The sequence below is a fragment of the Phyllostomus discolor genome, chromosome 15 (genome assembly GCF_004126475.2).
Source record: "Phyllostomus discolor isolate MPI-MPIP mPhyDis1 chromosome 15, mPhyDis1.pri.v3, whole genome shotgun sequence".
In the NCBI taxonomy this organism is placed as follows: Eukaryota; Metazoa; Chordata; class Mammalia; order Chiroptera; family Phyllostomidae; genus Phyllostomus; species Phyllostomus discolor.
In genome coordinates, this window is record NC_040917.2 from 5,266,315 (window position 1) to 5,386,473 (window position 120,159).

Genomic DNA, 120,159 nt, shown 5'->3' on the forward strand with positions numbered 1-120,159 from the left:
AGAGGGGTGAGGGGATCGTTCGCATTGGACAAAACGAAGTGAATCTGCCACAGATGTAAACCTGCATTTTTGTGCATGACTTAGTGTGCCCACATTGCACATACGACTAAGATTGGCTTTGACTTAAGCCCATTCTAATGCTATTCATTTGAAGAGATGAAGCACACCAAGGTCACCCACGCTGATTCTGTCTGGCTCCACTAAGAATCATGGGAAACAGATAGTGGTGGCTGACCCCGGTGGAATTTCCATCTATGCTAAGATTGTTTCTCTAGGTTAACCCTTTCCCTGGAGGGGAATGTCCCATCCAAATCAATTCCAAATTATCATTGCTTGTCTTTGGAGTGGGACGGGGCAGATTATACTGATTGACTTTATTGCTGTCACTGACCCTTCTCAACTGAATAGATCTGGGAGGCCCATTAATTCTTCCATTTGAAAAATGTAGTCAATTTTTCTGTACCTTCGTTCCACATAGTTAAGTTCCTCTAACCCGGGTGGTGTCAGAATGTCATAAATCACAAAAACTACCATAGGCATACGGTTGCTCCTTCTGATGTGTGCCTTTTGGTGTGCCACGCTCAGGACACCTGTGACGATGCAATGAACCTGTGGCTACAAGCTGAGGCGAAGACAAAGTGGGAGCGAGTGCCTGAGGGGCAGCACGACTTCCTGGAGGGCACGGCTGCTGCTTCTGCCCCAGTAGCTCCCACCCGCTGTCAACAGTGGAGGGCAGAGCGCTCACTGCCTGCCTGTCTACGTCTTGCTCACTCCGTGCAGTCTTGCCCTCTCCCCACAAGCTAAGCTCTGGGAGGAATTTGAATTTTGAACAAATGTACAAAGGGCCAAAAGGGATTAGAATTGATCTGTCCAATGGCAGTGCCTGAGAAAGACTCCACTTAGAGTCCCCGAATGCTGTCCTAACACGTTTGCCCTCCCTGAGGTTGGAGCCGTGACATCGTCCTCCATACTGGAAGCTGGGGACTTCACCCCTTTTCATCTCTCAGCATACATCAACTAATTACTACAATTCTGTGGTACCCCCAAAATATTTGCCAATCTGACAAAAAAAAGGTACAATCTTGAGTCATTCACACCAGACAGCTGTCATTGTGTTGGCTGTTGTCATTTTTTAAAATGTGACAACCTAAGGGAAAAGAGGTTAGTGGCTCTGACTAAATAGTCAGGTATTGCATGTTTTAAAAATTCTTGTGGCACACCCATTGAAAATCGCTGCTATAAGCTATTCCAGTTTTTTGCAGTTGCTATTCTTTTAAAAAAGAATTTAGCTAGAGGTGATTTTTTTGTGGCTTGCAGCCAAAGGGGATTACAGTATACACTTTCCTCCCTCTGTTACAACTTCCATCCGCAGCGTTAGGGATGGGAAGGTTCAAACAGTACATTTGCAGGACGCGGAGGTGACATCACTGATGCCTCTTGGTGCTGCTTTCAGCGCAGCTGATTTTAGGGACAGCGACAGTGAACAAAGAGGCCAGGGTGAGAGAACAAAGCAGGTGGCTATCTGCTCCCTAAGGAACTACCCCTCATACCACTCATTGTAACAATGAACACCACAACAGATCCCAGCGGGCATCATTATGAATGAATCTGGCTACACTGTATCTGCTGATAAACACTAGGGCTTTCCCATTTCACCCCCCAGGAAAAAAACAGTCCCCAAAAGATGAGTGTGTCTGGCTTCTGAGCTGAAAAATAAATGGTGGAGGAGGGAGCACTACCCTTGTTGCTATTATTTTCTGGGTTGGGTCACCAACAAGACAAAAACTCTGTGACCCCTGCACTGGAGTTCTGTGTTTGCTGTCCCCTTTCCACCGACTGACCACTCAATGACAAAGATAGAGGGGCTCTACCTACAGGCCACGGATCCTACACTTGAAATCGGAAGCATGAGAGGGCCTGAGATTTTATAAAAAGAAAATTTATAGTTCACTTTAACAACAATGGAAAACGCCCAGGATGTTTTAGAATATAACCCCAGAAAGTATGGGTAACCAATAACATGAAACGCAGCAGAGAGACAAGGAATCTTGGGAAAGGCCCACTAGATTCGACAAGGGAAAAGCTTCAGTAGAATGATAGAGACAGAGCACATTCACATGAGGGAAAGGGGGCTGGGAGGACAGAAAACAGAGGTTTGGCAAAGAAAAAAAGAGGAGAGGTAGAAAAGTAGTTAAAGGAATCAAAAATTCTTTTTGTTTTTAAGCTAGGGCCCTGCACTTGGGCTTATGCTCTGCCATCACTGTGTTGAAATTCTTTATATTTTTGGAACCAGGACCCTGCGTTTTCACTTTTCACTGAGCCCTGTGAATTTTGAAAGTGCTCTGAAGGGAACCAAGCATGCATGCAGCTGATGGCTGCTTCTCCAAAGATGCCCATGCCGTAATCCCCTGAACCCATACGTCGGTTACTTCATGGCAGCACAAAGGACTTTGTGGAGGGGACCAAATCAAGGATTTTGAGGCGGGAGATCATCCTGGATTTCTGGATGGACCCTATGAGACCACAAGGGTCTTGGTAAGAGGCAGACAGTGGAGTGAGGCTCAGAAAGAGGAGGCCTGGGGCAGTGGAAGCGGAGGGAGCGAGGGGCCGACAGTGCGATGATGGTCCTGAGCTAGGGAATGCAGGTGGCCTGTGGAAGCTGGAAGAGTTGAAGAAATATATTGTCTCTTAAAGCCTCTAGAAGGAAGGCAGCCCTGCTGATCCAGTCTGTACTCCAGAAATGTCCGATAATAAATTTGTTTTAAGCCTATAAATTTGTGTAATTTGTTATAGAAGCGATGGGCACCTAACACACACTAAAAGTGCTGTATTTCTAGTTCTCTGGAGGTCAAGGCTATTAATAAAATTAATAGCACCTATCATTGAACACTTCTGTTATGTCATCCTGGAACAACTTCTGAGGGGGGCGTCATGGTGTTCACATAAAGACAGGGAAACTGAGGCATCCATAGATTAAGTAACTTGTCTAGAATCGCATGATAAGCTAGAATGTTTACAGGTGGGCGCGGAGCACTGTCTATATCACAAGTTTTCCTGTGCGTTTGTCCCTATTCCCACGTTACACTCTGAACTTTGGGGTTCGTTTTCCCTCTCTAACGTGCTTCCTGTTAGGCAGGGGAGCGGGACAGGCAGAGGATGACAGCACGTCAGGGGCGCATCTAATGAAAAAGGGGCCGAAGCCGCGGGGGCTCACTACGCCCCCGCAGCGGATGAGGCCACCGGCCAGCGTCAGAGAAAGCGCCTCAGGTTCAAAGTCGAAGACGCTAACGTACGCGGGTACTGGCCGAACCCGGGGTCAGGGTGGCTGACACCCGAGACCAGGCCCTGTTTCCAGGACAACCGCAAGGGGAGGGCCGTCCCTCCTGAAAACTCGGCCGGCGCCTCTAGTGTTTTGGAGCTCACGTGGTCCCGCTTCATTGGCCGCGAAGGAGGCCGAGCCCCGGGAGGCGGAGCGACTCCGCAAAGGCACGTCCGGTGTGTTCCTCCGCGATCCCGCCTTCTGCGCGGACCACAATTCCCACAAGGCCCCGCGCTCGGGGCCGGCCCGGGGCGGAGGCGGGGCCGGGAGCGGGGCGGGGCCAGGCGAGGGGCGGGGCCCCGGGGATGTGGTGGGGGCGCTGGGCTCTCCGCCTCACTCGCAGCTGCGGGGCTCGTGGACCTCTGACCCTGGACTGTCGCCGCCGCCGGCAGCAGCCCCGGTGGGTCGTCGCTCGGGCCGCTCATGGTTCCCCAGCCCTTCGGGGCCCTGCCGGCCGCGGTGCAGGGAGCGGGCAGCATGAGCCGGGGGACCCGGCGGGCCGGCGCGGAGCGGGGGGCGGCCGCGGTGCGGCTGCTAGTCACCCTGAGCCTCCTCCGGGGCGTCGTCGAGGCCCAGGTGAGCCGGCGATGGTGGGGAGGCCGGGCGGCCTTTGGGCAGCGGGCGACCTGACAGGAGTCGTCCAGGAAGCGCTGCGAGTCGCCGCTGCGCGGGGCGGCGACACTCGGGGTGACGGCAGGGAACGGGGAAGAGGATGCGGGCCGGGAGGTGTGCGTTCCGAGCTGATTTGTGGACCCGCTGGAGTGCGGCGGGAGAGGCGGGAGCGAAAACAGCGGCTCTGAAACGCCCCCCTCGCCCTTGGAGAGTTGCGGGGACTAGAAGACGGAGGCCGGTGGCCTGCGGGAGCGGAGCGGACCAGGAGGGGACGGGACTTCCCTTCCTGAACTAGAGCGTCTCTTGGCTGTTACCCCCACTAAGGACCGCCGTGTCTCGCCAACTTGTGCAGTCTGCCTGGCGACGTCCAGGTGCACCCACGTGCGAGCCTGGGTCTGGGTCGGCCTGTGGTCTCAGCAGGACGGCGGTGGCCCCGAGCAGAGTTCGGGGCTTCCTTGGCGAAGCTTACATTAGAGGTGTTCCCAACGTGCTGGAAATCGGAGGGTTAGTGACCAGATCTTTGTCCTTAAGGGGCATGTTTGCTTTGGGTTACACAGTCGAGTTTGGATAGACTGCTGCCAGGTGCTGCTGTTTGCACCTGCGGCAAAGTGGCAGAACTGAGAGAGGAACAAGGTGGCTCAGGTGGCCCGATAACCAGGGGAGATGTGATTTGAAGCAATTAAAGCTCATTGCTAAGAAAAATTCCAGGTAACTAAGTGTAACCGTGTAAACATGTTTTTCTGACTTTATTCAGACACTTTTTTCATGGCCTTTGATGCTCTGCACTAACTCCCAGAATGCCTGAATATTCTGCTTGTGCCCGTGTTTGAATACTTTTTCATGAATGATTTGATAAAAATAAAAGGGACAAACTTTTGGTTTGGGGGAGTATGTTAAAAATGCAGGTTCTCTGGCCCCACTGCCAGATGTCCTGACTTAGTGGCTCCAGATGTGACCCCAGGAGTCAGCATTTTAAACAAGCCTTGCAGTTAACTGTGGCACAGTTATCCTTCCAACTGCCTGTCCGACCCCACTTGGGAAATACTGAAGAAGTGATGGTGGAAATCTGGGCATACCTACCAGACTTATGAAAAGCAAGCTTGGGCAAAATTACTTTCTAGGTACTAGTTGGATGTTTGTTTTTGAATGGAATTTACATTCAGATATTTTTTAACATCAGATTTTCTCATTTTCTCTCTCTTTTTCTCTTTGGTTTCTCCACATACCACTAATTATGTACATTAATGCTTCATAATTGCATCTGCCCTTTCATTTTTATTGTATACAAGTAAACATGTAATTTTCATTTCATTCACCCAATGGAATTAAAGATTTGTGCATATTCAAAGTGGCATCGCGCCAAACAATCCTCAAGCATGAATACATTTGCTTTTTGTTTCTGGTGGCACTTTCTAATATAGCCTTTGATCATATTTTAGATAGTCCTTTAATCTGTAACAAGTTACAATATACATTCTCTCATTCTATTTGATACGTCTCAGAAATGGGAATCTTGAGGTGACTGGAGTTCAAGGAGCTCACATGACGAAATATCACACTTATTAAGTCAGTGAACAAGGGGAAGCAGAGCCCCAATGGGCCCCTTTCTGATCTGCACAGTACATCCCAGTGTGCTTGCTGCTTTGGTATAGAAATAACACACAGGAAACCCAGGAAAATGAAAAAGGGGAACCAAGAGAGTTCTTTTACTCTTTTTCCATATGCTAACTTGGAAGCAAAACAGTAAAGCATAAAGGGAAGAATAGATTTTTTTAAAAAAATACTTCTATTCGCAAGAAATCACTGAGATATATCGTTGTAATAAAAGTGTAAAATTATTTTCAAGCACACAAAATAATAGGGATTTGTATATCTCAACCCCATTTTCTTTTAAATGAAATGCAAATGTGTTTTCTCCTGTGGCAAAGCCCAAGGAAGTAAAGACAGTGCAGACAGGTGATAGAACAAGTTAGTGTTCCTGTAAAGAAGTAGTTTCAGTTGGATATATTTTAAAATCTTTCTACGTGCATTTCTGGGGTGGCATGAAATCCAGAAATACACAGAGCACTCCACCCCCACCCCAGCCCCGGAAGGAAAGCCATATATAACCTTGGGACTCAAACAACCTTGTTCTAGTCCATTACCCTGGGGATTTTCCCCAGCCCCAAAGACCTCCAGCTTCTGCTTTAACAGCTGCGTGAGGTGGAATGGACAAGACCTAAAGCCATGTCTGTTCAGGGAGAGGAGACCTCACCCTAAAACTTGGACTCCAAAGGGCTACATCCTCAACATATGGGTGACTGAAAAATGAATCCCACTGGGAGTAAGGGAACAGGAAGGAAAGTTGCTTGGGGAGGGAGGAAAAGCTCCCTTGAGAATTTGTAACCAGGAGCCACTTACACAGGTTTGCAGGCCAAATCCATGCCACCCGTGCCACGAAAGGGTTCAAGTAGAAAATTTAATTTCTAGCAGGCCCAGGTTGGTATGCCCCCAGCTTACTGATAAAAGCAAATATCCATCCTCTCTGGAGGAGTTTATTTTCAACCAAGGTCCCAAAGACTTATTGGAGGTAAAGTGCTGGGAAGAATAGCAGCTGACAGTCAAAAATCACAAAATACACAGGCACCATGAACGAGGTATTAGAAATATAGATTATAAAAGTAGACCCATAATGACCTAGGTTCTGAAAATATAAGATACAATTTTAAATTGTTCAGTGTGTGTAGATAAAAAGAAATTTGAAAGTATGAAAAGGCAACAAGAGACCAAATTAAAGAATGACTAAAGAGATGACAACAATGAAGGAGTTCTAGAAATGAAAAGAAATGCAAGTCTCGATGGATGGACTAAATAGCTGAGTATATCTAACAGAAGACAGGATTATTGATCTAAACAACATTTTCTGTTTGTTTCTTCTACTTACCCTGCGGCATGTCTTCCATCGTCACTCTCAGCTTCAGCTTCAGACGTCACTAACAAAATCGGAGTAACGGAGTAACCCACATCTGTGCATCTGTAGTCACTGTGCCCACCTATTTTGACTTCTATCAGTCACCGTAGATAACAGTTCATACTCACAGGCCCATCCGTCCCCTTTCCCATTTCAGGGCCCTGGCTCGAGCAAATCTGCCCCCGTTCTCCTGGATCATCAATTTTTCCTTCTCTGATGGACTGTTATTGTCATTATAAGACATGCTGTTCACTCTACTGTTTTAAAGTTCTCTCTTGGCCCACCCATCTCTTCTGACTGCTCCGTTCTTCTGTCCCCGTCTGTAGAAAAAACTCAGAAGAGCTGCTTCCGTCCCTCCTGTTCTGGCCTTTCTTCAGCCGGTGCCAGGCACACTGTTGGCCCCGCCGCTCCCCAGGCTGCCCTCGTCAGGACGGCACAAACGTCTCCCGAAGCCTATAGTTTTTACACGTTTGCTCTACGTGTCAGCGGCAGATTTTCACCTCTCGCTCTCCCTGAAATTCTCTGTTCTTTTGACTTTGGGATACGGTTCTGATTTTCCTCCTGACTTGCAGTCCAGTCTTTCTCATTATCCTTTCCGTGTACCTCCCCTGGCCCCAACTAACCATTTGACTCACTTTCCTTTCTCTGTCCTGGTTGTCTCATTTATTCTCTTGGTTTTAAATAATTATATATATATATATATATATATATATATGTATACACACACACGTGTGTGTATGATAAAAATTGATTTTACATATAAATAATTGATTATATATGTGTGTGTGTGTGTATATATATATATATATATATAAAGTTGATTTTCAAAATGTCCACATTAGGAGTCTCAGCTCTAGATTCAAATATCCAACTACCCTTCACTATCTCCACTTGGAGGATTACTAGATATCTCAAACTGGATGTACCAAGAACCAAATTCCCGATCTTTTCCCCCAAATCTGCCCCTCCCAGTCTTCTCCCCATTAAACAGGTGGTTCTCAAACAAGGCAAGTGTGTTCCTGTTTTGAGGCCTGAATGCCTAGCACAGTCTTCTCGTGTATTTATGTGGTTCTCCGGCTCCTTTAGGTCTCTGCTAAAGTGTCACGTTATCCCACTTGTCCACTAATGTGAGTTGTTACCTTCCTTGATCATACAAAATAAAAGAGAAAACTTCCACCTCACCTTGTACTTCTTAGGTCCTTGTCACCTGTTCTGGCACAGAGCTCCTAAAACCCTTGGAATTTCCTGAGGAACGGGGAATGCCTTTTGTCATTCATAACAAGCCCCTTTTAATCAGTTAATGCTGTGACGTAGGTGGGGAACCCCTGGGCAGCCTCAGGGTGGGCTGGAGTGATAACAGGCCGGGAACTTTTAGCCTCCCCATGGGGAGGGTGTGGTGGAGATGGAGTTCTGTAAAAGCTCTTAAAAACACAAGTTTAAAAAAATTGTTTTTTCTTCAGAGGAATGACATGAAGAGACTCCTATTTCAGGACAATATATATTTTTAAATATTGTATTTATTTTTAGAGAGCATAGAAGGGAGGGAGAAAGAGAGGAAGAGAAACGTCAATGTGTGGTTGCCTCTCACACATCCCCCGCTACTGGGGACCTGGTCTGCAACCCAGGCATGTGGCCTGACTGGGAATTGAACCAGCAACCACTAGGTTTGCAGGATGCCTCTCAGTCCACTGAGCCCACCAGCCAGGGCAAAAACATGAGTTTTAATGAGCTTCCAGGTTGGTAGTACAGAGACTTGGTGGGAGGGTGGCTCAGAGACACGGAAGCGCTGCCTTGCACCTCCCAGTACCTTGCCCTGTGCGTCTCTCCCATTTGGCTGCCCCTAAGTTATATTCTTTACAACAAACCAGAGGACATCAGTAAAGTGTTCTTCTTCTCAGTTCTGTAGACCACTCTAGCATACTATCAAACCTGAGAGGGGAGTCACGGGAAACTTGGGTTTTTAGTCCTCAAGCGTGGGTGGCCTGAGGTTTGAGACTGGCCTTTGAGTGAGAGGAAGCCCTGCGTGACTGAGCCCCTGGTCTGTGGGCTTTGCTTGAAAAACAGATAGTATTGTTAGCAGCAAAACAGCACCAGAAGGGTACTGGTGGTTGGATCTTGGTTCAGCATCCTTGGTACTTGAGTTCCAGCTAAGAAAGAATTCAGAGCCAAGACCCAAATAGAAGTAAAAGTTTATTTAGAAAGTCACAGAGGTAGAGAAGTGAGTTGTGGAAGAAGTGAGCCAGCTGGGCTGCGTGGGCTGAGGAAACACGTTGCAGGGGCAGAAGAAGGGCCCTGGGACTTAGGAAAAAGAAAGGCAGAGACCGTGCCTGGGGGAAGGAGGGGGGAAAGGCACAGGCATGACAGCTGTGCTGGGTCCTCTGTCCTGAGTGTTTTTATCTGTTTTCTAAAAGTGGGGATTTTAGGGGAGGTCCCAGGGGAGGATCCCAGTAGCATATGCCTCAGCTTTCCAGGTGTGCCCTTTCAGGGTCTCGGTCTCTGCTGATTGCTCGGTGCCAGGGCAGGGGGTTGTGTTAGTCCAAGCAGCTGGTCCTGAGGTCAGCCATGGCATCGTCCTGCCTGGCCTTGCTGCCTTTCTGGGCCTGGAGCAGAAGCATAGCTGAGGCCCGAATGTCATCTCCAGTTGGACCAAAACTCTGTCTCTGTGGTCAACAGACCCGAGGCTTTTGTCACTAAGGTTATTTGATTTGGGTCAGCACCTCGTCGTCTTGACAGCTTAATGCTTAAGAGAGTGGTCGTGCGAGGGCTTGTGTGGGAGTGGAGTAAGGCTCTTCTCCGGCCCCCTGTTCCTCCTCTAAGGGGGTCTACTAGGGGAGGAAAGGTCAGGGGAGGGTCCAGACCGCATGACCAGTCTGGATGTGAAAGGTCAGGGGGTCTACACCACATGACTAGAGAGATGCTGGGGGAGGAAAGGTCTCCCTGGGGCTGAGGTCCCACCCTACAGTAGTCTGCTGCTATGCGAGGCCCGGTGACCTCCGGTACCTGGCCCGTCGTTCTACTCTGCTCACGCCTAACGCCTGCAGAGGCGAATGGGCACCCAGTTAGTGTTGGGGAGTTGGCTGGTGTGAGGAAACCTGACTTTGTGAAAGCCAAAATCTTACAAGGGTCTCCTAATTCTTTTTTACCTACTACATAGTCCTCCTTGTTCCTCAAAAACAGCAGGCCAGCTTACTGCCTCGGGGCCTTTACATGTGCATCCCCGTTGTTCTTGTCTCATTGGTATATGTGTGTATGAGTTCCATACACATCACATGTGGGTTCGTGTACCCACCACCGCAGTCCTGGTGATGAGCAGCTCCATCGCACAGAGCCCTCCTGCCCCTGTCCCCACTCCGACTCCATCCACTACTCCAGCCCTAAGCTCTGCCAGCCAATAGCCTGTGCTCCCTTTCTAGGATTTTGTCATTTCAGAAACATTGTAGAAATGAAACCATACAGTGTGGAACCCTTTGGGATTAGCATTTTTCATTCAGTGTAATTCTCGAAGGCTCATCTAAGCTGTGCATGTCTCAGTGAGTTCCATTTTAAAATCAGCTGAAGAGTGTTTTATGGAATTTTTGGACTCTGAACTTACTTTGTAAGAGCCAGTTTTTCTTTTCATTAATAGATACTTTCAGTAGTGAACAAGAGCATGTGTTTTAAAGTGCAATGACTTGGGACTAAGTGTCATTCCTACTTTGGAAAAATTATTTTAACCCTGCTAAGCCTTATTTCCTTATATGTAAGATGGGGATATACTTATTCACTGGGTATTTAGAGAATGCGATGGCTACACAAACACGAGACGGCACACACACTGCTCTCACCCCCACGCCTGCCGCATCAGTGTTCCGAAAGTGACCGTCTAAAAGAAAGCTAGGGTCACCACAGTGACGTTGCTAAGTCTGTGACTTCTAGGTTAGTTTTGGAAGAAATTGCTATAGCATTCCAACGACTGCTTGGATTTGATACGTGTTTAGGCAAAGGGAAAACTCATTCAATATCTTTCTTTTTGACCACTAAGCAAAAATGTTTAGTTCTTCAGAATGGGTACATCTCATCCTTCTGTTGTTTTTTATTGAGTTGACCATAGTAAAAAGTAAGTGACTATTTTGTTACGTATCTTAATTAGCAAATCCTAGCTAATTTGAATGAACAAGTTACCTTTTTATGTAATAGTGCGGATTTATCAGGTTCAAATATCATTTATTTATTTTAAATTTTATATATATATTTTTTTTCTAGGTCATCGGAGTCCTGGATGATTGCTTGTGCGATATTGAGAGCATCGATAACTTTAACACCTTCAAAATCTTCCCCAAAATAAAAAAACTGCAAGAGCGAGACTACTTCCGTTATTACAAGGTATAGCTATAATTTTTTATTCTGTTGGTACCAAAGATTTTATATAACTGTCTACTGATGTGACTTTTATTACCCTTTTAAAAATGCATTTTCAGCTCTCCTCAGCACCGTATATATTGGGTTGGCCAAAAAGTCCATATAGTTTTTTCCATAAAATAAAAAATGCATTTTTTATTATCACCAATAACTTGAATGATTTGGATATTTTGATTATGTTGGTGCTCTCTCTCATGGCATAATGTTGATTGTTCCCAATTAATGTCTCAAGTTGATCGCTGTCAACTTCAGCTGGTCTGCCTGACTGTGGAGCATCGCCCAGAGAGAATTCTCCAGCATGAAACTTCACAAACCACTTTTGACACGCTCGATCAGTCACAGCACCTTCTCCATACTTTGCACGAATGTTTTTTTGCATTTCAGTTGTGTTTATACCTTTCTCAAAATAATGAAGCATAATATGCTGGGAATGTTGTGTTTTTTCTTCCATCTTCAATATTAAAATGGCTACACAAAAATTCACCAGTTTTGGTAAGTTTTTTTTAAATACACGCTGATGTGACAGCTGTCACAATACAGTCTAACCAGATTGTTTGCAACGAAGTTAAAGACAACTAAGCGCTACTAAGAGCCACCTTAGGAAAAAAACAAATGAACTTTTTGGCCAACTCCATGTGTCTTCTCTTGGAAACGTAGTAAGCCTTATACTGAAAACCTGTTAGTCTCTCCCTCTCTTTCTGCCACCCATTCTCTAAAATTAATAAATGAAATCTTAAAAATATATTAAAAAGAAAACCTGTTAGTCTTTTCGGAACACTTAGAATCTGAACCCTCTTCCTATGTTGGGGAAATTCTCCATCTTCACTTTGGATTGCGAGGCAGAGACTGTAGCCTCCACAGAAGCTGAAAGTGCCGCAGACTGACTTGGTCAGCCGGCCTGGTAACCGAGGTTCTGCCATTCAGACACGCCTGCCCAGGCTCTGAGCTGAGCTGACCACCGTGTCACGTGCCAGCGCTGTTCCCTCTGTAAGGGACCCAGCACAGTAGACTTCACTGGTGGCTCCCCGGGAGGGCACCCACCCGGCTGAGGATGCAGGCCGAACACCGCCCACAGAGACACTGTAGGACCGGTTCTTAAATCCAGCGGCTGTCTGCTCTCTACAGGGTAACCAGCGACCGGGCAAGGCAGGAGCAGCGGGGCAGCGTGCGGAAGAACAGTTTAAACCTAAGAACAGGAGTCGAAGTGTAGGGACAATCGGTTGGGTTTGAGAAGAGTGGTTTGGCAGCTGCTCTCAGGCCGTGCCTGTGCTCTTGTTCTACGTGTTCAATCGGGTTTATAAGTTCTTTATAAGTTCTTTAATTTTTAGTGTATTTTATTTTTTTAAAGATTTTATTTATTTATTTTTAGGGAGGGAAGGGAGGGAGGGAGGGGGAGAGAGAGAGACAGACAGACAGACAGACAGACATCAATGTGCGGTTGTTGGGGGTTATGGCCTGCAACCCAGGAATGTATCCTGGCTGGGAATCGAACCTGGGACACTTTGGTTCCCAGCCCGCGCTCAATCCACTGAGCTACGCCAGCCAGGCAATTTTTAGTGTATTTTAAAAATTGAGCGTGATTTTCTCTTTTATCCTGATTCTGTACAGACTATTTTAGTTCTTTAAATGTTTCCGAGGATTAAAAAATCCAATATTTTGGTAGTTTTAAGTTGTTCAGAAAGATAACACATTAGAGAATTAAAAATTAGGGAATATATCCTTTTTTTCCATCAGTACCAACAATATCCAAAGTAGGTGAATGTTTCTCCTCTATACACAATTCCTTAGGAACGCAGATTCCACAGACATGTCCAAGAGTAATGGATGCCTAAAGAAACTAGTAATGGAGTGTCTAGCGTTCTGGGCATTTTCCATACAAATAAGGTAGTTCAGAATGGCTTCTTCTCTTTCTCACCCTAAAGCCATAAATCCATCTGCATTTGTAGCTGCTTTCCCCTATTTCCTTTCTACTGTTAGGTTTAACCATGTGGAGTTGTTACAGATCACAGCGGTTGAGTGTCGCCGATGTCATATGGTTCAGCCCAGTGTAGTAGGGGAAGTGTCACTTCGACCAAAGGTCACCCCTTCACAGAACATCCAGACCTCCTACCTGTGCTGTCTGTCATCGCCCTCGCTCATTCACCGCTCTCTGTTGGGGTCGCATCTTCTCTTTCTGTGTCCCCACAGGCCTGGTCAAGAGTAGGCACTCGCATATTTGACTACATGAATGAGTATCTCATTGAATATTTATACTGAGCACTGTTGGGTCAGTGTTAGCTACGCTTTACAAATGAAGAAACAGTGGTTCGGTGCTCCAGGTAGAAGTTTCATTAAAAAAGGGCATGGAGCAGCTCACAGAATTGAAAGACATGCTGAAGCAGCACACTTCGGAAAAGACAGAAATGACAGCAGGAGCCACTGATCATTCTCTCTGTGGTGCCACCGGAATTTTGGGTCAAGGACACCATTTCACCTAAGAGTCAGATTCCTGGGAGAAAGGGTCTCAGTGGTCTAGGTAGGGTCATGTGACCCTTCGACCAACAGAGGGAAAAACGCTTTGGCTAACAGTCCTATCTGCATTAATATAAAGGAAGTAATTGTTTCTGAACGGGAAATTAGAGGATGTTACAGAAGAAGGAAAAATGAAAGTTGGACAGGCAAAAATTATTGTACATTGTGGTCCTTGGCTAGCCAACATACAATTTATCTTTATACATGAACTTTTTAAAATGTTCTTACCAACATAATGAAGTTCCTCCCTGTGTAACCGGAATGTACTCATTCCCCCCAAGGAGAAGAATGCAGTGGTCTGGTTCATGTATTTAGCTCCAGGTCCAAGGAAATTTAACCAGTATTCTCTAAATATCATGGTGGCAGAAAAGGAAAGCTAAGAGAAGAGGTGAATTTTAAACACATTTAGATATTTATGCTACAAGGAGATATAGGCAGAAGCAACAGTAGACCTCTGTCAGCTGGTCAGTTGGCTGTGGTAGTGGCAGATACAATTCTGTCTTGCACTATCCGTTCCATTCCTTTATTCACCCAATATTCATTGATTTAGCAGGCTGTGTCCTGGGTGCTGTGGAACCAGTACTGAGTAAGACAAAGACGCTGACCCCATGGAGCTTTTATTCTGATTAGGGAGACAATAAACTAGTAAACAATAAAATATAATTGTGTGTGGTCATAGGATAACTGCCGTGGAGAAAAATAAAGCAGAGTAGGACATGGAGCGTAATGGGGTTGGGGGTGTCAGCAGCCTTATTTAAAAGAGGTCGGTCAGGAAAGGAAGGTATCGAAGGTACTCGTGCTGTGCAGCTTGAGCGAAGAGCTTTCTGACAAGGAAGGGTGGGCGTGGCGGTCCCTGGGGAGAATGTGCAGGCAGGGGACTGGAGCTGCAGGGGGGAAGGTGTCGGTGTGGGAGGAATGAGACGACACCTGGTAAGGCTGGAGGAAAGCGAGGGAGATGGAGCTGGAGAGGTTGGTGGGGCCAGAGGAAAACGAGCGGGGGGCCTTATTAAATGTGAGGATGGCAAGGTTCATTCTAGGTGTGAGGAGGAGCCACTGGAGAGAGCTGCACAAAGCAGACGGACTATAACGGTGTGAGACAGGCGACACAGGAACCACCGAGGGGGCTGTTGCATCAGCCAGGTGACAGAGGAGGCATGGAGTCGGGCCCGGGTCGTAGAGTTGGAAGAGGAGGAAAATGATCAGCTTCATGTTGTGTATAAAAGGTAACACCAACAGGCCGTAGGGGCTGCACGTAAGGTGTGAGGTTAGAAGTGATATCAAACACAATGCCCAAGTTTTGAGCATATTGCCAAAAACATACTGTGTCCAAGTGGATTTTATTCCAAGAGAGCAAGGGTGAGGCTTTTAGGTTTTCAACACATATTCCTGATTTTTAGAAAATTTAATAAATTAAGAACAATGGGTACTCCCTTAACACGATCATTTCAGCCCTCACATTAGCATTGCCGGCCTCTGACCTACGGGGAGCCGCTGAGGGACTTCTCACTTAGGTCAGGAGCTCAGAAGAGGGTGCCCGCGCTCTCCTCAGCTGTGGGAGGCATTGGCCTGGATAACCAAACAAGAAAAAGTAAAACTGTCTCCACTTACAAATGACAAAAGTAAACCTAGAAAAGTCAAAGGAAATAATAAAATGAACACAAACAGTAAAAAACATATAGCAGGCTATACACTTAGTAAACAAAAATCAATATCTTCATAGTTATAAACAATAACAAGTTAGAAAATATACTAGAGGAGAAACCCCCATTTACACTGGCAATGAATAAAGATGAAATATACAGGAATAAATGTGTGAAGAAATGTGTGAAACCTGAGGCAGGAAGCACGCTCCAAAGCACTCCTGAAAGGCACAGAATAGTCTGACCAAATGAACAGGTAGTCTTTGGAGTATAAAGATGTTAATTCTCCCCCGAGTTAACATATAAATTTTAATGCGATCCTATTAAAAATATCAATAGTTGTTTTTTTCAGGAGCTGGACAAGTTGCCACAGGTTAAGTCCTGTGGGAAGCCGATTCTGAGACAGCTGTTGGTGTGTGAGAGCTTCATTAGGGACTGCCTTTGCATCCACATGAGGGAAGGGCAAGGGGGGTGGGGAGTCAGGGTCAGGGAGGGAGAAGGAACGCTGTGATGCTGCCTCAGTGGACACCCTCCGTGACCTTCCAGAGCTGTCACCACCTGAGGGAGGGTCTGGGCCTTTATTTTTATATTTATCCTCTCCCGAGGATACTTTTTCATTGCTTTTTTAGAGAGAGAGAGAGAGAAACATCAATGCCAGAGAGAAGCATCCATTGGTTGCCTCCCATATGTGCCCGGGCCGGGGATCATATGCTTCTGGACTGGGAACCAAACCCGCAATCCAGGCATATTCCCCTACTGGGAGTTGAACCAGCGACCTTCCAGTTAGGGGATGACGCTCCAATCAATTGAGCCATGCCAGCCAGGGCACGGGTCTGGGCCTTTCTGTCCCCACACCGGTCATTGGATGAAGGCCATCACAGGCTGGGGTGGGGGGCCCTTGGGCAAAGCGGCTCTCTGCAGGCTGGCTGCCTGCAGCATTCCTGAAGGGTGACCGGAGCAGTGTGCTAGTGTCTCCTGCAGCCCTCTCCTTGCACTATGTGTTCGTTAACTGTTGCTGCATTAAAAACTAGCCTGAAATTCAGCAACTTAAAATAGCAGACTGAGAGGTGGTATTTGAAGAAGACCTAAAGGGAGGGAGAAGGCAAGCCATCTGCAGAGCTTTCAGGCAGCGGGAGCAGCAGGAGCAAAGGCCCTGAGGCCGAGGGGTGCCTCCGTGGTTGAGGAACCACCGGGATGCCTGTGAACGAGGACTGAGAGCAGGGGAGCAGGCCCTGCAGGGCCTTCTCCTCCAGGGTAGGAACTTGGAGTTTGACCCGGCCCGATTTTCAGAGGTGATGTATATGGGGTGAGAAGAGGAGATGAGGATGATGCCAAGATTTTAGCTTAAGGAACTGGAATAATGGCTATTTACTGAGATGGCAAGAATTGCTGGAGGGAAGAGCACAGATCTGGTCATGTTAGTAATTCGGCAGTGACTGTCCTGTGGGAGAGCGGGATGAGGAGAAGGGAGTGAGCCACAGGCCAGCCTGGAGGACCGCAGAACAGGCTCTGTAGTGGCCTGGGTAGGGAGAGGAGCCCCCATGGGTGCCCAGCAGGAGGGCTGGTGTGGCTGGAGGCTTGTGGCAGGAGATGAGGGCCTAGTGAGTTGGCTGCAGACTTTGGGAAGCCACAGGAGGGTTGGGAGTGGAGATTGATATCATCTGAATGATGTTTTAGAGAGGTGGTTATGGCTGCTGTGTGAGAATCGGAAGCAGTGGAAGCAGGGAGACTTGCAGTAGTCTGGGTGAGAAATGAGCAGGGCAGTGGAGGCTGTGAGGAGCAGACAATGAACTGTTTAAAGGGGGTGAAAAGGGAGGAAACAGGAATTAAAAACCGTGCTCTTTGACTTGGACGATCCCTCTGCAAGTCCTATTGAATTGCTCTCTTCCCGTCATGGTTAGAACATGACAGTTCAGAGTCGTCACAGTGGATAAAATGCCCTGCCCGACCTGTCCCTTGCCTGTCCCTCCCTCACTCCCTGCCACTCTGCCTGCCCCCACCCCCACCAAAAGTCAGTGAATTGGCCGTTTTCAGTTCTCAGAAGCCAAACATGTTTGTCCCTCCAGCGTTCATCTGTCCTGAAGCATTTACCTCCTCCGTGGCCTGCAGCCGCCAGCCCTGGCGTTTTCCATCAAACAGTCGATATTTTTCCTCACAATTTGTTATTAAAGAAACATACGAATCTATGAATTTTGTACCCTCCAGCGGATGGTGAGGGTTTTGCGGGGAGGGGAGTGCTTTTTCTGCCCTTTCCCCCAGAGCCCGCCCAGTCCTGATGCACCTTGGTGCTCCAACACGCTGGTTCAGTGATGGGGGTGTGAGGGACCCTGCGAGACGTTGAGGCGTGGAGTCCAGAAATGCTTTCCACTTCTCCAGAGGAGCTGTGCACTTGGCTTTCATCTTTTCTTGAAGTGACAGAGGACTAATAGCATCACTTAATTTTAAAAGTCGATATTACATCTGGGTGTCTGGAGAATAACAGTCATTTCAGTTCTGAACTAGCCAGGTGCCTGGGGACAGGAAGCTCCTGCTCATTCGTCACCACGTCCCCGGTGCCCAGCACGGGGACACTGAAGAGAGCACTGCAGAGCTGTGACACGGTGTACTCACGTTCATTCGTTCTTTCTCTCAAGGTCAATCTGAAGCGACCATGTCCTTTCTGGGCTGAGGACGGCCACTGCTCCATCAGAGACTGCCACGTGGAGCCCTGTCCGGAGGTAACGCACCGAAAACCGGAGGCCTGGGCTTGGGCGGGTCCGCGACTGGCTGACTCTTACCCACGCTTCTGGAGTCTGTGTCTTGTGTCATAGGCAAAAAAAATAAAACCAGAAAGCGCTACTGAACTTTAAACGTAAAGTTCAGAGTGGGAATTAAGTGCTTAAAGTAGGGAAATTTCAGGCTTGGAATTAGGTCTCTGATTGGTCTTCTTACAATGGGAGAAAAAGCTACATTTATTAGTAATGGAATGTTTACATTTTAGGTTTTGTTTTTTGACATCTAGCATAGTTAACTATAGTCTTTTTCACCAGTAATTAGTTACTAGCTGTACTTTCATATTACTTTTTGCTTTTCTTACCTAACCAGCTAGCCTAGTTTATTGTCCTTAAAAATATGAAAAACCCATCTGAACTAATGTCCTTCCTAATGGGAAAACTTTCAAAAATATATTATTTTCATTTCCCTTTAAGAATATAATATGTTTTTTAAGTTTTTAGTTTGAAATGATTGCAAACCCAGAGAAAATTTGCAAGAATGGTATAAACAATTCCCATATACCTTTTATCCAGATTCCCTAAATGTTAATCACACTTGTTTTATTATTCTCTCTATATGTACATATTTAGTAACATTATATTCTGAACCACTTAGGTATAAGTTACCAACATGATCCTTTACCCTAAATATTTCAGTGTATATGTCCTTAAAAACAAGATTATTACTCTCTTACCTAATCACAGCATAATTAACAAAATCAGGAAATAAATGTTAATAGAATACTGATCTCTAATCTATAGACCTTAATCATATATCGCCAACTGACTTAACAATGTGCTTTATAGGAAAAAAAGGTTCCTGATCCTAAAGCACATGTAGCATTTGGATGCCACGTCTCTCTAACTTCCTTGTGACCAACAGTCCCTCCGGAGCTCTTCATTTTTCAGTGGCTTGGTTTTCCCTCCTCCCTTCCCTCCTTTCTAGGACACCAGTTGTTTGGTAAAACACCCCTTATTTTGGGCTTTTCTGGTCTTTTCTAATTATTGGACCCAGGCCACGCACTTTCGGTGGGCATGCCATAGACGTGACGATGTGTCCTTCTCCACATGTCATGTTAGGCGTCATATGATGTCACCTTCAGAATCACTGGGCTAAGGCAGTATTTGCCAGATTTCTTCAGTGTCCAGTAGGAAAAGTCCTGGAGCCTATGAAAATTTCCTGCTTTTCATCATACATTTACCATTATAGTTTTAGCATTCACCGATGATTCCTGCCTGAAATAATTATTTATGTGGTGTTGGCCAAATAGTGATTTTCTCATTCTACTTCTTCCACACTTGCCAGTTGGTATTCTACCGTAAGCAAGAGATTTTTCTGGCCTTTATTTATTTGTTTGTTTGTTTTTTCAGTATGAACTTGAATTATTATTTTATTTAATGTTTTATTGTTTTTTTATAACTGCTTTATTGAGACATAACTCATATATCATAAAATTCACTCTTTCTAAAATGTACAATTCAGTGGCTTTTAGAATAGTCACAGAATTGCATAACCATCACCATTTATAAACGTTACCACCCCGAAAAGAAACCCCAGCTTATTGGCAGACACTCACCATTTCCCTGTCCCTCTCCCTGCTGGAAAGCATGGATCCACTTTCTGTCTCTAGCTCATTACAGGTGTTTCGTGTCGATAAAATCATACAATATGTGGCCCTTTGTGGCTGGCTTCTTTCGCTTAGCATAACATTTTCAAGGTTCCTCCACACTGTAGCGTGTACAGAACAACCTTCCTATTGCAGAATGAGATTCCATTGTATGGATACACCCCATCTTGTTTGTTCATCTTTTGATGGGCATTTGGGTTGTTTCCACTGTTTGGCTACTGGGAATAATGCTGCTGTGAACGTTTAGCTACAAGTTTTTGTGTGGACACATATTTTCAGTTCTCTTGATTGTACGTACACCTTGGAGCAGAATTGCTGGATCATATTGTAACTTGAACTGTTTGAGGAGCTGCCAGGCTGTCTCCAATGTGGCTGCACCATTTTACATTCTGCCAGCAATATACAATAGCTCCAGTTTCTGTGCACACTTGTCAGCCATGGTTATCACCTGTCTATTTTATTTTGGCCATCCTTGTGGATGGTATCGCATTTGGTGTTGATTTGCATTTCCCTGATGGCCAGTAACGTTAAGCATCTGTTTAGGTACTTATTGGCCATTTGTATATTTTCTTTGGAGAAATGTCTCTTAAACCTTTGCTCATTTTTAAATTGAGTTACCTTTTTATTACTGAATTGTAGGAGTTACTTGGTTGTGTACAGAATGTATTTCTAAATTGTTTTACATTAAAATATTTATTGTCTATGGTGGATTACCCTCTTTAGTCTTAAGTTTCTACTAAGAATAAATGAAAATGTGTATTTATATATGAATCCTGGACACAAGAAATACAACATTTATATGCATTTAAAAATTCCTGTCTATTCCCTTTCCAATCCCATTCCTGTCCCTTTTTCCCCAAAGATAAAATCGGTCCCTTTTTGTTGGTTGTTTTAAGTGATGTGACAATATTTGTATTTCTCTGTCTTTGGGGGGAAGTTTAGTAGGCATTTCATACAGAACTCAAACTTGTCATGATATAGAGTGCAATTTTGCATTCTAAATCTGAAGTCTAATTGTGACAGTCTCTTCATTTTGTAATTCTCAGACTGCTACATATTGCTTGCGTTAGTGGCAACAGACAGGGTTGCTTCATGCTTGGCTTTAGTTATTAACTTCATATTTCTAATTACTTTTCATTCTTTTTTGTGAATTTTATATTATTCGTGATGCTCATCTATGGTGCCTACCCCCATATTTCCAGATGGCTTGTGTTAACATTTGTTTCAGGCAAATTATTGCATTTAGTATCAAACCTTTTAAAAAGCTGCTGAAGATTTTGATTTTATCATACCATAGTCCCCTACAGTGGTCAGAGGGTACCTTTGGCTAGTATTTATTCCCTATTTAAATTCGGGGTCTTAAACTGTGCATGCTGGATTTGACCTGAGTTTCGTAGCTTTCTCTCTCCTGCCCTCTGTTGGAGGCACTGGTAGGAAACACTGAAATGGTAAAATGCTAGCAACAAGTAACATTTTTATCATGTATGTGGTCTTTTTTACTGATTAGGAAAAAATCTTTTATAATAATAATTATTATTATTTATATTCTTCAGCCTGACAGGAAAATATTTATTCTGAATATTTGGTTAAAATTTATGAAACATGAAAAATTCTTCTCATGTTAATTTTCTATTAATTTGCTATTAATTTGATAACTCATAAATTCAAACATCAAAAATCAGTCCCCTGGGTTGATCAGAGGATCAACCTGTGATTGTCTGCTTTCAGATATGATTTTTGTTTAAAATTGTGTTTGATAAACCAAGTGTAATAATTCATAGATTTAAGTCTAAAATGAATTATTGACCTCGGAGGGAAAAAAGTTGAACCTACATGCAGTTCTTCTACGGTAGACCCTAGGTCAATCATCATAAGGGCTACAGAACCTACTCTTGCTGCCTACATTAATCCAAAATTGCCTAAACTTTAAATGTCAATTTAGAGAAGAAATTAAAAGTGAATTGAGCATAACATATTTCAAATAATCTTGAAGTTCTTAAAGCTTCTGTTTCTGTGGTAAGGAAGTTTATGGAAAAAGTGATTTAGTCATTTTATAAACCTAAAATTATATAAACTATTGAATACTGCATTGGGAGTTTAAATTAGAGCTGATTGTGATGCTGTGGTTTTGTGTATGTCATTCAATTTTCTGTCCTGTGATTTACAGGTCTAAATTGGTGTAACTCTTTACCTTTTACCTCAAAGAGGTGGTATGATTACAGAATGTGAATGAATGTACATGTTCTCCTCATGGAATAGAATAGCCTTTGTATTAGAGCAAATAGCATTCTAATTTGTGAAGAAGTCTCAAAAAATGAAGATTGCTTAAAAATTTTTTGTTGTTGTTCTTTTAAGAGTAAAATTCCTGTCGGAATTAAAGCTGGGAGTGCTAATAAGGTGAGTCACTTTTCTTCCTTGAGTATTTCTGCTTTGTGTGGTGAAGCTTACTGTTTACTGCTTGCTGGGGGTTGCAGAAGGGAGTGGTAACATGGTGATTGGGAACGGCCACATTTTATCCGAAACTCCCTAACTCCTAATTTTTGCAGCAAGCATGGACATTGTGTATTCTTACAATTAAAATTACATAGCTTCAGTCCTGTTTTTGGAACTCTAAAAGAACTACAAAGTGTTACTACAAAGTCAGATGGCCTCCCCAACAGGTGTTTTATTGTGTGTGTGTTTCCAGTCTTCTGTTTCAGCTGGTCAGTCTGTCATATTCAGGATTATGTTGTACAGGGTAAATAACTATCAAGATATTTGAGCCTACTACTTTTAAGTGGAATTAAACTATTTTTTTTACTAAAGTTTACCCCTTTCCTCTTCTGAATATGCTGTAATTTACTGTGTCATTCCCATGTTTTTAGATCACAGTACACATGTAGTTTTCGCTATCACACATACATGGGAAGGTCCTCATACCCTCCCTCTCTGCTTCTGTATGTGAAGCATCAGCGTTTCTCCACTGCAGTGACTCCTCACCTGTCTCGGGAATTACGTTCCAGAAACCCTGAGATAGGTGAAGATCCACAAAGTAGCAGTGTTATATTTATTTTATTATTTATATATCTTTTAAGGCTTTATAAACCCTCCCCACACTCCTATAAACCTTTCCCACACTCTTATAAACACTTCATATGCTCTTAAACACTTTCTACACTCTTAAACCTACGTAATTTTAACAACATATAAAATTCTGTATGGGTGCTCACCAGTGAAGTATACAGTCGTCCCTCGCTATATTGTGGTTCGCTTACTGTTTTAAAAACCCGGCGATACAGTGAGGCCGCAATCAGTGAATTGCAATATAGTGAGGGACAACCGTATTGCTCTCTCCCCGGGTAGTCAGTCTCTCGTTTGCATTCGCTCCCTTTTAATTGTTCTTGTTTCAGGTCTCAGGTAAACAAACAAACGGTATAAAGACAGTTGCAGTCCCTTCTGGACTCCTTCCCAACCCCATTCTGTGTCCTCCTTCCCCAACGTGAGACATTTTTCTGAAGTCGATGTATATGCTGTGCTATACTTCCTATTTTTATACGTTATTGTATAAGCATCCATAGTATATGTAGATCTTTTCTGTGAAATTTTTTAAAAATTTAAATACTATAGTTTTGTATGTATTCCGGTTAAAACATTTTTTCAGTGTGTATATTTACTGCATATTATGCTTTTGAGGTTTTGTCTCTGTTGATATGTGTCGATTTAGTTAATTCCGACAGTTGTGTAGTATTCGATTGTATGACTCTACCATGTCCTGTATCGGTGGGCATTTCAGCCGCCTTTGGCGTTGCTCTCCCAAGCAGTGAGGCCCTAGCATCTTTGTCTTCTGTCTCTCTGTGCACACGTGTAAGTTCCTCTGGGTGCAGAAGCAGAAATAAGGTTGCCAGGCCATGGGGTGTGCCTACCTCTGCCTCACAAGCTGCTACCAGAGAACTTTCAAAAGTGGTTGTTCATCATTTTGTTTCTGTTTTTAAATGTTACTCTGGACTTGGTTTCCATAGTGGGGCCGCTGGTTCACGGGTTTATGCATTTTTACAGCTCTTGATAAATGTTGTCAAATGACATTCCCAAGAGGGTTGAGTTTACATCATCAGCAGCATGCTGATTATGTTTTTAATCATAATCTGCTTATTTATTAGGTAGAAATCGGTGATTCAATTCCTTCATATTTCTTGTATTTGTTAATAACGGGATGTGTCTATATTTCGTGTATATTATCACTGACAGACTGCCTGTCCTGCCAGTTGGGCCTGAAATAAAAAGGAAGGTGGTGACTACTACTCAGACTTGTTTGTTGTGAACTTCCTTTCAGTACTTGAAAGCGGCCAACAGCACCAGGGAACTGGAAGACTGTGAGCAAGCTAACAAGCTGGGGGCAATTAACAGCACATTAAGGTAAGTTTTGTTTTAGTACTATTTTAAAAATTCTGTTGTTTTATATCAGAAATCTCCCTGTTTTTCTTGTGATTTTAAAACATTAAAGTTTCAACGAATTTTTCAGAGGAAGAAGCTATTCTTTATGCTGCATGCCATGAGAGCTGTGCTTTCTCTTGTTGTCTGATTCATTCTTAAATTTCTAAATCACCAGTAGTGCCTCTATTAAAAAGTGAAAACATAGAAGATCTCTCAGCTTTTGCAGGGTGTATGGGTCTGTTCTTTCTGATTATTATGGGAAAAGGAACTTGAATCTCTAAGTCTTTTATAAACAGTAATTCAATTTATCTGTTACATTTTGAATAAAAGTTACTGTTAACATAACAGTACCCATGCAGTTTTCACTATTGCACTTGCGAAGGTCCTAATACCCTCCTTATTTGAGTTTTCCTTATTTGCTCTAAGGACAAACCTGCCTTTGAAGGCCAACATTAATAATTTGTAAATGGTCTCAGATTATGCAGTATAAAATGACTTAACATATCAGTGAGTGGGGAATGGAATACTACAGAAATTCTTTTTCATCTCCCTGTTTGTTTAGATTTGTATTTCGGTACTATAATTGTTATAAACTTAATAGAGTTAGCGGTTTTATTTATCTTATTTATTGAAAAAATTTTAATCAGAAAAAGAGAAAGGATAATAAATACCCATATATTCTCCATTCCAAATGAATAAATGTTAACATTTTCTACCTCTTGCAATGGTTTTTTTAAGAAAAGAGGAATATCAAAGATAAAATTTAAATCCCCATGTTCTATTCCTCAATCCTGTTCTCTTTCCTTCTTTCTCAGAGGTCACGACTGTCGTGAATGTAGTATATATCCAGGCCATGTTTTTGTCTTTATTACATATGGGTATAGTTTTGTGCACGTGATTTTACTCTTCCTTTATGTAAATGATATAATACTGTGTTTAATGTTCTGCAACTTTTTTTTACACTGCACATTTTGCTTTCTAGATCTGTATGTTAAAACAGAGATTTGTCTCATTCTTTTAACCGATGAATAGTTTTCCTGATATAAATATACTACATTTTACGTTTCTATTCCCCTACTGATGGACGTTTAGGTTGTCTCAGATTTTTGCTTCTACAAACTGTGCTACCTTGAACATCCTTGATAATGTTTTATTGATGTACACTAAAAAGGCAAATATCAATGGAAGTTAATATCTGTGTTTTTCATATACCCATAACTTGTTTTCATCATCCCTTCACGTAACCATTAAGTGAATTTGTGACACCATGTAATTAATAAAGAAGTGACCACAGGTTATCTATTTTTAATTACACTAGAATACATTGTTAAAATTTGCAACTCTAGACTTAATCATTTTCCTCTTTATTCCTTCTTCCCATAGTAATCAAAGCAAAGAAGCTTTCATTGACTGGGCAAGATACGATGACTCACAGGATCACTTTTGTGAACTTGATGGTAATAAACTATCATAATTAAATTATTTCTACTTTCACCCTTTTATAAGACATTGAACTCAATTAAAATATCAACAGAGCTTTAAACACCGCGATTGCTGCATGCTGATGCTTTAAGTGTATTACTTCCGGTCTCTACAGCTACCTCATGCATGCATCTGATTTCATGTCTGAGGAAACCGAGTCTCAGAAAGACTAAGTAACTTGCCCGAGATCACCCAGGAGCAGGAGGCCGAGGCAGGATTTCCCCCCAGATCTGACAGAATCCAAAGCCTGTATTCTTTCCATCCTAAAGTCCATTTCCTGTAGCCTTCCAGGCAAGCCACTCTGCTGCAGATCTCGCACATGATTGTAGACATGTCCACACCTTCCAGTGTTGGGGAAGACGGACTTACCTCCCCGGAGCCCTCTCCCCAAGAGTCCCCTGGTATGGTGCAAAGGCAGGGTGCTGCTCAGCAGTCACGACCCCTCTTCTTAGCTGAAGGTGACTCAGAACTTTTTTATCTGTAGGAGAATTAGTCCCAAGAATTGTGCTAACATACACCACTGCTTACTCTTTCTTTGCCCTTTGGTTCTCATTCTCATATTATTGGAGTGTTTAACACGTATAGTCACTTCTGCCCAACTTTTCATTTTACCTGTTCTTTGATTAAAATGAAAACATTTTAATAGTGCTTATTATTTAACAATTTTTCAAATAAAAGAATATTATGGCCAATATATATTCTCCTTATAGTAAATGTGAATATATATTTCTCCTATAGGTATTTAATAAATATACTACCCAGGGATCAGCTGCTATGATTAAGTGATGTGCTCATTACCTGTCATCTATATAAATAGTGTTAACTAATTTTTTAACATTAGCTTCTTATATAATAATTAGTAACTTGTATATTTTTGTAGTTCCTAAACATAAAAGCCCACTACTAACCGGATTACCACTCTTCCTCTGAGTGGTAGTGTTTGTTTGTCGCCATGATGTAGACCTACGATTTTAAAAGATACTCTCAGAGTGGTTCGGAGTCATTCCATGGTTGTCTCAGTTCTCTGAAATCATTGGATTAAAACAGAAATCTCAAGAACTCATCCCTGTTTGTTGGAACACACCCATATAGCCCTGCTCTCTGCTGTTTTATTGATCTGTCGTTCGAAAGGAAGCTGATCTCCACAGATCAAGTAGTAGGTTTTTAAATAATTTAGCAGTTCTAGGTAAGCTGCTGCCCCTACTCCTCTCCATTTTTCTGTTGTTATTGTCTTTATGCATGGCTTGCTCCTTCCTTTGCCTCAGGTTTCTGCTCGAATGTCACCCCACCAAAGCCTGCTGCCACTCCCTATACAAAATAGCAACCCCTGCCGCTCTCTGTCCCTTTGCAGTGTGGCCTGCTCACCCAGAGAACTTCCTGGGAGTGCCTGGCACGTACCTAGTTTATCTGTCCGTGTCTTTCTGCTCCAGCCTGACTGGGTGCCAATGGGGGTCAGGGGCCCAGCCTCTTCGGCTCACTACGGCATGCCCCGTGCCTAGGACAGTGGCAGGACATTTGCTGAATTAAGTACTTGGCTCATAGATAACCTACAGAGTGTGATAGATTTTTTTTTACTTTTATATGTTCCCTTAAAACATGTTTATTAATAAATTAGCAATATTGTTTAACACAGTAGTTTTTAAATCAGGCTATGTATCAAAAGTATGTGGGCGCTTCACAAACTGTAGGCTCTCCTGAACTGATCTTGTTCCAGCAGGGGTGGGGCTGGTGGTGGAGGGTCGTAGGCTCAGCCCTGAGTCTGTATCCCACCCTCTCTGACCCGTGTCCAGAGGCGGAACGCCTGCACACTGCACTGGCCTGCGCTGCCACTGTTTTCAAAGAGATGTGGTTTAGGAGGCGGGAAGGAGTGTGTAGCATCCTGGAAGATGTAGCGTAGCCTCCTTACACTGACATTAAATTAGGGCAATGAGAAGAAAATCCAGCTGGGGAAAGGTGTACTTACAAGGAGGAAAAACATAGTTCAGATTGATGAATCCCCAGAATTACGTATTTTGATTCAATGGAAGTTCTTTGAATATTGAGGAATGGTTATTAGCATGGCAAATAGAACAGCTTTGCCGAGGGAGACAGAAGAGAAAACCCTTCGGGAGGAGGACGTAGTCGGGGTCCAAAGAGAACAGGTAGAATGATTGATGCAGCTGAACTGATGGGAAGAAGTTAAAGTTCAGAACAAATGAGCTACAGTCATGTCCCGGGTGGCCCAGGGGTAAGGACGGGCACCAGCCTGGTATGTTTACAGGGGGCTTTCTCCCACACCCCGTGCTCCCTCCGGGTGTGGTGAGGTCCTGTCAGCGTAGGTCAGGGATCCGCAAACTTCTCTTCTGTAAATGGACAAATAGCGAGTGTGTCAGGCTTGGGGACCATATGGTCCGTGTTGCAGCTATTCAACTCGGCCGTGACCCTGTGAAAGCAGCCCCGAGCAGATGGCATGATTCATCCTCCCGTAAACCCTTCTTTACAAACCTGCACCGCAGACCAGACTCGCTCCGTGGGCCGCGGTTTGCTGACCTCTCCCACCGGTTAATAAAACCTACTTTCCTTATGGTCTGAAAAAGCACTAAAAATTATTCAACAAGTTTTGGTTGAAGTAAGGGGTGTTCATGTTAAGAACATTGAGAAAGTAAATTTTACTTAAGGTAATTAAAATTGATGTAATTGATTTTGCTCATGTGATCCTCTGCTCTTTTAAAATATATTTTAAATCTTTATACTTTAATATCTGAATCTGGTTGTTTAGTTGCTTTTGTTGGACAAAGAGGTTGATACCAGACCAGTCTGCTCATTCATAGGTGACCCCACAAAGGTGCGGGCTTACACGCACACACACATTCCTTATACGTGTGTACCTACACACTTCTGTCAGTAAAGGGGTGGGTGTGTGTGTGTGTTTAATAATATTTGTACAGCTTATGTACATGATTGAATTAATTTTGCAAGTGAATTTACACAAAAAGAGCTCAAAGAAATTAAAAATGTATAACAAAAGCTAGTGAACTGTAAAACTTTTGTTGGAATTTTATCATATATAAAAGCCATACTTTTATTATTAACTTTTTAATTTGAATCTTTGTTTTTAAATTAAGACTTAAATATTATATTATTTGGTTTAGGTCTTGAGTCAGTTTATGACCTTAGGCAGTTTCTGTTCATCCATCTATAAATTAACAGTTTTCATTGCTTTGTAAAGTAGAATATCTGTACAATGTTCAGACTAGAAATAGAGCCAATATTCCAAAAAAAAATTAGGGTTCCGTTGACTCTAAGTTTGACACAGCTCACTGAGGAATGAATAGTTGTAATTATCTTTGTGCTCTTCCTGTATCATGTAAGTGCCAGGTAGTTCTTGGAAAGCATGGGTCAGGTGCTATTTCCCCCTGTGGTTGTGAGTAATCTCAGTCTGTGGTCACTGAGTGGCCAGTGCATGTTGACTGACAGGCAGGTACACTTATCAAGTAATGAAAAGAAGAGGGATCATATTTTAATGACCATATTTGACCACTATTTTAATCCTGGTGTCTGCATACTGTTGATTCAATGTCGTGAGTCCGAGAAGTAGGAAGCACATAGACAAAGGAACACATCAGTGCCTACACATGTAGCGCTTCAGCTTACGTGTGTTATGAGCATACATTTGTGAGCCTGGTCGTTATAATTTTTCCATAGACATGAAGCGTGTGTTTCCCTGTCTGCCTAGATCATGAGCCTCAATAATCAGGACCACTTTTCTTTATCTTTCATGTCCCTCAGTGATCTCTATTGAAATGCTGTCCCAATAGTGGAGATCTAGTAAATGCTCATTTAGGTTTTGACAAAAAGGGAAATGGTTATTTAATTTTAAATGTCTTAACAAGTCCTTGAAATTGTGCCTACTGTATTGATTTGAGAAGAGAAACAAGCACTTCAATATGTTAACATTGGTAAAAATAAATTAATGACATTTTTAAAAACTAGACCATTGTGTAAGTCTAGGAATGATCGGATTTGAATCACAAAGTTACAACCATTCACTTCAGAAGTCAAAGGTAGAGTCACAGGATCTCTATTTTCAGTAAATATATGCTAACAAATAAGTGTTTTCCAAACTTGTGCCTAGATAGGTGTACACATGGGGAAGAAATCAAATAAAATACTAAAACAGGTGGTGATTCTGCTAGGTCTTCTCAACCCTGGTGGTCAAAGCGCAGACACAGTGAACGCCTCCAACAGGGTGAGGGCCCTGCCGTCTTCAGAGCACCGCTGTCCAGAGGAGAGGGAGGGGCGGTTTTTCCTCTTTCAAGTCCAAGTCACTATGAATCCTGGGTCAAGTACAGTCACAAGTGCGCTCACCACTCTGCCGATTAAGTTGGAGATTACTTGGAAAGTGGAGCATTTCTTTAACCTTCTGGTAGTCCTGTTTGCTTCGTGGTGCTAAAGTTGAGACAAACTGTGAAACAGGGGTGGTTTATGACTTGTCTCTCATTTAGATGAGAGGTCTCCAGCCGCCCAGTACGTGGACCTGCTGCTGAACCCGGAGCGCTACACCGGCTACAAAGGGCCGTCTGCGTGGAGAGTGTGGAACAGCATCTATGAAGAGAACTGTTTCAAGTAACCAGTGGGGCGGGGGAGGAAGGAGCATACTCATGTCTGTTGGGGAAAATTACAGAACAAACTCAATTTGTTTCATGTTTGAGTTTTGTGGGTTGTTCTTTTTTTTTAGGCCTCGATCAGTTTATCGTCCTTTAAATCCCCTGGCACCCAGCCGAGGTGGGTTTTTTTAAATACATTTTTATGCTTTTAGAGATTGTTTACAAAATGTCTTTATTATAACTAAACTTAATTTGAGAAAGGTTTGAGCTATTTTATATGTCATTTAATTTGAATGTTCAAAAGTATATTAAATGCTCTTAGTTAAGTCTCAGGATTACTACGTGTTTTTATGGAGAACCTAAGATGTGCCAGGCCCTAAACCAGGAGCTTCATGTAAAATTAGTTCTGCCCTGTGGCTGATCCATATACCAGCAGTTTCCCAGGCAGCTCGCAGAAACCTGGAGGCGCAGGCCCTATCCCGTGCCAGCTGAGCCCACATTTCTGGGTTAGACCCAGGCGTTGGTATTCTTGTAATCCCCAGGTGATGCCAGTATGCAGCCAGGTTTGAGAACCAAGGGCTGATGCGTGCTTCGAAAACTTAGTGTGCATGCCAGTCACCAGGGAAGCTTGTCAAGTGCAGGTTCTGATTGTCTAGGTCTCGGGCAAGGCCCCAGTTTTGGCACGTTAGGTTGCCTGCAACCTGCACGATCTGAGAAGGCAGCCGCTTGCCACGTCGGGCTGCTGAGCACATGAAATTAAATTTTACAGTCTACTTAATTTTAGTTTATCTAAACTTAAACACAGAAGCAATGTAAGAGATACCTTCTTTAAACAGAACTTGATTGTTTTGGTAGGGCTGCCTAAACTCTTGTGTTGTAGGGCACGTGTACCGCCTGCTGTTTGCAGTGTGGTGTTAGAAAATATTTTATTAGAAATTTTTACTAGAAAAAATTTAAAACTGCATGTGTGGCTGGCGTGTATTTCTGTGGGACAGCATAGCTGTAGACAGTTGGGGGTTACTCAGTATAAAACTGGGGGTACATCCTCAGTCTCTCCTCAAGCGGAGCCAACCCTGGGCGCAGCCCTGTAACTGCCTTGCCCTTCCTGTGTTTCCTGCAGACCAGGGTGGTAGGAACTTGAACTTCCTGGTCTGAGTTTGTGTCTTCAGGCATTTCTGAGAGCCAAGGCGACGCAGGAAGGCTGAGCGAGTGGACTGCCCCTGGACGCTCCCTGCACCACAGTGTGACAGCCCTGGTCCCCAGTTTGTCCTCACGCTGTCTGCAGGGGGCGCCCGGTCAGGGAGGAGGTGCGCATAGCTTCTCACCCTCTGCCTCTTCTACTTCAAAACTTTTTTCTCTTTTAATTTAAATGTTCCTTATTACATGAGATTTACAAAACTTAGAACAATGCAAAAGTTACATAAACTAAAAAGGGAACCCCAATCCCCCAACCCCACCCTGCCTCCGCGCTCTGTTCCACAGGACAGCTTGGAACACTCCCGGACAGTTTTCCTGTGATCACTTCCCTTTTTGGGGGATCGGAACTTTTAAAATTTCTTCAGCTGAGGTATAGGCAACATATAACTATGTTAGTGTCAGGTGCACGGCTCGACGGTTTGCTGCTTGTTTCTACTGTGACGTGATCACCACGGCGAGTCTAGTCACCATCCAGCTCCACAGTTAGAAATCTGTATTTCTGAGAGGAGGACTTTTGAAGTCTGCTGTCTTAGCAACTTTCCAAGGTGTAGCACAGTCTTATCACCTGTGGTCACCTTGCTGTACATTATGTGCCCAAGACGTACTTATTTTATACCTGAAGTTTGTGCCTTTGACCCTCTTCACCCATTTCACCCACCCCCACCTCCACCTTTGGCAGCCACCCATCTGTTCTTTGTATCCGAGAGTTTGGTTTTTGGTTTTCTTTTGTTTTTAGATTCCGCACATATCTGAAATCATGGTATATTTGTCTTTCTCTGTCTGACTTGTTTCACTTAGTATAATGCCCTCAGGGTTGGTCCATGTTGTCACAGATGAAGGAGGGAGAGGAGGCTAGGTAAGGGAGGAGGCGGGCTCCCCGGAGTGAGGAAGTGGCCCTTGCTGTGCTGTTTGTGCACAGCGCTGTCTCCATGGGAACTGCTGACTGTTGACCACAGCTCTCCCATTGTGAGCTCTTCCTGAGCCACAACCACTAGGCTAGGCTTCTACAGCTGGCTTTCCAACAACTTGTGAACAACAGAAATGAGAGGCAGTGGGGTTTCACTGATTACAGTTTGGGAAGAACTTTTGTCAAGGCGTGTATGCACCTGGGAGCAGTAATTGAAAGGACAGAGCATCCCAGCGGGGAAAGGATGGTGTCCGAGAGAGCGTGTCCTGCACGTGATGATGACATGGGTGACCTCTTGTATATTTGTTAGTCAGTGGTTGACACCAGTGGTCTTTGTGATTATTTGTAGTTGCTTTCTGATATTATTTACTGTGTGAAAAGTGAAAGTCTTATACTTTTTGGGCTGTACCCTTGCTAAGAAGTCTCACTTGCGGGGCGACAGCACTCGGACCAGGGTTCCCGGTGTAAGGAGCAGTTGAGCACACAGGAAGTTTTAACCCCACGTTAAAGTTAACAGGATTGGAAGCTGAACTGTGTAAGACATTCTCTAAAATCTCCTCTATTGTTTTCTCTTTCAGGAGAAGATGACGGTGAGTTGAACTCTTGTGTTTTTGTTTCAAGTAGAGGAAATGTTTTTAATGATCAAGGTTTGGTTTTTCCCATGATTCGAAAGAAAGTATTTATCTTATTTTTTTTTTAAATACCTACCAATAAATAGTGACAAAAATTGAGTAGTTTTAGTACTAGAAATTTACCCTATGTTAAAAAATCTATAGATCATTTTCCTTTAGTGTTTAGAATGGGAGCCATGATCACATGCCAACCTCTCCACTTCCTGGTTGTTATAATCTACTTAGATATGCTCTAAAGGAACAGAAATTAGGATAGTCTGACCAGATAATATGTCTTGTGGCTTATTTATTTTCTTATTGACTTTGAAATTTACAGCCTCAGTTATTATAATATTTACTCTGATGAATAATACTAATTTATCAGCTGTGGGTTACTCAAGATTACTAAGTGACTGTTGGTCATAAGATGCCTCCAAATTGCCTGAATACTTATTTCAAATGAATAATTATTTTAAATCTATGTTTGAGGGCATGTTGTTCATTGTGATGATGTGCAGGATAGAAAGATGTATAAAAAGTGATGCCTTCCCTCTAGGAGCTGACAATATATAGCAAAAAGGATCAGCTCTATAAATGATGATAAAGAAGTACTAAGGTTGCAAGTTCAATCCCCAGTCAGGGCACATATAAGAATCAACAATGAATGCATAAATAAGTGGAACAACAAATCAATGCTCCTCTCTCTCTCCCTTTCCCTCTGCCCCTCCCCCTCCCTTCCACCCTCTCTCTCTCTCTCTAAAAATCAGTAAATGTTTTTGAAAATAAGTACTACACATACATAGCACAAATAGTCCATAATATAGCTCTGTAGAGGTGGCAAAATCGTATTTCACTGGAGTGATCTGGGAAAGCTGAGGTCCCAGAAGTGGATAGGATATGCTATTTGGAGAAACAGCATGGACCCAGGAGCTAAGGGAAAAGTCAAGCATGTTTGGGCAGACACCCTGTGAGCAGTAGGGAAGACTTTATATAGGGGTAAATTAGACAGATGAATAGAGGCCGGGTTATTGAGAGTCTTGGGAGCTAATAGGAACGTTAGCTGTTAGGGTTTTTTGAATAAAAAAGGGAGATGACGATCAACGATCCTTAGTAGACAGACGGCTGTTGAACGAATGCCCCTGTGGGAAGATGCTGGAGTTTTGCAGTGGACTCTCAGGAGGCACAGTCATCCCCCCTCATCGAATTTACCCCCTAGATTCCTACTCAGCTCATCTGTGTGCTGGGTTTTCTTACCACGCTTTGCTTTTCTCAGTTAAAATCAAACAAAATAAGGGTCAGTAACCTAGGAAGTGCATTAACTCTTTTCATCTTATTGACTGTCACCTCATTTCTCGGAGCGACAGTGTGGGTCCAGAAACCGTTCTCTTAGCGTCAGTGCTTAGGTCAGCGCTTAGGTCAGCCGGGGCCCTCCGTGTTCTAGTCGTGAGCTTTGCTGAGTGATCATCTTAAAATGAAGGGACTTAAAAACTGTCCCTTGAAAGTTAGTAGTCTTAGATAATTGAGGAAATATACCTAGCTTTACTGGATCAGGAAAAAATGGAATAACAGTGAGATCTTTGTATTAATTATAATTCACTGTTGTTTTTTTCTGAAATTTTAAGAGTGCTATAGTTATCATCAAAAGCAAATTTAAGATTATTAAACTCTCCCCCCATACTTATGGATGTTTAAGCCTTCTGGTGAATAAGATTTATATAACATTGTGACTAAAGGGTTTTCTCAAAAATTTCCCTAGTCAAAATATCATTTATAAGAACATTCTTCTAATACTTCAGTTACTTTTGGGCTGTATTTTCACATGAAACAATGGACATTTCTAGAGATATTCCTTAATCTGTCATAAAAATATTTATAGACAATTTATTATAATATATAAATGACTATTTAAATATTTTAACCTGGTTCTGTATGTATGTGTGTTCTTTTTTTTAAGGAGAATCATTCTACACCTGGCTAGAAGGTAAACTATGTCTACGTTTTAAATTTATGAGATTCTTGTAAGAAACGTCTTGAGTTATTGAAGATATTTTTGTAAGTTTTAGTAGTCCTTGCCTAGACAACTAATTTTGACAGTGTTTGAAAGAAAATGGCATGCTTTAGGTTATTATATTTTGGGATGCAGTTATTTGAAAATGTTGAGGCCAAAAGTCAGCATTATGGAAACACACAGAGCAGACAGTGTCGCCGGCTCCCAGGGTTGCCGCCACCCCCAACCCCCACCCCCTCCGCCGCCTTCCCAGCCACATCTAATAGCCACCACGCAGACCCAGCATTTCAAGTGGGACTTTTTACATACGAAGGGCAAAGTTGAATTCATAAAGTTTTAAACATGTTTTTTTATACATGTTAATATAGTCTAAACTTGTCTGATTAGAGGATAAGTGGTATAGGTCCCAATATACCATATACTTTTGTGCTAGTATACTTTCTAAACTGAAAATATTAGAAACATAAGATGTTATTAATAGAAAGCTGAAACATTCTAGGATTTTAACAATTAGATATGTGATGCTTTTTAAAAATTTATCAAATTACCGTTAATTTATAAAACCAAAAGTTAAAATATAGTAAAGATAAGTAAGTTGAACGATACAGGAAAATTGATACTTTATAGCCACAACCTGACAGGAACTCTACAGAGTTACAGTAGGTAGTTAATTCTGTTCTACCTGTGTCTTTACTGAACTATGTACACATATTGGCCATTGTTAAGGTAACTGTTATTAATGCGTAGGTACTGTTCTAGGAATTGTATTGATAAATGCTTATGTGGGAGAAGATGCTTAGCTCTGTCTAATTAGTTTTATTCTAAAGATATAAATTGTGAAAAAGTAACATTTAGGTAATAAAAGGTGGTCAGAGATTCTGAATATTGATAATGAAGGAGGAGAATGACATCTATGGGCAGTATTGGGTGTACTGTACCAACTGCTCTTGTCAGATCTGATGATGGGAATCCCTGTGGAAAGGACTCCTGTTTCCAGGCAGCTGGCTCACGTTTTTCTGAGGTTCAGCTTCCTCGTCTGGGGAATGAAAGCAGCCATAGCCATCCAGCTGTGAGTGTGGGTTGAGCCTGTAATCTTCCTTTGAAAGCCACCAGGCACTGCACAGTCATCCCTCACTATATCGTGGTTCACTTATTGCGGCTTTACTGTAAGGAAACCCGCGATACAGTGAAGCCACAATAAGTGAATCTCGATATAGCGAAGAAGGACTGTATAGAATTTTATATGTTGTTAAAATTACCTAGGTTTAAGAGTGTAGAAAGTGTTTAAGAGCATATGAAGTGTTTATAAGAGTGTGGGAAAGGTTAAGAAGAGAGTGAGAAAGGTTTATAGGAGTGTGGGAAGGGTTTATAAAGCCTTAAAATATATATAAATAATAAAATAAATATAACGCCGCTACTTCGTGGATTTTCGCCTACCGTGGGGTCTCTGGAACGTAACTCCTGCGATAGGTGAAGGATCACTGTGTGTCCATGTGCCAAATTACACAGAAAACCTTGCCCTTTTGTGAAAGGAAAAATCAGTGTCCTCTAGTCAATCCAGTTGCAGAAAATGAATTTGAATGAAATTAAGCCCCCCCCCCCCCAAAAAGGAGGAGAACCACTTTCAAAACAGGGTAGTGAATTCTCTGTATTGTTTGAAGAATTTGCATTTTTGCTTAAACTTGTGACTCTGAAGCGGCTGCTTGGGCCCAGCAGCCTGCAAGTGGGAGAAGCTGTCCAGCCAGAGCTGTCTAAGTGTGTTGCGTGTCTGGCTGGAGGACGTTGTACTGTTACCATTTTGCTTGAAGTTGCCTGATTTTCATGTTTACGGAAGAACATTTCCATTCCTCCCTCCTCACTTGTCCCCCATCCCCGCTCAGTAAGGGCCTCTGTGGGCTTCGCCGATCAGAATTGCCTCCCGGGCTTCACAGCCTCGTTTTGGGGCCTCTGCATCTTCACAGGCTTGGCTTTGCCCGTTCTCCCTTCTCTGGACTGTAGACCTTTTCCTGGACACAAGTCAGTGCTTCGTACAGGGGAGGAGAAGAAGGTGGATGCATATCAAATCGGATCATTTTGCTCTCTGATAACAGAGATTGAGAGGTTTTACTGGAGGAGAAGTTAGTACCTAATATCTTACCAAATTAAGTCAGATAATATCTCTTGCTACTGTAAACATTCCAAACTGGCCTTATACTTTTAGGAGAAAGCTATAAAACAGATTTTAATTTCTACATTTTGGTCTCCATCCATGACAATGGGAATACTTTAGCAAAATTCTGAATTAGGGAATGAGATCTCAAGCTGTTGTTGAGCCACACAGGACTTGATCATTACATTTGCTTTAGTTTAACCTAAACCATGAAAAATCTGTGCTGTTGCCTTCTGGGTAACATGGGGCCTGCCAAGTGCATCCAGAGTGTTTGAACCTCCAGGAGCCCACACTTTCTGTCTCCTTCTGTGTCCAGTTATCATTCGGTCCACTCTGTTTGGAAGTCAGAAGCTTATATCTCGCCTAGTGAGGGAATCTTGATCCACTTTTTTCATAATGTTCTTTGATTTATTCATAATATCCTTGAATCTTAACTTTAAAAATAAGCCTGTGTATGCAATCTTCAGTATTTCTGTTATCTAAATGGATGTGATATCTTTCTCAATATTTTTCTGAATAGGTTTGTGTCTGGAGAAAAGAGTCTTCTATAAGCTTATATCGGGACTTCACGCTAGTATCAATTTACATCTCTGTGCAAATTATCTTTTGGAAGGTAATCAGATTTTTACATGGAGACTTTGCCCTCTATTAGTGTGAAAATTGTTGGGGGGGGATATATATTTTCTATAGAGAAAAAAATCCTATCTATTAAAGTATATCATGTACTTCTCTTTCTAGAAACCTGGGGTAAACCTAGCTGGGGACCTAACATCAAAGAATTTAAACGCCGTTTCGACCCTGTGGAAACCAAGGGGGAAGGGCCAAGAAGGTTAAAGAATCTGTACTTCTTATACTTAATTGAGCTGCGAGCTTTGTCAAAGGTGGCCCCGTATTTTGAGCGCTCGATTGTTGATCTTTACACTGGAAACGTGGAGGACGATGCTGACACAAAGTCCCTCCTCCTGAGCATCTTCCAGGACACAAAGTAAGGATCCAGGCGGTGTGCTGAAACTCCCCACTCGGGTTTGAAGGAGGCAGCGCTTGGAACGCAACAGCAGCTGCCTTCTCATAGCTCCTAGAAGAGGGAGAGTTAGAAGGGATAAGGGAGTGGTCGACAGAACCACAGTCTTCCAGGTTTTTTCCTAAAAATGTTCACTGAAAATCATCTGTAATGCAGCATTGCAATTCCACACTTGAGAATGAGCTGTACTTTAAAATACAACTTTAAGCTTAATGCCACTTTAATGCTCTTTCTGCCAATTTCATAGTCTTCTGGTTGCTATTCAAGTTCAGATGGCATCGTGTGCGACTGTGTCTATAGCTCTCTGAGGGAACATCATTAGCCTTGCCTTCTACAATATGACCCTTTAAAAAATGCTGGGTCTAAAGCTTGAGCTTCCTGCTGTTAAAATGAGCATGGAGGAATGTTGGATTTAGAAGTGCTTAATGTAAACTATGCATTACATTTTAAAAGGTGCTTTAAAATATTAAGTGATGTACATTTTTCATATAAATTGTTTTTTAGTTATTTTTTAGATTATTTTTCATATACTTTCTTAAAACATTGCAAGCTTGTACATTATAAAGCTGTCTTTATCTTGCTTTAGTTTGTTATTGAATGGTTTATATGTGAACTGTTTGTCACTTTGCTGTTACTAAACCTTACATATGAGTAACTTACGAATTTAAATGTTTGTAGGGCTGAAAAATTCTACCAGAGAGCTAATACACAGCACTTGAGTTTTGTCCGCAACTTAACAATGTTGTCCTCCCGTCAGGTCCTTTCCCATGCACTTTGACGAGAAGTCCATGTTCGCAGGTGACAAAAAGGGGGCCAAGTCTTTGAAGGTAAAAATGACTGGGGGGCAGGGTGTGGGGAAGTTTACTGACTGTGTTTTAACCCCATTCGCCTCTGCTGTCCCTCCCCAGCCCTCCGTGTTGGAGCTGGTCTGATTGGGTTCCCTGTGAATGGTGCAAACAGCCCCTTTGACCAACTGCTTGGCTGGGCGGGCCCTCAGCCACCGCTGTGACCAATGAATGTGGCGTCTTTGTCTCCGAGGGCAGTGTTCCGAGAGCCTTCTTACTTTAAAATCACATTGTGTTTAATCCACCTTGAAGGCAATAAGTAGTATATTTTTCTAAAGTTTCTTTTATGGAATGTTAATCATTTACGAAACTCTTAGGTTTTTGTCCTTGTGGACTAATCTAAAAGGCAAAGATTTCCTGTAACCTGAGATGTAAGAAGGAAAGTGTATTTTAGGAACATTATAAAGCTTCATGTGAGGAGGTCTTAGTTTTCCTTTGCTTACAGTAAGTACATTAGGAATACATTGTACCCTTAAAATGTTGTGAAAGTATTTAAAGTTGGCTGGCAAATAGTCCTCTAGTACAGCTCCACAACCTTTTTATGCAATTCCAAAATCCAGAAGGCTCCAAAAACTGATCATGTTTCTTGTTTTTGGTGTAAATTAGTTAGCAAAACCTAACTTGAATTGATGTAATAATATTTATAGTCTTTTCAAAAAATTCTGCTTTGTAAATATTCTTAGATGTTTATAAATATTCTTACACAAGCTTCCATGTATTTGATTACGGGGTGTTGCCACATAGTCTAGAGAAGTGTTTCTTAATGAATAGTGAATGCACTGTTTCTGAAATCTGAAAAAATCTGAAACACATTTGTCCCCAAGATATTTTAGAGGTAATATACTACATGAACTAATAAGTTAGCATTGAGTGGTCTCCATTGGTAAGAGTTTCTTGGTATTTCTGAAGTGAAATAATTTGGCCACACAGTAGTTTTGGAAGCCTGTTTTGTTTCATGGTTGTTTTAGAGGTACATTGCTATTTTGGCATTTAATATGATAATTTATTTTTTAATCTAAAGTGGTTAATTAATTTTTGTAATGCTTCCTATTTTCTAAGTATTTATACAAATATTATACTTTTGACCTTCACAACACCCTTGTGTAAATGACACGACCGCCATAATTATGGATCCTTTTATAGATGAGGAAGGTGAGGCTGATAAAGCACTGAGGTACATACACTAGCTGTCAGCTACAAAATGCTGGAAGTTTTGTTTGCTGTTTTCTAAAGATGTGTATAGCAGAACTTAAGTTTATTTTTCCATCTGCTCCAAAAAACATGAATTGCGTGAGGCTGGAGAGCAAAGGAGTTTCTGTGTTCTGCTTATATTGTCCTGGTTTGGCCAGGGTACTGGTTCCTCAGGGCTTGTGGTAGCCAGAGTTTTCAGGCTATGCATGTCCAGCTTCATGCAACAAAATGTTCACCTCGGTACAGTAAGATGCTTTTTATTTCCAAATTTGCTACATGAAAAAGATAAGGAGACTTTCTCTTAACTAATGTTGCCCTCAGGTAACGAGAGCCTGCCCTTAGTCACAGGAACATGTACAGGTGCTCCCAGGCAGGAGCCTTCCTGTGTGGCACAACCCCAGGGCCCTTCCCTGAGGGGCTGCCCTAGTGGATCTGGGGCTGTGAGACTCTGCCCCCCACCCCCACCACGGCCACCACCTGCATTCAGCCTGTGATCACCTGTGCTGGGTGCTGGTGGGACACTATTACAAGCAGTGTGGTACTAGGGAGGGAGGCGGGGATCAGCATTGTTCTAGGGCAAGCTTTCTGATTTAGACTCACACAAAGCAATGCATCAAAAGTAAATGAAGCTATTTACTGCTGCTTGTACACATATACTAAGTGGAGGCAGCTGTGAAGTCCTGAAAAGTAAAAACTGGGTATTACTTACTTTCATGTTGGTGCTTTGCATAGAGTTGCCCCTCGGTCAAGTCTGTTGAATTAATATGTGGAATGGATTTTCTAGATTTTTATTCATGTTTTATGCTGTACAGCTTCAAACAGCTTTCTTCTCCACTGTTGAAAAACAACTCATTCGCTAAAACTTCAAAATTTTTACTTCCTATAATTCAGACACAGGCAGTTCATTTTAAATGTGTAATTAGAACACAAATATTTTCTGCACATTAGGAGGAATTCCGGTTACACTTCAAGAACATCTCCCGTATAATGGACTGCGTCGGATGTGACAAATGCAGGCTGTGGGGGAAATTACAGGTGCGTGTCGTCTTCTGTGTGAAACTCTTACTCACCTTACATCTTCCCACTGAGGAGCTGAAACTTTTTATTAAAGGCCCTCATTGTTCACTAAATTAGAGATCTGAAGTGTGGTTTTTCTATGTTATTGATGAAAAAAGTTAATATTAAACTCTGAGGCTTATATGTGTATGTGTAAGGGTGTTTTTCCTGTTTCTCTATGTTAATGATTTTGGGTTAGTGCATCTGTTTCTATTGATATAATCTCAAATTCATTTCTGAAGTTGGTGGTTATAAATAGAGTATGTTATATAGGATTTCATATACCTATATAAAAGGTAAAGTATAATTACATAAAAAGACGTAATTATGAAATTTCGGTCACTGCATTTGTTTCAATGATCAAAAGGCTACCTAGTCACAAAATAGGGAAGTTCTGCCAAGCTTTATATATCAGTATAATGTTCCCTATACATTTTATATAAAAAGATTGATATTTTATGTTTTTTTTAATGAAGACAAGTCAAAAAATCAAGAGACAGAATTATTGCAATGGAGGCTACACAGAAATCATATTTTTCCTCTAGTGCTAATAATTAAGAAATTATTAAGTGTTGGTATCACTAGTAATAAGCTTTGAGTTGCTAGGGGCTGTAAAGGATGCTTTCAGGATTTCACATTGAACATTATAATCCTATCATCATATTTTCTAGGTAAGAAGAGGTGTTTTAGTAATTTGGAATAGTACGATATGAGTAAACCATTCAGCCGAGATAAATATACCATGTGCATGGTCCGTGAGGAAGTAGAAACTGCATTTCGCATAGTTTATTAATAACATAGTGAAGCTCAGTTGGTATGCATTTCCCGACTCTTATCTCCATAACCAAGTATTCCTGTCAGCCTTCACAGTGGTCATGGTGTGATTCTGATTGTAAGTTTATCGCTCTTTTCTTTAGACTCAGGGTTTAGGAACCGCCCTGAAGATACTATTCTCTGAAAAAGAAATCCAAAAGCTTCCAGAGAACAGCCCGTCGAAAGGCTTCCAACTCACTCGTCAGGAAATAGTTGCCCTTTTAAATGCCTTTGGAAGGTAAGGTGGGCCTGGTTTCTCTGCTGCTCTCAGCCACCTGCGAGGTGCTCTCTGCTGAGCTAGTTTGTTTTGCGGACAAAGAGAACATTTTCATCAAATATTATTATGACTGTGCTCAAAAGCCAGTTTCTCTACAGCTCACGGCACTTCTGTGTGTGCCACTGTTTCCCAGTTTGCCTTTCAGCTGTGTGGGGAAGAAGCTCTCCCCTGATACTATGTCCTTAGGTGACCGTCTCGGACGTCCCTTGTTCAAGAACGGTAGCTGTTGGAGAGCTTGGGGGAGGGGTGCCCGAGGAAAGAGAGGTGACACCTTTCAACTGCTCTTAATTCTTGAACTGAGGAGGCATTTTTCTTCCGCTCATTCTTACCCCACTTTTTCTGTATGCAGATATATAGTTTACTTTCTGTTTATATCACAGGTAGTTTAAAAAATAATTTGAATTTGCCTGTAGAGATACACGCACTACCAACTGAGTAATACAGAAGGAACAGAATTAGAGAAAAATAATACTAAGCTGCCCTGGGAAAAAAATGCAAAAATTTCAACTTAAAGAAAAAATTTTTAATAAATAGAGAACAAAGTGATGCAGAGACTATTTCTTGTGTTTCCTTAAAATACATTTTTAAGTTAAAAAAAGGCAGTTAAATTAAAAATAGTTGCTCATTCCCTGTCTTAATAGCAAAGATTTCACTTGTTGCCTCCCTATATTTGAAGATGACTGTGTAAGCAGAAGTTTTTAATAAGATAGACATAGAATGTCCATCTGTAATTGGCATTTCATGAAAAATTCAGTCCACACACTTATGAGGCCTGTAGTAAGATAAAATAGGAGAAAATTAATTTAAAATGCAATTTAAATTAAAAAGATTTTTTAACGACTTTAAACACTTGAAATCCAAATTAAATTGAGAAAGACGCAGCTGTTAACTTCCTAGAATTTCTCACCTTCCTGCTCTAGTTCTTCTGGTCAGCCCGGTCTTACCTCCGTTGTTCTCTAGAGGGCGCTGGACTCAGAACCAGGGCGGTGGCCCCCTGGACCCGGCCGCACCCTGTGCTCCAGAGTGTGAGCGCCTGCAAATCACTTCCCTCTGTCTGCTGTCTGCTCATTCTGCAAAAGTGAGGCAGATGCAAACCTGCCTCACAGAGTTCCCCTGAAGAGACAAGGTGGTTATATATGACAGCACCTCTTAAACTCCAAGGTGCTACCTAAATCCTGTGGCAGTGTGGGTGTTGGTGAGGGTGATTCACAAACACCATTGGGTGGTTAGTGCCCTTCTTTTTTTTCTAACTAGACGAGATAGGAGAAACCCGTCTTCTCTTAGGGGTGATGACACACAGGGTGGGCTGGGCACACAGAAAGGTACAGCTTAATTTCATCTTTTCCTCCCCAGGAAAAAACAAAGAGTGGTTAGCCATTCTCCTTTTACACTCAGTTGAGCTGTATTGGTTCCTTCATACAGATTCTATACATTTCCGATTTCTCCCATAATGAATGTTACAGTTCTTAATAATTAATGGGATCCGTTAACTTCATTCTCTGTTCCACTCAATTAATCACACCATTTAAATAATAAATTTTGGCTCTAATGACGCACAAAATTAATGTTAACTTTGGGGAGTATATGCACTAGTCTTTCTTAAGTAGACTGGTGGTTTTGTCTGTCTGATAACCTGTTTAATACAGTTAATACCTGTTTAATACCTCAGGGCACCCAGTACAACGTGGCTTTGTCATGTGATGCTAGTGGGCAGAGACATACTATGAGCATTGTCTTTGGTTCTGGCCACTGAGTCCTGGAGAATGTGGTTTCTTTATCTTGACTATTCTGCAAGTGTCTTTCCTACACTAGCAGCCAGTTTTTGATAGTTTCATCATTTATATCAAATGGTTTATTTTCCAGGGAACAGACATATGGCATAAATACACTGATTGGATATTACAGTGTATTTTAGTGCCTCTCTAAAAGGCTAAAGTAAATAGGAGGTAGACACAGGCATGCTGTGTGCCTTCCTGTGTCTATTAGAATAATACTGGAGAAGGTGGAAATATCTCTGGTGATAAACCGAGAGGTCTGGACGGCACCTCCCCAGAGATGGTGCCACAGTGCGGGGCAGCTTGTGCTCCCGGGAGAGGGGACACCCGTGGTTAATGCGCCCAGTAACCTTTGGGTTCTCGGATCCTCTCTGCCTACATCAGACTTGGAGTGTGGTCTCCACACTCTGAGCACATCTGCTATTTACTAAACTCTCTTCTTTAACATTTAGGCCTTGGGCTCTTTACCACACCTTCATGTATATTTTGGTAGGGTTTTTTTTTAACAGCTGCTTTGTTGAGGTACAGCATATGATTTTATACATTTGTTTAATAACCATATTGTTTTTCCTAATAATTAAAATCTGTTTCAATCCTTTAATATTCTGATGATTAGAGTAAGAATTCATTTGCTATTAATCCCACAACCTGTCAGAATGTAAAGACAATGAATGGTTTGGAGACCTTAGAGAGCCTGGACTTGTTGAGCGGCCATATGGTCCCGGATCTGACGGGCCTGTTACAGTGCACCTACCAGCTGGCTGAGGCTGGGAAGTAACTTGACCTGTTTGAGCCTCTGCTCTCCTGAAATGTAAAATCAGGGTTAATTTTATCTACCTTGTAGGGTTGGGGTTTTTTTTGTGTTTTTTTTTACAGTTAATGAGGTTATGTGGTGATGTGCTAGAACATTGCCTGGCATATCCTAAACTCTTGGTGTAGGAAAAGTAATCATGTATTAAGTGCTTAGAGTAAAGAAAGGAGCTGACTACTGCATACTATATTATCCTCAGTTATAGAAAGAAAATGTTAGATATTTATTGTATCCACCCTGACTTTGTACATAAGGGTAATTGAGCTTATAGAATTATTTTGTGGTTCCCATTCCAGAGTTGTGCTGCTGGACCTGGGACCTGAAGCATTTTATTCATTCATCCTTATTTATTTATTTATTTATTTGTTATTTATTTATTGAACACCATAAATGGGATTCAGCAGTAGCCAATACAAATAGAATCTTTACCTTTCAAGATTTGAGAACTAACAGTGTAAAACAAATTAGTGTGTTCGGGGAGCAGCAAGAAAGGAGCAGACATCTGGGGAGAAATGTTCAAAATGAATTTATAGACGAAGTGTACATGTTTTGAGGTTCTTTATGATAATGAATCACTCTTACCACTGTCCCTGTCGTTAATGTATTGGTAATAAGAAGTAGCTGGCTTCCTTTGCCCCTTCTTAACCAAGACTGAAGAATCATAGCCTTGTGTTTTATTAATGCTTAACAAGTAATTACAGCATACTTAATTTAAAATGAAAGCTTCCGTGTTCAATGTTGAATGCATTCTTTTCTTCTGGATTTTGCTTTTGAATTATAGCTCATGTACAATATCGATCATTTGAAATATATGCATATCATATCAGCTGTACTAATATGCTTTTTTTCCCTCCAATAGGCTCTCTACAAGTATAAGAGAGTTACAGAATTTTAAAGTCTTATTACAACACAGTAGGTAATAAAGGCTTATTATATGTCTAATTAGAGACATAAAGAGACTACGTGAGAACTTTTACTCCTGGACATTCAGCAAAAGGAGACTAATCTTCAAAGACTTCAAGAATTCTGAACTCTTAAAGAGAAAATTCAAATGTTCACTTGAATATTTATGATTCTTAATAGACTGTCAATTAGAGGTATTTATAAAAGAAGTATATACTTTTAAAACATGTAAGTTATGCTAATTCTGTGTTTAATTTCATGTTTCCATCTGTTGAATATTCTATTTGTTTAGAATTGGCTTTGTTCTTGTTGGATTATGCTTTATTTCCAGTTGCCAAACTGAAATGGCCATGTCTCCATCCTAGTAACGCTGTCAGCAGTCTGTTGGGGGAGGGGGGAGCTAGGGAACAAGAGTCGTTTGGGGCCCGTCTCAGGGTGACAGTTCATCGTGGCTCTGACGTGTGGGCAGCCGTGCCTGGTTCGGTGTCACCCTCTAGGATGTCCAGGTTGTTTGTGTGACCAGTGACCCTCTCAGTGTGTGGTTTCAGAAGCTACTGAAGCAGCGCAGGACTTCAGCTTCAATTTCGTTGGTTTTTATCTCAGTTTGTAGTGGCTGTTGTAGTTTTGGTTTGGTCTCAAGGACCTTCTGCAGTGAAGGTAAGTGAGTGCTGCCCCTTGTGCCACCCAGACCCATTTCCTGTGTGGAGAAGGCAGCTGGGGGGAGGGGCTCTTTACTCAGAACCTGGACGTGAGTTTCTTTTGATTTTGTGTCGTTGTTTCTATTCCAATTTCAGAAATTTTCATTTACTCTAAAAGAGAACAAAACAAAAACTGTATAAATATTTAAGTTTCCATCTTGATAAAAATTTGAATGGGATTTTATGGGTTTATAATGCCAATTTAAAACATAATATGCACAAAATTTAACTACTTTAAAGTAAGCATTTTTAAAGGATTTTATTTTAGAACACAATCTATGCAATCCTCTCAATCTGATTTTCCTTGGTGGGGGATTTAAGCAGGTAGAGTAGTTCACGACTCTTAAGCGCCCCTCCCCCACTTTTCTCCGTAGCTCTAGTATGTGAATGGTACTTCAGGTGATTCGTACCAACAGATGACTCATTGGTCCTCTCCAGTCCTTTTCTAAACCTTGATTTAAATATCCTCAATATTTAAAATATTGATTCTTTAAAAATATGTTAGTAGATGCAATGTTAGTAGATGCTAGTAGATGCAGGGTGGTTAATTTGGAAGGTTGCATCTACGTGGAAGTGACATGGGTACAAAACAGAGTCTCTCCTTAGACTCTTCAGTCTTATGAAGTAAGTGCTCTTAAACCCATTCCCTTCTCCTGCAAAAGTCTGAAGTGTGTTCATTGGTGTAGTTGTGCATTTTTTAACTGTGTTTAGTTGGCTTTCCCCTCTTTTAAAAATATGTAGTCACCCTTGGAGGGAGGGATGTGGTTGGACGGAGGAGGGTCTCACTGGCTAATTATTTTCTTATCCAATTTCTAATCTTTATAGAGCTGGGTTTTTGTTGTTGATGGTGATGTTTTTCTATTTGAAGTCAGATAAAACAGGCTGGCTTGATTGGAGCCTTCTCCACTTTTTCTTTTCATTTTTAAGGATGCAAGTATCACATATGGTGGGAGAGGGGGACCTTCAGGTAAATGTGAAGTGAATAAGTAAAATTGATGGTAAATGAATAAGAATTATTCTTAGTGTTCATTCAGAGTTTAAGAAAATGTGAATTTTGTACTTTGTCTAGTTTTACTGTAAGTTTAAAAATCTTTTTGGTAGTGTTTCTTTGGTGTTCCCTCGGTTAAAGGTAAAACCTATTATTTAAACTCTTACTGGAAGAATTCCTTGGCCATTCCCATTTATTGCTTTTTTCTCTTTACTTCTTTGATTTGCTTCAAGCTTAGGGGAAAATTGTGTATTGGAGTGAGTTCTAGGAAATCCAAAAGTCTAGTTAGGGTAAAGGTCTTTTCAAAATTTACACAAATTTTTTCACTACCAAGAAAATAAACAAATGAAGTATGTTTAAGCTGAAATTTATATTAACTTTGTTTTAGTATAAATTAGACGATGGGGTGCAGCCTACATTTTTGTGTCTGTATTTCTTAATTGTGTAAGCTCTAAGAATCTCTGTTTTGTGAGCTTGTTGATGTTTTATGGTTCATGTGACAACAGCTTTTTCTCCAATCTGCGCACCTTTTGTTGTGAAGTGATATGAAGAGTATTGATTGCTTTGTAAAAATGCTTGGCTGGTAGTGCCTCTTGGCATTTTGTCTTTATCTCACCACCTAGTTTGAACACCCAGCACTTGATAATATAATGACAGAAATGATTGTACCAGTGGATGAAGTAATGAAAATGAAGAAAAGGAAACAATCCCTTCTTTCCATGGCATGAGTTGTTTTTTTTTTCTTAAGTGGCATTTATGTAAGTTAGAAATACTATATATTAAAGCTGGTAAAATTTGAACATTTCTCCTGTGTTGATTTTTAGACTATGAGGAGGATCAGACAGAATGGTAATCATTTTCACAGTTTTGAAATTTGGTTAAGTGAAACATTTTAACATTTTGACATTGTGAATTACTCAGTACTTGCGGTCTCTGAAACACTGCGCCATGTTGTCCAGCTTTGCCTAGGGGCCATTCGTGGGGTCTCAGAAAGGATAGCTGGTTTGACCTTCATGAGCACTGCCTTCAGCTGGGAACTTGGGCTCCCCAGTAAACCTCTCGGCAGTTTGCGAGCTGAAGTGCCTGCTGAAACCACAGCTGCTCACCAAAGCAGACTGGGCGTGCGGTATTGGGGAAATTACTCGGTAAAACAAAACCCAGACACACATGCAAGTTATGGGTGCTTTATTTTAAGAAAGATCTACAAGTGCACCTTTGATTTTGAACAGAATTGTAAGTAATGTGCTGTCATACCCACCATATAGTAGAAAATGTGAATTAAAGTAAATGTTTCTGCCATCTTTCTTTCTTGGTTTTTTTTCCCCCTCCCTTTTCAATGTTCCTTTTTAGAGATGAGGATTTGATTATAATTTGTGGAGAAAGGAGGAAATCTTAAGTAGTCTGAGGCTGTTCCTTCTCATCCTGACGGCAGCTGCTGGGTGAGGGGCTTTGCGTGGGGGATTCACCTTCACAGCAGCGCCGTGAGCAGGTACGATCACGTCTGCTCACAAACACGAACACTCAGGATGAGAGAGGTTACATCCCGAGTCTACAGTCATAAATTCCAGGTGGTGAAACCAGAATCTGAAACCAGGAGGTCTGACTCCAAACCCTGCCCAGAATGTGCTACATCTGCGTCATTTTATGTTGGTCCATTACCATTCTACTAAATATTGGGGACTTTCAGCATCTCTTGAATTGCATTGAGTCATGAGGCTTTTTAAGTATATTTATTTGGGTTTTTGAGCAGGTAATACATTCGCATGGTTCAAAAACCAAAAAACAGAAAAGCTCAGTGGTGGTGTGATGTCTTCTTTGTATCCAATACCGCACACCTTACCCCTGCCTCTCCAAAAATAACCTCTGGTCTTGGTTTCTTATGATTCCATTCATACTGTTTTAGGCATATACAAACAAATAGCAATGTGAAGTCTTATTTTTCCCTAATTTTTACACAAGAGTGGCATCATATATATACTGTTTGCTTTTTTCCCCCACTTAATTTTTCTTGGTGGACTTCCCATGTCACTAGATAGCTGATTCTCTCCCTCTCTCCCCCTCCCTCCCTCCCTCCCTCCCTCTCTCTCTCTCTCTCTCTCTCTCTCTCTCTCTCTGTAACTGCTTGGTATTCCATTATATGAACATGCAGTCATTTAACCAAGCCCCTATTAATGGGCATTTGGATATTTCCCAGATCTCGTATATGTTACTTCACATGTATATAATTATGCACTTGGTAGAATTTGGGGATAAAAGACCGTATGTGTTTGTAGGTTTAAAAGATTTTAGAACATTGCCCTCCATGGGTGGAAGCTGACAACCCCCACACCCACCTGTAATTCAGACAATGCCTGCTCACCCACCAACTTACAACACAGGTGTCATTCAAAACTCCAGTATTTGCCATTATGATAGACGGAAACTACACTCCCATGTGCTTTAGTTTTTATTTTTATTACAAGGTTGGCTCCCTTTAATGTTTGGACCATTCGTATTTTCTTTGCATTCTCTTCTTTCACTCATTTCATACTGCCTGGCTGATCTCACAAACTTGCAGGAGTGCCTTCTCGGGATAGGGATGTTAGTCCTGACACTGTAATGAGCTGAATATTTTTCCAATGTATTGTCTTTTGACTTTGCTTTCTTAGTGGTTTCTGGACTTTCAGTCATACTTAGAATGCCCTTTCACTCCACAGCAATAATTTACCTTATTTTCTTCTAGAACTTTTACAGCTTAGTTTAATCTAAATTTTTCTTCCTTTGGAGTGTATCCCAGATGGCTACCCAGCTAGTTCAGTATCACTTATTGAACCGTTTGTCCTTTCCTGACCAGTGTGAGATGCTGCATTTATCATACCTGAAGCCCCATATGGACTTGGCTCTGTATTTGGGTTCTTTCTATTTTACTGGCCTATCTACTGATGCACCAGGACCTCACTGTTTTCATTACTGGAATACTGGGTCTGTATTCCAGTGTCTGGTTCATTGGTCCCAACTCATTCCCCCTCCATTTTTTTTTTTACAATTTTCTTTAGTTGTTCTTATTTATTCCATATGGGCTTTAAAAACCTGTTTAACGTTATGGGTCATGCTAAAGCTCCACCCTACTCAGTGTTTTCTCACTAGGGTTACATTTTTAACCATTTAATGTGTCCCTGTTCTTTTAATTTGATACTTTACTGAATAAAGATTTCCTTCTTACTGCCTGTTGTGTTGTTTCCCAAGAGGTGAGGGCAGAGAGGCAAGACATGGCGTGCCAGCGTAGATAGGATTTTAATTTACCTTATTGCTTCTATTTTAAGACTTAGCTTCTAATTTGAGAACTACATATAGAATCCTTATTTCCTTTTTTATTCCAGTGTGAATTCTTTGTCCAAAAGTTAGGTATTTGTAAATGAGCATTATACCTGTTAAGTATATTGTCGCTTACAGACGATATACACTGGAAGAGCAGGGTCTGACTGCACGCACCATTCTAGGAGTTGGGGACGTGAACAAAACAGACAGGTATCCCCACCAGCGTGGAACTTGGGAATTCTGCAGCCTGACTAGGTCCCATCTAGTTCAGAGAGACGTACTCAGAGAAGAGTCTATCGACTGAGGAGGAACAGCTCCCGCAGAAGCAGGTCCAGGGGAGAGGTGCCCTCCGTGGGAATGGCTCTTATTGTCTGCTTGATGGTACCATCCAGGTGTTGCAGACTGACTGAAATTGTCCACTTAATGCCCCTGGTCAGTGCAAAGTGAGCATTCACCTTCTGATATAATTTAACTTTCCACATGGATTTCCTTCACCGCATATTCCCCCAAATGGGCAAGTGTGCTGCTTCCCCATTCGATTGGGAAAGGTCTTAAGTCTGCAAACCTGATGCCCAGACCCTGGGCCAGTGAACTCACCGAGAGTACTTGGTGACATCAATAGAATGGCCCTGGTCAAACAGTTTGTTTATCCTAAATATACCCTTTCATACCTCAGTTAATGGTCTCCAGGACCACCTTGATTTGGAACTGTGAAGAGATGGAGGCGCTGTTGTAGGGGAACCAGGTTCCTGGGGAATTGAGGCTCAGAGCCAAGTAAGGCCACAGATCTAGCTGAAGACAGCAGCCCTCTGAGCTCCTTTTCTGACCACACTCAAGTTCAGGGGCAGAATATCTGTCCCAGAGACAGAGTCTAATGTTCTGTCTGAGTGGTAGGGCAGCCAAGGTCCAAAGGGCAAGCCAGGTCTGCAGGCTACAGAATTAACATTGGCAAGGTGTAATTATTTCCAGAAAAGCAAAGGACAGGCACCGGCCACAGAGCAAGGAGTCCAGCTTTGGAGGAACTGGGCAGACACCCTTAGGGTTTGCTGAGTCTCTGGATTTGGATCTGAGGACTCTGAACCCCGACTTGATGACCTGGGCAGCAAGTCTCAGAACCCCATACTGGATGGACGCCATCAGTGCCCAGGCCCAGAGGAGCCGAAGACAGGTATGAGAAATCAACAGAGACACAGTTGGGAGCACGGGGACATCACTAGCCAACTTCAAGGTATTTGGACCCTTTGGTGCAAGGGCTCTTCCTACATCCCTGCTAAGGGCCAAGAGGAGGGCTGCCCTCAGGGTGTTGCTGAGTTTACAGACTGGGCCCAGCACACATGGCAAGTACAAAGCCCAGCGTCCATCACATAATAGGCACTTGGTTGACACTGACTAAATCCCACTCCCTCGTCCTCAGTGTCCCTTTCTAAATAAATGTTTTCTCACTTCAATCAGCTCATTGATGGTCTTTGATGAGAATTCCACTGTTTGCCTGAGGCTTTCTAACAAACAGTTCCTCCCTGTGGACTGTGAGAAGTCTGAGGTAGCAGTATGCACAGTCGGAAATGTCCTTGATGAATAAAATTCTCCCTCGTGTGGAGTGGAAGATGGAAATGCACGTTAGCTGTGTTTTCCATCAGACCTGCTAGTCTACCTTCTATCATGCCGCAATCTAAAGGGGAAGGTGTTTTGTAACTAAGTCTCTTCCGTTGGAAATTTTGATACAAAGTTTCAAATACTTAGACCCATTTATTTCTAACGTAAATTCACCTTCACTGTCAAAAATAAAAGCAATATTCTAGAGATATCCATCAGTTAACTATAAGTGAGAACCCTTTTCTCAAAGCACTTCTCACTCTTGGGTGCACTAATGCCTAGTCCTCTCCTCTCTATAGGGGTTGAGCGTTCAAGGCCACAGAAAGCACTCTTGGGGGTTTTGGTAAAACAATCTGGGAGTGGACCAGAGACTGCCTGATCTTTGCAGCCGAACATGGTAACTTGCAGTTAACCACATGCCTGACACGCCCAAGTGGGAAGTGTCCGGCGACTGCTGTGTATACTGTAAGACAAAATTAAGGAGTCCACAGCTCTGTGTGTAACACTCTGGACATTTTAATCATCGGCTCAATTAAATGGGTTAATTGTAAAAATGAGAAAGGGCCGATGAAGATGCACACAAGTCGGTGGAACTCTCAGGAATCCACTCTGCAGTTGGCTGTTCCGCAGAATTCCAACAGCCGCTCAGAAACCTGACAGGTGGCCGTTTGGTGCGGAATCAGGCTGAGATGGGTGACGATGGTAAAAAATGTGCAGGGATACTGACTCTTCATGTACATTCTTACCTTTAATTTCCTTGCGTGTCCTTAGAGGACATTTGGGTGCTTTCAGGACAGAAATTGCCATTCCTTGCCTTCTCTTAGCCTTTACTATTCCACAGAGTCACTTTGTTAGTGTACTTAGCAACACAAGAAACTAAAGGAAGTTTTAGTTTTCCCTTCCATCCAAATCTGCCACATTTCACAGGCTATATATGACCATGTACTACAAGAGAAAAATAGTTTGATACATAGTTTTTAATATTCTAGATGTGTTTTAATACTCTAGGTGTGCTTTAGCGTTACTTTTTAAAAACAGGGAGAAGAGAAAAATGGGCACTTAGAACATTTTTATCCTTTCTAATAAAAAAGAATAGTTCAAATAAATACTAGTAGCTTTATCACAGAAACAGATTATGGTTTTTACCGGTAAATGCTGGGTATTTCAGTTTTCTTGGCAGTAATAACAGAACAATAAAGTATTTAACATAGGACGGATGTAATAATTAGTTTTAGTGATATTTCAATCACTGTATTCTTTAAAAATATCTCTGCCCTTGAATGGGCTGCTGTGAACAACGGCAGCACGTCCTGAAAGCCTGATTTAAAGGAGCTCCGAGCATATGCCGGCTCTGCCTGTAAATTCCCCTAAGCACCAGTCACAAAGATGGGTGACAAATGACCAGCGTGTTCGTAGAGCTATTCAGATGAACAACTTCTATCATAGGGCGAACTGAATAATCAGTGCAAATTTTGCTTCAGTGTAGAACTTCCCCTGAAGTAACTGTTTTACATGACGTGTGACCCCAGCTCTTCCACATCCTGAAAGGAGAGGAGAGGAGCCTCTCTTCCCTTCTCTTACGCAGGGAAGAGACGCTCTGCACACAGGAAAACCCAGTCGTGGCCTGTTTAAAACGGGAGATCCCAGCTGTAAATCCCTTCGAGATGAGAGAAGCGGGCTCACTGCCTGTGAAATCAGTGCCCAGAGATGAATTATTCCTAAAGGCCAAAACGGGGCTTCCTTGTGGAGGCAGGACTTTCGGACAAGACCGAGATCCTTTCGCCTCCCCGAGCGGTGAGACTCCGGGCAGAGCAGAATCGGTCCCTCTGCTAACAGTACTTCCTCTCCCACCTCACCTCTGTGCAGCCTCCCTAGAGAGCCACGGTCCCCCATCGCGGGCAGTTTTACAACTGCAGAACACAAGTGTACACGTGAGGCTTTGGAATGGCACTTGTGGTTGGAGAACCAGTATTTCCTGGTGTCTCTCTCCAATGAGAGACAACACAGCAGCAGCCGGCCGGAAGCGCCCCTCACGTGACAGAGGCGGGAGTTACGTAGTCACGTGAGGGAGCCCCAGGCTTCTCGCGCGTGAAGCACGCCGCTTCCAGCAGGCTGCTTTCAGAGCTACTGAAAAATACGGGGCGTTGTTTTAAATGTGGGTGGAAATTACGGGAACGCCGTTAGGGTTCCACACTGCCTTTTGGCTCAAGGGCCCGGGGTCTTTCTTACTGGCCCCCTTTGAGAGCCCCTCCGCATTCCTGCAGCGGCAGGGGCGTTCAGTGCGTGGGGGAAAGGCGCGCTCCTGCTGCAGTCCTGAGGTAATTCCGCTTCACGGAGCTGAAAGCCAGCTCCGCTCTCTGAAGGTAGCGGAGGAGGTTTACGAGTGTAAGTCAACACTACCAACACCTGCAACATCATCATCTGAGTGCACACCCTAGCGCCCTCCGGAGAAGAGTACCAGACTTTTGGCAAAATTGGGATTCTTGGAGGGACCGACTATCTGGGCCTCGACAAACTGTGAAGAACCGGGGAGCTCGCACGTAGCCTGTTGACATTCTGCTAGAGTCTCACCCTCGCCACCGGAGCCATGCGTAGAGGCTGCCAGTGCAGAGGTCAGGATCCGAGTGACGGAAGAGGTAAGGATTCGAGGAACGCTTTAGTCCGAAAGCCTAAAAAAGCCCTCAGACCATATACTGTTTACTTTTAAAGTGAGTTATGCATAAAAGTCTGTGCAAACTGTAACATATTGCAGTAACATTCTCAAAACCCCCTATTATATTTTAGCACTGTTTAAGTTATATAAAATACATCTTTATAAAAGTATGGAATTTTTGAAGTTTAAATTATACCCACTGAAATAGGCAGCCAGGCTCCCTTTTTAGTACTAAACTAAGGTTTTGTCAATCTAAAATTTAGATTCTAAGTTATCGCTTAGTCCTATGGAGCCATTATAAACCTATAACAAAAATCAAGTCCTACTTCTTAAGGAAAAGTGCCCTAAAGAGTCAGCTGTCATTAAGTTAGTCTTCCTGAAGCTTTCCACCCAAGGAATCGTCCACGCAACTGTTCACTGGTGCTGCCCATGGCTGGGTTTGTCAGGATCCACACTTGAGTCTGGTGGCAGAGTTCCTGCTGGGACCAGGAAGCTGTTCGCTTGGAGTCCCCAGTCGTAGTAGTCTGCAGCAAAACTTAAAAAAGAAAAGAGGTATCTCAGTGAAACACTGTGCTTATTACTGGTGCCATGTCTGCTTTAGGTAAGCAGCACTGGGACTCTGTGTGAACTCCCGACAATTCCAAGGTTTTTTAAGGCAGCTTCTCATCGCCCATTTTTCCACCAGATGGTGCTTTGTGCAGCGGCTAGAAGTCCACTCACAACAGTCTGCTGAGCTTTTCAGAGCCCACCAGTACGTGTTACTAGACCATGAACCAATCATGGTGCATAACAAAATGTGGTAGCAACAAACCACATCTGAATCCCAACACAGAGGGAGTATGATTCACTACCCATGTGCCTTCAGACAGGTAACTTCTGGGCCTCGGTTTTATCACCTGTGACTACCTTCTTGGGCTTTTTTTAAGTTAATACCTATAAAAAAAGCCTAGAACAGTGTTTTAATATACAATTAGCACTCGATGGTGTGCAATTGTTATTATTTCCCTCTGTCCGTGGAGGGAGAGGAGTCTTTCCTTCCTCCACATAGGCAGTGAGGACTCGCTCAGCTCTGCTGCTCCCAGCAAGTGAGGGCGCACACAGAGGAACATACATGGCAAGCAGGAAGTGAAGCCAGGTTTAGGGGAAAAGGTCAGGACAACTTCGGACATGGGGACACCCTTGTTTATGACCCATGTTCCCTACATCTTGGATGGGTCTGCTTTGCTTTTGCCCAAGCACCATCTTTTGTTCCATCTGACCAGGCCCTCTGCCACCCGGCCCACTTAGGAAGCGATGTGTTCCCACAGGTTTTCACTCCCCAGTCCCTAAAACACTGGCCCTTTTCTTCAGAGCTCTTCTACAGCTGTCTAAGGACTTCTACATCTCTTCTTTTTTCATTTTCTCCCAGGGGGTTGGGGGGAGGAAGGGTTCAGGTGAAATGTTAATGATAAGTCTTTAAATCCATAACAGATTGCCTAGGATCAGCTTTTACTTCTAAGTGGCCTAAAGCTTCCCTTCCACAAGAACAGTGCAAGGTCCTGGGGACACCAAGCACTAGGTTGGCAGTTGTCCTCCCCTCCTCATTTTGGGGGCCTCAAAATTCTAGGGGCACAGGTCGAAAGAGGGACATGACGATTACTGGGCAGTGATGTGTGGCTGAGGAAAGGGGATGGGAGCCCCAGGGGCTGCCACCCTCCTGTCTGCAGACTGTGCCCTTGACCTGGCACAGATAGAAGCACCTGGCCCAGGTACAAGCACATGATCATGGGAGGGGCTGTGCTCTGGCTGCAGGTCGCCTCACACACAGGATTCTCACCTAGCCCGTTTCAGGGCTCCCATGCAGGCAGTTTTTCCTACTGCACCCATTTCACTGGGGCAGCCCTCACAATGCCTCTCATACCAGGGAGGGGCTTACCTTCCTTGAAGGCCCTGAGGGGCAATGTTCCAGGCAAGGTCATCATCGCTGTCATATCTTCGGGGGTTGTCAAAGAAGTAGGATCTGGGGCTGAATCCATGGCTTGGGACCAACCCAGGACTGGTCTAGAAAGACAGCTACTAGGTTAGTGCATGTTCACACCATGGGCCTCCCGCCAGGCAAAGAACAACAAGACCTCTTGCAGGAGACACAGGATGCTCTGCTCCTCTGGACAGAGGCCCCCTGTCCATGGCAGTGTCCGTCCACTCGCTTTTATTTTAGGAGGCTCTATCTCTACTCAGTGTGGACAAAATCTTTCAGAGCTCTGCTGACGACAATGAATTATCCAAGTATTGATCCCTTAACGAAAAACCAGACAATGCCCAAATCAGCCAGACTAGACAGTCCCACATTGGATCTAAACCTGTAAAATAAGGCAGGCATTTACAACAATTTAGAATAATGAAATGATGGTGAAATAATTCTGAAAAAGTTTCTTATTGGCTTCCATACCCTGCCTCTCTAATTATTCCATCTGTTTCTGTTCCCAAGCTGAGTTTACCTCTCAAAGAATTTCAAATGACTGGTTCCAAGCAGGCAGGTCAGGACTAGATGATATGGCAAACCAAGTGTGGCATAGAAACCAGCAGTTGTCTGACATCCGTGTACATGTCACAGTGGCCCATTTAAAAGTTAACCAACAGAGAATGAACCCAAGTTGTTATGGGAGGGTAACCATGTGTGAATCCCTGCTTCTCTAAGACGAATCCACCAAATGTGGGAAGCAAAGAACTTACACAAGGTGTGATACCTTATAATTTACTATTTGTAGCGATTCAGGAACACCTATGCAAAAGAATGAAGTTGGACCCTTACCTCTTACAAAAAGTAACTCAAAATGGACCAAAGACCTTAATGTAAGAGTAAAAACCATCGAACTCTTATAAGAAAACACAGGGGCAAATCTCTATGACCTAGAATCTGGCAAAGAATTCTTAGCTGTGAGACAAAAAGCATGAGCAACAAAAGAATAAGTTGGACTTCATCAAAATTAAAAACTTTTGTGCTTTGAAGGACACCATCAAGAAATTTAAATGACAGCCCACAGAATAGAAGAAAATATTTGCAAATCATATACCAGATAAGGAGTCATATCTGAAATATGTGAAGAACTCTTACAATTCAATAAAAACACAACTCAATTTAAAAACGGGCAAAGGACCTGAAGAGACATTTCTCCAAGAAAGCCAATGAGCACATGGAGAGGTGCGTGACATCTGTAGTCATCAGGGAAAGCCACATGAGATAGCCCTGCATGGCCATCGGGATGTCTAGCAGCAAAGTGTCAGGTAACAGGTGCTGGAGAGGATGCACAGGGCCCAGAACACACTACCGCTGAGTGTGAAACATTGCACCTTCTGTGGGGAGGAGTCTGGCACCTTGTCAAAGAGTTAAACATAGTTCTCAGCAATTGTACTCTGAGCTGTATCCCCAAGAGAAATGAAGATGTGTTTAGGTAGAAACTCGTACATGAATGTTCACAGCACCATTATTCACAACAGTCAAAACATGGAGACAACCCAGTGTCCATCAATGGATGAAGGGCTAACGAGAGACGGTGTATCAGTACAATGGAATATCACTCACCCATTCCTTATCACTCAGCCATGAAAAGAAATGCAGTCCTGCTACATGCTACATCACGGATGAACCCTGAAAACATTATGCGAAGTGAAAGAAGCCAGTCGCAGAAAACTGCAGGCAACATGACCCCATTTTCATGAAAGTCACAAATGGGAAATCCATAGACAGACAGCAGATTGAGGGTTGGCTGGGGAGGGGATGGAAGTGATAGATAAAGGGCACAGGTTTCTTTGTGAGGTGATAAAAATGTTCCAAAAACTGGCTATGGTTGCACATACCTGAACATACACAAAAGTCACTGGATCATACACATGTAATGGATGAATTGTATGGTATGGGAATTATATCTCAACACTATTTATACAAAAAAAATTATGGAGAGAGATTCTCAAACTCTACCCCAGAGATTCTGACCTGGGGCCAGGACAGGGCCTGAGACTTGTACACTGAGCACCTTGGAATCTGATGTGGACAGCGCAGCCACACTTGGAGTGCAACGTCAAGTAAAGGCTGGTTTGTACCCGCTGAATTATGGACACAAACGGTAAATCACATTCTACAGAAATGCCCCGCCTGTGGTGTCTTTTCCCTAAAGGCACACCTGTAGTGTGTGTCTTTTTTTTTAAGATTTTATTTATTTATTTTTAGAGAGGGAAGGGAAGGAGATAGAGAGAGAGAGAGAAACATCAATGTGTGGTTGCTGGGGGTTATAGCCTGCAACCCAGGCATGTACCCTGGCTGGGAATTGAACCTGCGACACTTTGGTTCGCAGCCCATGCTCAATCCACTGAGCTATGCCAGCCAGGGTGTGTGTGCCCTTTTAAAAGTGGTGAGTATGAGTTAAGTTGTAAATTTCCCCCAAAAGGATATTAGACGACTGACTTTCCTCCAAGCAGTTACAGACATACAGTAATAACGTTATTATCGAGACATGCATACGGCAGGTCCTGCAATGACATTTCATTATAATGTTGCTGAGAGGCCACAGGAGCTTGTCTCTGGTTTATGTCGGGCAGCCAGTGGTTACAATGGCTTTAGTATACGTCATTCTACTTAAAGTCCTAGAAGCTACCGGAAACCATAACTGAGGACTTACTGTGTTAGGAATTTCGTTTCTTCTCCACACCCTACTATGCCAAGGAAAGCCACAGGGTAGCACAATAATTAAAATCATGGACTTCAGAGCCAGACAGACACGGTTAAAATCCTGGCTCTGTCTCCTACTCACCAGGCTTCCTCGAGCCTCAGTTTCCCCATCAAAGAATGAGCGTAAAAACAAGGTGGAGTCAAGTAGGTAAATGCTGACCTCACCTCCTCTCATCAAAACACATCAAAATTACAACTAAACCAGTGGTCCCCAACCTTTTTTGCACCAGGAACCAGTTTTGTGGATGACAATTTTTCCACAGACTGTAGCAGGTGCTGGGAGGGGGAACAGGAGCTTTGCTCGCTCACAGCTCACCACCTGCTGTGCAGCCCAGTTCCTAACAGGCCATGGAACGGTGCTGGTCTGAGGCCTGAGGCTTGGTAACCCCCAAACAAAACTACAGAACCACCATCACTGAGGGCCACCTGAAGACTAGGGATCAGAAGTCCTACAACTAAGAATATTAAGAAGAAGCCACGTCAAGACTGGTAGGAGGGTCAGAGACACGGTCCCACCCACACACGGTGATTAATAAACTGAAGACATGCTCGGCTACAGAGGTTCCCTCAGGGGAGTAAGGGGCCCAGGCTTTATACCAGGCACCCCACCTGGGGCTCCTGTGCTGGGAAGAGGTACCCATAACATCTGGCTTTGAAGACCAACAGGATCCTGGTCTGGGAGACAAAAGGCTAGGAGAGTCAGACGCTCCCAGTGGGCTCATACACTAACTCCTGGCTCCCACCTCCAGCATAGGGCAGCAGCTCGAGAGGTGACTGGGACATAAAGGGAGAAGGGCAAGGGATGGATAGGCAGGGGGCGGGGAACTCTCGGGGGACAGAGTGCTGGCAGGCACCACTGTTCCTTTGTGAGCTCTCCTCCCACCCAGCTGGCCCAGGACAAGCAGGTGCAAAATCTGTCGCTCTCCATTAACCTGCTAACACCAGTCACCCTGAGATGTCCCTTCACCCACCCACTCCCCTGGCCAGGGCTTTTCCCAGTGGCTGCAGACCCTCCAAAGAGCAGTGACCTGTCTTAGTTCATATTGTAGATTCTCCCAAAGGTCCACAAACCCCACACGAATGGCAGCCAGCCCTGGTGTGCATCATAACCCCCACCAAGTAGCCCCAAAGCCAGCACAAATGGTAGCTGGCCCCACCCCACAATGGAGCCCCTCCCAACAGGCTTCAGACCACACCAGACCTGACCCAGGTGACTCCATAACCAACATACCTGATGGTCAGCCTCAGCTAGCACCAGAGCGCCCCCCCACAACAATGTCCAGGCCATGGGGTCAGCCCCTGAGCAATAATTCTCCCCCCAACAGTCACAGGCAGCCTTCAGTCACGCTGCCTGAGGGTCAACACCATGCCTGAGGGTCAACACCATTCCCCATGGGCCAGCATCTATGAGGCCCAACTATAACAGGAGGACACACACACATCCACACAGGAAACACCCCTAGAGCACCCGGGTCAGGTGACCAGGGGTACTGTGCCCCTGGGCCCCACAGGATACCTTCTATACAAGGCCACTCTTTCAAGAATAGAAAGCGAGGCAGATCTGCCTGATACACAGAAACAAACACCGTCAGCCAAAATGAACAGACAAGAAAACATGTCCTACACCAAAGAACAGCACACAACTCCAGAAAGGACGAAACAGAACAATGAAATGAAAGAGAAGTGACAGCCGACATCACAGAAACAGAAAGGATTGTCAGAAAATACTATAACAATTATATGGCAACAAAATAAACAACCTGGATAAATTCCTAGAAAGATAAAATCTTCCAAGGCTGAATCAGAAAGAAACAAAATCTGAACAGACATAACTGCTAACGAAACTGAAGCAGTAATCAAAAACTCCCAATAAACAAAAGTCCTGGACCAAATGGCTTCACAGATGAATTTTACCAAACATTCAAAGAAGAATTAATACCTATCCTCTCAAACTATTCCAAAAAACTCAAGAGGAAGGAAGGCTCCCAGGCTCGTTTTAAGAGGCCACCATCACCCTGATACCAAAACCAGACAGGGACATTATGAAGAAAGAAAATTGTAGGCCAATATCCCAGATGAACAGATATGCAAATATCCTCAGCAAAATATCATCAAAATGAATCCAACAGTACATTATAAAGATCACACACCCTGATCAAGTGGAATTTATCCCTGGGATGCAAGGTGGCTCCACTCTTTGCAAGTCAATTAACATGATCACAACATAAACAAGAAGGAAGCATATGCCATATTTTGCCATGTATAATGCACTTCTGTGTATAATGTACACCGAACCACATTTTTGGCCCAAACTTTCAGGAAAAAAAATCTTTTGTTTTAATTTTTTAATTCAATTAATTATTTATTTCTATTTAGAAACAGAACTGATTATCGTATTCCAGGGTATTATTTTGCATACGGATATCATCATTGCTTCCTCAAGTTACACTTTCTACACATGAGTACAAATAAAAGAATTAAAAACATTTCTATAAATATAGAGTTAGTACTACCCACGTATAATGCACATCCTTTTTTCCCCCTCAAAAATTTGGACAAAAAAAGTGCACCTTATACACGGCAAAATATGGTAAATCATATGATCATCTCAATAGATACAAAAAATCATTTGACAAAATCCCACATCCATTTATGATAAAAACTCTCAGCAAAGTGGGACTAGAGGGATCATAACCCAACAGAATAAAGGTCATTTATGACAAACCCACAGCCAACATCACATTCAATGGGAAAAAGCTGAAAAGTATTTTTCCCAAGATTGGGAATAAGACAGGGATGTCCACTTTCACCTCTCTTATTCAATATAGTACTGGGAATCCTAGCCACAGCAATCAGACAAAAAAAAGAAAGAAAGAAAGAAAGAAAAAGAAACAAAAGGCATGAAAATTGGAAAGGAAGAAGTAAAACTGTATTTGAAGATGCCATGATACTATAGAGAGAACCCTAAAGATTCCACCAAAACCTCCAGAACTGATAAATTCATCAAAGTAGAAGGATGCAAAATTCATATTCAGATATAGGCTGCATTTTTATATACCAATAATAAACTATCAGAAAGAGAAATTGAGAAAGCAATGCCCTTTATAATCGCATCAAAAACATAAAGTACCTAGGAATATAGTTAACCAAAAACCTGTACTCAGAAGACTGTAACACACTGAAGAAATTGAAGATACAAATAAATGGAAGCATATACCATGCCAATGGACAAGAAACAATAACACCATCAAAACGTCCACACTGCCCAGAGCAGTCTACCAATCCCAAGAGGAAGTGTTTGGGGTCTGACTGGACAGAAGCCTCTGAGTACTCCCAAGCACATCAAGGTCAGATAATTGAAAATGAAAGGGTGGGAATAGGTCTTGAGATCTAGAAAATGTTGCCCTGGACCACATGGCTTCACAGGTGAATTTTACCAAATGTTCAAAGAGGGGCCCATTGTCTCTCAAGGTCCACCACCTGCCCACTCCAGTCTCACTGATCTTCTATTCCGGGCTCATTAGTGACTATCCAGAGATGAGTAAGAAAAACACAAAACAAAGTACCACAGACTGGCTATTATATATTAGCTTTCCTTACCACTCACGTTTTGCTCACATTGGACAAAAATTACATTTTGTTATACTTTTCCATGGGTTTCATACACCAGTGATTCAAAATTCTACCACTAGTTAGTGTGGCTGGTTAGTATGGAGCAAAGCTTCATGGGCATCCTTCATGGGCATGCCGGGTTTTGCATTATCTCTCTGCCCTCATAAACATGTTTATGTCAAGTTGGTGAGTAGAAACGTGATCATATTAGGGGAGTGGCTTTAGCAGTCTTTTTTTCCCCACAATGTTTTTTAATTCCCTATCACCTCATTCAGCATAAGGTAGGAATAAAGAACTGAATTTCCCACTTTCCTTTGCTAAAATAGAAGCTAATAGATTCAGTTCCTGGCAAGTCAAGGCTGAAATACTAGTGAGGCTGTTGTTGCATCAGGAAAAGTAGTTAATCACTCTCTCCGGGCCCTGAGATGCAACTCACTTTCATTTCTCTTGTAAAAATGAAACTACACTGTAAAACACATTTCCCTCAAAAGAGAATCAAGAGGGATAACAGTTTCAATTAAATAAGGGAACCTTTTCTATCACAACAGGACAAAAGAGGCTCTCAAACAAAGAATCTAAGAAAAAAATTCCGACGGTATGTTTGTGATTAGAATTAGGCGGTATCCTCTGCAAATATAAAAACGGTTTACTCACAAGGTCCCTTGCAGGATTCCTAACGCGGAAGAAGTAGACAACTAAGGTGGTGGGCAGGAGCTCCCACACGAAAAGGACAACCCCGAACACGACGTAGCCGGCATCTCCCAGTTGGTTCTTCAGGTCCGCCTGTGGGGAGACAGGCAGCAGGGTCAGGGCCGAGGGCAGAGGGACTCGCTGGACTCGTTCCTCCTACCATGCACAGACAGCACCTCCGATCCGGTGCGATCCATTCACCTAAAACGTATAGGCTGAAGCCAGATAACACAGGGTTGGCCAAAAAGTCCATTTAGTTTTTTCTGTAAAATAAGACACATTTTTCATTTTCACCAACAACTTTTTGATTTGGGTATTTTGAATGTGTTGGCTGTCTCCCACGTGGCAAAATGTTGATTGTTCTCAGTTAATGTCTCCATTTGATCACTATCAACTTCAACTGGTCTGCCCGACCATGGAGCATTGTCCAGTGAGAAATCTCCAGCATGAAACTTCACAAACCACTTTTGACAGATTCGATTGGTCACAGCACCATCTGCATACACTGCACAAATCTCTTTTTGCATTCCAGTTGCATTTTTAGCTTTCTCAAAATAATAAAGCATAATATGCCAAAAATGTTGCGTATTTTCTTCAATCTTTAATATTAAAATGACTACACAAAAATTCACCAATTCTGATTAAGTTTTTTTAAACATATACTGACATGACAGCTGACACAATGCAATCTAACTAAATTGTTTCCAATGAAGTTAAAGATACCTAAGTGCTACCAGAGCCACCTTAGTAAAGAAAAAACCAAACACACTTTTTGGCCATCCCACTACTAATGGCCCCGACCACACGTCCTCCTCTTCCCAAACTGCCAGCTCTCTGGTGTTTTATTACTTCCCCTTCCAAATTCTTCCTTCCGTCCACATTGAGTCCCAAACTAAAGCTGACTGTCTTTCCTTCACCAGCTGAATAATGAGAATGTGTTGCCTTCTGCCAAATTCTTAAGGGAAGTATGTAATAGTCACGCTACTTCTCACCCTAGGATACACGTGCCAGGGTGTAAACTGTTTACAGTAGCCTTGTCCTATTTTTTACTCATTAGAGCTCAGTGCAGGTGAGACCCTCTAGAAAAGAGTTCTCAGTGTCCAGGACATCAGGCTTTGGGACCAGAGAGGTGGCCAATTGGCATCCGTGGACACTTCTGTCCCTGTGGGTGGATGGAAGGCACGCAGGGGAAGTGCAGACTGCTTGACCAGAAAGGCCATCGTTTCAAAACCAGTGCACCAAGATCGCGCCGTACAGGTCCAGTCACCTCAGCTGGGTCTGTTTCCTTCACTGTCACAGCGTACTTAAGTACAGTAACCAAAACAAGTCACGGGCTCTTCAGAAAACCTGCATCTCACATTCCACCTGGGACACGTCTCAACATGCCATTCCACCAAACGGCATGTGCTACTGTGGCCCAGCCTTGCTCCTGGATTCTACTGGTGGCCATACACAGTCTAGATGTCTGTAAGTGAATGTCCCCTGAAAAGAACAGAAGTTTAGAAATGGTAACTGTATTTTAAATGTTATAAGCTCTCACTTGAAATAAAAATTGAAATAATTATTTTGTTAAAACCCAATCTGTTCTGTAATTGGTTGAGAGTTTCGGTTTGGGAAGGTGAGAAAGTTCTGGAGGGGACAGTGGTGACGGCTGTGCAGCAATGCCATGCACTACGGCCAATAAGCTGTTAACAAAGTAAATTTTATATTCTACTACAATAACAATCCTTTCTGTATTATAAGTATTCTGTTTAAAGTTTATATTTTTATATATGTGATACTCTCAACACAGGGCACACCTTTAGCAGTGCCTTGCCCAACGACCCACATATGCTGTTGGTCTGGTGGGGGGAGGGGGGGTTGTATTGCCATTTTAATCCTTTCTAATTATAACACCTGGCTGGGCCTCTTCGGAAGAAAGCTTGTCCTCACAGGTTTAACTCCTCACGGTCATTTCCTCCTTTCCCCCACAACCCTGATCCAGCCCAGGTTCTGAGCGCTGCTGGGGATTTCAGAAGTGGATGTGTATGCAGTGGGGTATTCGATGTTTTTCCAGGGAAATCGAAGGAGCCTTTGCAACACAATCCAACAGACTCTCTTCTACAAGTTCTATTTCCTTATGGCAATGGCGTTTCTGTGTGTCCCCTCCTTGGGGACATCAGCTCTCTGCAGGGAGTCTGCTGACTTCCCCACCCCCACACTCCATCCAGGATGGGAGAGGGGAAATCGGTGTTTGTCAAGTGAGGGAACGCTAGCTCCCTCTCATTCCTTTGTATTCTGAGCTTCTGTGAACATGGTTGCCAGTTAATATTTCACTACCTCTGTACCTTTGCTTTATAATTTATGACCTTCTGAATATATTAAGGAGGGAGAGAGGATCCCATTGAGACCACGGGTAAAATGAGCTTTTGCTAATAACACTTTCATGTCCTCGAGCACTTTCCGCTAGACTTTCTCAAATCCGTTAGTGTTCCCATTCCATCAAAAAAAAAGATTCTCATAACTTTGTAGTTTCATGTATGTTCTGAAACCTAAATATAATGTTTTACCTGTGCGAATTTCACCCTTCAGTAAAATCATTTACATTTATATGGAAGCACTTAAAAATGTTTAAGCAGCTTGACAGGAGCCCCCAGAAGGTGCAAAGGAGAAAGGGTGTGTGTGTGCGCATGTGTGTGTCCCAGTTGTGCTGCAGCAGCAGGTGCTACGATGCTGTTTCACAGACAAGGAGGCAGATACCTCACAGGTGAGTGACCCTCAAGGTGACCCAGCTCTTTAACAGCAAAGAGCTTCAAACTCTCTGCCTCCCCAGCTGCTGGGAAGCGAAGAGGGGCTGCCTGGTGACACCTCGTGCGCCCACTGACCTGGTCTGACACATTGTACCAGTCGTAATCAAAGGAGTGGACGTTCTTGCTCTGAGAGAAGGACAGGGTGAACAGGTTGTAGCAGGCCCGGGAGGTATACAGCAGGATGACGGTCACCCCGACGGCAGTCACCTGACACACGGAGGAGCCCTGGAAGAGTGGGAGCTGTGAGGGGCATGACCGCTCTGGTGTGGACCCCAGCCTCCCCCCAGAACACCCTGTGCCCATCCCCTACCCCCATCAGGGCCCTCACCCCCAGGCCTCAGACCCCACACCCCGAGGCCCTTCTGAAATCTCAGAGTATCCGCACAGAGAAGCTTCAAAGCCTGGGCTTTGATTAGGTTGTTCCTGGAACAGGCTGAAAACGTGGGCCATTTGCCTGAGGCCTGGACTTGTAATGACAAGAAGGTCATACTGCTTCTTTGTGAAACCGCCAAGGGCCACCACGCAGCTCCAAGAGGAGCTGTGAGTCCAGTACCCGCCTCTGGTCTGGGGACAACCAAACAGGCTCAGGGGGATGGCGGTCTGGAGAGAGCCAAGCAGACGCCCGCGGCTCTGAGCCGCGAGTGCTTCCTCAAAACCCAGCGTCTTCCAGGCTGGGAGGATGGGGTCCCGACGGACTCTGGGCTTGGAGTAGGTGGGAATCAGTGACCGTGACCCAGATTGCCCAAGTTGCCCATTTCCAAGGTCAGTTAAAGGACCCCCAGCTAGAAACAGTTAAAGAAACCTGAAATTTGTATGTGAGTTTTGCATCTGGAAGTCACTAACTCAATCTAAGCTATTGGATGTTGACAGTAGAGGTTTGTTAGCTTGTTTGCCATGGAAGTGACCCTCCTCTTAAGACCACAATCCTGTTTTTAAAAGCTATGGATGGTCCCTATGTGGGAGACAATATAAATAACAGAGAAAGTTGAGGCAAAATCAAGTTTAAAACTCATCAAAACGTACAGATGGAAAACTAGTCTGCTACACTCACTTCCAGGATTTTGCAAGAGTGCAGCCAGTTCACAGAGGGCTCTGATTAAGGCTTTGTATTCTGAAGCTAGAGGCACAGGTTTGAACCGACGGGTCACTGAAGACACTGAGGGAGTCAGAGCTGCCCCACAGCCAGACGGGCCAGCACAGAGGAGATGGCCCAGGGTGCGGCCCAGGGCTCGCAGCCACAGAATTCCAAGAGCAAGGGCACCAGCAACCACGCAACCCTTCTCCATGTTCAAAAACCGAGCCAGAGGCCGAGTGACGTGGGGTGGGGGTCCCGCAGCCCGAGAGCACCCAGCCTCTGCCGCCCAGCATCAGCTCCCTGCCCTCCACACTCGCCGGGCTTCTTGACGGAGGGAGAGCAGGGGCCAGACTGGTCGGGGTGCTGGGCCCCCAGCCTGGGCAGCCTGTCAGCCCCCCCTGCATGCTGGGGGAGGAAAAGAGAACACCTGGGTTGTGGGGGGCTTGTCTGGCTCCCTCCCTGAACAGTCAGCGACAGCAGAGGTGTCCTGAATCCAGGGGCAGTTCCCACAGCCATGGGGACCCCCAGGGGCCCCGCCCATCGGCAGGAGCCTGCACCCGAGTCTGCACTGTGGTGCGGCCCAGGGATGGGGAGGGCAGACCTGCAGCCAGGCGGCCGGGGCGACGCTGGGCTCTGCAGCTGCACCCCTGGGGGGCCTAGGGACCCACGTGTCTCAGCTTTCTCATCCATGAAGTGGAGAGAAAACGGACTCCCACAGTCATGAGGTTACACTCGTCACGTGCTCAGAAAAGCACCTGGATCACAGTGAACACTGCTGTGTGTTTCTAGCAACATTTTTAGCACTATCTCCCCACTTGTCCTTTAAAATGTGGTTAAACCACCATTATGTATAAACCAGGGAATAATTCCTCACACTCCGATATACCGAGCCACCGAGACGGAGTGCTTCTTGCAAGCAAAGTTCCGTGACCTCTGTGCCACTGGGTTCTGGCCACCGCGGTGTGCCTGATCATCTGCAGGTTGGCTGTGAAAGGTGTTTGCTGAGTCTCTTTGCAGACCAGGAAACTATTTTTAGAACACGCTAAATGGAGAAGGGCTCTTGGCCTCGTCTCCACCTTACCTTGGACTCCAAGTAAATGTTGGCCAAGGACATCTTGGAGATTTTGTAGAGGCAGACGGAGAGCGAAACGGCACACAGCACGAAGAGCGTGTCGTTGATGGCCACGCGCACGGAGACGATGGCCTTCCTCTCCCAGCTGCCCGTCTTCACCAGCACGGCACAGGTGAGATTCACCAGGAGGAACACGAGGCTGATGAGGAGTGAGGCCAGGTAGAGAGGTAACCTGGAAGGGGCGAGAGACGTGTGAGCACCGCAGCAGGCACGCTGGCTGGGTCTGGGTCTATCTAGAACATTGACATGTTTTTGGTGAACGGCTAGAGGCAGAATCCACCGACGTGAACAGACACGCCACAGGTGGGCTGTGGAGGCGGCCGGTCCAGGACTCAAATGACAGGTTAACCACCAACTGTGCCCTCAGGAAGGCACACCAGCCCTCGGGGCCTCAATCCCCCTGTCGCTGGGCAGACTGAGGACTGAACGGGGCGAGAACACCCACTCGCCCAGAGCCCGGAGGGCAGGCTGGGCCACAGAGCGGGTTCCAGGGAGCCGGCCACCACCCTGTGCTCCGAGGACTTGGGCATAGTCAGCCCGTGTGAGCGTTGGTGCCCACAACCAAAAACACACGAACACCCACCCTGCGCGCTGCCTTTGAGGACTGAGGTCATGTTTATTTTAAAAAAGTCACTGAAGACGTGGGAGCCGGGGGGCGGGCACTCATACCCGGGAGCCCTTGCACCAGCTTGCCCAGGGCAGATGCTGCCGGCTGTCCTGGTCACCGGCCACTGTGAACTCATAGCCTCTCAGAGCCATACACACTTCCTCAGTAACCTGTATAAGGTCTCTAAGAAGACATCTCAGACCTGCTAACACCACAACCCACAGCCCGTCCACCTCGCGCTTCCCCCAGGTGGACATCCGTCAACAGACACGCAAACAAGAGATAGGCCTGCTGGGCTCGAAACCAGGTTGGTTTCAGCTGAACCTTTGCAAGTCCAAAGGCAAAAGACCATCAGCCAGAAGTGGTTTTGCAGCCAGACAGTGGTGGTGTTTTCAAAGCCATCACAGACCAGGGCACGAAGGCCTGGGTTCGAGTCCCAGCTCAGACACCAGTGACAGGAGCCCGTGTGAGGGGGCGGGGGGCAGACACAGAGAAAAGGACAGAAAAACAGAGAAGAGACAGGAGCAGCTGCAGTTTTATTTCCTGCTCGAGGGTGGCAGGGCCATGGAATCAACCCCACGGCCCCCCAGCTAACTTGAATGCAATAATAGTTTCCTGTCCACTAGCAAAATCCCTCGCCTGATTTTTCAGAACAAACATTCTATCAAAGGAACGTTTTCGGCCTCATTCCTCATCCTTCAGACTGTAGCTCGAATATTGCTTCTTCCGAGAAGCCTTTTCTGCCTCCTGGACCCCTTACAGGCACGCACATGCACACAGGCACGCCTCTGCCTGTGCCTTCCTGGTCCCTGTGCTTTAACTGTACAGACAGGGCCCCACTGACTCAGAAACACGAGGACAGTCTGACCCACGTGCCTCCCGTCTAGGTGGTGAGCTCCAGGGAGATGCAGGTTTGACTCTTTCAGCACTGTCCCCCTGCACCAGCAGGAGCTCAATACTCAAGTCCCGGTGAAGATGTGCACCTGCATCAGAAGTGTGAGGCGGGTCCCTCTCCTTTCCTGCAGCTGCTACGGGTCTGGCCCTTTGGGGGAAACAACCTGAACTGGAGCAGCTGCGTCCTCCAAGGCGGAGACAGAAGACGGAGCTCTTCCCTCCGCAGCCCTGCTGGGGCTGGACAGCCTGCAGGGGCAGACGGGGTGGGAGGGAAGCTGCAGGGGCTGGCGGCCCACAGGTGGGCACACAATGGGACAGGATGACGGGGACTCTAGTCAGGAGGCAATGGCCCGGAGCTGAGAAGGGAGTGTGACCGGCAGTGTGGACCTAGGCAGGCAATGCCACTGAAGAAGAGAGCAGTGCGGGCGGGCCGGGGCCCAGTGGTGCCGCAGGGATGGTGATGTAACCAGGCAACCAGGAAGAGCGGACTGGAATGCTCATGTGTGAACAATGACGACTGCACTGTACTAGTCAGTGGGGGTGATAGATGTTCCTGAGTGAGCATGTGCACTATGTGGCTGTCACATTCAAAATGACTGAGTTTGATGCAATGAATATGCATCAAATTTTGCATTAAGCTTGAACATTCCTCCATGGAAACTATTCAGATGATTCAAAAGGCCACAGCTGTGGGCAACTGGTGACTGGCAGCTTCACCACGACAATGTGCCCACTGATGTCTCGTGCAGAATTTTTTGGCCAAAAATCAAATTGCCCAGGTGACTCAGCCCCCCAGTAGCCCAGATTTGGGGCCCTGCCACTTCTGGCTTTTCCCAAAACTACAATCACCTTTGAAAGGGAAGAGATTTCAGACCATCAATGAGATTCAGGAAAATATGACGGGGCAGCTGATGGAGACCAGGAGAACTGCGTGAGGAGCCAAGGTGCCTTACTCTGAAGGGGACTGAGGCATCCTTATCCTATGTACAATGTTTCTTATATCTTGTATCTTCTTCAATAAATGTCTCTGTTTTTCATATTACATGCCCAGAAACCTTCTGGACGGACCTTATATTTAAATAAAATATAATGTGTCCACCTTTTGGCATATTTTAAAGTAACAAAATAAGAACATCTTCATTCTGATTCAAGGAGGTAAGTGGCTACAGTGGCCTTTCCTGAAACGTTTGCCCTCAGTGTGCGGGTCTCCTAGGCAGGGACATCAAGACCCTGTCCCTTGTGTTGCACCCGACTCAGGTCCCCAGACGCTCGGCCTCCCCTCCCCTCTGCCTAAGTCTGAACTCTCTCAGCCCCCAGTTCTCTCCCAGGGTGGAGGGGGGAATCACGGAGCGCTCTGCACACCTGGGAAGAGCCGCAGCGCTCTGCTTGCACGGCCCTCTGCACACACCCAGGACGCAGGCCTTCCCTTCTGGACTGCGAGCCCCTCCCATTCATCCTGGCACAGGCCGCATTTCCTCCCCCACATTCCCATAATCCCCCCAGTCCCCAGAGGCCACAGCCAAATGCCCACGCACCCGACACATCACTGATGGCACTTGGACTGATTCTGCAACTTTCTCCGCTATTCAGGACATCTCTACCCTCAGTGTTTGCCACCCGCCCCCTCAAGACCCAGCCTACCGCCCTGCCTCAGGGTACCCAGCTGAGGGCCTAATGGTCAAAACTGTGTCTGCTGGATGGTGCCTGGTGCTGGGGTAACAGCTGCCTGCCGTACCCAGGCCCTGCAGCTCTGGAGAACAGAGCCCACTGGCAAGTGGTGGACACTCGCCAGGCCAGGCCACCAGGTGGAAGGCAGGGGGCAGGCTCCTCCACAGCTGCACTGCAGGAAGGTGGGGGGAGAAGACAGGAGGGATGCCAGGCCCCTCGGGCATCAGGGATTCTCTGCCCCCAACCGAGACCTGCAACCCCAGTGCCTCCCACGTGCTCAGGGCCCACATGGGCTTTGGGCTTACCCCCCTCCCCTTCCTCCTGTGCTCCAAAAGGCACCGGCCTCTCATTCCCAAACCAGGTGGATGTGCTGTGAGACCCAGAAAGTTCAGCCACCTGTCACCTGTGGGGGACAGCTCGCGTGTGAGCCTTTTCCCTGCTTTCTCAGGAGAACGCCCCAGTACTTACCGGTATTTGAGTAATTCTGGAGAATATTTTGACTTGGCTTTGAAAATCACCTGCAATGACAAAAAAGCACAGTGGGTTGGGGACACAAGAGGCTGACCCCAAGGCACCCACATCACGCTCAGGACTCCCCTCCCCCCTCCCTGGGTGCTGGATGAGGAAGTTTGCTAAGCTAAATGCTTTTCAGGCAGTGCATACCATTTTAAAATAAAAGTAGATAAAATTGTCACAATGTTAAAAAAAAAGGAAAGGTCTTCTATGACTTTACGGTTTACACGTGAATCCATACTTGTCCTAGAGATAAACCCCATACCCTCCTCCCACGTTACTGGGAGTTTCCTTGGCACCAAATCAACCCAGTTTGGCTGAGTGTCCACGTCCCTGGGCCTCCAGCTTTGCTGCACACGCAAACTCCCCCTGGACCACAGACATGTCACACAGGACAGTGTTCTATGGGGGAAACGCTGTGTGCTGGAAGTCCTCCAGATCTTCAGCAGGCTGCACACCCTCGAATGTGCCCACGGGTGCAGCGCCCGCCAGGCGGAGCCTTGAGAAGGCGGAGAAGGGACCACAGGCAGGTGTCGGCTCTGGCTCCAGCCGACAGGGCTGGTCTGCCCAGGTGGTCACGGGACGGAGGGCTGGCTAGGGGCTGGGGCTGGGGGGCGGCGGAGTGGCAGGGCATAGGCTCAGGCATTTGCCATCCTGGGTCCTGGTCGGGGGGAGGCACTGGGAGAAGCAGAGAAAGGTTTGGAAGGACAGAGAATGGGACGCTTTCTCAGACAAGATCTGGTGAGAATCTTCTAGCAAAGCCTGTGTGGAGTTCCTAAACATGACCTCAGCTGGCTGCAGCCTTCCTGGCCGCTGACCCCTCACAGACCCTCAGCCATGAGCCCTCCCCTCTGCTTAGCTCTCTTAAAACTCCTCAGGATCTGCTCAGCCTGCAGATATCGAAGGGGAGAAAGACGTTGCCTGAGGGGTCATTTCCCCAGTTGCAGAGAGTGAAGGACAATGAGAAACAGGGCCAGGAGCGGGAGCCTGGTTCTGGAGGGAGCTGAGGAGAGGACAGCCGCTCTGGGACTCTAGGGGCACACGGGGGTCAGATATTGTTGCCTCCTTGTCTGAGGAGGAAGCAGTGAGAAATCCGTTTCCTCCAGGGATCCTGGAAAGTAACCCCAGAAATCACCCAGAGGATCCCAAGTGTCCAGCCAGAACTGCTGGTGCAGCAGCCACTGGGAAAGGGACCCTCTGCCTAACCCTACAGGCCAATTCCCAGAGCACACTGTGCAAGACGACACCGCCAGAGGCAGGACGGGGCTGACAACAGACGAGGAGCTCAGGGGACCTGGACAGCCCACCAGTGCACACACACCCGCCAGTCGGGTGCCCCCAGGGAGGACCCACAGAATCCCTGCCCGGGGCAGGAGACCACAGCTTCCTACAGACCTTACAACAAGCACATCCACCTCCCCTTTCAAAAAAATCGTTTTCAGAGCTTCCCAGGGGAGCATTCCAAACTCGGACATGAGTTTTATCTTTGTCCTAAGTCCTTCTGGGAAGCAGGTAGGAGGCAGGGGTGGCACCATAAATAAATGAAAATATCCAGTAAGACGAACAGATGACAGGAATTCAGGGCCCTTGCTTTACAGGAGTCGTGAGGCAGCTTTGCCTGACAGCCCCCGTGGGGGCCAGGCTGCTCCCATCACCTCCCGCGTCTCTCAGGACCAAGGAGCAGACACGCACGTGACTTGGAGGTACTGTTACAAATTTAATACCGACTTGAGCACCACAGACAAAGCTCTCAGAGATGTGCCCTCCTGCTGATCGGTGCTCAGGGATATCACTTTCAGCAGCCAAGAGAAGTCTTCACAGGCATCAAAGCAGAAGAAACTACAGGATTTTTTAAAGTGTTTGGCCGTGTCAAGGAAATATGCAACTATTGTCTCATAGTCTGCCACACTTAGGGGGACTCACTCAGGTCACTTACCCTCAAGTCACTCTGACACGCCACTGCCTATCCCAGCAGCCCCGCCACCACCCACAGCATCCCCCGCCCACACACTCAGCTCTGGGCAGGGTGCTGTCAGGAACCAAAGAAAAACATGACCAGCTCTGCCTTCCTTGGGCTCACAGTCACAGTGAGGGGTGAGACGTGCACAGAGGAAGCACCAGGAGAGGCTGACCCGCAGGCCCTAAGCTTGGCACGTGGGAGCTCACGGAGCTGATCTGTAGGTTGCAGACTCAGCCTCGTGGTGACGTCAGCCCTTCTCAGCCGCACGCTGCCCCGGCTGGCCCAGGCAGCTCCTGGTCACCGGAGGTCAGCATGAGTGTGTGATTGTACCAGGGTCGGCTCAAGGCTACTCAGCTCCCAGCTCACGCCCACCACTCGGCCAGTGCTGGGTCTCCGGTAGGTGGAACCCGCAAGATGACATACCCAGCCAGCCAAGAGCTGTGAATGTAGGTGACACTCCCAACTGGGAGTGTAGCCCCCCTCCCCAACCACCTTCCTTTATACACAAAAATCGACGCTGCTGGACTTCCCACAGCCCCACCCCTGCAGCTCCATCCACTGGTTTGGTGCTGGGTGGGCTTAACGGGATCAAGTGCAGCAGCACGACCTCTATGGACAGCCTGCACCCCAGAGCACCCTCCCGGAACACTGCAAAGGACAGCGGTTCCAGCCAGGACTGTCCAATACTTGGTCCAGTACTCCGGCCCTGTAAGCAGTCAGACCCTTTGCCTCAACAATTCCACTTGTAAGAGATCATTCGGAGGCAGGGCTTCTCGTGGTGCGCCCACAGAATTGGGAATGTTAAATGTTACTGGAAATAAGTGTTGCGATCAAGCCTACGGAGGGCTGCATGGCCAAACAGGTTTTCTTCCCGGCAGCAACTCCCAGAGCCTTTGCGAGGCTTATGTGGTGTGAACCTTCAAGCGAAACACGGGGCTGCAGCAATTTCCAAACTGACTCGGCCACTGCAGGTCTTCCCAGGAGTGAGTGTTTCTGGGAACCCAGACCCGGGAACACTGCCCTGGGGCACTAAGCACAGATGGAACGCTCCCTGCAGCCCTAATAGTAGTGACAATCACAATAATAATAAAATAACCACAATAAGTGAGAAGCGATGACAAGTTTCAAATGATGCTGAGTGTTCACCCCCTGAACATGAGCTCCAATCAAGCATGAGGGGTCCACGGGGTTGGTGACCCCAAAAAGGACCCACAGCCCCACCCCGTAGAATGACCTGTGCAATAAAAGATGGGGAAGCCCCCCACAAAACTCCAACTCAGATCACCATGACGTCCCTGCCTGCCCAGAGGAAGACAGCTGTCACCGGTAAAGGAACAATCAGGCAGTCAATCATCATTCTATCCTCTCTAAGCTGAGGGCAAAGGTGATGACTTGAAAACAAGCCTTGACCGTGATCTGTAAAAGTTCTATCCACTCTCGGTCGTTTCTGGCAATTGTATGCTTTGAATACAACTGGGAGTGTTCACGCTGTGCTTGGAAACACTTTGTTTATCCTTCAAGCTAATCTTTAACATTTCTCAAAGTTGTATTTAAGTTCCTGGCATATTAAACTGAGGTATACACCAATACACATACATATGTATATACATATATTAATTACAGTACAATTTTTGTTCTCCCTAATTTAAGGGCATAAATGTCTGAATTAAGTGTTTAAAAAAATCCAAACTCGCCTGCCCACCCCACCCCACCCCCATCTGTGCTCCAAGACACTTCACTAACAAAGGTCCTCTGACGAGGGCCCAGAACTGCAGCTAAACCTCCTGGGCCGAGGCTGGGACCTCTCATCAGCCTGCCCACCTTCTGACGTCTGCGCCGGCTCCCACTGGCCCCGGCAGGGACTCGGCTGGAAAGAGAATGATCATGAACTCCGTTTACCATGCTGCCCACAGCAAGGGCTCAGCCTGCAAGTGCAAAGCCAGGCCCACAGACTCAGAGCAGAGGGAGACCAGGACTGTGAGGGAGCACCTGGGGAGCACGCACAGCCAGATGAAAATGCAAAGGTTCCACATTCAGACGGGTGGTGCTCACGATGGCTCAGCTGGAAGTGAGCACTAAATCTGAGTTCCAGAATTGTGAACATAAGGAAAAGCTGGTCCACACCCTCGAGAAACTCAGAGTCAGACACAGACATGCCAGCAGAGTGGAGCTGTGATGTAGTGTGAGGAGGTAAGGGGAGGTGTGAGGAGGTGTGGAGACGTGAGGGGTGGTGTGGGGACGTGTAAGGAGGTGTGGGCAGGTGTGAGGGGATGTGTGGAAGTGAAAGGAAATGGGAGAGGATGTACTGGCAGGTGTGAGGAAGTGTGAGGTGTGATGTGAGGTGGTATGAGGATGTGTGAGGAGGTGTGATGTGAGGTGGTGTGAGGAGGTGTGATGTGAGGTGGTGTGAGGAAATGTGAAGTGTGATGTGAGATGTGTGAGGAGGTGTGAGGTGTGATGTGAGGTGGTATGAGGAGGTGTAAGGAGGTGAGGTGTGGTGTGAAGTGTATGGAGGTGTGAGGAGCTGAGGGGAAGTGTGAAGATGTGAGGAGGTGTGAGTTGGTGTGGGGGCAGGTGAGGAGGTGTGGGTAAGTGTGGGGGTGTGTGGAAGTGAGAGGACACGTGAGGATGTGTTGGGAGATGTGAGGTGTGTCAGGAGTTATGAGGAGTTGTGAGGTGAGGGGAGGTACAGGGAGGTGTGGAGAGGTGTGAGGAGGTGTGTGAAGGTGTGAAGAGGTGTATGGAAGTGGAAGGAGGGAAGGTGTGAGGAAATGTGAGGAGCTGAGGTGGGGTGTGAGGACATGAGGGGAGGTGTGAGGGAGTGAGAAGTATGGGGAGGTGTGGGGAAGTGTGTGGAGGTGTGAGGAGGTATGTAGAGGTCAAGGGAGATGTGATGTGTTGGGAAGTGTGAGGAGGTGAGGGGACGTGTGAAGAAGTGAGGGGAGGGGTGAGGTGTGGTGTGAGAAGGTGGGGGTATGAGGCAGTGAGGGGAGGTGTGAGGCTGTGTTGGGAGGTGTCAGGAAGTTTGAGAAGATGAGGGGAGGTGGATAAGGGGGTCCCTGGGGCCCAGCAGGTGACGGTGACAGTGAACACAGCACAGGTAGGTGGAGAACTGGACAGAATGTGAGTCACGTCTGAACCCTGTAAAGGAGAGAGGAAGGCAAGGAGCCGGCCAGCAGCAGGGCAGGGCCTTGTGGTCAAGCCCCAAAGACCCCAGCAGAAAGGGGCCCGGGTGGAGGACAGTCGAGGTGTCCGTGCTGCCCCGGGGTCAACAGCATGAACCTGGCAGCTGGCCGATGGGGGAGAAGAGAGCCCATGGGGACAGCGGGCAGCAGGAAGTGGGTGTGGTGTGTCAATTCCAGAGCATCAGCTGTGCTTTAAAAGTGTGTTTGCAAGAGTTCCGGCCAAGATGGAGGTACAAATAGAAACCTTTTGCTTCCTCACACAACCAAAAGGAGGATAACAACCCATCTAAAATCAATAAACAATCAAAAGCACCAGAAAATCAAACTGCATGGAACTCTGACAACCAAGGAATTAAAGAAAAAATCAACCAGAACAACCAGACCAGTAAGGCGGTGGGCCACGCTGGCCGACTCAGAAAAACCGCAGCAACTCGGGGGACCAGGCAGGTGGGATGGCTGCGGTGAGGCAGGCTGCACGGGAGGGGCTGACTTAAGGGGAAACTGAGACTCAGAGCCAACTGTGGACTATGGCTGGGATTGCCGAGATGGGAGAAACTCCCAGTCTCACAGGAGAGTCTGTTGGAAAGTGCGCTAGAGACAAGTGAGCGGCCGAGCTGCACTGTTCCCTCTCTAGCCCCTCCCCCACAGGCAGCGCCGCAGGGCAGCAAAGAGGGCAGGTTGCCCTGCCCGGGTGAATACCTAAGGCCCCACCCCCTTACAACTTCTCAGGTGCGCCAGGACAAAGAAATATGGCCCAAATGAAAGAACAGAACAAAACTTCAGAAAGAGAACTAAGCAAGGAGGAGATCACCAACCTATCTGATGGAGAATTTAAAGTCCTGGTAATCAAATTGCTCACAGAAATGATTGAACTTGATCAAAAAATGAGAAAACAAATGAAGGATACCCAAAGTGAAATAAAGCAAAATATTCAGGGAACCAACAGTGACAGGAAGGAAACCAGGACTCAAATTAATGATTTGGAACAAAAGGGAAAAATAAATATCCATCTGGAACAAAATGAAGAAAGAAGAATTCAAAAAAGTGAAGAAAGTCTTACAAACAAACCTCTGGGACAACCTGAAATATTCCAATATCTGAATTGTAGGGGTGCCAGAAGGAGAAGAACAGCAGCAAGAAATTGAAAACGTACTTAAACAAATAATGAAGGAAAACTTCCCCAATCTGGTGAAGGAAACAGACTTCCAGGAAGTGCTGGAGGCTCAGAGAGTCCCAAAAAAGTTGGACCCAAAGACAAACGCACCAAAGCACATTATCATTAAGTTACCCAAGATTAAATATAAAGAAAGAATCCTAAAAGGAAAAAGGGGAAAGGAGACAGTTACCCACAAAGGAGTGCCCATAAGGCTATCAGCTAATTTCTCAAAGGAAACCCTGCAGGCAAGAAGGGGCTGGAAAGAAGTATTTGAAGTCATGAAATGCAGGGACCTACATCCAAGATTGCTCTATCCAGCAAACCTTTCATTTAGAATGGGAGGGCAGATAAAGTGCTTCCCAGATACGATCAAGTTAAAGGAGTTCATCATCGAGCCCCTATTATATGAAATGTAAAAGGGACTTATCTAAGAAAAAAGATCATAAATATGAACAGTAAAATGACAACAAACTCACAACTATCAACAAATGAACTGAAAAGAAAAGCAACGAAAACAAAAACTAAGCAAACAACCAGAACAGGAACAGAATTTTATCACATGGAGGGAGTTCAGTGGGGAGGGGGAAGGGAGGAATGCGGGGAAAGGTACAGGGAAGAAGAAGCATAATTAGGAGGCATATAATAGACGGGGAGAGATAAAACATGGTATAGGAAACAGAAGACTCCAAGAACTTAAATGTGCAGCCCATGGACACGAACTAAGGGCGGGGTGAATGCTGGAGGGTTGGGGGGCAGGGAGGAGTGGGGACAAAGGGGGAAAAATTGGGAAAACTTATAGCCTAATCAATTAAAAAAAACTGAAAAAATGTGTTTGCGAAATGAAAGGTTCTTCAAGGGCACTGGACCTACATCTTTTTTTTTTCTTTCATCCTCACCAGAGGATATGTTTTTATTGATTTTAGAGAGAGAGGAAGCGGGAGACAGAGACATTGATCAGTGACTCTCATATGTACCTCAACCAGGGGTCGAACCCACAAACTAGGTATGTGCCCTGACCGGGGATCGAACCCACAACCTTTTCCGGTGTACAGGTCAACATTCCAAACAAATGAGCCACCTGGCCAGGGCTAGACCTTGTTTTCAGGTTTGAGGGACCCAGGGTGTGGAGGAGCCCAGGCCCCAAAATGGCAGAGCAGAAGGAGAGGCGGAACCAGGGGTGTGGTGGAGGGGCTCTGTTGGGAAGGCAGACGGGCTGGACGCGGAGGCAGGAAGGAGGGGCAGCAGCAGAAGGTGGCCACGGATTCTGGACAGTGAGGCAGGGCTGGAACCCTGAGGTGGAGGAAGAGGCCCAGCCGCTTGTTAGGGAACCTTGACCGGAACCCCACAGTGAGGGAGACAGGGCCAGGCTCCTCTTCCCCCTCACCCCCTCCACACCTACACTGTCTGTGCAAACAGCAGTTTTCCCAGGGCCCCACAGGGTGGTGGAGGGGTGGGAGGATGGGCAGGGAGCGGGACCGAAGGTGACACCCGGGAAAAGCAGCGGTTTCCGTGGGAAACCCCCTTCATCTCAAGGCAGCGAGGCGTTTCCCCAGATCACAAATCCCTTTAGGTCCCAGCCTCCTTCCTCCCACTGCAGATCTCACCCAGAAAAATGCCAATGAAAGCAAAATCCGGTGACTTTCCTGAGGTTCCATTCGGGTCTGAGCTCCAGGAAGGCCTGAGGTGAGGCCGCAGGGCCTGCCAGTACCCCCCCCCAACCCCCCCCTCTGAGGCCTGGCCCCCTCGCCCCCACCTGTGGGCACGCTCAGAGCCCTCTGTGACCCCAGGCCCTGCACACCACCTTTCAGATGACGCAGGAGGCCCAGAGACCAGGATGTGACGTACTTGAGCAGGAGGATCTAGAAGTAGCTACTGACCTCTGCCCCCCTTCCCCAATAAATCACAGTCCCCAGATGTCACCAGCTCTGTTCCCAACCTTGACCTCCGGTCTGCTTTGCTCCTACTACTGAAGTTGGCATTCGTTGTCTGACTTATTTTCCTGATGCCCTGTTGGCTGCTTCTGGTGGAAATGCCCCAGAGTTCTCTTCGTGGATAGGGCAGCGACCCTTGTGCATTCAGCAGACGAACAAGAGTGACTTCTGTCCCCAGAGGCAGTGTGTGACGACTACATGAAGCACTGTGCATCCGTGGGCTTCATTCAAAACCTCTGTGTCGACACTTTGCTTTACAAATACTCCAACGAAATGCAGCCCATGTCCCGGTGTCCCCACTCCTGGGCCACCCCTCCCTGAAGTGCTGCTCCCTTAGCCGCTTCGCAGTCCTCCCTCCTTAAGAGGCTCTGGACCCTGAAGCCGGACCCCTGATCCCATGTGCCACGGTTCAGCCTGGGGGTGAGGCCCCTGGGAGACCCCAGGAATAACGGAGCCAGTCTGAATCTAGGTCAAGCACAGACTAGAGTCTAAAGAAACCAGTATGTTATTTGCAACCGCCAAGATATGGAGGCAACCTAGGTGCCCCGCGATTGACTAGTGGGCGAAGAAGGCGTGCTACGTTTACACAACGGACTGTCACTCAGCCGTAAAAAAAGAGTAACATCTCACCATTCGTGACAACACGAATGGACCTGGAGGGTATTATGCTAAGTGAAATAAGTCAGACAGAGACAAATACCACATGACTTCACCTAGATGTGGAATCTAAAAACACGAAACAAATGAATAAACAACACAACAGAAACCGATTCCCAGGTACAGAGAACAAGCCAATGGCTGCCAGGGGGACGTGGGAAGATGGGGGAAAAACAGATCGGGTGATGTGGAGGGCATTTCACTATAATTAGTAAAATAAAAAGAATACTGAGTAACATAAGAACAAAAGAAACCAGCATCTCAGGCATACACACAATTTATAAATTAGTATGCATGCAAATTCACTTGCCTGTTACAAATTTATGGTAGGATTAAACTTTATTATAAAATATGTCAAGTCCACACAAAGAAATAACACAGCAAAGACTCGTGTACCTGCCACGCAGCTTGGTCAAACTGGAATACTGCCACACTGGGCACCACCAAAGCCCCCAGCTGGCCCCCCCATGGCTTAGTGCTCACTGCCCTGCCGAGGTCCCCCCGACCTGACCCCGGTGCTCCCACCCCAGACAGGCTCACTCTCCTGCTGCATTCACAGGCCACATCTTGCCCCATCTTGCCTGTTGCCAGACCCGCCTGCAATGTGTCTGCTCACCCATCGTGATGTGTGTGATGTGCTCACCACGTGTGGATGCTGGACGCCAGCTCCAGGCCGTGCCCTGCACACTGAGGTGTGAAGCCCCACCACGCACAGGCCACAGCTGCATCCGCCCATGGTGCGGGGACACAAGAGTGTGGACTCAGGAGCTCGCGCCCCTGGCTTTGAACCCCGGCTCCACCTGGGACCAGCTGTGACTGGGGAGCCATCGCCTAACCGCTCTGGGCCTCTGGTCCCTCATCTGCAGAGCGGATGGGTTTTGCGGGGAGGAGGTGGACTGGGACATGTGGACACCGAGTTTGCTGCCTCTGCCACTGCCAGCCGCCTTGTGTATGTTCTCAGACTGTGACTCCAAACCACGAGCACAGACACTCTCTTGACCATAAAAGGAGCCTCCGCACTCAGAAAGTCCGGCACCACTGACACATATGCCATTTGCTCACAGGGCCGCCCTGCGCTGCCCACTTCCTGACAGAATGCAGAAGTTACGCAAACCCGAGGGCCTGGCGTCCTGGCGACCGTGACCCGTCGGAAACCCACACGGGGGCTCCTCCCTGAGTGCAGCTCATCTGGTCCACTCTCTGAGGCAGCAGGTTCTGTCTGCAGCCTGCCCATGCTCTTAAAGCCACCAGAGTCCCTGCAGTCCCGGCCACGGGACTCTGCGTGCAGCAGCCTGAAGCCACGTGGGCTGTGTCCAGGGGTGCCAGGCGCCCAGGTGAGGTCCTCACCTGCCAGCTCCTGTGTTAGAGCCTGGCGAGCACGGGGTCCACGGAGCGAGTCCTGCTCACTTCCTGGTCTCACGCTGCCCCTCAGAATGCAGAGCCACCAGAACTTAGGGCACTTCCTCATCTGTGGCCTCAGACCAACAATGACACTGTTCCCCCTCTGGGCTTCCATGAAAACCAGCGTCCCCAGGGTGTCCTCAGCTTCTCCAGCCCCCCAGAGAGCTGCACTGTCCTGACGCCCAGCTGACCCGGCCCCGGGATGCCCTCCTCCAGCGTGTGCGTGCACATGTGAGTGTGAGTGTGTGTGTGTGTGTGTCACCCCCACTAAGACTCGGTGCCCCACAAAGTGAGGACTCACCTTACCTGTCAGCCCTACTCTGTGCTCATTCAGTAAATGGTGAAGGGTCAGAGGCCTCATAGGCGAACCCATCTCTACCGCTTCCCCCCTTCCCACGGCCCCTCCTGTTTCCAGTTCCCCTCTCTCCTCCACCCTCCAGGGCTCCGAGAGCCTCCATCTACCAGCGAGCTCACTAGCTGGGCCGCCCTGGGCTGGGCCTGCACTGGTAAGCCCGTGAGGGGCAGGGGGCCATACCCCTCCCTCTGAAGGCTCCCAAAACCAACCTAATGACACAGACCACTTGTCTCACTCCCCCTGCTTTTCCATGTTGTCATCTGAGCATCTGGATTTGGGGCCGTGGCTGGCCAGACTGCCACGAACCTGCCCCTGATGAACTCTCTCTGTCTCAGCCTTAGAGTCCACCTGTGAGGTCAAAGGTTAGTACCTTGTCCATTAAGGCACCTCTCCTTTGAAAACCTCGAATGCCAGGAAGGGCCTTCCAAGAGGGCAGCCTGCACCCTCCGGTTGTGATGCCCGGCAGGCGCACTCCTAAGTGGGCCCCGCAGCCCAGCAGCAGGCGGTCACACAGCCCCCGAGCTGCCCCTGCCATCCCGCCGACTCCCAGGGGCGAGCGCCTGCCCGCTCGCTGGCCCGAGTGGACTCTGACCGTGTGGATCAGCCTCTCAGTCTCATGAGTGGACAGGGCTGTGGCCACACGAGGTACCACTATCCTCATTCTGTTTCTGAGCTGCTCCTACCACAAATGCGGTTCGTCTTACCAGCCAGGGCCCTGCCTCCGGTTGTTCCAAATGAGCTGAAACAAGGTGTCACAGCCGAGCAAGCCGGCCGGGCTCCAAGGCTCCACGAAGGAAGGCCCCCCCCACACCCCATGCAGGCCATCATCTCACCACCCACCCTGACCCTTGTGCTCAATTACGCAACAACCACAAAATAAGTTATGCGGAATATGCCTCTGTTTTTCCCCAAAAATAACTTCCTGCCTCTGAAGTGAGGATTCGGGGTTCCCTGGAACGCCGGCCGTGGCTGGAAGCTGTCTCTGCCTCTGTCTGTCTGTCCCTGCCTCTCTCCCACTGCATGAGGACACGAGGAGACAGCAGCCACCTGCAAAGAGGAAGTGGCCGCTCCACAGCCCGGCCCTGCTGACGCCCTGACCTCGCCCGTCCAGCCTTGGGAGCTGAGGAACAGGTGCGGCTGCTGCAGCCGCTGGAGCGGACCGAGGCAGCGTTGGAAGATGCTCCCAGAAGATGCTCCCGGTGGCCTGCCCACCCTCACGCCTCCCCCAGAGCAGTGACAGAGGCTGCTCTCTGGGCTGCCCCCAACTCACTGTGGACACTGGGCAGGGCCTTTGGGGACAGGGGCTGGGATGGCGAGAGAGAAACCACATCCCAACAGAAATAAGGAAAGGAACTGAGAAAGCCCCACCCGAAGCAGAGGGGCCTCGGGTGGGGCCAGCATTTGCCACCAAATCTGTGAAAGGCCGGCTGTCGTGGGAGGAGGGGCAGACCTGATGGGCGAGGACGGGCGTCAGCCAGCTCTGTCCCAGGCCTCCTCACCTGTCCATCCTCACGCTGGTCTGGACCCCAGGAAGCTGCCAGAACAAACCAGGGCCAACAGGTTTGACTCCTGTTGATACAGCAGCAAAAGTCACCAGTTCTTTTTAAAACGTCTGTCTTAGCGGGAGATTCACACAGGAGTGAGAGGGTGAAGTAAGCCCCCAACCTTCAACTAGAAACATCCCCCAGTTCCCATCACCACGGTGAGGACCGTCACTAAGTAATGCTGGCCAACAGCACAAAAGACACGTTATTTACGTGCTCTGTTCCGCCTGTTCAACGCCAAGTTCCCAAAGGCAGAAGCCTGACCTCAGTCCGGTGTGCACAGCGTCTAGAGAAGGACAGGCACTCGAAACCACGCGAGGAAGCAACCTGAACATCCATCGGGGGTAGACGCATAAACGAGCTGTGCTTTATACAACACGGACATGCTGTCCAGCCTTGGACAGGGAGGACACACGCTGCAACACAGAGGGACCTCAAGACATGACACCAAGTGACAGCAGACACGCTACAGCAACGCATGGTGTGAGCCCTTTGGTGTGAAGGACCCAGACGTGGTGACTCCACAGACACAACAGACTGGTGGCTGCCGGGCGCTGGGGTGAAGGGCCATGCGGAGAGAGGGCTCAGGGGGTTCGGGGTGTCGTCTTTCATGGGTGACAAAAATGTTCTGGAACTAAATAGAGGTGACAATTGCAAAATAATGGAATGTGCTAAATGCCACTAAGTTGTTCCTATCAAAAGGTTAGTTTTTTGTTATGAGAGTTTTCCCCCAATTTTAAAAACACGCTTCTTGCCCTGGCTGGCGTAGCTCAGTGGATTGAGCGCGGGCTGCGAACCAAAGCATCTCATGTTCAATTCCCAGTCAGGGGGGCACATGCCTGGGTTGCAGGCTGGGTCCCCAGTGGGGGCCACATGAGAGGCAACCACACATTGATGTTTCTCTCTCTTTCTTTCTCCCTCCCTTCCCCTCTCCAAAAGTAAGTAAATAAAATCTTTAAAAAAAGATTTAAAAAAAGAACATGCTTGTTGAGTGGATGGAATGAACATCCCTGTTCCGGGGGACACCTGTGCCCCTGTGTGAAAGCCAGGCCCAGGGTCTCTGTGGAGACAGGCGCGTGCGTCTGTCTCATCAGGACAGAACAGGAGGGCGGTCCTGACCTGGGCTCACCCGCTGCCTGTGCCTCTCCCTTTCTGCCCCAGGTCACGCATGACAAAGCAACCGTCACATCACCTGATGGGAAACACGGCCCCGGACACTATCCAGTGTGGGAACCAGGGAGAGTGGAGCAGGAGGCAGGTGCTACCTGGGAGCTGGTCTCATCACACGCAGGCACCTACCTACCAGGTGTTCTGCCGGCTGCAGCACTTACCAAGTGTCTGACACTGAGTGGGGGGGCGGTGCTCACACAGCCCCAAGACGCCCAGCCCACCCTGGTTTGCACATCCCGAGCCGCTGGTTCCCAAGGGGAGGTTCCCCTTGTGTGCTGGGGGTGGGGGGCAGGTGGCCCGTGGCACCCCGTTTCTGCCTGCACCTGTCCTTCCGAACAGCGAGTGGCCCTTCAGTGCAGATACTCCAGTCTCTGACCCCAGACATGGCAGGTGGGTGACGGGTCCGATGTGCTCCCTGAGTGAACAACACTCTAACTACCGGACCAGGCGCCAAAGCTTGTTTCCCACTCACCCAGCAGAAATCACAGGGCAAAGGCAGGGACAGCTCGAGACAGGCACCCGGCTTGTGTGTCCCCGTCCTGAGGACCGAGCCCAGCCTGCAGCCTGCTCTTGTGCACGCTGTGAACATTAAAGTTTTCATCTTTTTAAGGAGATATTACACAAACACGCGACGGGGGCTGTGTCCCTGGCCCGACTCCCACCGGGCGTCCGTCGTGAAGCCCCCGAGCCCGGCGGGACAAGTGCACTTTGTCCTCTCGACTTCGGCCACAGGATTACATATAAAGTGAGAGGCCGGCAGCCCGCGCAGACCTCTGCCCGGCCGGCGTGTGCCGGGCTGTCTGACCTGTCTGTCTGCTGAGGCGCCTTCTGTCCGGGGGAGGCTGGCCTGTCGGGGCAGAGGCAGCCCCGAACACCAGGGAGGGGCTGTCCCCTCTCACTGGACCAGGTGACCAAGAGCTGACAAAGCCACTCTGGGAATCACCTGACATGTTTTAAAATCCTAAGAATCTGAGTGATGTTCTGGAGGAGTCGCCTTCCCTTCTGTCGTGTTCTCTGGCCACCTCCAGATGAGCCCTCCTGGGACTGGCGGACTTGGGTGGTGGGCACCCCGGCGGGGACGGGTCCCTGTGTGCCAGTGGACACAGCCCCGACAACCCCCCACCCCAGGGAATGAAGCCCACCTTAGCCCAGGACTCATCCCCCTCTCCCGCTAGTCCTGAGTGTGGGGCAGGCTCCGGAGCAAACCCCGGCAGGTACCAGGGAGCGTGAGGCCCAGTGCAGGCTACCTTGGGGCCGGTGGGGTCCTGCAGGAGGACGACACAGCCACACCAGCTTGGCCTCTGCTGGTGGGAAGTCAGGCCTTGCGGTCAGCAAGGCTGGATTTCGGTCCCACCGTGAGAGTCTCATTGTCCCCAGGAGCACTGAGGGCATTCGTGACATCTGGTCACCTGAGGTCGGCAGGGGACCCTCAGGCCCTGCAGCAGCAACACTGGTGCAGAGGGGAGCTGGTGCTCCAAGGGGTCTGAGAGAGCGGGCCGTGAGCCAGAAGTTAGGGGGCTGCTGATGCTGCTCCCTGGGGCAGCGGTGGGCACGGCACACTGGGCGTTGCTAACAGGAAACGTCTCCGGTCCCGTATGCGGTTGCGCTCACACACACGTGTAGACAGGCAGTCACACAAGCGCTCACAGAAATTCACACGGGCATGTGCTCTGGCACATACACACGTGCTCACACACAGCCACACACACGGGTTCACACAGGCGCTCATGGGGGCACACACACAGTGAAGGTAGGTTCATGGTGGTGAGTATGTTAACACAGTTTATCCTCCTGTTGTTACCGATTGATTATTGCATGCTTTTCCACACAAACAGCTGAACACCTATTTCTGCCCACCCTGTGCACACAGCTCTGGTGGCTGTGAGGCCACTGAGTGACCCGGAGGAGCCAGGGCCAGGGCCAGTGTGCAGCGCAGAGGTGAGGCCACGCCCCCTCGCTGGCCCCTGAGTGACCGTGGGCCCCGGCTCTGAAGTCAGGCACTTGGGGACAGGCGAGCCACGTGAGTCTCTAAGCCTCTGTCTTCCTAATCCCCAAGAGGCCTAGAGGCTCCCCCTTCCCAGCTCCTGACTAGGGCATACCACAGGGGCTGGTGATCATCACCCCTGATGCCACTGGGCCACAGCGAGGAGACCCCCACACCCCTTTCCCGGTGGGTGGAGGGCCGTGGCCTAGCAGCCCAGTGCCACCCAGCTCCCAGTCAGCAGGGACGAGGACCCTGGTGCCTGTGGCGTTAGGGTGCGTGGCAGCAGGGCGCTGGCCCAGCTGGGCTCTGCCTCCCCGGTGGGCCGGTGAGCTGGGCCATGTCTCTAGAAACCTCCAGGCCCAGCGGCTCCTGTACTGGCCTCTGGGTCTGCTTGGCATGAGGTCTGAGGGGCTGCACTGGGAGCAGCTGCTACCCAACCCCCACCCCCATGCTCTCCCTAAGGCAAGGCCAGCGTCACAGCCAGGTCACACTCATTGGCTGCAGCTGGGCGGACACATCGAACAGACGACACGTGGGCTGGTGCGGGCAGAACACCAGGGCCTGACCCTCAAGAACCTGGGTCCCAGCAGTGAGACGCGGGTGGAGCGGCCTACCGGAGGGGGCAGAGCAGAGGGGGCCCCCACTTCGGCTGCCCCCACCCACCATGAGCGGCACGGCTGCCATGTTCCTGGCGAGGAAGGCCGGCACCCTGGGGGCCAGGCCGGGATTCAGACCCAGCTCTGCCCGCGGGATGCCTGCTCCTTCCGCTCCAAGGCTGCCTCCCCAGTCACAAGGCCCTCATGGGCACGTGGTAACCCAGGTCTTGTGGTGAGTGCCAACACCACCCTGCCCCAGGTGCCCCAGGCCCCCATGAGGACCCCCTTGTGGCTCCCCAGTCGCCCTCTGAGACGCAGTGTGTACTGGCTCCTGCGTCAGCATCCATTTGTCACACCACCTCCCCCCACGAGGGCTCACTTCTCCTTTCCTGCCTCGCATGGCAGGCAGGGCTGGAGCGAGGCGAAGGGGGCCCTGCTCTATCCACCCAAACTCAGGACCCAACGGCCTGAGGCCCAGACCCGCCAGTCTGAGAGCAGCAGCAGGGGTCGCCCTGATCTGACGTCACCGGGCCCTCTGCCACATCACCACCCGCCACCCACGGCCCTCTCCCCAGCTCTGCGGACAGATCTGCGTGCCCAGAGGCTGCCCGGCCCGGTGGCAGAGGTCACCGCAACGCTCAGGCCTCAGGGTCCTGCCCCGCTCAAAACCCCATCAGGAGGCCCGTGAACACGACGCTGCTGCTGATGCCGCTGCTGGGGCGGGAGGGAGCTGAGGGTCTCCCGGGACTGGCATGCCGGCCGGAGCCCGCAATACCAGGTCCTCGACGCTCCGTGTTCCCAGGAGAGCTGCGAGCCTTCAGGCCAGATGTGTCGCCCCCAAACACACACACACACACGGCTGCTGAGAGTCGGCAGAACCAGTCCAGCCACCAGCACCTCCACCCTTCGCAGCCTGTCAGAGCAACAGGTCGTCGGAGGAAGAGGACAGAGGAAGAGGACAGTGGAGAAGTCATCATCAGCCTGTGCCCAGGAGCGCAGTGCTCAGGGTGATGCCAGCCCTTGCCCCGGGTCACTGAGGACACAGCGCCAGGGTCCTACTCAGGGGTCAGGAAGAAAGGGGGCCCGGCCCCGCTCCCTGACAGGTCCTTGCTCAGCTGGGAATGTGCTGCCCAGCAGATGCGGACACCAGAGCGAAGTGGCTGTGAAGAGAGCGTCCTGGCAGAGGCCAGCCTGTGCTCGCAGGTCCGAGGGTCCTGGGAACGTGGGATTTGCAGGTAGCAGGGCCCCCAGACAGGCAGGGAATGAAAAGGAGCAGGTGGAGGCCTCAGGGAGGCGCTGGGTGGGGAGCAGCCTGTCACCTGTGTGGCCCCACCTGAAGAAGGGACTGGGATGGAAGAAGGGAAAGGACGGGGACAGAGCAGAGGGAGGAAGCCAGGATGAAGGTGACCCCATGACGTGGACACAGCCACCTGGCAGAGTCTCGCACAGGCAGAGCGAGACCCGGAGGTGGACAGGCACAGAGTCACGCAAGACAACCCTGCCCCACCCTGGGCCAGCCCCAGAAGAGCCAGATTCCAAAGATGATGACGGGAGAGGCCACAGGAACAGGGCACACCCCTGCCCTCGGACCTGGATGGACAGGACTGAGGCAGGCACAGCTGTGTGGGCATGCTGAGACCCTCCTGCAGGGCCAGGGGGCGGTAGTGAGCAGGCAGGGCCAGGCACTGGCTGGGAGGCGTCAAGGGCGTCCCAGCCACAGAAAAGAACGTTCCTTCACCTCTCAGGACCCCCTTCCAGTTCACTGCGGGCCCTCCCCTTCGGCCTCAGGAGCTGGCGCAAACCCACCTCATCCCTGAGGACCCAGGGTCCACTCAGGTCTCCCAAAGGCTGTCTGTCCCCCTGCAAATCCCTGGAGTTGTTGAACTGGGTTGTGCGAGCTTTTTGTCCCCACCCTGGTGGTCGGCTCCTGAAGCAGCAGGAACCGCGTTAGCTGAGGGCATGTTTCCCCCCTGTGAGGGGTTTCGAATGCTCCACCCTGAGGGATAAGCCTCACGCTCCGATGTCACAGATGTGGGTCCACCAAGCACTTACCCTGTGACCTTGAGCGAGTCATCTGACCTGTCTGACCTGCCGCCTCTAAGAAATGGGGCCCCTGTCAGTACCTTCCTCACAGGGCTGCTGAGAAGAATAATTAAGACACACCCCTTAGAACTGTGCCCCGACACGTGGCACCTGCTGCTGAAACGGTGGCGGCTACTGCACCCCACCCCCCCACTCCACAATCTGCTTTACTTGCTCTGAGATGCTGCAACCAGCCCCCCTCCACCAGTGGTGATTCCCAAGCTCCCCTGGTGCTTCCAGTACTGGGAACCTGTGACAGTGGAAGAGGAGACGTGGGGGGAGGGGGCGGGACAGAGCAGTGCCAGAGCTGAGAGCAGAAGGGTGGCCCCTCTGTGACTCCCCAGAGCATCAGTTTTGTCAAGTGGCCGGGGAATGGCTTTGCTCTGCCAGGTCCCAGGTGCCAGCTCTCAGGCACTACCCTCTCCTACCAGCCACCCTAGAAACAGGACAAAAGATCCAGAAACATAAAGAAGGCAGGGCCGTGGCCACGGGCCTCTGGGCCTGAGTGGCTGTCTGCCGGGTCACTCTTTCCCTTGCTCAGCATTTACTCCCAACCAGCAGATGGTGAGGGGGAAAAAACACACACACAAAAACCCGTGCAGCATCTGCCCCTAATCCCGCCGCAGACTCTGCATGTGATTACCAGGGCAGCCTCACCAAGGGCCAGGAATGACGATCGATGTGCAATATGACCCTTGTCACAGTTCCTGAAGTAACATCAACCCACCTGACTTTTGTGTCTTGTGGAAACCAACCCCTTTCGAGCCAATGAAGAAGCTGGAGTGTCTGCAGAGGAGCTGGCTGCCTGAGCTGGTTTGGGGGCATCAAAGTAGTTATTTGGAGACATAACACACATTGTTCATCCACCGGAAAAATCCGCGGAGATGTGGGACTAGTAAGAAGGCTCTGGTGTAGATCCATTTTGCTATGAGTACAATAGTTGCTAAGTAGTGCATAGGCTATTTTTCAGCAACAAGTATTTCCTCCAAGTTTTTAGTCAGGGGCTCCTACTACACCAGAGCAATCAATCTTTTTTCTACCTTATCTTTGTTTTAATCAATGACATTTTCTTTGGAGAAACAGACACTGTCCAAAGGAACAGAGCGCTTGCCTGCACCCAGCTCCTGCCCAGGAGGCAGCTAGTAAATGACCCTCAGCAGGCCACATGCCTGGGCCTTCCCCGTGGGCTCAGTCCTAGTGCAAGGGACGTTTCGGTGCTCGGAAAGCTAGCGAGAATCAGAGATGGCGAGGATGGCGGTGGTGGGTGCGATTAAACTTTACACAATGCTTAACGCGGTATTTGCCAAGTACTTTACAATTACTCTGCTTTCACTAATGCGTGTTCTCCCATTAGCTTATTAACAATGCTCCCCATAAAATGACTCCTGTAAAGGCGCCCCAGCAAACGTGCAGGCTTGCGCTTGGGGCCTGACGCCCGCTCGGTGTCACCCAGGACTGCTCTCTGGCTCTCCTGGGGAGTGAGTTAGTAAGTCCTAAGTCGGTGGGGCTCCTGGCCTGGAGGTTCCAAACGTCTCACCCAAACAAGCACGGTCCCACCTGCCGCCACCGCTCAAAAAAGTCAGTCTGGTCCAAAAGTACAGATGACCTTTCCAGGCTGGGGTGAGAGGGCAGAGGGAAAATTGTCTAGAGTTCATCTCCCAGAGGACACACCTGCTAGTACCTCTTCTGATGCGTGAACTAAGAGGCTGCGCGCCAGGCACCCATTGGATGGTGCTTCGCTAAGGGCACAGACTCACAGGTGGCCGTCCGGCCCTCACTGTCCTCCTTCGCCTTTTGGGGGGATGAGAGGGCGTTCCCTGAGAAACGCTGCAAGTAGGTAGGACAAGCTCAGACGACCCAGAAGCAGTGCCCCCCTCACCCCGCACTCTCAACCTCTGGTTCTGCGACTGGCCCCGCGCTGCCATCGCCCCCCCCGCCCCCCCCCCCCGCCACCAAGCGCTGTGCGGGGCCACTTGCCAGGTGAGCCCTCTCCAGGTGCCTCCCGCCCGCCCAACTCACCTGCGTGAAGTACAAGTTCATGAGTGTGAGGGTGAAGAACTGGAGGCACACGGGGAAGCAGTAAAGCAGCCAGAAGACGAAGGGACTGAGAGAGTTGGCCGCCACGAAGTCCCTGAAGTAGAAGGAAAAGAGGACCGTCCGCAGGGAGGCCCAAAAGAGGCAGAGGAAGAGGAAGACGCTCTGGTAGCTGAGTCGTTTGTGGCCGTAGCGCAGCACCAGCCAGAGCTGCAAGTAGATGAACACGAAGAGCAGCGAATAAAAGGCAGTGTAGACGCTGGTAAGGCCGAGCTTCACGTAGGGGGGCACGGCCGGGGTCAGCGTGGGCGGCAGCGAGTCGTTTCGGAGTGGGTCCCAGCGCGGAGCCGCCATCGAGCCGGGGGCGCTGCGGCGCGGCCGGGGGCTCGAGCCTCATCCGGGCCGACAGACCCCGCGGGGGTCTCCGCGCATCGCTCCGCCCGGCCGGCTGCGGGAGGAAAGAAAACAAGCCGACTTCCTCCCGGCACCACATGATTTACGGGGCGGCCTTTGTCTGGGATTGGCGGCGACGCACCTCCGCCCCACGCGCGCCCCCGCACGCACTGCGCGCCCCCGCTCCGCGCGCGCGCGTCCTGCACTGTGCCCTCCAAGGCCAGCCTTGTGTGCCCACCACAGCGCCCCACATTGCGTGCCCCACCCCACGTTCGGCCCCTGGCGCCCACCGGCGCCGCTCCCCCACTGTGCGTCTCCGCCTCACGCGCCCCCAGGTGCCGCGCCCCCGGCCCCCGGCCCTGCAATGCGCGTCTCCGCTCTGCGCGCCCACAGGTACCGCGCCCCCACCCCGCACAATGCGCGTCGCCGCCCGCCCTTCCCCAGGTGCTCCGCCCCTTACCCTGCTTGTCTCCGCCCCGCGCGCCCCTGAAGCCCCAAGGGCCGCGCCCCCCAGCCACCGAAGACCCCCGAGACCGCCCGCCCGCCCATGCCCCTCTTGGGGTAGAGCTCCGCGCCTCGCGCTTTCCGATGATTACTTCTTGTTTAGCAGAAGTTAATTCTTTTATTTCAAAAACAACAAACTTTACAAGTCTTTTTTTCTTTTAAAAATAAAACGTTACGACTCCGTGCCTGCTCATACTGGGGTGATGCTTATTTCTAAATCTAGAAATATCAAAGACGGTTTTTGTTTTTGAGGTCAAGTTTGTTAACTGGGAAGGAAGGAACGGTCCCATGGCGCCCGTTTGTTCCCGGAGACCCGCGCCGCGCGCCGCACGCAGTGCGCCCTAGCACACAGCGCGCGGTGGGGACGCTGCGCCCCTCACCTCTTAGTTCAGCGGGTGCCCGGGAGTGCAGGGCGGCAGGCGGCAGGGGGGAAGTAGCACCACTCTAGCCCTGCCTCCCATTGCGATCCAACCCTCCCAGTAGGGCTGTCCCTCCGCTGGACCAGCAAGCTCCACATTTGCTGCGGCTGAGCGAGTGGCTGCTCGGAGGCAGTGCAGTCGACTCAAGTTTTTGTCCCAGGGCGCCTCTCCAGCCTTATCCTGGGGGCGCAGGTGGTGTACAGCGCTCTGCGCGAGGAGGGCATGCCCCGCTGCCTCTGGAAGCATTTCCGGGCGAGCAGTTCCTGTGTACAGAAGAGAGGGACCCGATTCTTCAAAGCTCGGGTAATTTCTCGTAATTTAGTTCCTTCTCTTAAATTACTACAAGCCGACCTTAGAAACACTGCCAGTTCGGTTCCAGACCACCACAATAAAGCGAGTGCTAATCTTTTCGCTGGTGGAGGGTCTTGCCTTCAGATCGTAAAAAAACACAAAACCCTCGAAGACCCGTAAAGGGGGGATGCCTGCATTCAACTCCCTACCTAACTGTGTGGTCTGTTTCCTAACCGGGCCCCTCAGACCCCTAGTCCAGCCCTGCTCTTCCTCCCATTTATTTAGTGTTTACACCCTTCCAACGTGCTTGGGTGCTTCATCAAGGGCAAGTGTACCTTTGGCGTCAAGTTCCTTTTCTAGTTCCACTGCCCTCTCACTCTCTCCCTATCACTATTTATTTGATCCCCTCAATCCATTCTGCACAGAGCAGCTGGAATGCTCTTTCTAAAGAATAAATCTGACCATGCCCTTCCTATGCTTACATTTCCTTTCACCTTCCGCTCGTTGTTCTGAGGATCAAGTCCAAACTCCTACTCTAGCTTGCCTGCTGAACTCTCTTAACAGGAGAGTTAACACCTCTTAACACCCGGGGCCAAGAAAACTCTCTCCTCCCTGTCCTCCAAGAACTGAACAAACCCCCTTGTGTAAGGGAGTCACTTCCTCCAAGAAGTCTTCTCAGACCACGCCAGCCACCATTCGCTCGGGCTTAGACGAGGTGCATTTACAGAGCATCCTTGCATGTTGTCAGTCGCCCCACTTGTTTGGGAGTTTCCTCGGAATAGAAACGACATGTTGTTTAACAAAGTCTTCTTCGTGCTTGCCAGGACATCAAAAAGAAAAAACCCAACTTTCCATTTTATTACACTGAAAAGAATGTGGTTTGTCATCAGAAGCCCCAGCTGTGACAAATGTGTCCCTAAGTAGGACCCCCAAGCATTGTCCCTCTCTTTCCTGGAGTCGGTCGTGCGAGGTTCCATACCCATCCTTCGCTTGGACACCGTCGGTCAGCCGAGATTGTGGGCCCCCTGAAAAGCCTCCCAGAGGTCCCAGCCCTGTAGGTTCATGCAGTGTCTTTCTCACACTGCAATTTGTGTGTTTCTTCCTGACATCGAGAGCAACTACTCTTCCGGGTCTCAGATCCTCATAGAGTGACATCCTAAGGAATGTCGAGGTGACTGCAGTTTCTACAGATGGAATCGTGGCGTGGCGCCAGAGCTGCCATACCTCTGAAGCAAGGCGGAAAGTCATCCTTGCTAGATGAGACTAAGCAGCTTTTGGAGTTCGTTGTTCACTGGGAATGAGAAAACAAGTCGTTTTCCTTGAGGGACTATGTTGATGTCACCACCTTATTAAGTTTATGATGACCTGTGGCCACTCTCCAAGGCTGTGCGTCTTCTACATTAACTGGACAGTCTCGGGGGTGTTATAGGCATCTATCATTCCTGTGGCATTCAAGCTCCGTCTCAGAATTGGTATGGGCCCCAGATTGTCTGCTGTTGACTTAGAGAACTTCCGGTTTGCTTCTGTTACGTGGGCTATTATGTAGATCACACAGGGCTGCCCAACTGTTTTGGTCCTGGGGACTCACGATCAATCCCTTTCTGTCAAAGATATCTGACAGGCAGGAGAGTCTGATCCCCAGACTGGCCCTGGGCGTGGGCGTGGTTTCCATGACTTCTGCTGAGACCGTCTCCCCTCTCCTGGTCGTTGCGCCCCGCTGACCTTGGACAGCTAGGATCCTGGACTCTGTTTAACACCAGCAGCACCGTGTGTGAAATAACCATGACAGTGCTTGTAAGAGGTGGTGGCCCTTCCCTCACCGATGCATCTCTCAGAACCTCTACGAGAGGAGTATCTTCTGGTCCCTCTCAGGGGCGGGGGTTAGGGGATTGGTGAGTGGGTCATGCACAGTATGTCCACACAGACATTCCCAGTTCCTCAGATTCCTGCTCCTACGTGATGTTAAAGAAAGTCAGGCATCTTGACCTCTCTTGGTGTGGGTCACCAGGATTCATTCAACCAAGTGACACTGTCTTGGGGAGAAAGTGTCCTGTTCTTCTCTCCCCGCTGAGGCACCCTCAGGACTGGTTCCCATGAGCGTGCCCAAGGCTTTTACCAAGGTAAGGAGAAAAATATTACCATTCCTTTGGAGTAGAATCTCCTCCGTCAAGGTTTGGTTTTGCAACATGAAGGACATGTTCGTATCTACCTAGGGTTTTGGTCTGAGGACGGAAGAGGGAGGCACAAAGGGACTTGCATTCCTCCTTGCAAAGTGACTTCCTGAGGCAAGAACATTATGGGTCTTGAAGCAAGTGGGGAGCAGTCTCTCTATCCAGGGAGCAGGGAAGCTGTGTGCTCTCTGCATCCTCAGGCTCCTAGGTCCCCGCTCAGAGTCCCCAGCGGATGGAACAGGAGCAGGTTGTGCAGCGAGCGGATACTGTGATCAGGAACCCACAGAACTCCCTGTTGGTTCAGCCACTGTGGTGACAGAAGTCCTGGTCTGCAGACCGCCTGAAGCCAGGGTTCAGGCTGCCTCCGTTCACTTCCTAAGCTTTCCAGCCACTCTCATCCATGACCCCTCCACCCACAGTTGTGGGTTCTTGGTGCCCTGTGCTGTTCTCTTGGTTTCTCAATGCGCTAACTTCACTGTGCTGGTGGCATTCACTGCAAGTGACCACAGGGATCATTTGTGCCCTGAACTGTCTTAATACTGCCTGAATTGTTTTTGTCCTTACATCCAACCGGACCGTGTTATCAACCTCAGATCCTCTCCACTCCTGAGGGTGTGTTGCTGCCGCCACCCCTGGGGTCAGTTTCTGAATTTCTCAGGATTCTTTTTTTTTTAAATCATTGTTCAAGTACAGTTTTCTGTCCTTTAGTCCCATCCCAGCCCACCCACCCATCCCTCCCCACCTCCCTCCCATTTCTACCCCCCCCCCCCCAGTTTTTGTCCATGTGTCCTTTATATTTGTTCCTGTAAACCCTTCCCATTCTCCCCTGAAATTCCCTCCCCTCTCCCCTCTGGTCACTGGTCAGCCGGTTCTCTATTTCAGTGTCTTTGACTATGTTTTGCTTGTTTCTTTGTTTTGTTGTTTAGGTTCCTGTTAAAGGTGAGATCATATGGTATTTATCTCTCACTGCTGAATTTCTCAAGATTCGTGATGGCAAGCAACAGAAATAAACTTCAGTTCATTTTTTACCCAGTCTCTGCCTTTGTCCTCACAGTGTTCTCTCTCCTTGTCTAAATGACCTCATCTTCTTTTTTTAAACTTCAGTGAATTTAAGCAGAAAAGGAATGTCCTAAAATACATGTTACGTAGCTCGTGAAATCTTCAGGACTTCAGAAAGAGGAGGGACCAGAAATAATGCCACAGAACTGGTTCGGCCACATGAGCCCCCATGCCGGCTGGGACATGCTGGTTCGCACCACTGACCACACAATGCTGGATGCTACATTGGTTTGGAATGGAGGCAGTTGCAGAGAACAGAAAACCTGTCAATGACCATTTAAAAATAAATGCTTGTTTTTTCCACATATCTGGAAGTCAGGTGTTGCGAGCATGGATTCAGCCATCTAAAAAAACCTGCCAGGGACCCTGGCTCTCTCCATCTGCTCTGTTCCCCTGAGCTGGTTGGCTTTCATCTTCAGAGTGGTCCCCTTGAGGTCGCAAGATGGCTGCTGTAGCCCTAGATGCCACATCTGCGTTAGAGGCAGAAGGTAGGAGGAGACAGAAGGGTTTCTATATCAGGAAGGCAAGAGTTTTCCAAGAAATCTCAAGACAGACCTCCACCTATATCCTGCCCCACCTCCCCCCGCAGAAGTGCACCATGTGCCGTCTAGAGATGGGGACACAGGAGCACAGGAAGGCACAGACTCCACAGGCCCAGCCTCTGAAGTGCGGGGCGCAGGGGAGCGCGGTGAAGGGGTGCAGGAACCTCCCTCTGGAGTAGATCACGTGCACTCCATGCACCTCTGAGTCAAGAGCTTCCAGTGCAGAGTCTGGCCAGCGCTGTCTGGTTGGAGAGCCTAGGCCGTGTGCCCACATGGCAGCGGCAGCAGTGGCCGGGGACCTGGAGGCCGGCATCTTCAGATGCGACTTCCTAGAGAAGGAAACTCCCCCATGGACCAACATGTTGGCAAATATCTTCCCATCTTGTTTATAGACCTTTCCAGTCGAGTGTGTGCACATTGCTAAAAGTTTAGAATTCACTTTTTGGGAGACGGATATAACATTTGCATGACATTGCCTGTTTTTATTACCTATCAGCTGTCCTCAGAAATTCTTTTATTTAAAAGGTGAGAAGAAGGTAGGCCAGCGATGAGTTGGTGTTGGCCCTTAGCGGATTGCTCAGGTCCAGCTGCCACCAGGCATGGCTCCCAGCTCTGAACTTCCTGTTCCTACCGAAACCGCAAAAGACACTGGCGTTCGGGCTGCCTGTCACTACCAAACCCAATAAGCAGTGACAGCGATTGAATCTTTATGGGCACTTTATTCAGATGGCTGGCGATCTGAGAAGATGGTGGGTTCATACCCTAATAGACCACCTTGTCTTTTCTTTCCAGGCCAAGGTTTTTATAGCCGGGAATAAACAAGGTGTGGTGAGGGCTTTGAGATTCAGAGAGGATTAGGCGAAAGAGACTGCAACATTCCTGTCCTGTTAGCTGTTCCCAGGGGAGGGTGATGGTCTGTCTCTCCCTGGAACACAGAGGCCCGAATGCCTCCACTTGGCCCCAGGCGGTAATCTCTAGCCAGTGCCCCAGGAGGTTGGCTGTTTTCCCAGGAGCCAGGATGGGCCTTATCTAGGGTTTCTGAAACAAAAGCTTTAACATATACATTACTTACTAGGCTCATAACTTTTTACCTTAAACTAAAATTTTCCAACTCTTGAGTTCCCCTATCAGTACTGCACACCCCCACGTGGTATCCTGGGACCCCCACCGTGCCGCTGTCCTGGCCACCTGACCACAGCAGGCCCGTCTCCAGGCCTTTGTCATGCCCCGACCTCATTCCAGGCCAGGTGAGCATCTGTCTGTGTCCACTTCTGGGACTTGCCAAGGTGGCGAGTGGGTGTTCATTTCCATAAGCAAATCCTGGCTGGTATTTTCCCGGGAAAGTGGCCTCTGTTGTGTTCGGTGTGGCTGATTCCTGCTGGTGAGCCACACGATCCCGAGCCACGGCCTGCTCAGTCAGGGCCCCAGCAAGGGCCACACGGATCGGGAGTGTCGTCACTCAGGGGGCATGCCCCCTGGACAGTGGAAATGACACATATTCACATCGACAGGTGGACATTGTGGGATGAAATGGCTCAGCAGCTACAGTAGCCATGGAGTTATGCTTTTTTACATATTTTTAAATCCAACCCCTGGAATCTGGGTGTCATGTGGCTTCAGCCTCCAGATCCCGCTCCTAAAAAATTTGTTTTGCTCTGAGCGATGCCATGTCACATTTCACCAGGTGAAGACAACAGAAAGACACGCGACCTCTTCATTTCAATGACCGACACATGTTGGGTGTTTGATTTATTATTGAATCAGCCACTGACTCACTGGCTACAGTTTTGGTTCTTAGCCATTCAGGACACAGTTGGCATTCTTTGTGGGTTTTTAGTCTATATCGCAAGCTTAAGCTGTGAATACTAGGGCTTTCAAAGGTTTCAGGACACCGGGCCACTCCAGGGGAAGCAGGGGAGAAGGTCCGGGAGGTGAGGCTTTTGCAGGTGAAGGTCATTCTGGTGTAGAATGTCCTATTTCAACAAATAATAACTTTTGTGAAATATGCACCTATTTTTTTTATCTCATGCTTGTAATTCCTAAATTTAAAGGGCAGAAAGCATATCAGATTTTCTTTAAAACTTTATAGGATCATAAAATTCACCCATTTGAAGTGTGCCATCCAGCGATTTTGTAGTAGTTTTACCCAGTGGTGCATTTTTCACCATAAATCTGTGTTAGAGTATTTCATGTCCTGTGTCCCCCCTCCAAAAGCATGTCAGGTTTTACCTCCGCCCAGGCAGCCCAGCAGAATGATTTATAACCAGTCCAATCTAGGGCAACTGTTGCCCGCTCACGAAGCAGACAGGTGGGTGGCGCTCAGAAGTTAATGCTCTCTTAATGGTTCAATATTCTCATTAAAACTTGGGTATTAAGTGGATCTGGGGTAAAAGGGAACTTAGTGTGAATTGGGGCCCACGGGTGTCAGGAGCCGGAAGGCTTATTCACCTGAAAACAGATGAAATGCCCCTCTCGGCCCTGGGCAGCCACGGTACCTGGTTCGCCCTCATTCTCTACCCAGTCCTTGGAAAGCCACGTGGAGCTGCCTCCTGCCACCCACGTGCTTCTTCCAGGTTCCGGTTCTCATCTCCAGAAGCGGTGCGTTGCGTGGTGTCGCACTAGCAGGAGAGGGAGCCACTCCCACCAGGAGCTCTGTCCTGGGACTGAGGTTTGCAGTTTCCTGTCCAGCAGGGGACTGGCTGTAGTGACTGCCCCAGCGCTCCCCCTGCACACCCGCTGAGCACTGGGGTGCTGGGTGGCTGGGCCCAGGGGCCATGGAGGAAGGCCTGCTGACGGCCTCAGGTGACAGGTGAGGGCTCGGGTGGGCTTGGGCTGGAAGACGTGCTCCCGAGAAAGCATTCAAGAGGTGGTGCCACAGCCAGTGTTCGTGGATCCTGAAGCTTCTTCAATGTTAGAGACTCTCTTTAAGGAAAGAAGAATAAAACTGCATGCACAAAAGTAGGTACTAAAGTGAATGTTTATAGAGAACAACCGATTACGAATTTTGAGAAGCTGACTGGTGCTACCAACATCACAAAACCCAGAAGAATCGATAGGGGACTTAAGACGTGGAAAATTTTAGCCTAAAGTAAAAAGTTATAAGTCTAGCAAGTAATGTGTATGTTAAAGCTTTTGTTTCAGAAACTACAGATAAGGCCCATCCTGGCTCCTGAGAAAACAGCCGACCTCCTGGGGCACTGGCTAGAGATTACCGCTTGGGGACAAGTTGGAGGCATCTGGGCCTTGGTGTTCCAGGGAGGGCAGACGGCCACCCTCCCCTGGGAACAGCTAACTGCCCAGAACAGGAATGTTGCCGCTTCGTTCACTTAATCCTCCCTGAATCTCAAAGCCCTCACCGCACCTTGTTTATCCACCCACCCCCACCTTATAAAAGGTCTGGCCTGGAAAGAAAAGAAAAGATGATCTGTTAGGGTATGAACCCACCATCTTCTCAGATCACGGGCCATCTGAATAAAGCACCCATAAAGATTCAATCGCTGTCATTGCTTATTTGCTTATTGGGTTTGGTAGTGACAGCAGCCCAAACGCCGGTGTCTTTTCCAGTTACAGAATCATGCAGCATTGTTACTCGCTGATGGTCGGAGGCATCATCTCTAAATTCCCCTCCCTACACTTCTCAGCTGCATAGTCCTCATCATGTAAGAAGGAATCTGCAATATCATTTTCTGTAGAGAGAATAGAAACTTTGTTTTTATCCTCCTGCACAATTGGTCAGGTACTGCTTTTGTTATTGACATTCAGAGAGTTTCGGCTTCACAAAGTGTTCCTGTAGGCTTTAAGGGTTGTTGTCAGTTGGGAAAACTGCAATGAACTTTTCTGTTGCTTCTGATCTTCCGAGCACCTCAGGCTGCCTTGTGCACCCACCAATCATAGCCTGTGACTTAGGGACGCTCATGACCCAGTGTGCTGTGCTGTCCCGGTCACAGAGGATGAAGTTTTCAGTCATCCTTCTGGTTCAGGCCCAATCTGCTGAAAGAGAAAACACAGGCTGGCCTCAGAAAATGCAAGCCCGTGGGCGGTGGGCCCGGGCACACCCAGCGCCTTGTCAGCATTTTCCTTCTGTGTGCACAGTGGCCGGTTTGTGTTTGGAAAGGGAAGAATATGTTCTCCGTCCATGTGCCGGGGCCAGCCTCCTGTGTCCTGTCCTGTGGAGACAGAGAAAAGGGGAGAAGGAGGAGGAGGCACGGAGGCTGACCAAGGGCCCTGGGGGCGGGGCGCCTGCACTGCTAGGACTCCGGGTTCCACCAGGTGCCCTGAGATCCCACTGTCCAACCGGCCCTTCTCAAGTACATGGAAAATTTACACCGTGTTCAGGAGCATCTAGAAGCAAATCTCAAAAAAGTACTTGCTCGTGGTGCTCTTGAAACGTGAAAACAGCACCAGGGATAATAATTCCAGCAGGAGTCACGTTTCATCCCTTGTACTGGACTCAGAATGAGGAAACTAACCACGTTCATTTGCTGGGGCTACCGTGACAAGATGCCACAGACGGGGGGCGGGGGGCGGGGGGAGTTGCACCAGGGAAACTTATCTCCTCCCAGTGCTGGAGGCTGAAGTCCCAGGTCGGCGCGCCAGCACAGTGCGGTCCTGGTGAGAGACCTCGTCTGGGTCTATAGGCAGCCACCTTCTCGCTGTGCCCCACAGGCTGGAGAGAGGGAGTGCTCTGGTGTCTGTCCTTGAAGGGGCACAGGTTCTATCCTACGGGCCCCACCCTCACATCCTCATCTAAACTCAGTTACCTCCCACAGGCCCCAACTCCATCACGCCGGGAGGTAAGGCTTCAATGAAAGGATTTGGGGACCCAGTTCAGCGCAGCACCAACTAAACCGAGGGAAGGAGAAAGCCCGGGAAAGGAGCTCAGATGAGTTGGGGAGAAGCAGTCATCGGTGTTAAGAAGCGGTGTTGGGAGCCAGTGGGAGGATGAACGCCATCCCCTCTGCCCACAGGAAGAGCTGCCCTGAGGCTGAGTGACCTCAGCTGCCAGCACGCACTGCCTCAGCACGTCTAGGTCACGGGACACTGTCGCCTGTGCTTTGACAAGCTCAACAACCAAGCTTCAGAGTGACCCCTCCCCGCCCCCCACTCCCACCCCTGTTGGTGCAGTAGGAGCCCCTGAGCAGCCTGAGGTCTCCTGCATCGAGCTGAGTGCAAGGTGGAGCCAGGAGCACGTGGGGGCCCCGGAGGAAGAAGCAGGCCCCTGGCGCGCCAGCACTGAGCTGCTGAGACATGAGGTGAGTAGCTCTGGGCTCTGCCCGGGATGGACAGGTACTCCCCTTGCTGATTCCGCCATAGCTTTGCAGATCTCCACGGCTCTTCTTGTCCGGACTAGACAATCAGCCTCGCAGGGCTGTGCCGAAATGAAAGAAGACATGCGCGTGAATGCCGAGCCCTGTGTCCTGAAGAAGCCACCCACTCAGAGTGGTGAATGGCGCTGCTGCTGCGGACAACCCCGCCAGGGTGACAGGGGCCGTGAGCCACCTTTACGTCGTGGTGAGGGCTGCGGGCTGGGCTGTCCACCTCCTCTTACCTCATTCCCTCTGTAACAGAAGTGACTCAGCTGCACATGGCCCTGGGAGGAGCAGCCCCTTAGGAGACATGTGACTCCCCAGCTCCAGGGCTGAGGGTCATGGGACCAAGACGGAAAGAAAAGGAAGTAGAAAGCTGGGGAGGGCTTGAGGTACAAGTGGGAACTGGGAGTGTGAGCAGGAAAAGAAAGGTCTGGTAAAGGGGAGAGATGAGGGGTCCGATGTCACAGGCTGTGCGGGCCATCAGCAGGGACGGCGAGCAGGTTTTGGGACCACCCTGAGGTCAGGACACAGGGAGGTGGGGGTGGGGAGGCCAGGGACTGACGTCAAATAGGCTCCAGGGAAACCAGGCAAGCCAACCAAGTAACAGTCGTTCTCAAGGCGCCAGACTAAGACATTTCAAGCACAGTGTTTCATTCAGTCCATCACTCTGCACCACTGCTGTCTCTGGCTGCAGGGGGAGGAAAGGCTCAGGGAGGCCAGAGGCCTTTCCTGGAGGCACGCATCTCTCTGAGGGCAGAGCGGGCCTGGGAAGCCTGCATCCAGCACTGAGCACTGCACAGGGCTGTCCAGTGAGCACAGGGACGCACCACATCCTGGTGAGCCCGGCCTGACGGCTTTTAATAGCAACCAGGCACTGACTCTGAGCCTGGGGCCAGCAGGCAGTGAGCTCTGTCCCACCCCAGTCTGAGTGCCCCTTAAGCAACGACCATTGTGTAGTGGCATGTACACTATGAGCTGTCATACGTCTGGGCTTGGCCAGGATCCCACTTGACTCGATGCTGGCCTGTGGCTGCCACCTCTGTAAGCATCCCAGAGGCTGAGGAACAGGCCACCGGGGACAGGGTTCCCCAGCCAATTAAGTGCGCCATGCACCAGGCCCTGTGGCAGGTTCCGAGAATGCAGAGGTGGTACTGTTACAGGGTGCAACCAAGAGGGAGGACCCCAAATGGGCATTTGAAATGGGGTCCAGAACTCAAGGTGTCCAGGAGATTTTAAGGTGTCTTCACCCCTTCCCCCACAGGTCTGAATTGGGGGAAGGGGCACCCAGAGCAAGAACATGCAGGGCAGCTTTGCAGCTAATCCATGGCATGGTCATTTAGCATACCTATAGCCTTTGGCTGGTCACTTAGATATGCTAAATAGCTATAGCCATGCTCAAAGCCAGGGGGGTGGAAAGGGACCTCCCCCCCAAGATGTGACTGGGGGCAGGTCCCCCGAGTTATAGCACCTGCATGGGAGCTCGGAGAAGATTGGCTCCATGACATGGGGTCACACCTGCCCAGACCCACGATGGTGACCAGAAAAGCTGGAGAAGACAGCAGATTGAGAGCAAGTGTGCCCGAGTGTAGGAGGAGTCGGAAATGGGGCTGCAGAAGAAGATTGGCGTGGGGATTTAAACCCAGACACGGCAGCCATTGAGGGAGAACCACTTGGCCTTGACAGAGTGGAGACTCCCGCAGCCCTGAGAGAGAGAGAACCATGTGGCCTGGACAGAGTGGGGACTCCCGTGGCCCTGGGAGAGAGGACCACATGCCTTTGCCAGAGTGGGGACCCCCACAGCTTTAGAAGGGGGAACCACCACCTGGTTTTAGCAGAGATCCCGGCGACTCAGCTGAGGGTGCCGGGAACCCAGGGAGGTCTCCCAGTTGAGATGGAGTACTAACTGGGAATAACCAGAGGACTGTCTAAGCCATAGACTTCTATTTCCTTTCCTGAGATACAGTACTCTGGACTGGGCAAAGGGGGAAGGAAGGAAGGACTGTGTCTGTTTGTGGGTCTTTTAAGGGACTTTAGGATTTTTTGATAAAGACATTAGGTCACTACTTTAAGTTTGTATAGCATTAAATAAAGGTTTCCTTTCCTTTTCACAAATCTCTGGCATTGAGAGACGTCTTTCCTCGGGCGGCAGACATGACGGACCTGGGGGCTTTTTTACAATAATAGTATATCGTCCCAGGCCCCCCCTTGTTTGTTCTGTAACAGTACCACCCTGGCCTTGGCCTTGAAGAGCCCAAGGCACACAGACATACACCTGTGGGAACACAGGTTAGCAGGAGGAGAGGAGCTCCACCCCCAGGGAGCATCTGAATGGCATGGCCAGGATAGGGGCCTGGAGGGTGTCAGCAGGCAGTGAGGGCAGCTATTCTGGTCCGTGGCCTATCTAAAGGCCTGGAGCTGAGGGCCCCCTGGCTGCAGGGATGTCCCCGCAATAATGGGGCAGAGCAGGAGGGAGGCTGGAGCCCAGCCAGCAGCCACTGACCGGGAGCGGCTGAGTCGGGGTCTCATTCTTTAGGACAGTGTTTGTCGGGACTCTGTGCTGCAAACCTAGGAAACCATCCCTGATGAACTTAAGCACAAAGGGGGGCTATTAGCCAAGGACCCAAAGGGCGGAGAGGGCAGAGGTGAGGCTGGCCTGAGGGGTGTTGGGCAAAGGTAGGACCTTGTGTCCTCACTTGGTCTTCCCTCTATGTGTGTCTGTGTCCCAGTCCCCTCCTTGTGTAAGGTGGCCAGTCAGAGTGGACTAGGGTCCACCCTCACGACCTTGGTCACCTCTTCAAAGACTTCTGTCTCCAAATACTCTCACGCTCTGAGGTCCTGTGGGTTAGGGCTTCAGCATCTGAGTGTCAGGGAACACAGTTCAGCCCAGGACAGAGGACTGACAGGTCATTTGCTGTGAGTGGTGGCCAGGAGGTAAGAGGGAATGTGACGATAATTTCCAGTGCTGGGGTGCCAGGCGCTGTTCTGAGACTTCCTCACAAAGTCACTACTTTCTTCCTTGTCATGACCAACGACTAGCTTACATCCACTTAAAAAAAAAATGGAACAGATGCAGTGGTTGGTCCTGGATCGGAGCTGGAAGGTCTCGGGCAGATGGTGCCCTGGGTGGGTCCACAGTCAGCGTCCACCTGTCCTCTGGTCCTCATGTGAAGTCCCATTCCCTCTAGTCCGACACCCACCCATTAACCAAACTCATCAGCAGGCACCTGTCGAGGATTCACTCGGCGCTGGGCCCGGAGCCCGGGAGCTGGAGAGCATGCGGCTGTAAGACCTGGTCCTGCGGGGCAGGTAGCTTCGTGCGTGCCTGGACTTGGGACGGAAACCCCAGAACCGGGAGACACCGCCAACAGCGGCTTGCTGTGGGCGGGACAGGGCAGACGGGGACAGAGGGTGAGGGAGGACCGTCCCTGTACACCCTCCTGTATGTTTTGGTATTTTTTGAACCACAAATCTACCTATATGGCCTGTTCACAAAATTTAAGTTAAAAAGAAAAAAAAGACAGACGTGAGCCCGTCCCTCAAAGGACCAATGATTAATCACGTTTGTATCAGACGTTAACTTCAGCTGCACAGTGAGCCTATCATTGTCCCATTTTCGTCACCTTTGGGAATATGGAGGGCTGGAACCCTTAACCTGCTTTGCAGGTAAAGGGCTGAAGGAAAACAAAGAGACCCCATGAGACAACTGCAAGGTAAATCAATGTCTGTTCAATGTGGTATTGCGTGGAATCCTCACAAAACAGGTCTTTCCATTTTTTCTGTCTGGAAAAGGACATCCCCCAGTGAATGGGTTTGGTGTATTAAATGTTGCTGCGTGTGGACACGCTAACGTCACTGATGAGGATGCCACCCCATCGCCCCCTTGGGCGTGGGTCCCAGCACCCTGAGGGGGATCCCTCGACACCACCCAGGAGAGGCTGCTGCTCAGAGCCAGTCCAGTCAGGATAACCAGGAGCTGATAGGTAAACACCCAAAGGGACATCAAAGAAACAAACAAAAAAAGAAAAGAAAAACAATCAGGACGTAGTGTAGGGCAGTAAAAAACATCCTTCTGCTCATCAGAGATTCTCAGATGGCGCGGTGAGATAGAAGACAGATTCACGAGACAAAAAACCCCAAGTTTATCAACGTGTGTATCTCACATCCACATGGGAAAGAATAACTCGAACAGGTAGCCTAGGACCCGGTTTATACCTGTTCAAAAAAGAACAATACGTTTATAGAGGGCAGGAATGAAAAACCAGAGAGAAAGAGACATCCTCGGAGGGACTGAGCAGGGACAGCAGGAGACGGAGGGAAGGACATTTCAGCTGTGGTCTCAGGGGCTGCACGAGGCTCTGAAACACAAGGTGACTGAAGCTGAGGTCACAGGGTCACTCCACGAGCGACCTGTGGTCTGCGGACCTGAACCTGGTAGGTGGGTTTCCTGCTGGCGGGTCGCCCAGCGCACGGGCAGTAATGTGCCCAGCTTGGCCAGGTAATTTGTGTGAAAAACAAAGCAGGAAACGTGCTCCTTGACCTGAAGAAACGTACCCCCCCCTCCAGGCTCGAAGAGGTAAAGGTAACAGTGGAGCAGTTGCGGCGCGTTTGAGACGGATGGCCCTGGTGTGGGTTGCTCAGCAGCTGGCGGGATGCGGAGGCTCGGCGGGCAGGGAATGGGGTGCGGGATCCGGGTGGGCAGAGGGGCAGAGCGGGTCCCAGCGGGACTTTGAATCGCCCGTGGGGTGACACAAGGCAAGCTATTCCTCCTCTCTGACTCCCAGTTTCCTAACCTGGGAATTGTCTTATGTTTTCCACGCCTTGCGTAGTCGTGAGTGTTAAAGGAAGTAAAGTCTAGTACTTCGGCCTTGGGGGTGAAACCCCCGCGCCCACAGCCACCTAGGAGTGGAGCGGGCCGGCTGGGGGGAGCGGGGCAGCACCCGCGAGGCCCTAGGAGCTGCGGAGCCACGGGCTCCGCCCCCTCGTTTGCACCCAGCGGGGGGCTGGAGACAGCCGTCCACACCTGCGCCCCCTAATTAAGAGTCCTGCCTAAATGATAGGAGGGTCTTGTGCAAACCACGGACAGCTGCTAAGAAAACCGCCTGGGTTTGAGGGGAAATTGGCCCCCTGCCTGCCTCCCCCGCTCCCTCCCTCTCTTTCCTCGCCCGCCAGTGGGGGCAGGGCCCGAGCTCATTCAGGGCCCGCACTACCTTTCGGAGGACTCGGAGCAGGATCGCTCTCACAGGGCCTAATCAAGTATTCCCTTTATTTCGGCTCCTCGAGCGTGAGGATAAGTCGAACCGAGAGCGAGCACAGCCGCAGTCCTTTCCTCCGCAGAAGCGCCTGGAGTAACTCGGAGAACCCGGAGACAGGTGGTGGTTGGGGAGGGAGGGGGGCCCTGAGTCCCAGCGCCCAGGGGAGCCAGCTGTGACTTCCATGCCTTGGCCAACGTGGACCAATTTAACCTTAAACGTGGCGCATGGTCTCCCTGGCTGGTGTGGCTCAGTGGATTGAACGCCGGCCTCTGAACCAAAGAGTCGCTGGTTCTATTCCCAGTCAGGGCACATGCCTGGGTTTCGTGCCTGGCCCCCAGTAGGGAGCTCAGAGAGGCAACCACACATTGGTGTTTCTTGCCTTGTCTTCCTCCCTTGCCCTTTTCTGTAAACATAAATAAATAAGGTCATTCAAAGACTTTTTTAAACAAAGTGGTGAATGATCTTTAAAGGCAAATGTTTCCTCTTTCTGAGTTTTCGAGTTGGAAGAGATCTAACAGCCCTTCGTGTTGCGCACGCAGAAAAAAGGCTGCCTTGCCTGAGGCCGCTTGGCTGCTCCCGGCAGGTAGGGAAGCAGGACTGAAGTGTCCTGATGTATGAAGGCCTCCCCTCATCCATGCCTCCCTGCCTCCTTGGAGCCCCTGAGAAAGGCAACCTGCCAGAGGCTGGACAGAGTGGTAGCCTGCTACCAATGCCGTCTGCTCTGCTTCTGGGGAGGCGGCTTTCCTGCTCCGGCTTCTAGCACATCTGGCCCTGCTCTCTTCGCTCATACGCCATCTAAGGAGACTGGCTGGGTCTGTCTGCTGAGCCTGGAAGGCCTTCCGATTTTTCTAGATGTTGTCCGTGAGAAATAGCCACCAAACAACTTGGGAAAACGTCCACTTGACAGATGGAAGCACTGAGCCCCGGAGGACAAAAGCCTTTGTACTGAATAATAGTGTATGAGCAACTCTTGCTTTAGCCTATACCAAATGGAAAAAAAAAGTTCTGATTCTAGGAATGATGGCTTTGAGGAATTGTGGTTCATCCGAGAAAATTAGCTGGTAGAAGCCAGAGGCGAACATGAGAAGAACATAATTAAAGAGGCCAGTGATTGGACTAAACATGCTTGTTTACCTTAGCAGCCTTTCAAAGAGAAAAGTCAAAGAAACCAAGAAACAGTCAGTTGTATGTTAAAAAAAAGAAGAAAAGAAAGAAACTAGTCAAAGAAAATCTATCATAATACACTAAGTACATACATCAAAAAGTCAGAAATATAATTAAAGAGGAGACTGTTATTACAGAGCATATATAGGTTTAAACTAATCATCCAAAGCAAACACATTTGGAGAGAGGAAGATAAGGACAGATTCCAAGAAAGAAGTCCAGCTGGCCCAAGAGCTAGCTACTCATCCTCCTGCCTCAGCATCCCCATCTGCAGTCATCCAAATTTAAAATTCAGTAAGAAATAGCTAACTCACATTTTTTTTGAGTTAATTACTGAATTTTCTTATTTCTCTATTTAAAAAAAATTTTTATCCTCACCTGAGGGGGCATTTTTAAATTGCTTTGAGAGAGAGAGAGGAAGAGAGAGCTATCAGTTGGTTGCCTCCCCTATGCACCCACACTGGGAATTGTTTGCCCCTGGACCAGGGATCAAACCCACAGCCCAGCTATGTCCCCTGACCGGGAATCGAACCAGCAATCTTTTGGTTACGAGATGACACTCCAACCAACTGAGCCACATCGGACAGGCCTTATTTCTTTATTTTTAACTAAAACAATACATAGGTAACTTTGTAGAAAAAGTAAAATGTACGTCTGAGAAGAAAGGTCCATTAAAATCACTCATCTTACCACACAAAATTATTGTGAATATGTTCATGTATGCTTTCCCAGATTCATATATAAATACAATTTCATTATTACCCATTTTCAGTCAACAAAATATTTCAAGGATATTTTTTTGTCACAGTTGTGTTGCCATGTCATTGCTGTGGATTGTAGTTTAAACGAAGGCGTAGAGTGTGGCATTTGCTGCAGTGCACATGTGTGTGTCCAGCATGGAAGACGTGAAGAAAGCTGAGGGGAAAAAAAACAGTGCGTGATGCTTCTGTTTTTACATAGAAGCTTCCTCACCTGCAAAGATGTCCTGTCACCTCTGTGACTGCCCGGATAGCGCAGTGTCTGACATGTAGGAAACATCAGTAAACATGGTTGAATAAATGAAGAAATAAATGAATATGCGTTGTTTTATGTATTCCTCATAACACTGGGGTGAGAGAGGCATCATTGTACAGCTTGTACTGGTCACCTTGGAAAAATCCATTATGGTTTAGGCCATTTGCAGAAATGCATCTCCTTTGAGCTACAAATCTTCTCTGCAACTAACCATTCGAGATCAGATGAGATCAGGCGCGTTCAGGGTGGTATGGCCATAGACTCTGCAACTAAGCAGAATTGAATTGCTTTAAAGAGCGACGGAGACCAAGACAGTAGGTGGGGAGCTTGACCTTGAATCCAAACCCATGACACCTCCCGTTGCTTCCCAGCTAGAAGCCCCTGCTCTGTGTTACGTGGATGGGATGGGGCCACCCCAGTGCTGGTTTGACACTGGGCCCTGGGGGCGGAAGCCCTGACTTACAGTGTTTGCTGCTTTCCCTGATGCAAACCCTCTGACTGTGGCTGATTTGAGGCTGATGACATGATGTCACTGAACTCAGGGGCAGAAGGATGTGACCACCATCAGCCCCCAGCAGCCAGCTCACTCTAACAACTGAGTGTAATAAACTTTTTTTTCCACCTAACTATTCATTTCTGGAGGCTGGGGACTGTATATCTTTTTGGTTTCACAATGCCACACACGGAGGCAGCAATGAATGGATGTTTTAGGCATGAGCATCCAGCCTGGCTTTGCTGGTTTGGCTTCTCACTCTCTTTAGTTTCCACTCCTGGACTTGAGGGGCTGCATGGGACACAGTGACATGAGTACTGTCACTTTGGTGTTGCCCTTTCCTCCACCTCCATCTGTGTCCTGGCCGTGGCCCGGGGCAGAGAGGGAGGCATGATGTAGGAGAGGCCTGGGTCATGCTTCCCAGTCTCTTGAGACCAAGAGTCTTCCCAGGGTCCCAGCACCTCACTGATCCCAGAAACATCGGGCTGTTGCTCTGACAGGGGTCAAAGGGCGGTGGAGACGGCTGATGGGGTGGGGGCGGGGTGAGGCTGATCAGGCCTGTTGATGAATTTCTTCAAAACAGAACTGGCACGAAATCCATAAACAATTTGGAAACCAGGAAGTTGTTGGTTCTTCCAACCAAGGCTACAACTCTTGGGGCTCTTTTCCCCTAAACATCTCAGCAGGGGTTTTCTGCTGTGGATCTTAGCTAGAGCTGGTGTCTGCTGATAAAGAAACTCATTTTCTTGAGGGTGAAAGGTACGAGGAGACCGTGAAGAACCAGGAGGAAGGTGGAGAAAAGACACACTCTGGCGCCATCTGCTGAAAGATTCTGGTTTTACATGCCATGTATGAGTTGAATTACATTGAGAAAACAAATTTCCTGTTCTGTTTCCTGATATGTGGTTGATTTTGAACATCTCCTGTAAGAAGAAATCTAGAAGACATACATTTAATAAAAACATTACTTAACATAACTTCTCCCCCAAAAAACATTCATCAAATCTGCTATCAGACTTCATTTTAACTCTGCTTACCTCCCCCTCCAACCTACCCTCCCTTCGGATACTGCCACACAGTAGGACAACCAAAGACGAGAGCAGAGACAGTGAGAAAAGCCGAGGCCAGAATGGTGACTGGCCTGAAACACTGTGAAAAACTTTGGTCACCCTCGCCAAAGCCTGGGTGGCTGCTGTCCACCCCCACCCAGGCTGCTCGAGCGGGTGTTCGGTGGAGCTGGGACCTGCAGGGATGTGCTCAAGAGCCCCTGGACCTAATGGCAGGGGGAGAGGGGGAGGGAGTACAGTGGTTCATTGTGGAGCTGTAACTGCAACACAGGTCCAGCTGCCTAATGAACCTGAAAAACTGAACTCCTGCGGCAGGTGCTGGCGCACAAGGAAAGAGGTTCACTCAGGGGCTGTGTGACCTGGGAGCATGGTGGACTCCCATTCCCCTTCCTGCTCAAGCCTGCAGTTTTTACAGGGATGGGGAGGGGATGGCTTTCTTCCTTCTATCTTGCTGGTTTTGGTGCTGTCAGGTCCTTTCCATTCATCTTTCTAGCTTTTGGTGGCTCAGCGTAAGAACCTCCCCCGTGCCATCCTGGCCAGGAGGGCAGAGTCCTCAGCACTCCCTGACTGTCCAGGGTAGCAGAGCCAGGATCCAAAGCCGCAGTGACTCCTGTGTGGTCCCCACGGGGCTGGTAGTTAGATCAGCAGGTGAGATGGGTGTGAATAACTACAGTACAGCTTTTTTTCCCCCACACCCTGAGCTCTCCAACACCAGCTCACGGGTGCACTACAATTCCATTCAATTCTGACACTCCCTGGAGGGGACATCAGAGGCCATGGGCTAAGGGCTCACTCCTACAAGATTGCTCCCGGTCTTCAGACACCAATGGAAGGCCCAAGTCCTCACCTGTGCCTCCGACCCCTGCAAATCAGAGGTTCCCGTGACCCCTCCTCAGTCATTGGCTAGACTGGCTCCCAGAACTCGGGCAACAGTTCACTTCCTAGATTACCAGTTTAGTATAAGAGGGGTATTTGTGACAAAGGGAAGGGGCAATTACATCAATGGAACAGATTTCTGTAGGTGCAATAAGCTAACACGGTGACGCCAGGTGTAAAGAATGTCTTTAACTTCCAGTCCGGGAGCCGTTTAATCAACAGTTGTTTGGAATACGAAGGTGCTTTAGGCTTAGTTCAAAGGTTATTTTGTCTGGTTTTAAATCCAAAGGTTTGAGCAGAAAGACATGCAAGACAGTCCCTCTGGGGTGGCGGCTCCGACTCCACGTTCAAGTGGCTCCGTTCCCGTATTTCCCACACGTCCCGTGAGAAACAAGGAGAGTGCAGGAAAGGCAGCCGGGAGACAGAGAGAAATGTGCAGAGGCAAGCTGTGGTTAGGGTGTGAGGTTGCGGGTGGTGATGGAGAGGTCAAGCTTTAGATTGAAACATCTGAATTCCGGTCCAGCGATCTATTAGCCTCTTGACCTCGAGCCAGCTCTCTGTGTCTCCGTGTCTTTGTTGATAAGAAGCTGCCAATAAGACTACCTACTTACATTGTATGACTGGGGTAACACACTAGGGATTATACAACGTCTGACACATAGGATGTGTTCAATCAACATGAGCTCTAATTACTACTACTGATTAGCACGGCGAAGGTGGGACGGGAGAAGCTGGAGGAGAGGAGAGTTTCTAGATGGAGCCAGCAGGGGGAGGGTGAGGAGTGGGGACAGACAGCGCACTTGCAAAGAGGGGAGAACTGAGGGCACCCATGCACCGTTGTTAGGGGGAGGGTGCTGGGGATTGTCCAGAGGGAGGGGGACCCTCCAGCAGCGGTGCTGCCAGGGGCGGGGCCGTCCCCCAGAACCCTCTGTGCCCTGCTTTCTTCCCCCAAGAAACTCACAGGAAGGCGCCTGGAGCGACAAAACCTCCCTCCAATGGGCCGCAATTATGCTTTAGGTGTCTCTTTTCTTTTCTCTCTCTTATCACTCGCAATTTCTCTGTCCATCTCTGTTTTTGCTTCTAGGGCAGCCGCCCAGGGGCTCAGGCCTGGGGTAGAGCAGGTCTGGTGAACACGGGACCTGGGGGGCTGGGCCAGCCAGGCCACCTGTCCACAAGGCCTTCTAGGGCGGCAGCACATACTCCAGGCACAGGCAACACATCCTTTGTGTGTGCACATGGCCCCTGCACACCGCCCCACCCAGGCGGGAAGTGAAGAAACGCATTAAACACTGGCCAGGAAGGAAGGCAGAAAGTGTGGGAGGTCTGAGAGAATGTTTAATGCAGCTGCTTTAGAACCTCTGGCTTTGCAAAGGGTACATGAACTTCACAGTAACTTGGAAGCACGTCTAGTTACGGTACAACAGTGCCATACACGTCTAGGACAGGCAAGAAGCTTTGTGTGATTCTACTTATTAAACACCACTGCGTATTCAGAGGGTGAGTGGGAACTAATAGATGGGAACCCTTAACACCTGCTCACACCCTCAGCAGCTTAGCATGGAGCTGGGCCTCTGCTGCCTGTTGTGGGTCAAATTCTCCCCCACCTGCACCAGATGCTGCTGAGAGATCCCTCTGGGTGGAGATCACGCTGTCCCTGAATGAAAGCCTGGGTGTGCACACTCTGCTGCTGACTCTTGTCCCCCACTCTGCTGACAGTGCAGGTGCGTAGGCTCGGTATGGTCTGGACAGTTATTTTTGGTCCTGTGTAAGGAAATCCCGGTGTGCCAATGAAATGCAGTTAGTTTAGTCAACATATAGGTGCATAGTGAAGAGATGAGGGTGATGGTTCAAGATTAAACACATCCCTAATGCTGAATGGACCAGCTGTTGTTTCAAGCACTTGACCTGCAACGACTGACCCTCACAACCAGGTGAGGTAGATGCCATCACTAGCCAATTTAATGAATGAGGAAACCGAGACAGAAGTTAAGTAGCATGCCCAGACTGCACAGCAGGTAAGTGGGGGAGCCAGGATTTGAACCCAGGCCTCAGTGTCTACCTCTCGGACTGCATAGTTGCTGTATCTCTCTCTGTATAGTCTCGTGTGTCTCAATTAGCTTTGCACAGCTTTTTAAAAAGTGGATCTCTTTTTTATCCTGTGCCTATTCCCATTAGCTCTCTAGCTCCTACCCTTGTTAATTCACATGAATTTTCCCTTTTTGGCCTTCTGTTCACTAGGGCCTCACAGCTACTGGGTTCCTTCTTTCAAAAGGCCCTACTTCTGGCAGATGACCTCTCACTGCAGGTGGACTGTCCCCTCCATGTCCGTCAGTGTGAGGAGGGTTGTGCCGAAAGACAGAGATGGAGGGGCTACCATCTATGGGTGGGAGGGGCATAGTTGCTAAAGCCCCTCTCCCCAAGTTGCCACGTGGGAAAGGGCAGATTTCTCCTCTGTAGATAAAAAGACAAGAAGACTCTCGTATATTAGCGGGGGAGCCATTTTGCACGATGTAACAATATTTCACATGCCCCTTTCCTTAGCAACCCGATTATCTAAACCTATGTTATAGACCTGCTGGCAAAAAAAAAAAAAAGAAGACATTGCAAAAACTGTCTGTGAAGAGGACGCACATAGCAGCTTGGTCTGTAAAGCAAACACCAAAAGGAACGTCAGTGTGCGTCAGTGAGGCCCGGTTCAGTGGCTCCAGGGGCCTCTGCTCCCGGGGACCCAATGAGCTGACTTCATACACTAGATCTGTGCGTGCTGCTCTAGGACCCCTCTCCACTCTATTGCTGAATGAGAACGCTGTGCTAACGCAGTACACACACAATGTACCAGTGAGGACAAGTGTGCGGGCAGAGACTGAGTTGTTTGCCAGTGCTCCTTCTTTATTTCCTTTAGGAATAGATCTGGTGTCCCCCGCCCCGGCTGCCTGGGGGTGAGGCGAAGACCCAGGGACAGTGTGGCCCAATCCTGCACTTAAGCAGCAGGCAGAGCCTCTCTTCAGCCAAATTTGACAGAAGGTCTCCGATCTGGCCAACAGGAGGCAAGCAGAAGTGGTCACATCCTTCAAAACGAAGCTAGCCGTCATCCACTTCCTCTGTCCCCTTCCTGCCAGTGGACCCCATAGATAAACCTGTTGTAGACAAGGACCCCTGCTAGGGGACAGAACTCATGGAACCGAAGCACCTGCCCACCTGGTCCCACTCCTCTAAGTGCTTCTGGAAAGAGAAACTTGTATCTTGTTGAACTACTGTAGTTTGGGGTCTCTGTTACAGCAGTTAATCCTATTCCTACGTAATGCAGTGTTTATAATATTCCCACTATAACTACTAACGAACATACATCTAGTGCTTGTTATGTGCCAAGCACTGTTCCAGGCACTTAACATGTAATAACTCATTTAATTTCACAACAACCCTGTGAGGTAAGTGTGGACATTGAGAACAAAGGTACCTACTAGAAAGGGCTCCTGGTCACTAACTGAGCTCAAATTTGTTAAAACAGAGCCTAGCAGCCATTTCTGCACAGAGGCCTCTCACACAAACTGCACTGCAGGGAGAAAGGAGGCTGCCCCTGCCTCTGCACTGAACTGCCTGCTTGCACCCTATTCCTGCTGCCTGAGCCCCCCCTTAGAGAGGAGTTCCTAGAATCCTATTTCAGTAGAACTGACTTTCCTGTCCATTCCGAGCTGTGCAGCTATATCCCCATCTGCATCTTTACTGACCAAACAAAACAGCTCCATTCTGACCAATCAGGAAAGTGCCTGTTGATCCAATAAAACTTTGAGGATCTGGAGTCTTCATTTGCATAATGACAAACCAATCAGGGACCAGGGGTAGGGATTTCTCTCTATATAAGCCAGCTCCCCTGTCCCTCTAGAATGAATTTGCTGTCCCACCACAGAATGAAGACTGTTTCCCAGGCTGAGTTGAAATAGCAAAGCTGTTTTGCTGTTTCAGGCAAACTTAGGCCCCAGCAGACCAGAGCAGAGCTGAGCTGTCTAGCCTGAGAGGGGCCTGGCCCCAGGACTGTCTCACAGCTGTGCTGTATCACGACTGAGCTGTTTTGCGTGAAATAAAGTTTCCTTCTTCACCACACCCCAAGTGGGGGATTCCTGCTGGTGCACCAACAACCTTCCCTTGACAGTAGCACTATTGTCCCCATTTCACAGATGACAGAACTGAGACCTTAGGAGAGCAAGTAACTTGCCCAGGGCCTCCTGAGCAGCGAGGCAGAGCAGGAGAGGCACCCAGGCCCTCTGACTCCAGACCCTGTTCCTGAGATGAGATCCCAAATTATCCCTGGAACGTGGGATTCGGGGAAGCGAGAGGGCAAGTTCCCTCTTTGTTTGTATGCATTTCTGAATGTTTGCATTTTTATAACAGTTACGCATTATTTTTACAACATAAAAGAGGGGAGGTTTTCTTAAAGAAGTCTAAATATTTTAGTGAAAAATAAACACAATGGAGAGTGATAACATTAATTTAAAATGCAACTACAAAACGAAAAAATATGCTTTTCAGGCCCGATGGCTCACTCCGCCCCAGAGAGGCGGGAAAGGGGCCCGTGGTGAGCCCTGATATTATAACGAGACACGTTAAGGGATGGATTTGACGCTGAGGTGAGCATATGGGACCGAAAATGCCCCCAGGCGGGCCAGAGGGGCCAGCTGCTGCTGTAGTGCAGACCGCCCTCCGAGTCAGCCAGGCCTCCCTGAGGGTCACGCACAGCGGCTCTCCACATCTGTAAACATTTAGTGCTCCATTACAAAAGTATTGCACTTTTGTAAACTTCCCTGTGCTCTGTGACAGCCCCAAGGGGCACGTATTCTGGGCCACGCTGTTGCGCCATATTTGGGATGAAATGAGTGGACGGGTGATTGTTTTAAATCTTCTAGCTGGAACAGAGGATGTTAGGTCTGTGCAGTTTAAATGGACTCGAGGGATCTGTCCGAGCCCTTATCTGAAGAGCCTCTGGCGTCTCAGTTCACCCAACAGCTGGATGTGCTCTTGTGCCTGGTGGAGTTTCTGAAAGCCAAGGAGGCAGGCTGGCCATGTGGGGAAGTCAGCATTATTTTAAAAGCAAAGACAGAAATTCACTGTTGGTGGAAGTTGACCTTTCATAGCTCTGTAATGGAAAGGACCCAGGCTAAAGAGCTGGTGTTTCCTCTTGTTAATTGGGTGTTCCTGGGCAAGGCAACGGACTTCGGACCTCATCTATAAAATAGGGAAAAAATGCTGCAGATTAAATGAGATTATAAATGTGCTTTGTAAACCAAAGCGTTCTCACCCGAGATGCACTCAGCAGGGTGTAGGGAAGACATGAGTTCTGTCGGGGAATGTGGGGACAGTTTTGCGGGGGGGGGGGGGGGGGGGGGGGGGGTTGGGGCCGGGTCTGCAGACCCGCTGAGAGGCACATGCTGTCTCTCCAGTGTTGGTGGTGATTTTGTTCACCTCCCGAGTTTCAACGCCCCTCCCCCGCATTCCCGACAGTGACATATCTGGGGACAAAAAATGTTCACAGCCTTGACCCAGCAATCCCACTTGGGGGAAGGATATTTCAGGAACTCTTTCCCAGAGAGGAAGAGGAAATTCACTACAGATTTTCTTAAATAATAGCCAAAAAAAAAAATACAGATGTCCTAAATGCTAAAAGTAGGGAAACGGTCAAGTAATTCTAATATAATGAATGCAATGTCTGCAAAATAATGATTATGAAAGTGATGTTGTGACATGGAAATCATTGCATCATCATGCAACCTGGAAAAAAGTGAGTACAGAAAAATGTGTGTATACTGTAGCAGCCTGTTGGAACATTTGCATACCAGCACTGATTAGAATGCAAAGAAAAATACTTGCCCTTGGGTAATGTCTTTTGTTGCTTTAGCATGTTGAACAAGTCTTATGATGGTTGGAAGCCAGCGATGTTTGGAGTCAGGATCGTGCTGTAGCCTCAGCTCCACCAGGAGCAGCTGCTGAGTCCTGGCTGGTGTGGCTCGGCGGACTGAGTGCCAGCCTGTAAACCAAAGGGTTGTTGGTTCGATTCCCAGTCATGGCATATGCCTGGGTTGCAGGCCAGGTCCCTAGTAGGGGGTACCACATTGCTGTTTCTCTCCCTCTCTTTCGCCCTCCCTTCCCCTCTCTCTAAAAATAAATACATAAACTCTTAAAAAAAAAAAGCTACTGTTTAACTCTCTCAGGCCCAAGGTCCTCACCAGTGAAGTAGCTGCATTCATACATACCTCCCGGGGCTCTGTAAGGGTTAGATGACATCACATACATGACCACAGAGTGAGTGAGCCAGTCCCCAAACCTCACGGTTTTCCTGGCCAGTGAAGGCTGAAGCCGGGGAGCCGGAGGAAGCAGGCAGTGCAGGCCTCACACCTGAGGAAGAGAGGGGCGAGGCAGGAGGATGGATGGGAAGACCCTCAGGTGCAGTGTGACCCATGGCCAGGCAAATGGGACCCCCTGGCAGTCACTTGGCAGAGGAGTGCGCATGCGCAGGACAGGCCTGCACAGCCCCCACTGGCTGGATGGGTGTGGTGGGTGCGGGGTCCAGCGGCCGAGGCTCCGTCAGCCATGCTTCCTGTACCAGGCCTGAGTGCACGTTCGTGGTCGCCACATTTCTCTTCCTGTCCCCCCTGTTGATCCCACCTCTGTAACTACTGGTGTCCTTTCCACTGTCCCTGACACCCGCATTCCCATGCCATTTCTTCACGAACCCCACCCACACGTACTGACAGAGGAATTTCGCAGAGCACACCTCGGCTGACGTCACCA

The 120,159-nt window shown here is 47.9% G+C and overlaps 2 protein-coding genes and 1 long non-coding RNA gene across 4 annotated transcripts; 2 read left to right on the top strand and 1 right to left on the bottom strand.

Annotated features, from left to right (window-relative positions):
- The first annotated feature begins 3,613 nt into the window (after window positions 1-3,613).
- Window positions 3,614-47,778, top strand: ERO1B (endoplasmic reticulum oxidoreductase 1 beta). The gene is made up of 16 exons (XM_028531384.2): window positions 3,614-3,895; window positions 11,124-11,243; window positions 18,064-18,147; window positions 22,167-22,208; window positions 24,121-24,203; window positions 25,605-25,678; window positions 30,188-30,308; window positions 30,421-30,467; window positions 32,972-32,983; window positions 34,959-34,985; window positions 37,682-37,774; window positions 37,900-38,146; window positions 38,940-39,009; window positions 41,167-41,253; window positions 42,192-42,325; window positions 45,810-47,778. The coding sequence occupies exons 1-16, from the start codon at window positions 3,743-3,745 to the stop codon at window positions 45,868-45,870; spliced, it is 1,455 nt and encodes a 484-aa protein (XP_028387185.1). The 5' UTR covers window positions 3,614-3,742; the 3' UTR covers window positions 45,871-47,778.
- A 931-nt stretch (window positions 47,779-48,709) lies between these two features.
- GPR137B (G protein-coupled receptor 137B) lies at window positions 48,710-93,373 on the bottom strand. 2 transcript variants are annotated; one of them, XR_004900795.1, is made up of 8 exons: window positions 92,808-93,373; window positions 72,723-72,772; window positions 69,035-69,257; window positions 66,954-67,103; window positions 64,054-64,182; window positions 56,998-57,122; window positions 51,257-55,617; window positions 48,710-49,231 (listed from the first exon to the last, which is right to left on the bottom strand). XR_004900795.1 is itself a non-coding variant. In XM_028531395.2 (7 exons), exons 1-7 carry the CDS (start codon window positions 93,174-93,176, stop codon window positions 55,497-55,499), a joined length of 1,167 nt encoding a protein of 388 aa, XP_028387196.1. In that variant the 5' UTR covers window positions 93,177-93,373; the 3' UTR covers window positions 48,864-55,496. The 2 variants fall into 2 exon arrangements, 1 of the variants encoding a protein (XP_028387196.1); XM_028531395.2 differs by having other exon boundaries at window positions 48,864-55,617.
- LOC118498272 lies at window positions 64,326-74,160 on the top strand. Its single transcript, XR_004900796.1, has 3 exons — window positions 64,326-64,816; window positions 72,907-72,909; window positions 74,151-74,160. It is a non-coding gene; the product is annotated as an uncharacterized LOC118498272 (long non-coding RNA).
- Window positions 93,374-120,159: the final 26,786 nt, after the last annotated feature.

Coding starts and splice junctions, on each gene's coding strand:
- ERO1B (XM_028531384.2), top strand. CDS start 3,743: ATGGTTCCCCAGCCCTTCGGGGCCCTGCCGGCCGCGGTGCAGGGAGCG. Junction 30,309..30,420: donor TATGAAGAGAACTGTTTCAA/GTAACCAGTGGG, acceptor CTTTTTTTTTAG/GCCTCGATCAGTTTATCGTC. Junction 38,147..38,939: donor AGCATCTTCCAGGACACAAA/GTAAGGATCCAG, acceptor TCCTCCCGTCAG/GTCCTTTCCCATGCACTTTG.
- GPR137B (XM_028531395.2), bottom strand. CDS start 93,176: ATGGCGGCTCCGCGCTGGGACCCACTCCGAAACGACTCGCTGCCGCCC. Junction 72,773..92,807: donor TGAACTTGTACTTCACGCAG/GTGAGTTGGGCG, acceptor TTGTCATTGCAG/GTGATTTTCAAAGCCAAGTC. Junction 57,123..64,053: donor GGAATCCTGCAAGGGACCTT/GTGAGTAAACCG, acceptor CTGTCTTTCTAG/ACCAGTCCTGGGTTGGTCCC.